The sequence below is a fragment of the Cherax quadricarinatus genome, chromosome 4, assembly GCF_038502225.1.
Source record: "Cherax quadricarinatus isolate ZL_2023a chromosome 4, ASM3850222v1, whole genome shotgun sequence".
Lineage (NCBI taxonomy): Eukaryota > Metazoa > Arthropoda > Malacostraca > Decapoda > Parastacidae > Cherax > Cherax quadricarinatus.
The window spans coordinates 13,986,065-14,130,243 of NC_091295.1; the positions used below are offsets into that span (position 1 = coordinate 13,986,065).

General features: G+C 41.3%; 2 protein-coding genes across 11 annotated transcripts in view; one reads left to right on the top strand and one right to left on the bottom strand.

Moving 5' to 3' along the window:
• Positions 1-17,565: 17,565 nt before the first annotated feature.
• Positions 17,566-115,905, top strand: LOC128684200 (galactokinase). Of its 3 annotated transcripts, none has more exons than XM_070094634.1 (10): positions 17,566-17,700; positions 20,185-20,348; positions 24,598-24,787; positions 38,639-38,768; positions 56,151-56,276; positions 61,004-61,185; positions 83,099-83,249; positions 99,824-99,944; positions 104,889-104,943; positions 115,015-115,905. In XM_070094634.1, the coding sequence occupies exons 1-10, from the start codon at positions 17,670-17,672 to the stop codon at positions 115,062-115,064; spliced, it is 1,200 nt and encodes a 399-aa protein (XP_069950735.1). In that variant the 5' UTR covers positions 17,566-17,669; the 3' UTR covers positions 115,065-115,905. The 3 variants fall into 3 exon arrangements, with proteins under 3 accessions (XP_069950735.1, XP_069950731.1, XP_053626332.2); XM_070094630.1 differs by having other exon boundaries at positions 17,570-17,700; positions 104,889-105,028; XM_053770357.2 differs by lacking the exon at positions 17,566-17,700 and adding an exon at positions 18,399-18,559 and having other exon boundaries at positions 104,889-105,028.
• Positions 115,906-123,864: 7,959 nt separating this feature from the next.
• The window catches only part of LOC128684199 (uncharacterized), a 104,142-nt gene continuing 83,827 nt past the window's right edge, over positions 123,865-144,179 (bottom strand). For all 8 annotated transcript variants that reach the window (XM_070094608.1, XM_053770352.2, XM_070094616.1 and 5 more), the window contains one exon: positions 123,865-126,599. In XM_070094608.1, the coding sequence (XP_069950709.1) occupies positions 124,315-126,591 (2,277 nt within the window). In that variant the 5' untranslated portion in view covers positions 126,592-126,599 and the 3' untranslated portion in view covers positions 123,865-124,314. The remainder of the gene's footprint in view (positions 126,600-144,179) is intronic.

Sequence of the window (144,179 nt, forward strand, 5' to 3'; positions counted from 1 at the left end):
CACTGATACGTCCACACCTGGTCACAATTGTAATGAGTTATAAATACAAATATTAAGTGGGTCATACACCCCACACGAGCGCGCGCGCGCACACATACACACACGAGGGCGCACGCAGACACATGCACATGAGCGTACTAATATATGCATACACACAAGCACGCACACCCACACACACACACAGGGAAATCAACCTGACGACACTGGAGAGATAGGAGGGACATGATAACGACATACAAAATACTGAGAGGAATTGACAAGGTGGACAAAGACAGGATGTTCCAGAGATTGGACACAGTAACAAGGGGACACAGTTGGAAGCTGAAGACACAGATGAATCACAGGGATGTTAGGAAGTATTTATTCAGCCACACAGTAGTCAGTAAGTGGAATAGTTTGGGAAGCCATGTAGTGGAGGCAGGATCCATACATAGCTTTAAGCAGAGGTATGATAAAGCTCACGGCTCAGGGAGAGTGACCTAGTAGCGATCAGTGAAGAGGCGGGGCCAGGAGCTCGGACTCGACCCCCGCAACCTTAACTAGGTGAGTACAACTAGATGAGTACACACACACGAGCTAAGACTCGACCCCTGCAACCACAAATAGGTGAGTACACACACACACACACGTGGTAATGCTTTATTTACAGCTAGCAAAGTCAGGGTATTTCTCCAGAATGGTCTGTAATATACCACTGTGGATAAAATACTTTGCCATTTCTTGAACATTTCTGAGTGAGTTGTCTCTAAATTCATTAATTTTATCGCACTCCAGTACATAATGACGCAGGGTGTGACAATAGTCCATCTGGCAAAGTTTACATTTCGTTTGGTCTACATCTGGTGGTGGGGATTTAACCTGCCATAGATACTTGTAACCCAGCCAGAGCCGGGCGGTAGTGATATCCAAGAGTCTGCTTATTTTGTTGGATGCATCATAAGAACATAAGAACATAAGAATGTAGGAACACTGCAGAAGGCCTACTGGCCCATACGAGGCAGGTCCTTATCAAAACGACATCTACCTAAAGCTACTCAAGAAACAACTCCCGCACCCCCCAACACCAATCAAACCCAGCCCCTCCCACTCATATATTTGTCCAGTCTCTTCTTAAAGCTACCCAAGGTCCTAGCCTCTATCACCCCACTGGGAAGACTGTTCCACGCATCTACAACTCTGTTAGAAAACCAGTACTTACCTATGTCCTTTCTAAATCTAAATTTATCCAACTTAAATCCATTATTCCTGGTTCTTACCTGGTTCGACACCCTCAGTACTTTATTAATGTCTCCCTTGTTTATGCCCGTCATCCACTTATACACTTCAATGATATCTCCCCTCATTCTACGCCTCTCCAGAGAGTGGAGATTTAAGGCTTTAAGTCTATCTTCATACGGGAGGTTCCTTACACAGTAAATCATTTTAGTCATTCTTCTCTGTATGTTCTCTAATGAGTCTATGTCCATCCTGACATGTGGCTCCTCCTGCATGATGGAATGATAATAGATGGACTCACTGGTGTCAATCTCCATAAGTCTTAAGTCAATAAAGTTCAATTGAAGTTCTTTTCGTATTATTGTTCTCAAACTACTAACTGACAACCCAAGATTGTAATCTACCCCCTCTTTGAAAGCATACAGCTTAGCCAATTTATCAGTTCTATCATGCATCTGAAGACCAGTGTGAGATGGAATCCACAGCATGTGCACTCTGACTCCACTGTTCACAATCTTACCATACCTATATCTGGCTTCTGACACAAGCATGCCACAATTTATACTTAATGAGTTGAGAGCATTTATGGATGACAGAGAATCAGTTACAATTAAAGTGTCAACCTTAGATACATGGAGCATTTCAGTGCAAGGAGTATGGCAAACAGTTCTGTTTGAAGGGTAGAGGCCCAATTATTGATGCGTGCTCCAGTTTCTTTATGAGAGCCATCACTCTGTATGACAACAGCAGCACTACCAGCTGCACCAGTGGACTGGTGAACAGAACCATCAACGTAAATAATTTGCGAAATAGTGCTGTGTGTGACTAAGTTATCAATACAGCTTAAGGCATCGTGTTTGGCTTCAAGACGAAGCTTTGGTTATGATTTAAGAAGAGTTTTGGGGGGAAATGGAGGAATGGTAGTTTGGAATGGGGTAATATCCCATGGAGCAGGGAAGTGTCTGTGTTGCCTAACTTAACATAGATCATGTAGCTGGTTCATGCAGAGGTCGGTTCCAGTTTTTTCGATCCATCTGGAAGAATGTTCACCAGTGCTGAGGAAAGTTTGGAGGGCTTCTGTGCAGGGGTTTGAATGGGCTAACCTAAGCATATTGACCCCAAATATCCTTATTGGGGTCAATATGCTTAGGTTAGCCCATTCAAACCCCTGCACAGAAGCCCTCCAAACTTTCCTCAGCACTGGTGAACATCCTTCCAGATGGATCGAAAAAACTGGGCTTCTTTCAGTGAAGTAATCTTGGAGAATTTGGCGTGAAGACAAGTGTTGAGTGAGGTTGCAAGCTCGAGCTTCGTGGTGTCGTCAACGACAGCAAACTTGGGCTTAATTCTTACACGATGAGACATCGTGGAGATGGTAGAGGTTCCCCTCCCCAACGGGGATCGTAGGGAGACTGAACAAGTGAGGAGAGCTGTTATGACCTGCCGAGGCGAGTCAGAAGCAGAATCCTCTTCGTGTGTCTGCTTCCTGTTATAAGGTCTTTGGCAGCAGCAAGGACAGTTTGGAAGAGCCTCAGCATTTCAGGGGTACGATAGTTTCTATAGGCTAGGCCTAGTCTGGCCCGGTGACCTGGTGGCTAAAGCTCCCGCTTCACACACGGAGGGCCCGGGTTAGATTCCCGGCGGGTGGAAAAATTTCGACACGTTTCCTTACACATGTTGTCCTGTTCACCTAGCAGCAAATAGGTACCTGGGTGTTAGTCGACTGGTGTGGGTCGCATCCTGGGGGACAAGATTGAGGACCCCAATGGAAATAAGTTAGACAGTCCTTGATGACGCACTGACTTTCTTGGGTTATCTTGGGTGGCTAACCCTCCGGGGTTAAAAATCCGAACGAAATCTTATCTTATCAGTGCGTTTCAGTGTTCGAAGTTTAGAATCATTGTAATAAGTATGTTTTTTATAAGAGTTATGGTTATTATGGAAGTTATTTGGGTTTAGAGTTCCAGAAGGTTTCAGAGGCGGCTCTAAGTACATAGTTCTGAATACTGCTCACAAGGTCTCAACAGAGGAACACTCACAGGAATTATATCAGTCAGTCACATGTGCAACAAAGTCGTCATGCTGATCAGTGGGAACATTAAAACGTTTCCGTTTTTAATTATCCCACCAGGGAGGAGTTAGTTAGTTTAATATGTTTATTATGCACCCCATACCCATCCTGTGGGCGGTAGTCAAAAGATTACAGAGGTACATAATTGGTCCAGGGACTGGACTCCAAAGTTTTGATAGCTGAGCAAGTTACAGAGGTAATGAACTCACAATTTACAAAGGTAATGAACTCAATTTACAAAGGTAATGAACTCACAATTTACAAAGGTAATGAACTCCAGGTAGGTCTGGTCACAATCATGACAAGTTACAAAGGTATTTACAGATTACAGAGGTACGTAATGGGTCCAGGGACTGGGCCCCCAAAGTTTTGATAGCTGAACTAGGTACAAAGGTAATGAGCTTACAAGTTACAAAGGTAATGAATTCTGTAGAATGGTTACTTACGTTTATACATGGCTACAATCATGAACAAATTATAGAGTAGTGAGCAATTCACACTTCCACACCCGGTCACAACTGTAATGAGTTATTGGTGCAAATGTTGATTGTTGAGTCACACACACCACACACACACACGCACACACACACACACACACACACACACACACACACACACACACACACACACACACACATACACACACACACACACACACACACACACACACACACTTTAGTTTAATATCTTTATTATGCACCCCATACCCATCCTGTGGGCGGTAGTCAAAAGATTACAAAGGTACATAATGGGTCCAGTGACTGGACCCCAAAGTTATGATAGCTGAACTAGTTACAAAGGTAATGAACTCCAGGTAGATCTGGTCACAATCATGGCAAGTTACAGAGGTAATGAATCAGCTTCACTCCTATACATGGTTCCAGTCATGAGCAAATTACAAAGTAATGAACCACTGATACGTCCACACCTGGTCACAATTGTAATGAGTTATAAATACAAATATTAAGTGGATCATAAACCCACACTAGCGCGCGCGCACACAGGCAATGTTCGCGGCTTTCACTGAGACCCACATAAAGGATCACTTGGACAACGAAATATGGATCCCAGGTTACAACCTATACAGATGTGACAGAGTGAACAGGAAAAAAGGAGGGATTGGCCTGTACATTGCAGAGTCACTTGTTTGCACAGAACTGCTTAATGCCTCAAATGATGTAGTGGAAATTTTAGCAGTAAAGATCGAGAACCAAAACCTAGTCATTGTGGTAGTCTACAAGCCTCCGGATGCAACATCCCAGCAATTCCAGGAACAGCTGTTAAAAATTGACCACTGTCTGGAAAATCTTCCAGCTCCTGCACCCAACATCTTGCTCCGGGGGATTTCAACTTAAGGCACCTAAAATGGAATAATATAGCAAATAATATTGATGTAGCAATAACACCAGGAGGCAGCTCTGATGAAAACTCACACTCACACGAGCTTTTAAATCTCTGCACAAAATTCAATTTAAACCAGCAAATAATAGAGCCTACTAGACTGGAGAATACATTAGACCTCATCTTCACTAACAATGATGATCTGATAAGAAATGTCACCATATCAAAAACAATATACTCAGATCACAACATAATTGAGGTTCAGACATGTATGCGCGGAGCCCCAGACCGACATAATGAGATAAGTCATGAGGGAGCATTCACCAAATTCAACTTCAATAACAAAAACATAAAGTGGGACCAAGTAAACCAATTCCTAACCGATATAAGCTGGGAAGATATACTAAGCAACACAGACCCCAACTTATGCCTAGAACAGATTAACTTGGTGGCACTCGATGTATGCACAAGGCTTATTCCTCTAAGAAAAAGGAGGAGTAGATGTAAAATAGAAAGAGACAGGTGCTCCCTTTACAGGCGAGGGAAAAGAATAACAGAGCGGCTAAAAGACGTCAATATATCTGAAATGCGTAGGGAGACACTGGTCAGAGAAATAGCAAGCATCGAACTTAAGTTAAAGGAATCTTATAGGAGTCAGGAATCGCGGGAAGAACTAAAAGCCATAAATGAAATCGAAAGAAACCCAAAGTATTTCTTCTCCTATGTCAAATCAAAGTCGAGAACAACGTCCAGTATTGGGCCCCTACTTAAACAAGATGGGTCCCACACAGATGACAGCAAGGAAATGAGTGAGCTGCTCAAGTCCCAATATGACTCAGTTTTTAGCAAGCCGCTAACCAGACTGAGAGTCGAAGATCAGAATGATTTTTTATGGGAGAGCCACAGAATTTGGTTAACACAAGCCTATCCGATGTTATCCTGACGCCAAATGACTTCGAACAGGCGATAAATGACATGCCCATGCACTCTGCCCCAGGGCCAGACTCATGGAACTCCGTGTTCATCAAGAACTGCAAGAAGCCCCTATCATAAGCCTTTACCATCCTATGGAGAGGGAACATGGACACGGGGGTCGTCCCACAGTTACTATAAACAACAGACATAGCCCAACTCCACAAAGGGGGCAGTAAAGCAACAGCAAAGAACTACAGACCAATAGCACTAACATCCCATATCATAAAAATCTTTGAAAAGGTCCTAAGAAGCAAGATTACCACCCATCTAGAAACCCATCAGTTACACAACCCAGGGCAACATGGGTTTAGAACAGGTCGCTCCTGTCTGTCTCAACTATTGGATGACTACGACAAGGTCCTAGATGCACTAGAAGACAAAAAGAATGCAGATGTAATATATATAGACTTTGCAAAAGCCTTCGACAAGTGTGACCATGGCGTAATAGCGCACAAAATGCGTGCTGAAGGAATAACAGGAAAAGTCGGTCGATGGATCTATAATTTCCTCACTAACAGAACACAGAGAGTTACCTGGAGTTTACCTGGAGAAAGTTCCGGGGGTCAACGCCCCCGCGGCCCGGTCTGTGACCAGGCCTCCTGGTGGATCAGAGCCTGATCAACCAGGCTGTTGCTGCTGGCTGCACGCAAACCAACGTACGAGCCACAGCCCGGCTGATCAGGAACTGACTTTAGGTGCTTGTCCAGTGCCAGCTTGAAGACTGCCAGGGGTCTGTTGGTAATCCCCCTTATGTGTGCTGGGAGGCAGTTGAACAGTCTCGGGCCCCTGACACTTATTGTATGGTCTCTTAACGTGCTAGTGACACCCCTGCTTTTCATTGGGGGGATGGTGCATCGTCTGCCAAGTCTTTTGCTTTCGTAGTGAGTGATTTTCGTGTGCAAGTTCGGTACTAGTCCCTCTAGGATTTTCCAGGTGTATATAATCATGTATCTCTCCCTCCTGCGTTCCAGGGAATACAGGTTTAGGAACCTCAAGCGCTCCCAGTAATTGAGGTGTTTTATCTCCGTTATGCGCGCCGTGAAAGTTCTCTGTACATTTTCTAGGTCAGCAATTTCACCTGCCTTGAAAGGTGCTGTTAGTGTGCAGCAATATTCCAGCCTAGATAGAACAAGTGACCTGAAGAGTGTCATCATGGGCTTGGCCTCCCTAGTTTTGAAGGTTCTCATTATCCATCCTGTCATTTTTCTAGCAGATGCGATTGATACAATGTTATGGTCCTTGAAGGTGAGATCCTCTGACATGATCACTCCCAGGTCTTTGACGTTGGTGTTTCGCTCTATTTTGTGGCCAGAATTTGTTTTGTACTCTGATGAAGATTTAATTTCCTCGTGTTTACCATATCTGAGTAATTGAAATTTCTCATCGTTGAACTTCATATTGTTTTCTGCAGCCCACTGAAAGATTCGGTTGATGTCCACCTGGAGCCTTGCAGTGTCTGCAATGGAAGACACTGTCATGCAGATTCGGGTGTCATCTGCAAAGGAAGGCACGGTGCTGTGGCTGACATCCTTGTCTATGTCGGATATGAGGATGAGGAACAAGATGGGAGCGAGTACTGTGCCTTGTGGAACAGAGCTTTTCACCGTAGCTGCCTCGGACTTTACTCTGTTGACGACTACTCTCTGTGTTCTGTTAGTGAGGAAATTATAGATCCATCGACCGACTTTTCCTGTTATTCCTTTAGCACGCATTTTGTGCGCTATTACGCCATGGTCACACTTGTCGAAGGCTTTTGCAAAGTCTGTATATATTACATCTGCATTCTTTTTGTCTTCTAGTGCATTTAGGACCTTGTCGTAGTGATCCAATAGTTGAGACAGACAGGAACGACCTGTTCTAAACCCATGTTGCCCTGGGTTGTGTAACTGATGGGTTTCTAGATGGGTGGTGATCTTTCTTCTTAGGACCCTTTCAAAGATTTTTATGATATGGGATGTTAGTGCTATTGGTCTGTAGTTCTTTGCTGTTGCTTTACTGCCCCCTTTGTGGAGTGGGGCTATGTCTGTTGTTTTTAGTAACTGTGGGACGACCCCCGTGTCCATGCTCCCTCTCCATAGGATGGAAAAGGCTCGTGATAGGGGCTTCTTGCAGTTCTTGATGAACACAGAGTTCCATGAGTCTGGCCCTGGGGCAGAGTGCATGGGCATGTCATTTATCGCCTGTTCGAAGTCATTTGGCGTCAGGATAACATCGGATAGGCTTGTGTTAATCAAATTTTGTGGCTCTCTCATAAAAAATTCATTTTGATCTTCGACTCTCAGTCTGGTTAGCGGCTTGCTAAAAACTGAGTCATATTGGGACTTGAGTAGCTCACTCATTTCCTTGCTGTCATCTGTGTAGGACCCATCTTGTTTAAGTAGGGGCAAAATACTGGACGTTGTTTTCGATTTTGATTTGGCATAGGAGAAGAAATACTTTGGGTTTCTTTCGATTTCATTTATGGCTTTTAGTTCTTCCCGCGATTCCTGACTCCTAAAGGATTCTTTTAGCTTAAGTTCGATGCTTGCTATTTCTCTGACCAGTGTCTCCCTACGCATTTCAGATATATTGACCTCTTTTAGCCGCTCTGTTATTCTTTTCCGTCGCCTGTAAAGGGAGCGCCTGTCTCTTTCTATTTTACATCTACTCCTCCTTTTTCTTAGAGGAATAAGCCTTGTGCATTCATCGAGTGCCACCGAGTTAATCTGTTCTAGGCATAAGTTGGGGTCTGTGTTGCTTAGTATATCTTCCCAGCTTATATCGGTTAGGACTTGGTTTACTTGGTCCCACTTTATGTTTTTGTTATTGAAGTTGAATTTGGTGAATGCTCCCTCGTGACTAGTCTCATTTTGTCGGTCTGGGGCTCCACGCATACATGTCTGAACCTCAATTATGTTGTGATCTGAGTATATTGTTTTTGATATGGTGACATTTCTTATCAGATCATCATTGTTAGTGAAGATGAGGTCTAGTGTATTCTCCAGTCTAGTAGGCTCTATTATTTGCTGGTTTAAATTGAATTTTGTGCAGAGATTTAAAAGCTCGTGTGAGTGTGAGTTTTCATCAGAGCTGCCTCCTGGTGTTATTACTGCAACAATATTATTTGCTATATTCCTCCATTTTAGGTGCCTTAAGTTGAAATCCCCCAGGAGCAAGATGTTGGGTGCAGGAGCTGGAAGATTTTCCAGACAGTGGTCAATTTTTAACAGCTGTTCCTGGAATTGCTGGGATGTTGCATCCGGAGGCTTGTAGACTACCACAATGACTAGGTTTTGGTTCTCGACCTTTACTGCTAAAACTTCCACTACATCATTTGAGGCATTAAGCAGTTCTGTGCAAACAAGTGACTCTGCAATGTACAGGCCAACCCCCCTCCCCTTTTTTGCCTGTTCACTCTGTCACATCTGTATAGGTTGTAACCTGGGATCCATATTTCGTTGTCCAAGTGATCCTTTATGTGGGTCTCAGTGAAAGCCGTGAACATTGCCTTTGCCTCTGCAAGCAGTCCACGGATGAAAGGTATTTTGTTGTTTGTTGCTGGCTTTAGACCCTGTATATTTGCAAAGAAGAATGTTATCGGACTGGTGGTATTGTTGGTACTGGGGGGGATTTTTTTTCCGGCATTAGTATCTGTATCTGTTGGTTTGGAGTGGAGGCCATCGACTGTGGTTCCACTCCAGGAATGACTGGATTTGGTGTACGATTTCTGCCATTTCCTGCCAGTTTTTTTCCTTCCTGGCACTAAAAAACCTCTCCCTCTTGAGTGGCTGTGGCTACCCAGGTTTTCCCATGGCCTGGATGTTTTGTATCTTTTTGTCCCCTTTAGATGGTATGCCTGGCAATTTAAGTTATAGCACAGTCTTTCCTGTACTGAAGAGGTACACAGTTCAGGGTGAAAAAGCTTACAGGAAGGGAGTTTGCATTTTCCTGTTGTCATATGTGCATTGCATTTTCTAGGGTGGTCATAGTTGCACGTCCCATCTGTTTTTCCAGATTTCCCATGCCAGCAGATACCAAGTGCATAGTATGTGCACAGGCTTGGTTTCCGCTTGCCTTGGGTTTCTGTGACTGTATTCCCTGTTGGTGCATGTTTCCCTGTCTTACTTCTATCCTCCCTAGCACCAACAATGGAGCTCCCACCAGTTGTTTTTGGTAATATATCCTCACTATTGCTATTGGAGTCCTCTTGTTTGCTATTTCCTGCGGTATTTCTAGTTTGCAATATTGGTTTTATCTTATCTTTGACTACACTTGTTTCTCTACTATGGCTCCTGTCCCCTATGAGGTCACTTACATGTATTCCTTCCTGCGTATAATTCCCGACTACCTGGACAAAATCTCCAGCTTCACCATTACTGTCTCCCAGGACAGCATCTCCAGCTTCACCATCTCCAGCTTCACCATTACTGTCTCCCAGGACAGCACCTCCAGCTTCACCATTACTGTCTCCCAGGACAGCACCTCCAGCTTCACCATTACTGTCTCCCAGGACAGCACTATCAGCCCCACATTTACTGACTACCAGGACATCACCTCCAGCCTTACAGTTTGTGACTACATGGCCAGTATCAAGGGCAGTACCATTCAGCCCAGACTTTTTATGTTCCCATCTGTTGTAGAAAGCTTCCAGGTTTTCTATGAAAGCAGCTTTGATGTTGTCCTCTTTTAATACCCTTGTGATTTTAGTCCACAGATTTTCCTCATTTGGGCATACCCAAAAACACTTCTCTGTTTTAATACTGCTTGTAGCTAGTTCTTGGATATCTGCACAAGGGGCGTGACACCAATTTCCACAAAAATTATAATTTATCCATGTGGAAGCCCGTTTGTTTGACTGACCACAGACTACACACAGCTTCATAATGATTTGAATGGTTGATTTACTGCAATTCTACTAGCAACCTCTTGAATATTCTATTAATAACCTTAAATGAAGCTCTAGCTATTTGTATTTCTGTTTCTAACTGTTTTTGTATATTGGACAGCTTACCGTCACGTTCCTGATTTTTTATGTTTGTGTTTATAAGGGCGCCTACAACCCCATCTGTTTACAGTCTGCTTTATTGTCCAACGAAACCGTTTGAAACCAGTCAAGGGTTCGGACCATCAAGGGTTCGGACCAGTCAAGGGTTCGGACCAGTCAAGGGTTCGGACCAGTCAAGGGTTCGGACCAGTCAAGGGTTCGGACCAGTCGATCTGATCTGATCAGTGGGTCACTTATTTAAAACATACTGGTCGGTGATTTGAGCTAACACATGAAGGATCTACTGGAAATTATCTACCCGAGTAATATGTGATTTGATTGATACAAAAGTATAACTTGCGTGTTGAAGAAATCGGTGACTGCTGGCAACTCCTACAGTGATGAACGGTCGACCTCAACCCTTGTTTATCAATCGCTGTATCTAGCTTTTCTATTTTTTTTTTCCGTCTCCACCACAATAAATGCTATATTATCACTATAGTTGACTGGTGGAAATTTTGGAGGAAGGACGCTTTTTCTGTAGTAATAATTGCTTCTCGTAGTGTATATTGCGACCGCTGGTAACTACAGGTTATATGAAATTCACAGTAACGTCTGGTATTTCAAGAAAAAAGAAACTAATGAAAGTCACTCCACTTCACTAAGTACCATTATAATACTGGTTAGTTGCTACTACAACACTGTATTCTGCTATTCACTGGTATCACTAGATTATATGCGAGTACACTAGCAGGCCAGGAAGATTATTAAAAACAGCTGACCTGTGGTAAGTTTCTGGCGACTTCTGGCACCTGCCTCTATAGGCTTATCACTTCATTTACAAATTCACCTGTTTTCAAATGACACTTTAGCCTTTATCATCAATATACTAGGGAGCCACTGTAGTATACACTATACACTATGTATACTCAATGTTATCAGGGAGACTTTCTTTCCTCTGACACGAAAAGTTCAATTATTATTATTTTTTCCACACGGGACACAGGCCTATGATTCTCCTCTGGGAGTAAACTCTGCTAGGTAGTGCACACTAATTCTCCTTTTTTGACTCAGTATATAATGTTTTCCGCCCAAGATTGGTTCCAGGCGCTAGAGGGATGTGTCGTATAGGATTGATGGCACAAATTAAAGTTCTAGCACGTAAGAGCGACCGTGAAAACACCAGAAAACCCGGAGCACAACGAGACATGCTGACCTAATGTAATTATAGGTTAATAATAGAAGGAATTTGGGAAATTCCCATCTAGGTAGTCCCCGGCATGGGCATTGGTATGTGGGATTTTACTGGCGAGATTAGATCCTATGGTTGAGAAGAAGTCGTTTATCTTGTTAGCTGTGTCAGTGGGATGTTGTGGTGTTTCATTAGGTTTAGTTAAGACAATATTCTTGTTTTTTTTTTCAGTTTGTGGGTCCCTAGAATCTGAGAGAGTGTTTTCCAGGTCTTTTTTTATATCTCCTCTAGTGTCTGTGAATCTACTGGAGTAGTATAGTTGTTTGGCTTTCTTTATTACTTTGGTGAGAACTGATGAATAGTGTTTAAGAATATCTTTGTGTATTAAGCCCTGTTTATATTGCTTTTCATATTGGTGTTTCTTGTCAATGGATTTCAGAATGGTGCTGGTTAGCCATGGGCAACCAAGCCGTTTGTTTGTGATCTGTTTTGTTTTTATAGGACAATGTTTGTTGTATAGTCTAAGTAATTTGTTAAGAAAAATGTCTGTCCAGTCATCAATACCATTGGCCTTGGAGAATTCTGTAGGCCAGTCAACAGTCTCTAGGTCAGCTGTGAACTTCCTTATTGAGGCCTCGTCATGGAGTCTAAATGAGACTTTGTTGTATTCAAGTGGTGGTTTACTAATGTTTGTCAAGAGGAAGGTAGGGTAGTGGTCTGTAGTGCTATCTGTGATTATCCCTGATTTAAGGGGGGCTAGTATATTGGTCCACATGTGGTCTGTTATGGTTGCACTTGTCTCAGTGAGCCTGGTTGGGTTAGTTATTGTTGGTATGAGAAGTGTGTTGTTCATATTGTTGATGAAATCAGTTACAGGCTGATCATCTAGTAAGCCAAGGTTGATGTTGAAGTCTCCAGCTAAGAGAAGGTGGTGCTTATTCATTTGTCTGTTTGTTATTAGTGACTTTAATTTCTCACTGAAATTTGGGATGTTTGTGTGAGGTATCCGGTAAATGGCACCGATTGTTATAGGTGTCTTGAGGTTTTTTACAGTAAAATTAGCAAAAATGTATTCCCCATATTCATCACTAAAGCAAGTGGTGCTAATACAAGATAATTGGTTAGAGTAATAGATTGCAATACCACCCCCAACTTGGTTTGGTCTGCAGTTGTGAATTGCTGTGTATCCTGGTAGAGGGTAGATATCTATTGTGTCCTGCTTAATGAATAGACAGTTTATACGAGTTAGGTTCCGTTATAAAAGTTCAGGGATGGCATTCAATTTCTCAACAAAATAAAAAAACACTTACTAAATAGTAAACAGAAGTAATCAATATCATCAGTATTATCCTTATCCTTGAGTCTCTTAAGTGCACTTCCATTATTGCTAAACATTAGTCATGCAGTAGTCACTAATAAGCAAAAGACTCGGCACATAATGCAATATTCCCCCCCCCCCCTCAACGGTGCTCCGTGGCCTGGTGGTTAAAGCTCTAGCTTCACACGGCGAGAGTCCGGGTTCGATTCCCGGCGAGGGTAGAGACATTAGACGTGTTTCCTTACACCTGTTGTCTATGTTCACCCATCAGTAATAATAGGTACCTGGGTGTTAGTGGACTGGTGTGGGTCGCATCCTGGGACAAAACTGACATAATTTGCGGGAAAAGCTCAACATAACAAGCGGCTTTATGTACTACTAGTATGTGAATGATGTCAGCTATGGTCTGTATACCTTGTACATGTACTGGTAGTAAATAAAGATTATAATTATTAAAGAATTTTAATTTAGTTTTGTTTAGTGTTTGTGTGAATGAGGTGGTGCAGAGACCAGCTCCTCTGAGGTGGTGCAGGGGCCAGCTGCTCTGAGTGAGGTGGTGCAAGGACCAGCTACTCTGAGGTGATGCAGGGACCAGCTCCTCTGAGGTGATGCAGGGACCAGCTCCTCTGGGTGAGGTGGTGCAGAGACCAGCTCCTCTGAGGTGGTGCAGGGGCCAACTGCTCTGAGTGAGGTGGTGCAAGGACCACCTACTCTGAGGTGGTGCAGGGACCAGCTACTCTGAGGTGGTGCAGGGACCAGCTACTCTGAGGTGGTGCAGGGACCAGCTACTCTGAGGTGGTGCAGGGACCAGCTCCTCTGAGGTGGTGCAGGGACCAGCTCCTCTGAGGTGGTGCAGGGAACAGCTCCTCTGAGGTGGTGCAGGGACCAGCCCTGAGGTGGTGCAGGGACCAGCTGCTCTGAGGTGGAGCAGGGGCCAGCTGCTCTGAATGAGGTGGTGCAGGGACCAGCTGCTCTGAATGAGGTGGTGCAGGGACCAGCTGCTCTGAATGAGGTGGTGCAGGGACCAGCTGCTCTGAATGAGGTGGTGCAGGGACCAGCTACTCTGAGTGAGGTGGTGCAGGGACCAGCTGCTCTGAATGAGGTGGTGCAGGGACCAGCTACTCTAAGGTGGTGCAGGGGTCAGCTGCTCTGAGTGAGGTGGTGCAGGGGCCAGCTGCTCTGAGTGAGGTGGTGCAGGGACCAGCTGCTATGAGTGAGGTGGTGCAGGGACCAGCTCATCTGAGGTGGTGCAGGGGCCAGCTGCTCTGAATGAGGTGGTGCAGGGACCAACTGCTCTGAATGAGGTGGTGCAGGGACCAGCTCCTCTGAGGTGGTGCAGGGACCAGCTGCTCTGAATGAGGTGGTGCAGGGACCAGCTGCTCTTAATGAGGTGGTGCAGGGACCAGCTGCTCTTAATGAGGTGGTGCAGGGACCAGCTCCTCTGAGGGAGACACTGGTCAGAGAAATAGCAAGCATCGAACTTAAGCTAAAAGAATCCTTTAGGAGTCAGGAATCGCGGGAAGAACTAAAAGCTATAAATGAAATCGAAAGAAACCCAAAGTATTTCTTCTCCTATGCCAAATCAAAATCGAGAACAACGCCCAGTATTGGGCCCCTACTTAAACAAGATGGGTCCTACACAGATGACAGCAAGGAAATGAGTGAGCTACTCAAGTCCCAATATGACTCAGTTTTTAGCAAGCCGCTAACCAGACTGAGAGTCGAAGATCAAAATTAATTTTTTATGAGAGAGCCACAAAATTTGATTAACACAAGCCTATCCGATGTTATCCTGACGCCAAATGACTTCGAACAGGCGATAAATGACATGCCCATGCACTCTGCCCCAGGGCCAGACTCATGGAACTCTGTGTTCATCAAGAACTGCAAGAAGCCCCTATCACGAGCCTTTTCCATCCTATGGAGAGGGAGCATGGACACGGGGGTCGTCCCTCAGTTACTAAAAACAACAGACATAGCCCCACTCCACAAAGGGGGCAGTAAAGCAACAGCAAAGAACTACAGACCAATAGCACTAACATCCCATATCATAAAAATCTTTGAAAGGGTCCTAAGAAGCAAGATCACCACCCATCTAGAAACCCATCAGTTACACAACCCAGGGCAACATGGGTTTAGAACAGGTCGCTCCTGTCTGTCTCAACTACTGGATCACTACGACAAGGTCCTAAATGCACTAGAAGACAAAAAGAATGCAGATGTAATATATACAGACTTTGCAAAAGCCTTCGACAAGTGTGACCATGGCGTAATAGCGCACAAAATGCGCGCTATAGGAATAACAGGAAAAGTCGGTCGATGGATCTATAATTTCCTCACTAACAGAACACAGAGAGTAGTCGTCAACAGAGTAAAGTCCGAGGCAGCTACGGTGAAAAGCTCTGTTCCACAAGGCACAGTACTAGCTCCCATCTTGTTCCTCATCCTCATATCCGACATAGACAAGGATGTCAGCCACAGCACCGTGTCTTCCTTTGCAGATGACACCCGAATCTGCATGACAGTGTCTTCCATTGCAGACACTGCAAGGCTCCAGGCGGACATCAACCAAATCTTTCAGTGGGCTGCAAAAAACAATATGAAGTTCAACGATGAGAAATTTCAATTACTCAGATATGGTAAACATGAGGAAATTAAATCTTCATCAGAGTACAAAACAAATTCTGGCCACAAAATAGAGCGAAACACCAACGTCAAAGACCTGGGAGTGATTATGTCGGAGGATCTCACCTTCAAGGACCATAACATTGTATCAATCGCATCTGCTAGAAAAATGACAGGATGGATAATGAGAACCTTCAAAACTAGGGAGGCCAAGCCCATGATGACACTCTTCAGGTCACTTGTTCTATCTAGGCTGGAATATTGCTGCACTCTAACAGCACCTTTCAAGGCAGGTGAAATTGCCGACCTAGAAAATGTACAGAGAACTTTCACGGCGCGCATAACGGAGATAAAACACCTCAATTACTGGGAGCGCTTGAGGTTTCTAAACCTGTATTCCCTGGAACGCAGGAGGAAGAGATACATGATTATATACACCTGGAAAATCCTAGAGGGACTAGTACCGAACTTGCACACGAAAATCACTCACTACGAAAGCAAAAGACTTGGCAGACGATGCACCATCCCCCCAATGAAAAGCAGGGGTGTCACTAGCACGTTAAGAGACCATACAATGAGTGTCAGGGGCCCGAGACTGTTCAACTGCCTCCCAGCACACATAAGGGGGATTACCAACAGACCCCTGGCAGTCTTCAAGCTGGCACTGGACAAGCACCTAAAGTCAGTTCCTGATCAGCCGGGCTGTGGCTCGTACGTTGGTTTGCGTGCAGCCAGCAGCAACAGCCTGGTTGATCAGGCGCTGATCCACCAGGAGGCCTGGTCACAGACCGGGCCGCGGGGGCGTTGACCCCCGAAACTCTCTCCAGGTAAACTCCAGGTAAACTCCAGGTGGTGCAGGGGCCAGCTCCTCTGAATGAGGTGGTGCAGAGGCCAGCTACTCTGAGTGAGGTGGTGCAGGGACCAGCTACTCTGAGTGAGGTGGTGCAGGGACCAGCTACTCTGAGTGAGGTGGTGCAGGGACCAGCTACTCTTGAGTGAGGTGGTGCAGGGACCAGCTACTCTGAGTGAGGTGGTGCAGGGACCAGCTACTCTGAGTGAGGTGGTGCAGGGACCAGCTACTCTGAGTGAGGTGGTGCAGGGACCAGCTACTCTGAGTGAGGTGGTGCAGGGACCAGCTACTCTGAGTGAGGTGGTGCAGGGACCAGCTACTCTGAGTGAGGTGGTGCAGGGACCAGCTACTCTGAGTGAGGTGGTGCAGGGACCAGCTACTCTGAGTTTACCTGGAGTTTACCTGGAGAGAGTTCCGGGGGTCAATGCCCCCGCGGCCCGGTCTGTGACAAGGCCTCCTGGTGGATCAGAGCCTGATCAACCAGACTGTTGCTGCTCTGAATGAGGTGGTGCAGGGGCCAGCTACTCTGAGTGAGGTGGTGCAGGGACCAGCTACTCTGAGTGAGGTGGTGCAGGGACCAGCTACTCTTGAGTGAGGTGGTGCAGGGACCAGCTACTCTGAGTGAGGTGGTGCAGGGACCAGCTACTCTGAGTGAGGTGGTGCAGGGACCAGCTACTCTGAGGTGGTGCAGGGACCAGCTACTCTGAGTGAGGTGGTGCAGGGACGAGCTACTCTTGAGTGAGGTGGTGCAGGGACCAGCTACTCTGAGTGAGGTGGTGCAGGGACCAGCTACTGAGTGAGGTGGTGCAGGGACCAGCTACTCTGAGTGAGGTGGTGCAGGGACCAGCTACTCTGAGTGAGGTGGTGCAGGGACCAGCTACTCTTGAGTGAGGTGGTGCAGGGACCAGCTACTCTGAGTGAGGTGGTGCAGGGACCAGCTACTCTGAGTGAGGTGGTGCAGGGACCAGCTACTCTGAGTGAGGTGGTGAGATAAGATAAGATTTCGTTCGGATTTTTAACCCCGGAGGGTTAGCCACCCAGGATAACCCAAGAAAGTCAGTGCGTCATCGAGGACTGTCTAACTTATTTCCATTGGGGTCCTTAATCTTGTCACCCAGGATGCGACCCACACCAGTCGACTATCACCCAGGTACTTATTTGCTGCTAGGTGAACAGGACAACAGGTGTAAGGAAACGTGTCGGAATTTCCACCCGCCGGGAATCGAACCCGGGCCCTCCGTGTGTGAAGCGGGAGCTTTAGCCACCAGGCCACCGGGACCGCCGGGACCAGCTACTCTGAGTGAGGTGGTGCAGGGACCAGCTACTCTGAGTGAGGTGGTGCAGGGACCAGCTACTCTGAGTGAGGTGGTGCAGGGACCAGCTACTCTGAGTGAGGTGGTGCAGGGACCAGCTACTCTGAGTGAGGTGGTGCAGGGACCAGCTACTCTGAGTGAGGTGGTGCAGGGACCAGCTACTCTGAGTGAGGTGGTGCAGGGACCAGCTACTCCGAGTGAGGTGGTGCAGGGACCAGCTACTCCGAGTGAGGTGGTGCAGGGACCAGCTTCTCTGAGTGAGGTGGTGCAGGGACCAGCTCCTCTGAGTGAGGTGGTGCAGGGACCAGCTACTCTGAGTGAGGTGGTGCAGGGACCAGCTACTCTGAGTGAGGTGGTGCAGGGACCAGCTACTCTTGAGTGAGGTGGTGCAGGGACCAGCTACTCTTGAGTGAGGTTGTGCAGGGACCAGCTACTCTTGAGTGAGGTGGTGCAGGGACCAGCTACTCTTGAGTGAGGTGGTGCAGGGACCAGCTACTCTTGAGTGAGGTGGTGCAGGGACCAGCTACTCTTGAGTGAGGTGGTGCAGGGACCAGCTACTCTGAGTGAGGTGGTGCAGGGACCAGCTACTCTGAGTGAGGTGGTGCAGGGACCAGCTCCTCTTATCATAATCACTCAGATAACAGGTGGCACTGTGTACCTGGCACCTCCATAACTACTAGTTCTTTAGTTTCTGAAGTAAGTATTATTACTTACGTACATAATTTCCTACTTACGTACATACTTACATACTTATTATGTCTTGAAGGAGGAGAGGTGGGAAGATAATGTCATATATAATATATAATATACGTGGCTAACAAAGGTAGTAATGTCGAGTTTGACGTCTTCTCATTATGGTATATTTTTGGGTATTAAAATGCTACATAAATACCAGGAGCTGCCTATATTACATATATACTTAGATGATTATACTGCTATTTAGGTTTTCAATTATTATATGCTTTATTTGTGCTGTAACAATGGAAATAAGTCACTTGTGTTTTGGTTATCCTAGGTAATTTATATCATAATTGTTCCTATGACTTAATAAACTTGTGTTATTGTCATTGGTTTTAACAATAAAATAATGATGTAAAGCAGGATAACCCACCACCACAACCTGGCTGATCAGGATTACCATGAATTTGTTGAAATTGCCCCATAAAAACAGTAAGGGTCTGCAGGTAATTACCATTATAGTTGAGTGGAACAATGTTGTTAAGCCTTCAACCTCTTATATGTACCTAGAATTATCACTTGATGCAGTTATTACACCCGTGTGGGTGATGGACTCTTGATATGAAGAAATTGGACCTATCCTCCCCTTCCTTGGATCAGTCCTGAATTCCTCTCAATATCCTAGGCACTGTATAATCTCTGAGGGTTTAGCACTCCCCATGGTTGTCTTGCACCATCTACACTGCCTCCCATTCTTGTGCACCATCTACACTGCCTCCCACTCTTGTGCACCATCTACACTGCCTCCCACTCTTGTGCACCATCTACACTGCCTCCCACTCTTGTGCATATTCAGTATTTTCCATATGTATAATTTATTTTTCTCCTGTGTTTCAGAGAATATAATTTTACAGGCTTTAGGCATTGCCAATAATTTAGGTGTTTGACATGATTTATGGCAATCAGATTTCTCTATATTCTTTAACTTTCATTTTATTCTTGACTGTTTTACCAATAGTAGGATAGGATAGGATAGGATTTCGTTCGGATTTTTAACCCCAGAGGGTTAGCCACCCAGGATAACCCAAGAAAGTCAGTGCGTCATCGAGGACTGTCTAACTTATTTCCATTGGGGTCCTTATTCTTGTCCCCCAGGATGCGACCCACACCAGTCGACTAACACCCAGGTACCTATTTGCTGCTAGGTGAACAGGACAACAGGTGTAAGGAAACGTGTCGAATGTTTCCACCCGCCGGGAATCGAACCCGGGCCCTCCGTGTGTGAAGCGGGAGCTTTAGCCACCATGTATTCCAGTCATTATATGAATTCATCGCTAATTTAGGAGTTAGCCATCCAGCATAACCCAAGAAAGTCAGTGTGTCATCGAGGGACTGTCTGTTTTATTTCCGATGGGGTCCTCAGTCTTGGCCCCCAGGATGCCGTCCACACCAGTCAAATAACACCCCAGGTACCTACTTGCTTGGTAGATGAATGGGACAACAGGTGTAAGGAAACATGCCCAATGTTTCCATCCTTGCTAGGGATTGAACCACGGACACTCAGTGTGTGAAGCGAGAGTGTTGCCTACCAGGCAACAGGCCACTATCCAACCTATTATTTTCCTATTTTTTTTTTTTTTTAGAGATGGCGTCCAAAATACCTGATGTGTCGTCACTGGTGTCTAAGGCCCAGGCAGTTTTTACTGCCACATATGGTGGCACTGCAGAGGTAGCTGTGTCAGCACCTGGAAGAGTCAACATTATTGGAGAGCATACTGATTACAACGATGGATTTGTCTTTCCCATGGTGAGTGTCTTATGTGAAAATGAATTAAGAGTAGTCCCTTGAGTTACAATGCATCCAGAAAATGTGAAGTATCTCAAAATTATTATAACACAAATCCCAAAATATATGGTTTTTAGGTAATTCATTTCAAGACTGTACCTTACTGTACCATCTCTTTGGTAATTTCTCTACTTTTTTTTCACTCAGTTAGATTTGTCAGCCACTTTAATATTCTATATTATTTCTTTTTGCTTGATATAGTAGACATGGTTGTGAAAAACCATACTTGCACATAAATGCACTAATTCTAAATCCTTGATTATGTTTTTTAACAATTTCTTTCTCAATTTATAGAGAAATTGCCTCTTTACTGTGCGCTTTAGGGTCCATAATGACTTGGTAACACAAAAGATAGCATAACTAAATCACAGCTATGGTTATGAAGTGTAAATAATCCAGAGTTGGTACGAGCAACACGTGGTAGCATCAAACTGAAGAGAAAACAATAAACTGTAGTACAAATGCTGTTATTGGCTGAGATGCTGCCATATAAAACATTCATTCCCTTCGCTGATTGGCTGCTAGAGCATCCCCAGTGACACTTCTGTTGGCTCGGAAATGCCAAAGAGGCAAGCTACTGCATTGCTGATTGGCTGGGGCCCATGCCAATCATCATACACATATCATGTGGCAAATTTTTCATTGCAGCTCAAAGCTAAATTTCATTATGAAAATAAATTGTAAATGAAAATTATCATAACACATGCCCGTCATTACTCAAGGGACTACTGTACTATACTGTATGGTTTTTATTCTAAGTTTATTAATATGTTAATGCAGTGTTACACTGTGCTTACAAAAATTGATGTTGATCTAAAATCTCATTTCACTGAATACGTACAGTGCTGCATTGTGTGTAAAAATGGTACTAAACAGTTTCTTCCAAAAAATGAGAATATGAAAAGAGGGGGGTATGAGGAGTTCCAGACTTACAAACCCCGAGTTACAATGATTTACACTTACAAATGATGCACGAAAGATATAATAGAGTGGAACCTTCGTTTTTGTATGCCTCAGCTTGCATGTAAAGCCAGTTATTCTCTATGAAATGTATTTTTTGATAATATTTCCCATAAGAAATAATGTAAATCCAATTAATTCTTTCCAGACACCCAAAAATATTAACAAAAATAAATTTTATGGAGAATAACTGTGGCTTTACATGCAAGCTGGGGCATATGAAAACTGAGGTTCCAGTGTATTGATAATATAATTTTTTATGAACCCTATCTGCAGTGACAAATGTATGAATCAATTATCCTGTGTACTCTCATTTTATTTTGGGTAATATGTTCTGGGTTACAAACACATTATTTGAGAGTTGTAACATTGGAGGTGCAACTTGGTGAGTTGGTGATGGAATACCATAGAGAAGACTAGGAATCCATTCAGAAAGCATCTCAGCCCCAAACCTGCCAGAAAATACACCAAACCAGAGACAAACATAATGTACAGTGATACGTCAATATTCAAACTTAATCCATTCCAAGAGGCTGTTCAAATAGTGAGATGTAATAATGTTGGTGGAATTACCGACAATATGTAAAGTAAAAGTACACAAGTGCAACTAGAGAGAACTAATGTGGCAACTCAGGCCTATTGTGCCAATGTTGAATGAACGGCAAATGAAACGTATATATACGTTTGGGGTGCTACGCGAGAGAACGTATATATATGTTTGGACCGTTTAAGGATTAAGAAGGAGAGAAGACAAATTATATATATTTTTTTTTTTTTTCAACAAGTCGGTCGTCTCCCACCGAGGCAGGGTGACCCAAAAAAGAAAGAAAATCCCCAAAAAGAAAATACTTTCATCATCATTCAACACTTTCACCACACTCACACATTATCACTGCTTTTGCAGAGGTGCTCAGAATACAACAGCTTAGAAGCATATACGTATAAAGATACACAACATATCCCTCCAAACTGCCAATATCCCAAACCACTCCTTTAAAGTGCAGGCATTGTACTTCCCATTTCCAGGACTCAAGTCCAACTATATGAAAATAACCGGTTTCCCTGAATCCCTTCACTAAATATTACCCTGCTCACACTCCAACAGATCGTCAGGTCCCAAGTATCATTCGTCTCCATTCACTCCTATCTAACACGCTCATGCACGCTTGCTGGAAGTCCAAGCCCCTCGCCCACAAAACCTCCTTTACCCCCTCTTTCCAACCCTTTCGAGGACGACCCCTACCCCTCTTTCCTTCCCCTATAGATTTATATGCTTTCCATGTCATTCTGCTTTGATCCATTCTCTCTAAATGACCAAACCACCTCAACAACCCCTCTTCTGCCCTCTGACTAATGCTTTTATTAACTCCACACCTTCTCCTAATTTCCACACTCCGAATTTTCTGCATAATATTTACACCACACATTGCCCTTAGACAGGACATCTCCACTGCCTCCAACCGTCTCCTCGCTGCTGCATTTACCATATATATATATATATATATATATATATATATATATATATATATATATATATATATATATATATATATATATATATATATATATATATATATATATATATATATATATATATATATATATATATATATATATATATATATATATATATATATATATATATATATATATATATATATATATATAGTATATATATTTTTTTTTTTTAATGTACCAGCCATCTCCCACTGAGACAGGGTGACCTAGAAATAAAAAGGAAAGTTTTTCCTTCTACATTTAGTAATTTATACAGGAGAAGGGGTTGAATATCAAAATGGTATACAATACCAACAGGTTGGTAGGTAAGACATATAGGCAACTTTATTCTGAAACGTTTCGCCTACACAGTAGGCTTCTTCAGTCGAGTACAGAAAGTAGGCAGGAGCAGTAGAGATGTGAAGATGATGTAATCAGTCCATCACCCTTGAAGTCGTAGATTTGAGGTTGTTAGTCCCTCAGTCAGTTCTGAAACGTTTCACAATAAAGTTGCCTAAATGTTGCCTATGTGTCTTACCTACCAGGAGAAGGGGTTACTAGCCCCCTTGCTCTTGGCATTTTAGTCTCCTCATACAACACACATGAATTATGGAAGAAGGATTCTTTTCTACTTCCCCATGGAGAAGAAATAATCATAATAATGTTAATACAGTACTATACTGTAATTGTACATTAGACCAGAATTGGATTATGCAGCAGTAGTATGGTATCACCATAAACCATATAGAGTTGATAAAATATAAGAAGTCCAGAAATGTACTACAAAATAGCTACCAGAGGGAAAGACTAAGAACATCGAAATTTGCCGAGTTTGCTGATAAGAGACAACATGATTGCCACATATATAATTATAGAGGAATTCTGAAAAAATTATATACTGTAGAAGGTGGCTCTTAGCTCAGTGGTAGCATCTTTGACTCACAGCTGAAGGGCCTGAGTTCAATTCTTGGTGTGTCAATATATGCAGTAGTACCCCCGTATCCATGGATTTGGTTTCCATGGTTTCAATTATCCGCGATTTATGTTAGCTTGAAAATAACCCTTAATTTACATATGTAGGTATGTACGTATGTAAATGAAAGAACTTGTATATGAGGTTCTCTACTATCCACAGTTTCGGGTATCCATGGTAGGTCTTGGATTCATTTCATGCATGTTTTCTAATGTGTGATGTCCTAATTCCTTTGGTAATTCCTTATCTGTGATTTTGGGTCATTGTATGTGACAGCATAGTTAGCAAAGCTCGTTTAAGATTCTCTTTATGTGGAATTGAATGTTTATGGCCTTGACTGAGATATATACAGCTGCCAAGAACTTGGAATGCCACTATGGCATAAAATGAAGGACACCTACATAATTAACACACAAATAACCAGCTCATAGAAACTTATGACAACATTCCAATCCGACTTGGACCGTTTCTTTCTCCTATGTGCAGGTTATTTGTGTATTGTTCCAGTCATGGTATTATGCCTTTTTGTTCTTCATAATTGATACATAACAGCATTTATAGCTGTGATTTGTGGATATGACAGTAACACACAAAAGGTTTTCTATGTTAAGAAACACGTTGATAAGATTACATTCTTTTAAATAACAGTTTTACATTTTTGTTTTAAATTACTGTTTATAAAATTAATTTCTTGTGCTAATATGTGTTCCCAGTATGAATATTTTACAATAAAAATATCCAGCTTTAACATATTGAAGAAAGCCAGATTTTATCTAACAGGCTCTTCCACTAGTAACTGTTATTGTTGGACGCAAGACAAACACTTCAATGTGCAAAGTGCAGACGCTCTCAGAATTTGCAGATAAGCCTCTACAAGTAGAATTTAAGCCACCGTCTCTATCAACACCTCTCAAACCTGGAACACCTAATTGGGCCAATTACATTAAAGGAGTTGTTGCCAATTTTCCTGGTAAGTGCAAAAAAGTGGATTTCATTAGGTGAGATAAACTTTAAGGTAAGTTTCTCTTAGGTACCATTTACACAAGTACAGTTACACAAATTTTGCATGATTACATTGTGTGTTGTACATTGTAACATATGTGTAAATTACCTAGGATTGCCCCCCCCCAAAAAAAAAAAAAAAAAATCGGAAGTTACTTAATTCTTGTGGTCCTTTTTTATATCTGACTATTATCAGCCAAAGTATTGGATACAGTAAAATGTCATGATTATAACAAAAAATAAAATATGCTGAATACATTACATTAACATTAAATAGAGAATTTCAGCTGATATGAATTACATGAATGTTAACTATACAATAAATCATTCTCCTTCCTTTCTGTAGCTTTATTCAATAGGTACTTTTAAGTTATTTTTTTAATTCCTACCAAGGCAGGGTGACCTTAAATGAAAAATGAAAGTTTTTTTTTTTTTAAATTTAGTAATGTATACAGAAGGGGTTACTAGCCCCTTGCTTTTGGCATTTTAGTCGCCTTTTACAACATGCATTGCTTACAGATGAAAAATTCTCGCATCATTTTATTGTGCAATTTGTAGTTTGCCTTTTTTTTTTTTTTTAAAGCACAGAGTACTATGAAGAACTTGAATTATCTATGACATTGTATAAGATATAAGAGCTAGTTATAGGGTCCTGTGAGACTCATCTTGCTATTTTCTTTTTGGGTACGAATTGCAGTGTTCAATTAATGAGAAGGTTAGCATAATTTTTTTTTTTTCTAAAATTTTAATTACAGTTAGTGTCAGTCTGGTACAAAATTGTGGCATTTAAACGATCTCTCAAAATACAGGGTTCTTTTATAAATACACTGAAGTGTGAAAGGAAAGCCTTTTATTGAATTTAATATTATTTCCATCCTGCAAGCCAAATTTTGGGGAACTCCCTGTGCTTTCTAATGGTGGTAGTGGTTCTTCAGTCAGAAAACAGGGAAGTGTCTCCTGATGTGAGTGTTTGACATATAATGACCTGCACAGTGATTAAGCACCCTCTAAGTTAGTAAGTTTACTCAGGTATAGGTACACATAAATACAGTTACATAAAGTACCATTGTAGGTTGGTAGACAGCAACTGCTCAGGGAGGTACTACTGTACCATCCTGCCAAGTGAGTGTAAAATGGAAGCCTGTAATTGTATTACATGATGGTAGGATTGCTGGTGTCTTTTTTTCTGTCTCATAAACATGGAAGATTTCAGGTACATCTTGCTACTTCTACTTCTACTTGGGTCACACAATACCTGTGTGGACAAGCATATATATACAGTAGGGCCCTACTTATACAGCAGGTTAGGTTCCAGACTGCTTCTGGAAAGCAGAACGCCATTTTTTCCACTTATAAATGCATAAAATGCCAGATAACAAGTTTACACTAACATACATTAAATTAGCAATAGAACTAGGCATTAAAAATACACACACAGTACACTCATTATTTAACTCAAAATATTTGTAGTCTTATTTTTTTTTTTTTATTATCACACTGGCCGATTCCCACCAAGGCAGGGTGGCCCGAAAAAGAAAAACTTTTACCATCATTCACTCCATCACTGTCTTGCCAGAAGGGTGCTTTACACTACAGTTTTTAAACTGCAACATTAACACCCCTCCTTCAGAGTGCAGGCACTGTACTTCCCATCTCCAGAACTCAAGTCCGGCCTGCCGGTTTCCCTGAATCCCTTCATAAATGTTACTTTGCTCACACTCCAACAGCACGTCAAGTATTAAAAACCATTTGTCTCCATTCACTCCTATCAAACACGCTCATGCATGCCTGCTGGAAGTCCAAGCCCCTCGCACACAAAACCTCCTTTACCCCCTCCCTCCAACCTTTCCTAGGCTGACCCCTACCCCGCCTTCCTTCCACTACAGACTGATACACTCTTGAAGTCATTCTGTTTCGCTCCATTCTCTCTACATGTCCGAACCACCTCAACAACCCTTCCTCAGCCCTCTGGACAACAGTTTTGGTAATCCCGCACCTCCTCCGAACTTCCAAACTACGAATTCTCTGCATTATATTCACACCACACATTGCCCTCAGACATGACATCTCCACTGCCTCCAGCCTTCTCCTCGCTGCAACATTCATCACCCACGCTTCACACCCATATAAGAGCGTTGGTAAAACTATACTCTCATACATTCCCCTCTTTGCCTCCAAGGACAAAGTTCTTTGTCTCCACAGACTCCTAAGTGCACCACTCACTCTTTTTCCCTCATCAATTCTATGATTCTATGTAGTCTTAATGTAGGGCAAAAGGTGAGTAGTATTTACTGTAAGAAGTCAGGTGTGGTAGCCCTCCTGGCCACCCCACCCACACATAATATACTATGACACTTAAAGTGCACTAGAGTGATAAAATGCATATACAGTACACTCATTACTTACCTTAAAATATTTGTAGTCTTAATGGTCTTAATGTTGGGTGAGAGGTGAAAAGTATTTACAGTATTTGTAGAAAGTCATGTGGGAGGTATGGCATCCTGCCTGGCTACCCCACCTACTATGACATTTAAAGTGCCCTAGAGTGATAAAATGCATATACAGTACACTCATTACTTACCTTAAAATATTTGTAATCTTAATGTAGGGTGAGAGGTGAGTAAGCGAGATAAAAACGAATAAACGAGAGAGAGAGAGAGAGAGAGAGAACGAGTAAGATGACAGAGCCGCAGAGTACTTATGTAAACAAACTGTCTCATTATGGTTGATACACTTCATACAAACACCTTACATTGTGTACAAGTTATCTCCACAGTGGTACAGTAGAATAAATAAAGACCAACACTTACATTCTCATGTAATTTTTGGAAGGAATGATGCTCTGACAAATTATTATTATTACAAGTTACATGTATTATTATTACAAATTATTATTATTACAAGTTATTATTATTACAAATTATTATTATTACAAATTATTATTACAAATTATTATTATTACAAATTATTATTATTACAAATTATTATTATTACAAGTTGTTATTACAAATTATTATTATTACAAATTACAGTAGGACCCCGCTTTATGGCATTTCATTTTACGGCGTTCCGCTAATACGATCATTTCAAATTATGACCAAAACTCAATACGGCTCCCCTTACCTGACTTTCTAATACGGTCACCATGCCCCACCCGGTTTGTTTACATTCTCTGTGAGATCCTTAAGTACTAAGTCTCTCCATTATGTCTAGAAACTCCAAAATTTCAAGTGTTTTTAAGTTATTTCATATTTTATATACTGTATACTCTGATAATCATATTTATGTATACCTGTACCTAAATAAACCTACATACTGTGCTGGCGTGCAGGTACACATTAAAATCAGTAAGAGTGTCTTATGTCTCGAGACACCATATTAGTAATAATAATAATAATAATCACCGAGTCTCATTGAATGTCGTATATTACGTTAATATACATATTTTTATTAATCAATCTATGATATTTTTTTTCAATTATATAATAAACACGATACATAACATATAAAGATGATAAATACACCCCACAGTAGAATAAATAAATGTAAATATGAGATGTGGTAGCCAGACAACTTGTATGAGTGATGGCAAGAATATCATTTTCTCTAGTCCAACATAAGAGAAAAATGTGTTACTGGGAGTAACTGTAGAAAATTATTCCTTTCGTATGTAAGTAGTTTATTCAAGAATACACAAATACAGTTACATAGATTATCATACACAGCATATGTGTAGAGAACCTACGATAACCCAAAAAAGTCAGAGTCACTTATTTCCATTGCCTTCACTCAGAGCGTCATTTCTTCTAAAAATGGTGTTACATGAGAATGGGAGTGTTCTTTATTTATTCTACCGTATTAATGTAGAGACAACTTGTACGCAATGTTACTTGTACACAAACAAGATGTGTTCACCTGGTTTGTTTACAAAACTTGTGTTCACCTGGTTTGTTTACATAACTCATTCTCTCTCTCTCTCTCTCTCATTTATTCGTTTTATCTCGTTTACTCACCCCTGACCCTACATTAATACTACAAATATTTTAAGGTAAGTAATGAGTGAACTGTATATGCATTTTATTGCTAAGGAATGCTTAAATGTCATAGAATATTATGTGTGGGTGAAATGGCCTGGTATGGTAGCCCGGCTGGCTACCATACATACCACACTTGATTTCTTAAAATAAGTACTACGTACTCATCTCACCCTAGATTAACCCTTTGACTGTCACGGCCGTATATATACGTTTACGAGGTACCGTGTTTGACGTATATATATACTCATAAATTCTAGTGGCTTCAAATCAGGCAGGAGAAAGCTGGTAGGCCCACATGCGAGAGAATGGGTCTGTGTGGTCAGTGTGCACCATATAAAAAAAATCCTGGAGCACGCAGTGCATAATGAGAAAAAAAAACTCCGTTTTTTTTTAATTAAAATGCCGACTTTGTGGTCTATTTTTGTATAATATTTGTGGTTGTATTCTCGTTTTCTTGGTCTCATTTGATAGAATGGAAACTATATTATAGAAATAGAGGTGATATTGATTAATTTTACTATAAAAAGAACCTGGAAATGAAGCACAAAGTACGGGAAATGTTTGATTTTTGCCGATGTTCAAAAGTACACAAATGATCTCATTGTCCAATAAATGTCCAAATAGCCATTCTAATATGCAGTCATGAATGGGTTGATATAATTTTTACAATTATTACAGTATTGCAGTAGTCTGCATAACAGTAAATCTATTTTTTGTTTGAATAAAATTTCAAAATAAAAAGCAAGAGTAATATCAGCGGGGCTGGAGACATGACTGATGAACAAAGAAAATGTTATTTTAGAGCCAGGAATGTCTGCATTGTTCATTCTGGATCTTATTTTGAAATTGTCATATTTTTTAATTTTCGTGAAATTGGCCAAATTGCAAATTTCTGACCATGTTATTGGGTAGTTGAAATCGGTAAATGGGCAGTTTCTTGTACTCAATCGATGGAAAAAAATGGAGTTCTGAAGAAATAGCTATGAGTTTGGTTGACTGGAATAATGGAATTAGCCGAAAATAGGGCTTAAAGTGGGCGAAATCGCCGATTTGTAAATATCGCCGAGGCCACTAACTTCGCTAGAGCGTAATTCCGTCAGTTTTCCATCAAATTTCGCTTTTTGGTGTCTTTGCAATCGGGAAAAGATTCTCTATCATTTCCTAAGAAAAAATTTTTTTTTTTTTTTTTTTTTTTTTTTTTTTTTTTTTTTTTTTTTTTTTTTTTTTTTGTTAAATTTTGCGACACCAGGAGACACCTCAGGATTGGGGGTTGCGACAGTCAAAGGGTTAATACTACAAATGTTTTAAGTTAAGTAATGTGCAAGAATGGTATATAATACTGACAAGATGAAATTAAGACACATGTGCAACATCTGGGTATCTTTATTGTAGACGTTTTGCCATCCAGTGGCTTTATCAATACAAATTCTAGGACATAACTTGAAGACAGAAGGAATATATACAGAAGATGAGGTAATCAGTCCCTCAACCTTAGAGTAGGTGCGAAGAGCACCGTAGTTGTGGAGATTTTGAAGCAGAAGCAAGGAGCCTGGCGCTTATATAGTAACGTCAGGTGTAGCAGACGAGGGCATAGTCATTGGTAGGCGGGATTCCCTAGTGGAAGTAGGTCCTTCCCAAAGAGATGAGTTAGTTGTAGAAGTTATCGTAATCGTGAAGGTTATGTACATGTCCTCAGAATCAAGATTCCATGATGTTGCAGTGTCTGACAAGTTGTGCAAGAATGGTATATAATACCGACAAGATGAAATTAAGACACATGTGCAACATCTGGGTATCTTTATTGTAGATGTTTTGCCATCCAGTGGCTTTATCAATACAAATTCCAGGACATAACTTAAAGACAGAAGGAATATATACAGAAGATGAGGTAATCAGTCCCTCAACCTTAGAGTAGGTGCGAAGAGCACTGTAGTCGTGGAGATTTTGAAGCAGACAACTTCTACTACAACTAACCCATCTCTTTGGGAAGGACCTACTTCCACTGAGGAATCCCGCCTACCAGTGACTATGCCCTCGTCTGCTACACCTGACGTTACTATATAAGCGCCAGGCTCCTTGCTTCTGCTTCAAAATCTCCACAACTACGGTGCTCTTCACTCGTACTCCAAGGTTGAGGGACTGATTACCTCATCTTCTGTATATATTCCTTCTGTCTTCAAGTTATGTCCTAGAATTTGTATTGATAAAGCCACTGGATGGCGAAACATCTACAATAAAGATACCCAGATGTTGCATATGTGTCTTAATTTCATCAAGGTAAGTAATGAGTGAACTGTACATGTATTTTATCGCTCTGGGATGCTTAAATGTCATAGAATATTATGTGTAGGTGGGGTGGCCTGGTATGGTAGCCCGGCTGACTACCATACATACCACACTTGACTTCTTACAATAAATACTACTCATCTCACCTTACATTAAGACTACAAATATTTTAAGGTAAGTAATGAGTGTACTGTTTGTGTATTTTACTTTTTTATTGTTTTTTAATGCCTAGTTCTATTGCTAACTTAATATATGTTAGTGTAAACTTGTTATCTAGTATTTATATGCATTTATAAGTGGAGAAAAAGGGTGTTCCACTTTACGGTGATTTCCGCTTTATGGCGGTAGCCTGGAACCTAACCTGCCATATAAGTGGGGCCCCACTGTATTATTACATATTACAAATTATTATTATAATCATAATAAAAAAGAAACACTAAACCCACAAGGGTCATGAATAGCGATAAATAAGAGTGAAGGCATATGAAAAAGAAATTTCTTGCACAGTGTGCAAGTACAGTATATTTAGGTGCAGGTACACATAAGTATAATTATCAGAGTACATATATGAAATACACAATAACTTTAAAACACTTTAAATTTTGGAAAATTTCCTGACATAATAGAGAGATGTGCACACTGAGAATGTAAACAAACCAGGTGGGGAGTGCTGTATTTGAAAGACTGCTCCCCGTATTGCAAATTTTGGTCATAATTTGAAATTGCAGTATTAGCGGAACGCCGTTAGACGAAACGCCATAAACTGGGGTCCTACTGTATACACACCTCTCTGTGTTTTCTTCTATTTTCTTGCTAGTTCTTGTTCTCGTTTATTTCCTCTTATCTCCATGGGAAAGTGGAACGCAATTCTTCCTCCATAAGCCATGCGTGTCAAAAGAGGTGACTAGCATGCCAGGAGCAAGGGGCTAGTAACCCGTTCTCCTGTATACATTACTAAAGTTAAAAAGAGAAACTTTCGTTTTTCTTTTTGGGCCACCCTGCCAATTTGTTGAAAGAAGAAGACAGTACCATGCATAGCAGCACATGTGTAGATTACCTAGGATAACCCAAAAAAGTCTACCAGTGCTGGTCAGTGTTTAAGAAACTGTTGGCTTATCAGTGCTGTATACCTGTGCTGAAGCATCCACTCCTTTAACTCTTTCTGTCATTCTGTGTCACAAAATTTTTGGAAAAAAAAAATTATTTTTTCTTATGAAATGATAGAGAATGACACCAAAAGTACGAAATTTGGCCAAAAACTCACGGAATTACACTCCCGCGTAATTCCGTGAGTAAATGCATACAGTGGACCCCCGCATAACGATGGCATCACATAGCGATTATTTCGCATACCGCTTACTTTAATCGCAAAATTTTTGCCGCGCATACCGATTAAAAACCCGCTCACCGATTTTCGTCCGAGACGCGTCCAATGTGCGCCCTCAGCCAGCCTCACATGTGCCGCCCGTGCCATTGTTTACCAGCCAGCCTCCGCGGTAACATCCAAGCATACACTCGGAATATTTCGTATTATTACAGTGTTTTCGGTGCTGTTTCTGGAAAATAAGTGACCATGGGCCCCAAGAAAGCTTCTAGTGCCAACCCTACACCAATAAGGGTGAGAATTCCCATTGAAATGAAGAAAGAGATCATTGATAAGTATGAAAGTGGAGTGCGTATCGCCGACCTAGTCAAGTTGTACAAGAAACCCCAATCAACCATCGCTACTATTGTGGGCACCAAAAAGACAATCAAGGAAGCTGTTCTTGCCAAAGGTTTAACTGTGTTTTCGAAACAAAGATCGCAAGTGATGGAAGATGTTGAGAGACTCTTATTGGTGTGGATAAATGAAAAACAGCTAGCAGGAGATAGCGTCTCTCAAGCGATCATATGTGAAAAGGCTAGGAAGTTGCATGAGGATTTAATTAAAAAAATGCCTGCAACTAGTGATGATGTGAGTGAATTTAAGGCCAGCAAAGGTTGGTTTGAGAGATTTAAGAAGCGTAGTGGCATCCATAGTGTGATAAGGCATGGTGAGGCTGCCAGTTCGGACCACAAAGCGGCTGAAAAATATGTGCAGGAATTCAAGGAGTACATAGAAACTGAAGGACTGAAACCTGAACAAGTGTTTAATTGTGATGAAACAGGCCTGTTCTGGAAGAAAATGCCAAGCAGGACCTACATTACTCAGGAGGAAAAGGCACTCCCAGGACATAAGCCTATGAAAGACAGGCTTACTCTTCTCATGTGTGCCAATGCTACTGGTGATTGCAAAGTGAAGCCTTTATTAGTGTATCACTCTGAAACTCCCAGAGCGTTCAGGCAAAAGAATGTCCTCAAGGATAATTTGTGTGTGCTGTGGAGGGCAAACAGTAAGGCATGGGTCACTAGGGAATTTTTCTATAACTGGTTACACCATGCATTTGCCCCCAATGTGAAAGATTACCTCCTGGAAAAGAAATTAGAACTTAAGTGCCTCCTGGTGTTAGACAATGCCCCTGGTCATCCTACAGACGTGGCAGAGCGACTTTATGGGGACATGAGCTTCATTAAGGTGAAGTTTTTGCCTCCTAATACCACTCCTCTCCTGCAGCCCATGGACCAGCAGGTTATTTCCAACTTCAAGAAACTGTACACAAAAGCTCTGTTTGAAAGGTGCTTTGTAATGACCTCAGAAACTCAACTGACTCTAAGAGAGTTTTGGAGAGATCACTTTAATATCCTCAATTGTGTAAACCTTATAGGTAAGGCTTGGGAGGAAGTGACTAAGAGGACCTTGAACTCTGCTTGGAAGAAACTGTGGCCAGAATGTGTAGACAAAAGGGATTTTGAAGGGTTTGAGGCTAACCCTGAGATGATTATGCCAGTTGAGGAATCCATTGTGGCATTGGGAAAGTCCTTGGGGTTGGAGGTTAGTGGGGAGGATGTGGAAGAGTTGGTGGAGGAGGACAATGAAGAACTAACCACTGATGAGCTGATAGATCAACTTCAAGAGCAAGAGGCCAGACCTGGGGAAACTGGTTCAGAGGAGGGGAGAGAGAAATTGAAGAAGTTGCCTACTACAAAGATAAAGGAAATCTGTGCAAAGTGGCTTGAAGTGCAAACCTTCATGGATGAAAATCACCCTCACACAGCTATTGCAAGCCGTGTTGGCAACCTGTACACTGACAATGTTGTGAAACACTTTAGGGAAGTCATAAAGGAACGAGAGGTACAGGCCACTATGGACAGATATCTTGTGCGAAAGAAGTCCAGTGACTCTGAAGCTGGCCCTAGTGGCATTAAAAGAAGAAGGGAAGTAACCCCAGAAAAGGACTTGCTACCTCAGGTCCTAATGGAAGGGGATTCCCCTTCTAAACAGTAAGAAGATAATGCTCTCCCCTCCTCCCATCCCATCAATCATCACCAGATCTTCAATAAAAGTAAGTGTCATGTAAGTGTGCATGCCTTTTTCAGTTTGTGTGTATTAAAATTAACATTTCATGTGGTAAAAAAATTTTTTTTTCATACTTTTGGGTGTCTTGCACGGATTAATTTTATTTCCATTATTTCTTATGGGGAAAATTCATTCACATAACGATTATTTCGCATAACAATTACCCCTCTTGCACGGATTAAAATCGTTAACCGGGGGTCCACTGTATATGTCTCGGCGATATATACGCATCAGCAATTTCGCTGACTTCGAGCCCTGTTTTTGGCCAATTCCATTGTTCCATTTGACCAAACTCATAGCTATTTCTTTAGAACTCCATTTTTTCTATCAGTTGAGTACAAGAAACTGCCCATTTACCGATTTGAACTACCCAATAAAGTGGTCAGAAATTGGCAATTTGGCCAATTTTACGCAAATTAAAAAGATGCCAATTTCAAAACAGGGTCCAGAATAAATAATGTAGACATTCTTGGCACTAAAATAACATATCCTCTGTTCATTAGTCATATCTCTAGGCCCCTCTTATATTACTATTGCTTTCTAATTTTATTTTTTATTCATATAAAAAATACAAAATTTAGTGTTATGCAGACTACTGCATTATTGTAAAAATGGTATAAATAATATCAGTACACTAGTGAAAGAATATTAGACTCCCCAGCTGACGTGTATTAGACGTGTGGTGTGATTTGCTTACTCCTGAACATTGGTAAAAATCGAACATTTCCACTACTTTGAGCTCAATTTCAAGGTCGTTTTCATCGTGAAACTAATCAATATCATCTCTATTTCTGTAATATGTTTTCTATTTTATCACCTGAGACCATGAAAACGAGAATACAATGATAAATACTATATGAAAATACACCTCAAAGTCGGCGTTTTAATCCAAAAAAAAGGTCAGTTTTTTTTTCTCATTATGCACTGCGTACTGCAGGATTTTTTTTATGTGGTGCACACTGACCACACAGACCCATTCTCTCACATGTGGGCCTACCAGCTTTCTCCAGCTTGATTTGAAGGCGCTAGAATTTACGCGTATAAATACATCCGAAACAGTGGCACGTAAGACCAAAACATTCAAAGAGTTAATACAACATGGCATTAGTGAATCCCTGGTGTTTGCCATGCTGTTTGCTGTAGCTGGTGCTCAATTGAACTGCTGCTCCCACAAGGTACTAAGTGATCTCAGATTTACTTTTTAAACTGCACACTAAGCGTTAAGATCCATTCTATACTGCCTAGGCCTATCAGGCCTCTGGCACCAAATTTGAAGGCAGGAAAAATAAAACATTAACCTATGTTTGGAGTCTAGCAGTAAGAACGTACATGAACGTTTGTACAGTTAACCCTTTGACTGTTTTGGTCGTATATATACGTCTTACGAGCCAGTGTTTCGGACGTACGTATATATACTCAATAATTCTAGCGGCTTCAAATCAAGCAGGAGAAAGCTGGTAGGCAAACGTATGAGAGAATGGGTCTGTGTGGTCAGTGTGCACCATATAAAAAGAAATCCTGCAGCATGCAGTGCTGCAGTAGATTAAACTGCCAACTTTAAGGTGTATTTTCATATAGTATTTATCGTTGTATTCTCGTTTTCATGGTCTCGTGTGATAAAATGGAACACATATTACAGAAATAGAGATGATTTTGATTAGTTTCATGATGAAAACGACCTTGAAATTGAGCTCAAAGTAGTGGAAATGTTCGATTTTTACCAATGTTCAGGAGTAAACAAATCACACCACACGTCCAATACACATCAACTGGGGAGTCTAATATTCTTTCACTAGTGCACTGATATTATTTATACCATTTTTACAATAATGCAGTAGTCTGCATAACACTAAATCTATTTTTTGTATGAATAAAAAATCAAAATAGAAAGCAATAGTAATATAAGAGGGGCCTAGAGATGTGACTATTGAACAGAGGATATGTTATTTTAGTGCCAAGAATGTCTACATTGTTTATTCTGGACCTCATTTTGAAATTGGCATCTTTTTTAATTTGTGCGAAATTGGCCAAACTGCCAATTTCTGACCATTTTATTGGGTAGTTCAAATTGGTAAATGGGTGGTTTCTTGTACTCATTTGATAGAAAAAATGGAGTTCTAAAGAAATAGCTATGAGTTTGGTCAACGGGAACAACAGAATTGGCTAGAAATACGGCTCAAAGTCGGCGAAATCGCCGATGCGTATATGTCGCCGAGACCCTACAAGTAAGTAAAGTAAGTACCCTATAAGTAAGTTAAGTAATTACCCTACAAGTAAGTTAAGTAAGTACCCTACAAGTAAGTAAAGTAAATACCCTACAAGTAAGTTAAATAAGTACCCTACAAGTAAGATACGTAAGTACTTTACAACCAAATACCAAATTAATCGGGGCCAGAGGTGTTCTGAATTTATAATCCATCTGACCTAAGTGACCAGAAGAAACAGAAAAATATCAGGGAAATTTCTAAGACAAAACATTACAGAACAAATATACTTAATGTGGTTAAGGTTACTGTTGTCTGTATAACTTTACCTAACACACCTTATGACTTTACCTCATAATCTTATCTCATTATGTAACAAATGTGCGATGCTGCATTTAATACATGTGTTAAATAGAAGTTGGTTAAGTACAGTACACTGGAGCCTCGGTACTCGAACTTAATTCATTCCAGAAGGTTGTTCCAGTGCTGATCCGTTCAAGCATCGAACGAATTCTTCCCATCTAATTTTCTTTTTGGTTGGCTGTTATCACTAATCTTCATAGGCCCCATGGTGACTTATTTATAGAAATAATATAAAAAAATTGTGAAGAAACGCAAAATAGTCTTGTTTGTTTGATCAAGTGCTGAGCTTTGTTCAAGTAGGGAGCTGTTTGAGTACTGAGGGTCCACTGTATACCCATGTCAAGCTCATATTGATACTCAGCAGGAATTACGTACCTTACCGAGAACACATACATACAGTAAATCATAGTTTAAGTAAGGTTACGAAATTAAATATAGTAGGGTGCTGCTTTGAGAGTGCATGAGTTACACTGACCTGCTCTTACAGATTAGGTTCAAAAGATATGTATAGTTTCCCAGGACTGAAATATTTTTTCTCATATGTCTTAATGTTTGCTTACATGTCTTTTTAAACTGATTCCTGGTATGTATTTTTCACAAGCCAAAATTATGATTTCCTAATTTAATAGAAAATATTCAAGGTGTTGATTAAAGTCATGACTTAATAACCAATATATTTTTTTAATATTCTGGCTTGTTATCTTTATAGTATTGTACAGCAGCATGCCTTTTTCTTAAAACAGCTGAATTTTGTATGCATACCTGATTTTATTTCACATAAGATTTTCACTGGGATGAAATCTGCTTCTTAGTGTTTTTCTTAAATCAGAAAGTTTCTCGTACTGTTGACTGTTTTAAGAATGTTATGTATGCTTTCACCGTTCCCTAATATTAACTCCCCCGCACTTGTTAGTGGCTCATAATAATAAGTGCATCAGTTCTGCTCACCTTTTCACAATAATAACTTTTGATGCAGGTGTTTGTGATTTTGGTGTAGTAGTAACTATGCTAGTTCCACTTTCCCTTTCCTGATATTACCTTGCCCTGCAGGAGGTGCCATTGACTTTGGCACAATAGTAACTTCATCAGTTTCACTCAATATTTCCTAATACAATGGAACCCCGAGTTTCGAACTTTATTCATTTCAGAATCCTGTTCAAGTGCCGTTACAGAACTAATTTTTTCCCATAAGGAATAATGTAAATTAGATTAGTCCATTTCAGACCCCCCAAAAATACACGTACAAAAGCACTTACAATAATACACTTACATAATTGGTTGAGTTGATAGCAGTTCGAAACCTGGGGTTCCACTGTACTAACTTACCCTGCAGGAGGTATTAGTGACTTTGGCACAGTAGCACGTATGGTAATTCCACTTAACCTGCAGGGGGTGTTAGTGACTGATGTAATAGTACTTACATCAGTTCCTCTCCTGCAGTTGTTAGTGGGTTTGATGCAGTAGTAGTTACATCAGTTCCACTCACCCTGCAGGAGTTGTTAGTGGCTTTGATGCAGTAGTAGTTACATCAGTTCCACTTGGAGGTGGACTCTCCAGTAGTGCTTCACTTGAGGTAGCCACTTACACATTCCTTGAGGCAATCACTGCAACTAAGGTCTCAAGGTATGTATCACTATAGTATATCGAAGTGTCCAGCTATGTTAAGCACTTATAACAGCAATGGTGTTAAAAACTGTGTATCAAGGGAAAGATCCTGTGTTTGTAGGTTTGCATTTTTATTTGTCTGTTAATCACAGAAATTGCTTATACAGTAGGGCAGGTTAGGTTCCAGGCTACCGCCGTAAAGCGGAAATCGCCGTGAAGTGGAACACCCTTTTTTTCCACTTATAAATGCATATAAATACTAGATAACAAGTCTACACTAAACAGAAACCTGTAATTGTTTTACATGATGGTAGGATTGCTGGTGTCTTTTTTCTGTCTCATAAACATGCAAGATTTCAGGTACGTCTTGATAATTCTTCTTACACTTAGGTCACTCTACATATACATGTACAAGCATATATATATATATATATATATATATATATATATATATATATATATATATATATATATATATATATATATATATATATATATATATATATATATACATACATACATACATACATACATACATACATACATACAGTGGACCCCCGGTTAACGATATTTTTTCACTCCAGAAGTATGTTCAGGTGCCAGTACTGACCGAATTTGTTCCCATAAGAAATATTGTGAAGTAGATTAGTCTATTTCAGACCCTGAAACATACACGTACAAATGCACTTACATAAATACACTTACATAATTGGTCACATTTGGAGGTAATCGTTATGCGGGGGTCCACTGTATATATATATATATATATATATATATATACATGTATATACACATCCCTCTGGGTTTTCTTCCATTTTCTTACTAGTTCTTGTTCTTGTTTATTTCCTGTTATCTCCATGGAGAAGTGGAACAGAATTCTTCCTCCGTAAGTCATGCATGTTGTAAGAGGCGACTAAAATGCCGGGAGCAAGGGGCTAGGAACCTCTTCTCCTGTATAAATTACTAAATTTAAAGAGAAACTTTTTTTTTTCTTTATGGGCCACCCAGCCTTGGTGGGATATGGCTGGTTTGTTGAAAGAAAGAAGTTTACACTAACACATTAAGTTAGCAATAGAACTAGGCATTAAAAAATAATAAAAAAGTAAAATACACATACCATATGGCCATGCTTTACGGCGTTCCACTAATACGGTCATTTCGAATTATGGCCAAAACTCTCTATATGGCTCCCCCCCACCTGACTTTCTAATACGGTCACCATGCCCCACCCGGTTTGTTTACATTCTCCGTGAGATCGGTATTTATTTATTTATTTATTTATTTATTTGAACATGATACAGAGAAGTACATGGAATACAATTTTTAAAGTGCAGCATGCCAAAGCCCCTTGTATGCAGAGCATTATAGGCAGGCTTAAAATTAACTTAAGATTAACTAAGCAATGATATATTCAGTGGTACAAAAATTATTGTAAAACAGATAACAATTTAGTACAAATGAGTATTACAAAGACAGGTCATATGGTCATTTACTGTGTTGCTGTGTAATCAGTAGTATGGAGTATTCTGTTAGGTAATGAAGTTAAATAGTAACAAAGTTTGATTGGGTCACAGGTTGACATTTATGAGATACAATAATGAGATACATATATGAGATACAATTTATGAGATACAATTATTCAATATTTATTTAGTTGCGGGTAAGTAAGTGATTTCTGAGAAGAGACTTGAATTTATAAACAGACAGTGTTTCTTTTATATTCACAGGTAATGAATTCCAGATTTTAGGGCCTTTTATGTGCATTGAGTTTTTGCATAGCGTGAGATGGACACGAGGAACATCAAAGAGTGATCTGTCTTGTGTTATGGTCATGTGTTCTGTTGAGGTTGGTAAGGAGATGTTTGAGGGGAGGGTTTATGTCAGAGTTAAGTGTTCTATGTATGTAGTAGGTGCAGTAATAAGTATGGATGTTTTGTATTGTGCGTAGGTTTAGAGTTTTGAATATTGGTGGAGTGTGTATGCACTAAGTCTCTCCATTATGTCTGGAAACTCCAAAATTTCAAGTGTTTAAAATTATTTCATATTTTATATATACAGGTACCATCCAACTTACGACCAACCGGTCGTAAGTCAAAATGGACGTAAGTCGAACCTTTGAAAATTGCCGACATACTGGGTAGGGCATAATGTCAAACCTTTCCTATATAAACTACCTACATAATACTGTAATGTAATGTACAATCATTATTTCATTCTTTTTACCATAATTTACTTCTATTGTTGTATTTTAATTATTTATGTACTGTATATAATGTATACATGGTAGTGATATGTATTGTAAATTTTACATCGCATATGTTACTATTATCTTTATGTATTGTCGACACAGTGGAATGGGAGAATACCACTGGTAGTGTCATCCTGCCAGAATGTTGTGTAACCTATACCCTAAGTAAAGAGAAACAACTCTGGAACATGTGTAATACGTATCCAGCTGGCTGGCTGGGTGGCCGGGTCTGTGGTTGGCCGGGTGGGTGGCTGGCTGGGTGGATGGGTGGGTGGGTGGCTGGATGGGTGGGTGGCTGGATGAGTGGGTGGGTGGCTGGGTAGTTGGCTTACTGGCTGACCGAATGTGGCTGTCTCTTTGTATCTCTCTCTCTCTCTCACTGGTACACGTAAGTCAAGTTATCATACATAGTATAAATTACCTAGGATAACCCAAAAAATCCAGACAAAGTGCTATACAGTGGATCTGTGCTCCAGTGCCCTAAATTAATAATAATATTAATAATCATTATTATTACAATAATACATATATACTAATATTATTATTATTAAGGTATAATATAATAATCGTGTCCACTCATTACTTACCTTAAAATATCTGTAGTTTTAATGTAGAGTGAGAGGTGAGTGGACAAGATTAGATTAGATTTTGCCACCGAAGTGGCTAGTTTATTGTGCACCCCATATCCATCCTGTGGACGGTAGCGCGAGAGCATATGGATACACAAAAGGCCTAGGAACTAGGCCCCAAAGGGTTAACAGGAATACATATGGATTTATATCTAGATATCTATAGTTCACTTATCTGTTACAAGCAAATTTAGGAAATTTGCTTAGTATATCTGGTATCTTATTTTCATTAATAAGATATCTTGACATGTCACATAGGTTATTATACTGTCTGTCTCTGTATTCCTCAATAAGTGGACAATTAAGCACATAGTGTTCAAGAGAGTGACCATATGCCTGATCACATAATTTACATTTAGTTTGATCATCATCTGTGTGTCTCCCAAACTGCCAGAAGTACTTGTAACCAAGCCTAAGCCTGGCTACTACAACATCAGTCAGTCTGTTCACATTGCAAGTTGCTCCATAAACATACTTATCTACGTTCATGTTATCATAGTGGGTTATAGATCTACTCAGGCTTCTAACTGCATTCCTATAACAATCATTTTCATTATTTACTTCTCTCCTAATATTATTCCTAATGCTAGACACAGTTATACCAAAGTTATATTCTACATTCTCCTTCTCGATACTCTTCTTGGCTAACATATCAACTTTATCATGAAGGAGTAATCCAATGTGTGATGGGATCCATAACAATTGTACATTAATTCCTTTGTCCCTAATTTTTGAGTATCTATACCTGGCTTCCCCAATGAGCATGTTGTTGGAGTCATTATATGAGCCAAGAGCCTTCAATGATGACATAGAATCAGTAATGATGATAGAGTCAAGCTCAGTGTCATAGGTTAGCTTTAGCGCCATTAGGATTGCAAACAATTCAGTTTGCAGTGTAGACGCCCAGTTGTTAATTCTTATGCCTAACTCAACAAATTTATTATCGTTCTTAACTAGGGAGGTGGCAACAAGAGCAGATGCAGCCCTGCCAGAAGACTCCTGTTTAGATCCATCAGTGTATATAACTTGTGATAACTTGTTACTACCAGCTAGGTGAGAAATTTCTTCTTGAGCAGTTGCTCTAACAAGAGATTTAAGGAAGGGATTACTAGCAATGAGCTTCTTGGGAGGGACTTGTAGGTATGTGATATTAAATGAACACATTTCCATGGAGGGGTGAAATGCTCTTGTTGCCTACAGTGATACAGTTCATGCAGGTTATAAAACTTAATGCAATTGCACGTTTTCACAATCCATTTAGATCTGTGTGTATTTACCTCTAGACACTTGGTAAGATTCACTGTGACAGTGTCTGGTTCGTTTCTCAACATTCTAATACCGAGTACAGTGTTAATTTCAACAATCCTATCACGGATACTAGAAATACCAAGCTCCTAAACAAAGATTAAATGAATAAATGAGAGAGAGAATGAGAATGTAGAATGTTCACGAGTTATGTAAACAAACATTGTTGTTGTTGTTGTTGTTACCAGCCCGGACATGAATGATTCCTGTTCACTGTTAAGCCAACCAGAAAAAATCTCATATTTGTTAATTTATGTGTTATGTAGCATGTTTATTATATAATTTTGAAAAAAAAATCATGGATTAAGCAAAATGTATATATTAACGTTTTATACTCATTTAATGCGCCTCAGTGATTATTATTATTATCATTATTAATATGGCATCTTCAAGACCAAGTACACTCTTAATGAGTGGCTCTGAGACAGACAAGTAGACAAAGACAGACACACAGGTAGACAGAAAGACAGACACACAGGTAGACAGACAGACACACAGGTAGACACAGACAGACAGGTAGACAAAGACAGACACAGGTAGACAAAGACACAGGTAGACAAAGACACAGGTAGACAACGACAGACAGGTAGACAGAAAGACACAGGTAGACAGAAAGACAGACACACAGGTAGACAGACACACAGGTAGACAGAAAGACAGACACACAGGTAGACAGAAAGACAGACACACTAGTAGACAGACAGATAAACAGACACACAGATACAGACAGATATACAGGCAGACAGATACAGACAGGTTTATGTGCAAAAGTGAAAACAAATAGAGAGTTCGAGAGTAAGAGCCTTTCTTGCCACAATCTCCAGTGCAAGATTCAGACTTCATCTTAGGGGCCATGTTGAAATTTACTGTCCAGTTAGTACAGTTAATACAGTATGATGCTGCTGATAGATGTCGAGCAGGTCGTAAGTCGGATGGTAGGTGTGTATATATATATATATATATATATATATATATATATATACAGTGGACCCCCGCATAGCGAACGCCTTGCATAGCGAACAATCCGCATAGCGGACGCTTTGTTCGCTAAAATTTTGCCCCGCATAGTGGACAAAAACCCGCTCTGCGGCCTTCGTCCGAGACGCGTCCAATGTGCGCCCTCAGCCAGCCTCACATGTGCCGCCTGTGCCATTGTTTACCAGCCAGCCTCCGCGGTAACATTCAAGCATACACTCGGAATATTTCGTATTATTACAGTGTTTTCGGTGGTGTTTCTGGAAAATAAGTGACCATGGGCCCCAAGAAAGCTTCTAGTTCCAACCCTACAGCAATAAGGGTTAGGATTCCTATTGAAATAAAGAAAGAGATCATTGATAAGTATGAAAGTGGAGTACGTATCACCGACCTGGTCAGGTTGTACAAGAAACCAAAATCAACCATCTCTTCTATTGTGGGCAAGAAAACGGCAATCAAGGAAGCTGTTGTTGCCAAAGGTTTAACTGTGTTTTCGAAACAAAGATCGCAAGTGATGGAAGATGTTGAGAGACTCTTATTGGTGTGGATAAATGAAAAACAGCTAGCAGGAGATAGCGTCTCTCAAGCGATCATATGTGAAAAGGCTAGGAAGTTGCATGACGATTTAATTAAAAAAATGCCTGCAACTAGTGATGATGTGAGTGAATTTAAGGCCAGCAAAGGTTGGTTTGAGAGATTTAAGAAGCGTAGTGGCATCCATAGTGTGATACGGCATGGTGAGGCTGCCAGTTCGGACCACAAAGCGGCTGAAAAATATGTGCATGAATTCAAGGAGTACATAGAAACTGAAGGACTGAAACCTGAACAAGTGTTTAATTGTGATGAAACAGGCCTGTTCTGGAAGAAAATGCCAAGCAGGACCTACATTACTCAGGAGGAAAAGGCACTCCCAGGACATAAGCCTATGAAAGACAGGCTTACTTTGTTGATGTGTGCCAATGCTAGTGGTGATTGCAAAGTTAAGCCTTTATTAGTGTATCACTCTGAAACTCCCAGAGCGTTCAGGCAAAAGAATGTCCTCAAGGATAATTTGTGTGTGCTGTGGAGGGCAAACAGTAAGGCATGGGTCACTAGGGAATTTTTCTATAACTGGTTACACCATGCATTTGCCCCCAATGTGAAAGATTACCTAACTGAAAAGAAATTAGACCTTAAGTGCCTCCTGGTGTTAGACAATGCCCCTGGTCATCCTACAGACGTGGCAGAGCGACTTTATGGGGACATGAGCTTCATTAAGGTGAAGTTTTTGCCTCCTAATACCACTCCTCTCCTGCAGCCCATGGACCAGCAGGTCATTTCCAACTTCAAGAAACTGTACACAAAAGCTCTGTTTCAAAAGTGCTTTGAAGTGACCACAGACACTCGATTGACTCTAAAAGAGTTTTGGAAGGATCACTTTAATATCCTCAATTGTGTAAACCTTATAGGTAAGGCTTGGGAGGGAGTGACTAAGAGAACCTTGAACTCTGCTTGGAAGAAACTGTGGCCAGAATGTGTAGACAAAAGGGATTTTGAAGGGTTTGAGGCTAACCCTGAGATGATTATGCCAGTTGAGGAATCAATTGTGGAATTGGGGAAGTCCTTGGGGTTGGAGGTTAGTGGGGAGGATGTGGAAGAGTTGGTGGAGGAGGACAATGAAGAACTAACCACTGATGAGCTGATAGATCAACTTCAAGAGCAAGAGGCCAGACCTGGGGAATCTGGTTCAAAGGAGGGGAGAGAGAAATTGAAGGAATTGCCTACTTCAAAGATTAAGGAAATGTGTGCAAAATGGCTTGAAGTGCAAACCTTTTTTGATGAAAGTCACCCTCACACAGCTATTGCAAGCCGTGCTGGTGACTGTTACAATGACACTGTTGTGAACCACTTTAGACAAATCATAAAGGAACGAGAGGTACAGGCCACTATGGACAGATATGTTGTGCGAAAGAAGTCCAGTGACTCTGAAGCTGGTCCTAGTGGCATTAAAAGAAGAAGGGAAGTAACCCCAGAAAAGGACTTGCTACCTCAAGTCCTAATGGAAGGGGATTCCCCTTCTAAACACTAACACTCTCTCTCCCCTCCTCCCATCCCATCAATCATCACCAGATCTTCAATAAAAGTAAGTGTCATGTAATTGTGCATGCCTTTTTCAGTTTGTGTGTACTAAAATTAACATTTTTTTGTGGTAAAAAAAATTTTTTTTCATACTTTTGGGTGTCTTGCACGGATTAATTTTATTTCCATTATTTCTTATGGGGAAAATTCATTCGCATAGCGAACATTTCGCATAACAGCCAGCCCTCTTGCACGGATTAAGTTCGCTATGCGGGGGTCCACTGTATATATAAATATATGAGTGTAAAACTGAAGCCTGTAATTGTTTTACATGATGGTAGGATTGCTGGTGTCCTTTTTTCTGTCTCATGAACATGCAAAATTTCAGGTACGTCTTGCTACTTCTACTTACACTCAGGTCACACTACACATACATGTACAAGCGTATATATACATACCCCTCTGGGTTTTCTTCGATTTTCTTTCTAGTTCTTGTTCTTGTTTATTTCCTCTTATCTCCATGGGGAAGTGGAACAGAATTCTTCCTCCGTAAGCCATGCGTGTTGTAAGAGGCGACTAAAATGCCGGGAGCAAGGGGCTAGTAACCCCTTCTCCTGTATATATTACTAAATTTGAAAGGAGAAACTTTGGTTTATTCTTTTGGGCCACCCTGCCTCGGTGGGATACGGCCGGTGTGTTGAAAGAAATATATATATATATATATATATATATATATATATATATATATATATATATATATATATGAGTGTAAAACTGAAGCCTGTAATTGTTTTACACGATGGTAGGATTGCTGGTGTCTTTTTTTTTTCTGTCTCATACACATGCAAGATTTCGGGTATGTCTTGCTACTTCTACTTACACTTAGGTCACACTACACATACAAGCATATATATACACACCCCTTTGGGTTTTCTTCTATTTTCTTTCTAGTTCTTGTTCTTGTTTATTTCCTTTTTACCTCCATGGGGAAGTGGAACAGAATTCTTCCTCCGTAAGCCATGCGTGTTGTAAGAGGCGACTAAAATGCCAGGAGCAAGGGGCTAGTAACCCCTTCTCCTTTATATATTACTAAATGTAAAACGAGAAACTTTCGTTTTTCCTTTTGGGCCACCCTGCCTCGGTGGGATACAGCCAGTGTGTTGAAAGAAAGAAATATATATATATTCCTTTGTATAAAGGCAAAGGGGATAAAAGAGAGTGCAAAAATTATAGGGGGATAAATCTGCTGAGTATACCTGGTAAAGTGTATGGCAGAGTTATTGAAAGAATTAAGAGTAAGACTGAGAATAGGATAGCAGATGAACAAGGAGGCTTTAGGAAAGGTAGGGGGTGTGTGGACCAGGTGTTTACAGTGAAACATATAAGTGAACAGTATTTGGATAAGGCTAAAGAGGTCTTTGTGGCATTTATGGATTCGGAAAAGGCGTATGACAGGGTGGATAGGGGGGCAATGTGGCAGATGTTGCAAGTGTATGGTGTAGGAGGTAGGTTACTGAAAGCAGTGAAGAGTTTTTACGAGGATAGTGAGGCTCAAGTTAGAGTATGTATGAAAGAGGGAAATTATTTCCCAGTAAAAGTAGGCCTTAGACAAGGATGTGTGATGTCACCGTGGTTGTTTAATATATTTATAGATGGGGTTGTAAGAGAAGTAAATGCGAGGGTCTTGGCAAGAGGCGTGGAGTTAAAAGATAAAGAATCACACACAAAGTGGGAGTTGTCACAGCTGCTCTTTGCTGATGACACTGTGCTCTTGGGAGATTCTGAAGAGAAGTTGCAGAGATTGGTGGATGAATTTGGTAGGGTGTGCAAAAGAAGAAAATTAAAGGTGAATACAGGAAAGAGTAAGGTTATGAGGATAACAAAAAGATTAGGTGATGAAAGATTGAATATCAGATTGGAGGGAGAGAGTATGGAGGAGGTGAAAGTATTCAGATATTTGGGAGTGGACGTGTCAGCGGATGGGTCTATGAAAGATGAGGTGAATCATAGAATTGATGAGGGGAAAAGAGTGAGTGGTGCACTTAGGAGTCTGTGGAGACAAAGAACTTTGTCCTTGGAGGCAAAGAGGGGAATGTATGAGAGTATAGTTTTACCAACGCTCTTATATGGGTGTGAAGCATTGGTGATGAATGTTGCAGCGAGGAGAAGGCTGGAGGCAGTGGAGATGTCATGTCTGAGGGCAATGTGTGGTGTGAATATAATGCAGAGAATTCGTAGTTTGGAAGTTAGGAGGAGGTGTGGGATTACCAAAACTGTTGTCCAGAGGGCTGAGGAAGGGTTGTTGAGGTGGTTCGGACATGTAGAGAGAATGGAGCGAAACAGAATGACTTCAAGAGTGTATCAGTCTGTAGTGGAAGGAAGGCGGGGTAGGGGTCGGCCTAGGAAAGGTTGGAGAGAGGGGGTAAAGGAGGTTTTGTGTGCGAGGGGCTTGGACTTCCAGCAGGCATGCGTGAGCGTGTTTGATAGGAGTGAATGGAAACAAATGGTTTTTAATACTTGACGTGCTGTTGGAGTGTGAGCAAAGTAACATTTATGAAGGGGTTCAGGGAAACCGGCAGGCCGGACTTGAGTTCTGGAGATGGGAAGTACAGTGCCTGCATTCTGAAGGAGGGGTGTTAATGTTGCAGTTTAAAAACTGTAGTGTAAAGCACCCTTCTGGCAAGACAGTGATGGAGTGATTGATGGTGAAAGTTTTTCTTTTTCGGGCCACCCTGCCTTGGTGGGAATCGGCCAGTGTGATAATAAAAATAATAAAATATATATATATATATATATATATATATATATATATATATATATATATATATATATATATATATATATATATATATATATATATATATATATATATATATATTGGCAGTTTGGAGGGATATGTTGTGTATCTTTATACGTATATGCTTCTAAGCTGTTGTATTCTGGGCACCTCTGCAAAAGCAGTGATAATGTGTGAGTGTGGTGAAAGTGTTGAATGATGATGAAAGTATTTTCTTTTTGGGGATTTTCTTTCTTTTTTTGGGTCACCCTGCCTCGGTGGGAGACGGCCGACTTGTTGAAAAAAAAAAAAAAAAAATATATATATATATAGTATATATATATATATATATATATAGTATATATATATATATATATATATATATATATATATATATATATATATATATATATATATATATATATATATATATATATATATATATATATATATATATATATATATATATATATATATATATATATATATATATATATATATATATATATATATATATATATATATATATATATATATATTAGGTTGGTAGACAGCAACCACCCAGGGAGGTGCTACTGTCCTGCCAAGTGAGTGTAAAACGAAAGCCTGTAATTGTTTTACATGATGGTAGGATTGCTGGTGTATTTTGTCTGTCTCATAAATATGCAAGATTACAGGCATGTCTTGCTACTTCTACTTACACTTAGGTCACACTACACATACATGTACACATTTATTTATACACACTCATCTGAGTTTTCTTTGATTTTATCTTAATAGTTCTTGGTCTTATTACTTTTCCTTTTATATCCATGGGGACGTGGAATAAGAATCTTTCCTCCGTAAACCATGCATGTTGTAAAAGTCAACTAAAATGCCAGGAACAATGGGCTAGTAACCCCTTTTCCTGTAAAGATTACTAAAAAGAATAAGAAGAAGAAAATTGTCAAAGTGGGAAGTCTGAATGTGCGTGGATGTTGTGCAAATGATAAGAAAGAGTTGATTGTGGATGTTATGAATGAGAAGAAACTGGATGTCCTGGTTTTAAGTGAAACAAAACTGAAGGGGGTGGGAGAGTTTCAGTGGAGAGGAATAAATGGGATTAGGTCAGGGGTTTCAAATAGAGTTAGAGCTAAAGAAGGAGTAGCAATAATGTTGAAGGATAAGCTATGGCAGGAAAAGAGGGACTACAAATGTATAAATTCAAGGATTATGTGGAGTAAAATAAAGATTGGATGTGAAAAGTGGGTTATAGTAAGCGTGTATGCACGTGGAGAAGAGAGAAGTGTAGAGGAGAGAGAGAGATTCTGGGAAATGTTGAGTGAATGCATGGGGAGTTTTGAATCAAGTGTGAGAGTAATGGTGGTTGGGGATTTCAATGCTAAAGTAGGTAAAAATGTTATGGAGGGAGTAGTAGGTAAATTTGGGATGCCAGGGGTAAATGTAAATGGGGAGCCTTTAATTGAGCTATGTGTAGAAAGAAATTTGGTAATAAGTAATACATATTTTATGAAAAAGAGGATAAATAAATATATAAGGTATGATGTAGCACGTAATGAAAGTAGTTTGTTAGATTATGTATTGGTGGATAAAAGGTTGATGGGTAGGCTTCAGGATGTACATGTTTATAGAGGGGCAACTGATATATCGGGTCATTATTTAGTTGTAGCTACAGTTAGAGTAAGAGGTAGATGGGAAAAGAGGAAGGTGGCAACAACAAGTAAGAGGGAGGTGAAAGTGTATAAACTAAGGGAGGAGGAAGTTCGGGCGAGACATAAGCGACTATTGGCAGAAAGGTGGGCTAGTGCAAAGATGAGTAGTGGGGGGGTTGAAGAGGGTTGGAATAGTTTTAAAAATGCAGTATTAGAATGTGGGGCAGAAGTTTGTGGTTATAGGAGGGTGGGGGCAGGAGGAAAGAGGAGTGATTGGTGGAATGATGAAGTAAAGGGTGTGATAAAAGAGAAAAAGGTAGCTTACGAGAGGTTTTTACAAAGCAGAAGTGTTACAAGAAGAGCAGAGTATATGGAGAGTAAAAGAAAGGTGAAGAGAGTGGTGAGAGAGTGCAAAAGGAGAGCAGATGATAGAGTGGGAGAGACACTGTCAAGAAATTTTAATGAAAATAAAAAAAATTTTTGGAGTGAGTTAAACAAGTTAAGAAAGCCTGGGGAAAGTATGGTTTTGTCAGTTAAAAACAGAGTAGGGGAGTTAGTAGATGGGGAGAGGGAGGTATTAGGTAGATGGCGAGAATATTTTGAGGAACTTTTAAATGTTGAGGAAAAAAGGGAGGCGGTAATTTCATGCACTGGCCAGGGAGGTATACCATCTTTTAGGAGTGAAGAAGAGCAGAATGTAAGTGTGGTGGAGGTACGTGAGGCATTACGTAGAATGAAAGGGGGTATGTCAGTGGAACGCCTTCCATCTGAACAAAAGAAACTAATGGAAAAATAAATAAATAAAGAAACGACTAGGAAAAATAAGAATAATGATTTTTGAGGATTTTACTTAAAATTTAAATATAATAAAAAGAAATGGCCTTCAGTTCTTGTAGTTGGGCAGGAGTAGGTAAGGCCCTGGATAGATCTTCTGATATTATTGATGTAGGTTATCTTGGGCGGATGGTGATAGTCCGATGTTTTGGAATCTCCTACCACTTGGATGGAGCACCACAAGTAGAACAGGTAAGGGCCAGTAGTAGTTCAATAATTTTAATAAGTCTCATTAACACATGTCTTGCTCCTTTATCTAGCGTCTATCCTGGATGACCACGCCAGGAACAGAGCTGGTAATAAGAAAAATAAACTGGTTACCAATTGGTCATGATAATATAACATTTAAGAATAGAAAAGAATGATAAATGCCAAAATCATTACTGGTAACCAGCAAACAAAAGAAAGGAACAAACAGTAATACTCCTGGTAGATCACCCTACCTGATTAGGAGAAGAGTGGAGGTGAAGTGACTCTCCAAACTTCAACCCACACCAGGTAAGGTCAATATTACCAGGAGTAGAAATTTGAACAAATCAGACACCAAGAACTAGTTTCGCCCCAGCCCGGCAGAGGGGGGGGGGGTGCGCGACGTAACTCGCTAATGGTTCCTGGTTGCCTGAACAACCTTAACCCCCTCTTACGCCTACTTTTCCCTCACAGGGTAAAGCAGCTGGAACTGATGGGATCATGACAGAAATGTTAAAAGCAGGGGGGGATATAGTGTTGGAGTGGTTGGTACTTTTGTTTAATAAATGTATGAAAGAGGGGAAGGTACCTAGGGATTGGCAGAGAGCATGTATAGTCCCTTTATATGAAGGGAAAGGGGACAAAAGAGATTGTAAAAATTATAAAGGAATAAGTTTACTGAGTATACCAGGAAAAGTATACGGTAGGGTTATAACTGAAAGAATTAGAGGTAAGACAGAATGTAGGATTGCGGATGAGCAGGGAGGCTTCAGAGTGGGTAGGGGATGTGTAGATCAAGTGTTTACATTGAAGCATATATGTGAACAGTATTTAGATAAAGGTAGGGAAGTTTTTATTGCATTTATGGATTTAGAAAAGGCAAATGATAGAGTGGATAGAGGAGCAATGTGGCAGATGTTGCAAGTATATGGAATAGGTGGTAAGTTACTAAATGCTGTAAAGAGCTTTTATGAGGATAGTGAGGCTCAGGTTAGGGTGTGTAGAAGAGAGGGAGAATATTTCCCGGTAAAAGTAGGTCTTAGACAGGGATGTGTAATGTCACCATGGTTGTTTAATATATTTATAGATGGGGTTGTAAAGGAAGTAAATGCTAGGGTGTTCGGGAGAGGGGTGGGATTAAATTATGGGGAATCAAATTCAAAATGGGAATTGACACAGTTACTTTTTGCTGATGATACTGTGCTTATGGGAGATTCTAAAGAAAAACTGGCAAAGGTTAGTGGATGAGTTTGAGAATGTGTGTAAAGGTTGAAAGTTGAAAGTAAACATAGAAAAGAGTAAGGTGATGAGGGTATCAAATGATTTAGATAAAGAAAAATTGGATATCAAATTGGGGAGGAGGAGTATGGAAGAAGTGAATGCTTTCAGATACTTGGGAGTTGACGTGTCGGCGGATGGATTTATGAAGGATGAGGTTAATCATAGAATTGATGAGGGAAAAAAGGTGAGTGGTGCGTTGAGGTATATGTGGAGTCAAAAAACGTTATCTATGGAGGCAAAGAAGGGAATGTATGAAAGTATAGTAGTACCAACACTCTTATATGGATGTGAAGCTTGGGTGGTAAATGCAGCAGCGAGGAGACGGTTGGAGGCAGTGGAGATGTCCTGTCTAAGGGCAATGTGTGGTGTAAATATTATGCAGAAAATTCGGAGTGTGGAAATTAGGAGAAGGTGTGGAGTTAATAAAAGCATTAGTCAGAGGGCAGAAGAGGGGTTGTTGAGGTGGTTTGGTCATTTAGAGAGAATGGATCAAAGTAGAATGACATGGAAAGCATATAAATCTATAGGGGAAGGAAAGAGGGGTAGGGGTCGTCCTCGAAAGGGTTGGAAAGAGGGGGTAAAGGAGGTTTTGTGGGTGAGGGGCTTGGACTTCCAGCAAGCGTGCATGAGCGTGTTAGATAGGAGTGAATGGAGACGAATGATACTTGGGACCTGACGATCTGTTGGAGTGTGAGCAGGGTAATATTTAGTGAAGGGATTCAGGGAAACCGGTTATTTTCATATAGTCGGACTTGAGTCCTGGAAATGGGAAGTACAATGCCTGCACTTTAAAGGAGGGGTTTGGGATATTGGCAGTTTGGAGGGATATGTTGTGTATCTCTATACGTATATGCTTCTAAACTGTTGTATTCTGAGCACCTCTGCAAAAGCAGTGATAATGTGTGAGTGTGGTAAAAGTGTTGAATGATGATGAAAGTATTTTCTTTTTGGGGATTTTCTTTCCTTTTTTTTTGGGTCACCCTGCCTCGGTGGGAGACGACCGACTTGTTGAAAAAAAAAAAAAAAAAAAAAATCAGGGAAACCGGTTATTTTCATATAGTCGGACTTGAGTCCTGGAAATGGGAAGTACAATGCCTGCACTTTAAAGGAGGGGTTTGGGATATTGGCAGTTTGGAGGGATATGTTGTGTATCTTTATATGTGTATGCTTCTAGACTGTTGTATTCTGAGCACCTCTGCAAAAACAGTGATAATGTGCGAGTGTGGTGAAAGTGTTGAATGATGATGAAAGTTTTTTCTTTTTGGGGATTTTCTTTCTTTTTTGGGTCACCCTGCCTCGGTGGGAGACGGCCGACTTGTTGAAAAAAAAAAAAAATGTGTGTGTGTGTGTGTGTGTGTGTGTGTGTGTGTGTGTGGACCCCCGAGTTTCAGCAGCCTCGACTTTAGTGAAATTCGACCTTCGGCGAGTTTTTTTGGAAAAATTTGGCCTCGAGTTTCGTGAAAAGACTTGTGTTTCGGCGACCGTTCGGTACCTGTCTGCCCGTCACTGCACACACCAAGCCAGTCTCCCACGCCATTCACGCTCAGTGTGCCATTGTTTACCAACACGTGACCATCACCCCGTGGGTTCATACAATACATATCATAATCATTGTTTTTTGTGCTTGCAACTGCTAAATAAGTCATCATGGACCCAAGGAAAGCTAGTGCAAGCCCTTTGGTAAATAAAGTGAGGAACACGATCCAGAGGGATTTTGACAGGGATGTGGAAGAGTTGGTGGAGGACCACAGGGAAGAGCTAACCACTGACGAACTGCAATAGCTTCAATTGGAACAGCATCAGACTGCAGCCGAGGAACTTGCTTCAGAGGAGGAGGAAGAGGGAGTGGATGAGGTGCCTTCTTCAAAGATTAAGATTTGTGCAATGTGGAATGAGTTGCAAAGTTTTGTTGAAAAGTATCACCCTGACCAAGCTGAAACAAGCCATATCTGCAACATGTACAATGACTGTTGTGTCCCACTTCAGGGAAATCTTAAAGAAATGCCAGAAAAAGACCTCTCTGGACAGATATTTTGTGCGACAGGGGTCCAGTGACTCTCAAGTTGTTCCCAGTGGCATTAAAAGAAGAAGGGAAGTAACCCCAGATAAGGACTTGCTACCTAAAGTCCTAATGGAAGGAGATTCTCCTTCTAAACAATAGTGTACACCTTCCTCCTATCATCTCCCATCTTCCATCCCCCCCAGAAGTCTTCAGTAAAGGTAAGTGTAATGTTATTATTATTTTTTTAAATGCATGTACTTGATTTCTGATTGTTTTCATTATGTAAATCTTTATTTAATTTGAAAAAAAATATTTTATTTTAATATTTTTGGGTGTCTGGAACGGATTAATTTTATTTCCATTATTTCTTATGGGGAAAATGGTTTCGAGTTTCGTGAATTTCGACCTTCAGCGGGCTCTCTGGAATGGATTAATCATGAAACTCGGGGGTCCACTGTGTATATATATATATATATATATATATATATATATATATATATATATATATATATGTATATATATATATATATATATATATATATATATATTAGCAGTTTGGAGGGATATGTTGTTTATCTTTATACGTACAGTATATGCTTCTAAACTGTTGTGTTCTGAGCACCTCTGCAAAAGCAGTGATTATGTGTGAGTGAGGTGAAAGTGTTGAATGATGATGAAAGTATTTTCTTTTTGGGGATTTTCTTTCTTTTTGGGTCACCCTGCCTTGGTGGGAAACGGCCGACTTGTTAAAAAAAAAATATATATATATATACACACCCCTCTGAGTTTTCTTCTATTTTCTTACTGGTTCTTGTTCTTGCTTATTTCCTGTTATCTCCACGGGGAAATGGAACAGAATCCTTCCTCCGTAAGCCATGTTTGTTGTAAAAGGCGACTAAAATGCTGGGAGCAAGGGGCTAGTAACCCCTTCTCCTGTATAAATTACTAAATTTAAAAAGAGAAACTTTCGCTTTTCTTTTTGGGCCACCCTGCCTCGGTGGGATACGGCCAGTTTGTTGAAAGAAAGAAAGGTATACATAAGTATAATTATCAGAGTATATATAAAATATGAAATAACTTTTAAAAACACTTGAAATTTTGGAGTTTCCAGACATAATGGAGAGACTTAGTGCTTACAGATCTCACAGAGAATGTAAACAAACCGGGTGGGGCACAGTGACCGTATTAGAAAATCAGGTGGGGGAAACCGTATAGAGTTTTGGTCATAATTTGAAATGACTGTATTAGTGGAATGCCGTAAAGCGAAACACCGTAAAGCAAAATGCCATAAAGCAAAACGCCGTAAAGCAAACGCTGTAAAGTGGGGCTCTACTGTATATTGAAGAGTATATTGACTGGTTAGCTTGAGATATTTTTATTTTTTGCTTTATTCTCTAATTTGAAATGTTTTGAAAATTAAGTTTCTGAATGTGATTTATTATTTATTTCAGTTTGAAAGAAAAAGCTCTAGCCTGCCAGAAAGCTGAGCATGACTTTGCTGACATGCCTTGTGGGATCATGGACCAATTTATTTCAACCATGGGCAAAGAAGGAAATGCACTTCTTATTGACTGCAGGTAAGGTTATTAATTTTAAGTAGTGCTAATAATAAAATTTTGAAATAGTTAATGTAAATACAGTAGACCGTCATTTAGCACAAGTTTATTTGGCACGGTTTGGGTATAGTACGATTGAAGAATTGCGGCACAATTTTATGTAACGTCCTATGATGAATTTAACGTGGTTCAGTTTGCGGGAAGGAAAAAACTTCCCTTTTCCTCAAGCGTCCATTTTGTTGTGGTTCAACGGGGGAGACCTCCCGCCTTCCCCAGCCACCCCCCAGACACCACCCCATGATCCCAGCATTCGTACTTCATACGTGTCCAGTCCAACTTCTTTGCTACAAGCTTGTGATTGTGAATTGTGTTTTGATCTTTTAATTGCTATATCTTGTATCTGCCAAGCAATCATGACACCCAGTAGGCATACCAGTGTTGCTCAAAGTGGCAAGAAAAGGTGTAAGCATTCAAGTCTTAGAATTAACGAAGGAAACAAGATATTAGACAAGACATAACCTGTGGCCATAATGAAGTGTTACTTTGTACACATAAAAAGAGGTAAACATAAGTTCATATGACTGACTGACTTACTGTATGACTGACTTACTGAATGACTTGACTGACTTACTAAATGAATTGAGACTTACTGAATGACTTGACTGACTTACTAACGACTTGACTTACTGAATGACTTACTGACTTACTGAATGACTTGACTGACTTACTGAATGACTAGACTGACTTACTGAATGACTTGGCTGACTTACTAAATGAATTGGCTGACTTACTTAATGACTAGACTGACTTACTGAATGACTTGACTGACTTACTGAATGACTAGACTGACTTACTGAATGACTAGACAGACTTACTGAATGACTTGACTGACTTACTGAATGACTTGACTGACTTACCAAATGACTTGACTGACTGAATGACTTAAAGTTAGACACTCCAGTACAACCATCAACTTCAGTACCAGAACCTCTACCATCTACCTCAGCCCAGTAGGGCCACAGCATAACTCTCTGCTCTCTTCACAGTCATCCACAAACACCATCACCCACAATTTATGGTGAGAAATATTGTTATTTCTGTTACATTTGTAGTCTTGAGCAGTAAAAACAACATAATGCATCACAACAATGAACTACAATTACATATTCACTTATTTTTGTAAGATGTGGTGGCCTAAAAAAAGTTGTTCTTCTTTTTTGGGGCTATCAGGAATGTAACCCTATTTTTCCCATAAGTTCTTCAGTTCATCTGACACGGTTTTACCTAACACAGTGTATTTAGGAATGTAACTACCATGTTAAATGACCGTCTACTGTAATTAGTCTTTTTTATTTCGTCTATCGCCTTGTGCGAGATATATTATAGAAGAAATGCAGCCTCCATTTGAGTTAAATACAGTGGTACCTTGACTTACGAATTTAATTCGTTCTGTGACTGAGCTCGTAACTCAATTTGCTTGTATATCAAATCAATTTTTCTCATCGAAATTAATTGAAATGCCGTTTATCTGTTCCAGCCCCCAAAAAACCACCCAAATTTTTTTGTTATGGTTTTTAAATAAGAACCACCCTCACTACTCCACCCACCACCATATCTACTCCACCCACCATTATCACTACTCCATCCACCACTCTCACTACTCCATCCACCACCATCTCTACTCCACCCACCACTTTCACTACTCCACCCACCACTTTCACTACTCCACCCATCACCATCTCTACTACACCCACCACCCTCACTACTCCACCCACCACCATATCTACTCCACCCACCATTATCACTACTCCATCCACCACCCTCACTACTCCATCCACCACCATCTCTACTCCACCCACCACTTTCACTACTCCACCCATTACCATCTCTACTACACCCACCACCCTCACTACTCCACCCACCATTATCACTACTCCATCCACCACCCTCACTACTCCATCCACCACCCTCACTACACCCACCACCATCTCTACTCCACCTACCTTCACTACACCCACCACCTTCTCAATTACACCCACCATGCTCACTACTCCACCCACCACCATATCTACTCCACCCACCATTATCACTACTCCATCCACCACCCGCACTACTCCATCCACCGCCATCTCTACTGCATCCACCACCTTCACTACTCCACCCATCACCATCTTTACTACACCCACCACCCTCACTAGTCCACCCACCACTATCAGTATTCCATCCACTGAAGGAACCTCCACGAGGCAGGTTCCATAATGGCCTCACAGAGGCCTTAACCCCTTGACTGTCGCAACCCCAAATCCTGAGGTGTCTCCTGGTGTTGAAAAATTTTTGAAAAAAAAAAATACTTATGAAATAATAGAGAATCTTTTCCCGATTGTAATGGCACCAAAAGAATGAAATTTGATAGAAAACTTATGGAATTACGCTCTCGCGAAGTTAGCAACCTTGGGGATATTTACGAATCGGCGATTTTGCCCACTTGAGCCATATTTTTGGCTAATTCCATTGTTCTGGTTGACCAAACTCATAGCTATTTCTTTAGAACTCCATTTGTTCTATCAATTGAGTACAAGAAACTGCCCATTTTACCAATTTCAACTACCCAATAACATGGTCAGGAATTTGCAATTTGGCCAGTTTCACACAAATTAAAAAATATGCCAATTTCAAAATGGGGTCCAGAATGAACAATGCAGACATTCTCGGCTCTAAAATAACATTTTCTTTGTTCATCAGTCACATTTCCAGGCCCCTCTGATATTACTCTTGCTTTCTATTTTGAATTTTTATTCAAACAAAAAATAGAAGATTTACTGTTATGCAGACTACTGCAATATTGCAATAATTGTATAACTAATGTCAACCCATTCATGACTGCATATTAGAATGGCTACTTGGACATTTATTTGGCAATGACATCATTCGTTTACTTTTGAACATTGGCAAAAATCAAACATTTCCCCTACTTTCAGCTCCATTTCAAGGTTCTTTTTATAGTAAAACCAATTAAAATCACCTCTATTTCTATAATATGTTTTCCATTCTATCAAATAAGACCAAGAAAATGAGAATACATCTGTAAATACTATACGGAAATACACCGCAAAGTCGGTGTTTTAATCCAAAAACACGGTCAGCGTTTTTTTTTTTCTCATTATGCACTGCGTGCTGCAGGATTTTTTTATATGGTGCACACTGACCACACAGACCCATTCTCTCACATGTGGGCCTACCAGCTTTCTCCTGCTTGATTTGAAGCCGCTAGAATTTTTGAGTATATGTATATAAGTCAAACACAGTGGCTCGTAAGACATATATATACGACCAAAACAGTCAAAGGGTTACTGTTTCTTGAGAAACTCTGAGTGTTGAAATGGGGGGTTACTTCTTACCCAGATTTATATGAGGACCAAACAAGGGACAAGGTGCCTCACTACAACCTGGGATTAGTGTGGGACTATTATCCTTCCAGTTATGTCTTGGAAGAACATGTGGGATGGGACAAAGTACCTGACATTCCTCTGGATACAGAGTTGGATTTGACTTCAGATATGCCAGCACTAATTGGCTGCACATCTGAAGCTCACTCGTAACTTGGATTTTTGGCTTGCAACTCAAAGCAAAAAATTGGCCGAGCGATGGCTCATAACTTGGAAAACTCATAAGTTGGGGCACTCGTATGTCAAGGTACCACTGTATTTGTGATGTTTGTGTATGGACTTTCAGTTCTTATTTGCCTTCTAATTTATTCTATCAAATGATGGATAGTAACTGTGTATCCATTGTTTCTGGGATCACTTCCTCCTTGGAAGAATAGTAGGACTAAGAGGGTGTATAAATCTGAAGTGTAAGGAAGGAGGGGTAGAGGTTGTCCCGGGAAAGGTTGGAGGGAAGAGGGTAAAGAAAGTTTTGTGTGCTAGGGACTTAAACATCCTTCAGGCTTGCATGTGTGTGTGTTAAGAGAATACTGAGTGGAGGCATGAGATTGCTGTGACTTGACAAGCTGTTGGAGTGTGAGCAAATTCAAATCTGGTTAACCAGTTAGCCAGATTTGAGTTTTGGAAGCAGGAAGTATAATGCCTGCACTCTGAAGGAGGGGTGGGGATCTTTTGGTGTGGAGGGTCATCCAAACTGTGATTCCTACATGCTTCTGGCAAGACAGTGATTGACTGAACAATGGTACCTGTACTTCATTGGGAGCTAATCAGTGTATTAAAAAAAATAAAAATAAAATGAAGGAGATTGTGTATATATGTATATATTATCTGCTACAATAACAGCTGTATTCTTCAAGTACAGTATCACTGGTTTTCTGTTTATTCTCATTACTTAAACTTATGAAATTTTAACAGTTTAAGGAACATTTTGCTATTTCATGTTATAATAAAACAAAGTAATTTTCTTTCCAGAATTTATATAAGGGGCAAATTCCATGCAGTAAGATTAGCATTTGACTGATTTGTATTGTGTATATTATGTATTACAATATGTGTTCATCTGAACTCACAAAGACAAAGATAAGATAAAGATAAAAATTTTATTTCTTTGTAAAGGTTAAATGTGTAATTATAATTTTGGTTTGCTAAGTACAACTGTATTGACTTTGGAAAAAGGAAAACCAGCAAAATGTGTTCCTAGACTACAAGTGACTTTGGTAAATGTTCTGTTGTTTACCTACATACATGACTTCCGGATAGTTTGGAATGCTATATAACTTAATTCATTCTTCCCGTCCATGACAGATCACTGGAATCCACTTTAGTGCCACTGAATGATCCCTCCATTATATTTGTCATCACCAACTCAAATGTGCGTCATACACTCTCTGGAACAGAATACCCTACTCGCCGTAAACAGTGCCAAGAAGCTGCAGAAGTGATGAGAAAAAAGAGTCTACGTGATGCAACACTAAATGATCTAGAAAGTAAGAAGACATTGCTTATTTAATAATGAGTGTTATTAAACTATTGTTGTTGAAATTTGTTTTTCCACCTCATCATTTACAGTTTTGTATTTAGTACAAAATATAATGTGTAGCAAAACTCGATGAATAACCAAGACATACTTGAAGAAATCATACATTTTTGTACTTTACTAGTCAACCCTCCTTCCTAAAAAAAAAAATTGTGTGGTATACCTGTGCTGTATTCTTTGCCATAAAAAACTTCCCTTTATGATTGACCTGCCCTTATTTTGAGGGTGGATTCTTGTGGTAAATTTTTTTTGTGTTTAACCCTTTCAGGGTCCAAGGCCCAAATCTGGAGTCACGCACCAGTGTCCAAGAATTTTCAAAAAAAATATTTGTTATATTTTCTTATGAAATCGTAGAGAATCTTTTTGTGAAGGTAATAAAACAAAAAGTACGAAATTTGGTGGAAAATTGATGAAATTATGCTCTCGCGAATTTTGATGTGTCAGCGATATTTACGAATCGGCGATTTTGACGACTTTGACTCCCATTTTAGGCCAATTACATTATTCCAATCAACCAAATTCTTAGCTATTTCACTAGTATTACTTCTATTCTATCGATTGAGCACAAGAATTCGCCAAGTCAACTGTTTCAACTACAAAATAAAGTGATCGGAAATTGTTAATTTGGTCAATTTAACACAAAGTTCAAAATATTCCAATTTCAAAATAGGGTCCAGAATGAACAATGTAGGCATTCCTGGCACTAAACTAACATTTCCTCTGTTCATTAGTTATGTTTTGAGGCTTTACAAATAAATTCCATTTTGATTTTTTATTCACATAATGAATTTTTATTCACACCAAAAAATAGAAGATTTACTGTTATGCAATACTGTAATAATTGTATAAATATCATCACCATATTTGTGAATGTATATTAGACCCACCAGCTGACGTGTATTAGACGTGTGAGGTCGTGTGTTTACTCTTGAATATCGGCAAAAATTTAACATTTCCGCTACTTTGAGCTCAGTTTCAAGCCATTTCCAATGTTAAAACCAATCAAAATCATCTCTATTTCTGTAATATGTCTTCCATTCTATCAAATGAGACCAAGAAATCGCAAATACAACTATAAAAAACATATGAAAAAACACTGCAAAGTTGCTGTTTTAATCGAAAAATCATGATTTCATTTTTTTTCTCTCATTATACACAGTGTGCTGCAGGATCTGTTTTATGTGGTGCACACATACCACATAGATGTATTCTCTCATATCTAGGCCCAAATGTACCACTCACAGTTTATCAGAGTGAGCTGAGCTCATGGCGTAGATCTACGGTTTGGACCCTGAACGTAAAGCCGTAGATCTACGGGACGGACCCTGAAAGGGTTAAACAATATCATATATGTATTCTACTGCTGCCACATATCTATGGTGGAAAATCTTTTTTTTTTTAACACATCGGTTGTTTTCCACCAAGGCAGGATTGCTTGAAAAAGAAAAACTTTTATCATCATTCACTCCATCACTGTCTTGCCAGAGGTGCACTCACACTTCAGTTATAAAACTGCAACAATAACATCCCTCCTTCAGAATGTAGGCACTGCACTTCCCATCTCCAGGACTCAAGTCCAGCCCACCATTTTCCCTGAATCCCTTCATAAATGTTACCTTGCTCACACTCCAACAGCACACCAAGTCCTAAAAATCATTTGTCTCCATTTGCTTCTATCTAACATGCTCAATCATGCTTGCTGGAAGTCCAGGCCCCTTGCACACAAAACCTCCTTGACCCCCCTCCCTCCAACCTTTCCTAAGCCGACCCCTACCACACCTTTCCTCCACTACAGATTTATACACTCAAAGTCATTCTGTTTCTTTCCATCCTCTCTACATGTCTGAATCACCTCAACAAACCCTCCTCCTCCCTCTGGATAATAGTCTTTGTAATCCCGCACCTCCTCCTAATTTCCAAACTAATTACAGTGGAACCTTGACTTACAAGTGTCCCAACGTACGAGTTTTTTGAGATACGAGCCATACCTGGGTCGGTTTCTTGCTCTGAGTTACGAGCCAACATTTGAGTTACAAGCCAGCTCCCCCCCCCCCCATCCCCGTGCTTCCCCCTCAGCGCAAAACCTGGCCACCTCGCTTGTTTATCTATGATTTCATGCTTTAATTCCAAGGAAATCATTCTCTTTTTCTTCTCAGCACTGTCCTTTACACTTACTTTCTTAGGACCAATGCTTAGAAAAACAAAATTTGGCCAAATGACTGTCAAAAATGTAAACAAAACTTGAGAAAACTGCTCCCACAACGGGGTAAACAGTGAACTGAGTTGGCGGCTTTTGTTGTTATAATAATAATACTACTAATAGTAATAATAATAATTATTATTATTAGTGTTATTATTATTAATTTAGGTAACTAGAGCACAGATCAAAATCCCTAGATCAAGAGCCCCACACCAGTGTCAAGGTTCCTTGATGCTGATGAGGGACTCTTGTTCTAGGGAATTGTATCTGTGCTCCAGTTCCCTAACTTAATAATAATAATAGTCATAATAATAATAATTATTATTAACATTATTATTATTATTATTATTATTATTATTATTATTATTATAAAAATAGAGCTTCAGTTCCCTATATTAATAATAATATAAAAATTATATAATAATAATAACAGTTATTATTATTATTATTTTTATTATTATTATTTATTATAATAACAATAGAGCTTCAGTTCCCTAAATTAATAATAATAATAATATAATAATATTATTATTAATTATTATTATTATTATTATGATAGAGCTTTTTTTTTATTTTTTATTATCACACCGGCCGATTCCCACCAAGGCAGGGTGGCCCGAAAAAGAAAAACTTTCACCATCATTCACTCCATCACTGTCTTGCCAGAAGGGTGCTTTACACTACAGTTTTTAAACTGCAACATTAACACCCCTCCTTCAGAGTGCAGGCACTGTACTTCCCATCTCCAGGACTCAAGTCCGGCCTGCCGGTTTCCCTGAATCCCTTCATAAATGTTACTTTGCTCACACTCCAACAGCACGTCAAGTATTAAAAACCATTTGTCTCCATTCACTCCTATCAAACACGCTCACGCATGCCTGCTGGAAGTCCAAGCCCCTCGCACACAAAACCTCCTTTACCCCCTCCCTCCAACCCTTCCTAGGCTGACCCCTACCCCGCCTTCCTTCCACTACAGACTGATACACTCTTGAAGTCATTCTGTTTCGTTCCATTCTCTCTACATGTCCGAACCACCTCAACAACCCTTCCTCAGCCCTCTGGACAACAGTTTTGGTAATCCCGCACCTCCTCCTAACTTCCAAACTACGAATTCTCTGCATTATATTCACACCACACATTGCCCTCAGACATGACATCTCCACTGCCTCCAGCCTTCTCCTCGCTGCAACATTCATCACCCACGCTTCACACCCATATAAGAGCGTTGGTAAAACTATACTCTCATACATTCCCCTCTTTGCCTCCAAGGACAAAGTTCTTTGTTTCCACAGACTCCTAAGTGCACCACTCACTCTTTTTCCCTCATCAATTCTATGATTCACCTCATCTTTCATAGACCCATCCGCTGACACGTCCACTCCCAAATATCTGAATACGTTCACCTCCTCCATACTCTCTCCCTCCAATCTGATATTCAATCTTTCATCACCTAATCTTTTTGTTATCCTCATAACCTTACTCTTTCCTGTATTCACCTTTAATTTTCTTCTTTTGCACACCCTACCAAATTCATCCACCAATCTCTGCAACTTCTCTTCAGAATCTCCCAAGAGCACAGTGTCATCAGCAAAGAGCAGCTGTGACAACTCCCACTTTGTGTGTGATTCTTTATCTTTTAACTCCACGCCTCTTGCCAAAACCCTCGCATTTACTTCTCTTACAACCCCATCTATAAATATATTAAACAACCACGGTGACATCACACATCCTTGTCTAAGGCCTACTTTTACTGGGAAAAAATTTCCCTCTTTCCTACATACTCTAACTTGAGCCTCACTATCCTCGTAAAAACTCTTCACTGCTTTCAGTAACCTACCTCCTACACCATACACTTGCAACATCTGCCACATTGCCCCCCTATCCACCCTGTCATACGCCTTTTCCAAATCCATAAATGCCACAAAGACCTCTTTAGCCTTATCTAAATACTGTTCACTTATATGTTTCACTGTAAACACCTGGTCCACACACCCCCTACCTTTCCTAAAGCCTCCTTGTTCATCTGCTATCCTATTCTCCGTCTTACTCTTAATTCTTTCAATTATAACTCTACCATACACTTTACCAGGTACACTCAACAGACTTATCCCCCTATAATTTTTGCACTCTCTTTTATCCCCTTTGCCTTTATACAAAGGAACTATGCATGCTCTCTGCCAATCCCTAGGTACCTTACCCTCTTCCATACATTTATTAAATAATTGCACCAACCACTCCAAAACTATATCCCCACCTGCTTTTAACATTTCTATCTTTATCCCATCAATCCCGGCTGCCTTACCCCCTTTCATTTTACCTACTGCCTCACGAACTTCCCCCACACTCACAACTGGCTCTTCCTCACTCCTACAAGATGTTATTCCTCCTTGCCCTATACACGAAATCACAGCTTCCCTATCTTCATCAACATTTAACAATTCCTCAAAATATTCCTTCCATCTTCCCAATACCTCTAACTCTCCATTTAATAACTCTCCTCTCCTATTTTTAACTGACAAATCCATTTGTTCTCTAGGCTTTCTTAACTTGTTAATCTCACTCCAAAACTTTTTCTTATTTTCAACAAAATTTGTTGATAACATCTCACCCACTCTCTCATTTGCTCTCTTTTTACATTGCTTCACCACTCTCTTAACTTCTCTCTTTTTCTCCATATACTCTTCCCTCCTTGCATCACTTCTACTTTGTAAAAACTTCTCATATGCTAACTTTTTCTCCCTTACTACTCTCTTTACATCATCATTCCACCAATCGCTCCTCTTCCCTCCTGCACCCACTTTCCTGTAACCACAAACTTCTGCTGAACACTCTAACACTACATTTTTAAACCTACCCCATACCTCTTCGACCCCATTGCCTATGCTCTCATTAGCCCATCTATCCTCCAATAGCTGTTTATATCTTACCCTAACTGCCTCCTCTTTTAGTTTATAAACCTTCACCTCTCTCTTCCCTGATGCTTCTATTCTCCTTGTATCCCATCTACCTTTTACTCTCAGTGTAGCTACAACTAGAAAGTGATCTGATATATCTGTGGCCCCTCTATAAACATGTACATCCTGAAGTCTACTCAACAGTCTTTTATCTACCAATACATAATCCAACAAACTACTGTCATTTCGCCCTACATCATATCGTGTATACTTATTTATCCTCTTTTTCTTAAAATATGTATTACCTATAACTAAACCCCTTTCTATACAAAGTTCAATCAAAGGGCTCCCATTATCATTTACACCTGGCACCCCAAACTTACCTACCACACCCTCTCTAAAAGTTTCTCCTACTTTAGCATTCAAGTCCCCTACCACAATTACTCTCTCACTTGGTTCAAAGGCTCCTATACATTCACTTAACATCTCCCAAAATCTCTCTCTCTCCTCTGCATTCCTCTCTTCTCCAGGTGCATACACGCTTATTATGACCCACTTCTCGCATCCAACCTTTACTTTAATCCACATAATTCTTGAATTTACACATTCATATTCTCTTTTCTCCTTCCATAACTGATCATTTAACATTACTGCTACCCCTTCCTTTGCTCTAACTCTCTCAGATACTCCAGATTTAATCCCATTTATTTCCCCCCACTGAAACTCTCCTACCCCCTTCAGCTTTGTTTCGCTTAGGGCCAGGACATCCAACTTCTTTTCATTCATAACATCAGCAATCATCTGTTTCTTGTCATCCGCACTACATCCACGCACATTTAAGCAACCCAGTTTTATAAAGTTTTTCTTCTTCTCTTTTTTAGTAATTGTATACAGGAGAAGGGGTTACTAGCCCATTGCTCCTGGCATTTTAGTCGCCTCATACGACACGCATGGCTTACGGAGGAAAGATTCTTTTCCACTTCCCCATGGACAATAGAAGAAATAAAAAAGAACAAGAGCTATTTAGAAAAAAGAGAAAAACCTAGATGTATGTATATATATATATGCATGTGCGTGTCTGTGAAGTGTGACCAAAGTGTAAGTAGGAGTAGCAAGATATCCCTGTTATCTTAGCGTGTTTATGATAGAGCTTCAGTTCCCTAAATAAAAATTAATTCTAATAATAATTATTATAATAATGATAGATCTTCAGTTCCCTGAATTAATAATAATAATAATAATACATAATACGTATGTAATAATATGTAATTCAAAATCCTGCCGCTAGATGGCACTGCTGATGCCAAAACATCATACACGTTTACATCACTATGGGAGTAGTTCTCTCGTACAGTCATTTGGCCAAATTTCTTTTTTCTAACCATGGGTCCTAAGAAAATAAGTGCAAAGAACAGTGCTGAGAAGAAAAAGATGATGATTTTCATGGACTTAACCAGGCAATACACATCACATGCTGCACCCTCGACATCCCTCACCCTCAACTTCCCTCACCCTCGACATCCCCCACCTTTGACATTCCCCACCTTTGACATTCCCCACCCTCAATATCCCCCACCCTCGACATCCCCAACCTCAACATCCCCACCCTCGACATCCTCCACCCTCGACATCCTCCACCCTCGACATCCCCCACCATCGACACCCCTCAACCTCGACATCCCCCACGCTCGACATCCTCCACCCACGACAACCCCCACCCTTGACATCCCCCACCCTTGACATCCCCCACCCTCTACATCCCTCAACCTCGACATCCCCCACCCTCGACACCCTCCACCCTCGACATCTCCCAACCTCGACATCTCCCAACCTCGACATCCCCCAACCTCGACATCGTCCACCCTCGACATCCCCCACCCTCGACATCCCCCAACCTCGACATCCCCACCCTCGACATCCTCCACTCTCGACATCCCCCACTCTCGACATCCCCCACCCTCGACATCCCCCACCCTCAACATCCCCCACCCTCGACATCCCACACCCTCAATATCCTCTAACCTCAGCATCCCCCACCCTCAGCATCCCCCACCCTCGACATCCCCACCCTCAACATCCCCTACCCTCAACATCCCCCACCCTTAACATCCCCTACCCTCAACATCCCCATCCTCAACCGCCCCCACCATCTCTGCTCCAAGTGTGTAAGTACATATACACTTTACATAAACAGTTTCAGTATTTTCCTTAGAAAACTAGTGATCTACTGCAGTTAGCCTCAAAAATACTCTGTTTTCTCTTATAGTAAGAACATGGGAAGATACTACATGTATAGTCAAATTGGGACAGAAATGGCAGTCGCTTTTGCCGCTGCCACCATATTATGGCCTATTTTATTTATTCTAGAGTATATATCATGTTTCTGTGTTAATTATATTGTTTATTATGACATATTAAATGAATTGTGATAGATGAATAAGCCGTATAGTTGATAATAGCGTCATATTCATGTATTTTTTCTTCTCTCCAGAGTCCAGGAACGAATTAATGGCTTTTCGGTTAATTTAAATGAGGAAAATTAATTTGATATACAAGTAAATTGAGTTATGAGCTAGCTCCTGGAACGGATGAAACTCGTAAGTCAAGGTTCCACTGTATTCTTTGCATTACAGTGGAACCCCGGATTACGACATTAATCCGTTCCAGAAAGCGTGTCTTATAATGAATCTGTTGTAATCCGAATGAATTTTCCTCATGAGAAATAATGGAAATCCAATTAATCCATTCCTGACACCCAAAAGTATTAAACAAAATCATTTTTTTACATGAAATATACATTTCCCTACACGGAAAACAATGAGACATGCAGAATAAGTAAGTAATAAAATGACACTTACCTTTTTTGAAGACGTGTTGATGAGTGATGAGAGGGGAGGAGGGAAGAGGATGGAGGAGTTTACAGTTGTTTGGAAGGGGAATCCCCTTCCATAAAGACTTCAGGTACCAAGTCCTTTTCTGGGGTTACCTCACTTCTTTGTTTTTTAATGCCACTAGGACCAGCTTGAGAGTCTCTGGACCCCTGTCTCACCAAAAATCTGTCCAGAGAGCTCTGTTTCTGGCATCTCTTTAAGATTTCCCTAAAATGGGACACAACATTGTCATTGTAAATGTTGCCAGCACAGCCTGCAACAGCTGTGTCAGGGTGATGTTCATCCATAAATGTTTGCACTTCAATCCACTTTGCACAAATGTCCTTAATCTTTGGAGAAGGCAACTTCCTCCATCTCTCTTCCTCCTCCTCTGATGGAAATTCCTGAGCTGTGGTCTGTTGGTGTTGCACCTCAAGCTATTGCAGCTCTGTAGTTGTTAGCTCTTCATCGTCATCCTCCACCAACTCTTCCATATCCTCGCCACTAACCTCCAACCCCATGAACTTCCCCAATGCCACACTAGACTCCACAACTGGCGTAGACTCCTCAGGGTCAGCCCCAAACCTTTCAAAATCCCTCTCTTGTACACATTCTAGCCACAATTTTCTCCAAGCAGAGTTGAAAGTCCTGGAAGTCACTCCCTCCCAAGCCTTACCTATAAAGTTTATACAACTGAGGATACTGAAGTGATCTTTCCAGAACTCTCTTAGGGTCAGTTCAGTGTCTGAGGTCACTTCAAAGCACTTTTGAAACACTGGTGTACAGTTTTTTGAAATTTGAAATGACCTGCTGGTCCATGGGCTGGAGGAGATTAGTGGTGTTAGGAGGCAAAAACTTCACTTTGATGAAACTAAACTCCAGCACCATTCGCTTTTCCAAGTCTGGAGGAGGTATATTTTCACACTGGGGCCAAACACGTCATGGAACCAATCTAGGAAAATGTCCCTAGTGACCCATGCCTTACTGTTTGCTCTCCACATCACACACAGTTTAGTCTTGATGACACTGTTGTCCTTGAACACTCTGGGATTTTTAGAGTGATACACAAATAGAGGCTTCACGTTGAAATCCCCACTAGGATTACTACAGAACATGAGAGTTAGCCTGTCTTTCATAGGTTTGTGTCCTGGGAGTGCCTTTTCGTCCTGAGTAATGTAGGTCCTGTTTGGCATTTTCTTCCAAAACAGGCCTGTTTTGTCATAATTGAACACTTATTGGGGTTTTAATTGTTTGGTCTCTGTGTACCCCTTAAATACCTGCACATATGTTTCAGCTGCTTTTTTGTCATAACTGGTGGCCTCACCATGCCTTATCACACTGTGTATGCCACTACGATTCTTAAATCTCTCAAACCAGCTTTAGCTAGCCTTAAATTCATCAGTACATGTGTCAGCAGTAGTTCCAGGCATTTTCTTAATGAGATCCGCATGCGACTGCCTTGCCTTTTCATATATAATTGACTGTGAAACACTATCTCATGACAATTGTTTATCGTTGATCCACACCAACAACAGTCTCTCCACATCTTCAAGTATTTGTGATCTCTGTTTTGTAAGCATATTTGCACCTATATAGGGGGATAAGTCTGTTGAGTATACCTGGTAAAGTGTATGGTAGAGTTATAATTGAAAGAATTAAGAGTAAGACGGAGAATAGGATAGCAGATGAACAAGGAGGCTTTAGGAAAGGTAGGGGGTGTGTGGACCAGGTGTTTACAGTGAAACATATAAGTGAACAGTATTTAGATAAGGCTAAAGAGGTCTTTGTGGCATTTATGGATTTGGAAAAGGCGTATGACAGGGTGGATAGGGGGGCAATGTGGCAGATGTTGCAAGTGTATGGTGTAGGAGGTAGGTTACTGAAAGCAGTGAAGAGTTTTTACGAGGATAGTGAGGCTCAAGTTAGAGTATGTAGGAAAGAGGGAAATTTTTTCCCAGTAAAAGTAGGCCTTAGACAAGGATGTGTGATGTCACCGTGGTTGTTTAATATATTTATAGATGGGGTTGTAAGAGAAGTAAATGCGAGGGTCTTGGCAAGAGGCGTGGAGTTAAAAGATAAAGAATCACACACAAAGTGGGAGTTGTCACAGCTGCTCTTTGCTGATGACACTGTGCTCTTGGGAGATTCTGAAGAGAAGTTGCAGAGATTGGTGGATGAATTTGGTAGGGTGTGCAAAAGAAGAAAATTAAAGGTGAATACAGGAAAGAGTAAGGTTATGAGGATAACAAAAAGATTAGGTGATGAAAGATTGGATATCAGATTGGAGGGAGAGAGTATGGAGGAGGTGAACGTATTCAGATATTTGGGAGTGGACGTTTCAGCGGATGGGTCTATGAAAGATGAGGTGAATCATAGAATTGATGAGGGAAAAAGAGTGAGTGGTGCACTTAGGAGTCTGTGGAGACAAAGAACTTTGTCCTTGGAGGCAAAGAGGGGAATGTATGAGAGTATAGTTTTACCAACGCTCTTATATGGGTGTGAAGCGTGGGTGATGAATGTTGCAGCGAGGAGAAGGCTGGAGGCAGTGGAGATGTCATGTCTGAGGGCAATGTGTGGTGTGAATATGCAGAGAATTCGTAGTTTGGAAGTTAGGAGGAGGTGCAGGATTACCAAAACTGTTGTCCAGAGGGCTGAGGAAGGGTTGTTGAGGTGGTTCGGACATGTAGAGAGAATGGAGCGAAACAGAATGAATTCAAGAGTGTATCAGTCTGTAGTGGAAGGAAGGCGGGGTAGGGGTTGGCCTAGGAAAGGTTGGAGGGAGGGGGTAAAGGAGGTTTTGTGTGCGAGGGGCTTGGACTTCCAGCAGGCATGCATGAGCGTGTTTGATAGGAGTGAATGGAGACAAATGGTTTTTAATACTTGACGTGCTGTTGGAGTGTGAGCAAAGTAACATTTATGAAGGGATTCAGGGAAACCGGCAGGCCGGACTTGAGTCCTGGAGATGGGAAGTACAGTGCCTGCACTCTGAAGGAGGGGTGTTAATGTTGCAGTTTAAAAACTGTAGTGTAAAGCACCCTTCTGGCAAGACAGTGATGGAGTGAATGATGGTGAAAGTTTTTCTTTTTCGGGCCACCCTGCCTTGGTGGGAATCGGCCAGTGTGATAATAAAAAATAATAAAATAATTTGCACCTTTTGCAACAACAGCTTCCTTGATTGCCTTTTTTCTTGGCCAAGATAGTAACGATAGTTGTATGGGGTTTGTTATACAACCTGGCCAGCTCGGAGACAAGCACTCCACTTTCGTATTTTGCGATGATCTCTTTCTTGAATTATATAGTGTTCCTCACTCTCTTTACCACAGGGTTTGCACTAGAAGCTTTCTTTGGGCCCATGTTGGCTTATTTAGCAGTTACAAGCACTAAAAACAATGGAATAATACAAAATGTATCTCATGTACACGTGGAATCGTCCTCACTGGCTTGTAAACAATGGCACTGGCTGTACATGGAGTGGCCGGGCCGCTCATGCCACGTGGACACGTTCAGGACAAATGACTTTAACCGAGTTCTTTGTCGTTAACCGAGCCAATATTTTGACGAAAAAACATTACTTAATCCGAATTTTATGTAATCCGATGACATAATCCGGGGGTCCACTGTATATTCACACCACACATTGCCCTCAGACATGACATCTCCACTGCCTCCAGCCTTCTTCTTGTTGCAACATTCACCGCCCATACTTCACACTCATATAAGAGCGTTGGTATAATTATACTCTAATGCATTCCCCTCTTTGCTTCCAAGTCTAATGTTCTTTGTCACCACAGACTCCTTAGTGCACCACTCACCTTTTTACCCTCATCAATTCTATGATTCACCTCATCTTTCATAGACCCATCTGCTGACACATCCACTCCCAAATATCCTCCAAATATCCTCCTCCATACTCTCCTCCCTCCAATCTGATATCCATTCTTTTGTTACCTAAATTTTTTGTTATCCTCATCACCTTACTCTTTCCTATATTCACTTTTAATTTCCTTCTTTTATGTATCCTACCAAACACATCCACCAACCTCTGCAACTTCTCTTCAGAATCTCCCAAAAACACAGTGTCATCAGCAAAGAGCAGCTGTGACAACTCCTACTCTGTGTTAGATTCTTTATCTTTTAATCCCACACCTCTTGCAAACACATGAGCATTCACTTCTCTTACAACCCCATCTATAAATCTTTCTTCTTTCTTTCAACACATCGGCCGTATCCCACCGAGGCGGGGTGGCCCAAAAAGAAAAACGAAAGTTTCTCTTTTTAAATTTAGTAATTTATACGGGAGAAGGGGTTACTAGTCCCTTGCTCCCGGCATTTTAGTCGCCTCTTACAACACGCATGGCTTATGGAGGAAGAATTCTGTTCCACTTCCCCATGGAGATAAGAGGAAATAAACAAGAACAAGAACTAGAAAGAAAATAGAAGAAAACCCAGAGGGGTGTGTATATATATGCTTGTACATGTATGTGTAGTGTGACCTAAGTGTAAGTAGAAGTAGCAAGGTGTACCTGAAATGTTGCATGTTTATGAGACAGAAAAAAGGACACCAGCAATCCTACCATCATGTAAAACAATTACAGGCTTTCGTTTTGCTCTCGCTTGGCAGGACGGTAGTACCTCCCTGGGCGGTTGCTGTCTACCAACCTACTACCTAGAATCTATAAATCTTTCTTCTTTCTTTCAACACACCGGCCGTATCCCACCGAGGCGGGGTGGCCCAAAAGGAAAAACGAAAGTTTCTCCTTTTACATTTAGTAGTATATACAGGAGAAGAGGTTACTAGCCCCTTGCTCCCAGCATTTTAGTTGCCTCCTACAACACGCATGGCTTACGGAGGAAGAATTCTGTTCCACTTCCCCATGGAGGTAAGAGAAAATAAACAACAAGAACAAGAACTAGTAAGAAAATATTAGAAAACCCAGAGGGGTGTGTATATATATGCTTGTACATGTATGTGTAGTGTGACCTAAGTGTAAGTAGAAGTAGCAAGACATACCTGAAATGTTGCATGTTTATGAGACAGAAAAAAGGACACCAGCAATCCTACCATCATGTAAAACAATTACAGGCTTCTGTTTTACACTCGCTTGGCAGGACGGTAGTACCTCCCTGGGCGGTTGCTGTCTACCAACCTACTACCTAGAATCTATAAATCTTTTCTTCTTTCAACACACCGGCTGTATCCCACCAAGGCGGGGTGGCCCAAAAGGAAAAACGAAAGTTTCTCCTTTTACATTTAGTAATATATACAGGAGAAGAGGTTACTAGCCCCTTGCTCCCAGCATTTTAGTTGCCTCCTACAACACGCATGGCTTACGGAGGAAGAATTCTGTTCCACTTCCCCATGGAGGTAAGAGAAAATAAACAACAAGAACAAGAACTAGTAAGAAAATATTAGAAAACCCAGAGGGGTGTGTATATATATGCTTGTACATGTATGTGTAGTGTGACCTAAGTGTAAGTAGAAGTAGCAAGACATACCTGAAATGTTGCATGTTTATGAGACAGAAAAATGGACACCAGCAATCCTACCATCATGTAAAACAATTACAGGCTTCTGTTTTACACTCGCTTGGCAGGACGGTAGTACCTCCCTGGGCGGTTGCTGTCTACCAACCTACTACCTAGAATCTATAAATATATTGAACAAATATTGTGACATTACATATCCCTGTCTAAGGCCTACTTTTACTAGGAAATAATCTCCGTTTCTCCTACATACTCTAACCCGAGCCTCACTATCCTTGTAAAAACTTTTCACTGTTTCAATAACCAACCTCCTATTCCATACATTTGCAACATCTGCCACATTGCCTCCCTATCCACCTTGTCATATGCCTTTTCTGAATCCATAAATGCCACAAAAACTTATTTACCCTTATCTAAATACTGTTCATCTATATGTTTCACTGTAAATACTTGGTCTGAACACCCATTTTATCAGGTATACTCAACAGAGTTCTTCCCTTATAATTTTTACTTTCTCTTCTGTCCCCTTTACCTTTATACGAAAGAACTGTGCATGCTCTCTGCTAATCCCTAGGTACCTTACCCTCTTCTGTACACTTATTAAATAAAAACACTAACCGCTCCAAAACTATATCCCCACCTGCTTTTAACATTTCTGTCTCTAACCCATCAGTCCCAGCTGCTTTACTCCCTTTCATTCTACCCACTGCCTCATGCACTTCCTCCACACTCATGACGGGCTCCAATAAAGTTTTTCTTCTTCTCTTTTTTAGTGGTTTATACAGGAGAAGGGGTTACTAACTCATTAATCCCAGCATTTTAGTCGCCTCCTGCAACACGCATGGCTTACGGAGAAAAGATTCTTTTCCACTTCCCCATGGAGAATAGAACTATTAAGAAAAAGAAGAAGAAAAACCTCGATGTGTGTGTATATATATTTGCATCTGCATGCCTGTGTAGTGTGACCTAAGTGTAAGTAGAAGTAGCAAGATATATCTGTTATCCCACATGTTTATGAGACAGAAAAAAAAAGACACTAGCAATCCTACTATCATGTAAAACAATTACAGGTTTCTGTTTTCACTTGGTAGGCTGTTCGTACCTCCCTCTTATATGACAGGAAATATGGTAATGCTCTGTGCCATGTCTTTAAAATTGATAAATAAACAGGTATATACTATATGAACAGTAAATAAAGCAGTAAAAAAAAGGATCTGTATTTGAATAGTGATTTTAATATACATATAAATAAGTTGCTTGGAGCTAAGTTTATTTAATTTATTGATAATTTTAAGTAATAAAACTGTACTATATATTACCAAGCATGAGTTTTAAATATAAAGAGGAGGATGAGGCTGGAGTTAGTAGACATGTCAGGGTTGAGAACCATGTGTACTGTGAGCATTATACAGAGAATTCAGAAATTACAAATTAGGAGATGGATTGGTATTACAAAAGGAATAATTCTGTGGGCTAAAGAAGGTTTGTTAAGGTAGTTTGGCCATTTAACCCCTAAACGATCCAAACATATATATACGTTCACTCGCATAGCGCCCCAAATTTTTTGAGAAAATTTTTTTATTTTTTAATACGAAAAAAGAGCATATGGTACCCAGGCGTCCCCAATTATTTTACTATGGCGCACAGTGAGTGCGCACACCCATTCTCTCATATCTAGGTGACTCAGGCTTATTGTGGCAATGTTGAATGAATGACAAAGAAAACGTATATATACATTTGGGGCGCTATGCACGTGAACGTATATATACTGGTGGCCTGGTGGCTAAAGCTCCCGCTTCACACACAGATGGCCCGGGTTCGATTCCCGGCGGGTGGAAACATTTCGACACGTTTCCTTACACCTGTTGTCCTGTTCACCTAGCAGCAAATAGGTACCTGGGTGTTAGTCGACTGGTGCGGGTAGCATCCTGGGGGACGAGATTAAGGACCCCAATGGAAATAAGTTAGACAGTCCTCGATAATGCACTGACTTTCTTGGGTTATCCTGGGTGGCTAACCCTCCGGGGTTAAAAATCTGAACGAAATCTTATCTTACGTTTGGACCATTTAAGGGTTAAAGAGTATTTCTTGGTTGTCCCAAATCTACAAAGGTTCTTAATATGAGGAAGGAGCTTGGTATTTCTAGTATCAGTGATAGGATTGTTGAGATTAACCCCTTGACTGTTGCAACCCTAAATCCTGGGGTGTCTCCTGTTGTCACAAAATTCCCCCCCCCCCAAAAAAAATGATAAAGAATCTTTTCCCGATTGTAATGACACCAAAAGAACGAAATTTGATGGAGAACTGACGGAATTAGGCTCTCGCGAAGTTAGCAACCTCAGCGATATTTACGAATTGGCGATTTCACCCACTTTGAGCCCTATTATCGACTAATTCCATTGTTCTGGTCAACCTAACTCATAGCTGTTTCTTTAGAACTCTATTTTTTCTATCGATTTAGTACAAGAAACTGCCCATTTACCGATTTCAACTACCCAATAACATGATCAGAAATTTGCAATTTGGCCAATTTCACGAAAATTAAAAAATATAACAATTTCAAAATAGGGTCCGGAATGAACAATACAGACATTCCTGGCTCTAAAATAACATTTTCTTTGTTCATCAGTCATGTCTCCAGGCCCCTCTGATATTACTCTTGCTTTCTATTTTGAATTTTTATTCAAACAAAAAATAGAAGATTTACTGTTATGCAGACTACTGCAATATTGTAATAATTGTATAAATAATGTCAACCAATTCATGACTGCATATTAGAATGGCTACTTGGACATTTATTGGAAAATGACGTCATTTGTTTACTTTTGAACATAGGCAGAAATCAAACATTTCCCCTACTTTGAGCTCCATTTCCAGTTTCTTTTCATAGTAAAACCAATCAAAATCACCTCTATTTCTATAATACGTTTTCAATTCTATCAACTGAGACCAAGAAAACGAGAATACAACCATAAATACTATACAAAAATAGACCACAAAGTCAGCATTTTAATTAAAAAAACGGTTGGAGTTTTTTTGTTCTCATTATGCACTGCGTGCTGCAGGATTTTTTTTATATGGTGCACATGGACCATACAGATCCATTCTCTCACATGTGGGCCTACCAGCTTTCGCCTGCTTGATTTGAAGCCGCTAGAATATATGTCAAAAACGGTGGCTCGTAAGACGTATATATACTACCAAAACAGTCAAAAGGTTAACACTGTACTCGGTATTAGAATGTTAAGAAATGAACCAGATACTGTCACAATGAACCTTACTAAATGTCTAGAAGTAAATACACACAGATCTAAATGGATTGTGAAAATGTGCAATTGAATTAAGTTTTATAACATGCATGAACTATATCACTGTAGACAACAAGAGCATTTCACCCCTCCATGGAAGATGTGTTCATTTAATATCACATACCTGCAAGTGCCTCCCAAGAAGCTCATTGCTAGTAATCCCTTCCTTAAATCACTTGTTAAAGCAACTGCTCAAGAAGAAATTTCTCGCCTGGCTGGTAGCAATATGTTATCACAAGTAATATACACTGATGGATCTAAACAGGAGTCTTCTGGCAGGGCTGCATCTGCACTTGTTGCCACCTTCCTAGTTAAGAACGATAATAAATTTGTTGAACTAGGCATAAGAATTAACAACTGGGTGTCTACATTGCAAACTGAACTGTTTGCAATCCTAATGATGCTAAAGCTAACTTATGACACAGAGCTTGACTCTATCATCATTACTGATTTTTTGTCATCACTGAATGCTCTTAACTCATATAATGACTCCAACAACATGCTCATTGTAGAAGCCAGGTATAGATACTCAAAAAATCCAGGACAAAGGAATTAATGTACATTGGATTACTCCTTCATGATAAAGTTGATATGTTAGCAAAGAAGAGTACCCAGAAGGAGAATGTAGAATATAACTTTGGTATATCTGTGTCTAGCATTAGGAATAATATTAGGAGAGAAGTAAATAATGAAAATGATTGTTATATGAATGCAGTTAGAAGCCTGAGTAGATCTATAACCCACTATGATAACATGAACATAGATAAGTATATTTAAGGAGCAACTTGCAGTGTGAACAGACTGACTGATGTTGTAGTGGCCAGGCTTAGGCTTGGTTAAAAGTACGTACTTCTGGCAGTTTGGGAGACACACAGATGATGATCAAACTAAATGCAAATTATGTGATCAAACATATGGTCACTGTCTTGAACACTATGTGCTTAATTGTCCACTTATTGAAGAATACAGAGACAGACAGTATAATAACCTATGTGACATGTCATGATATCTTATTAATGAAAATAAGATACCAGATATACTAAGCAAATTTCCTAAATTTGCTTGTAGCAGATAAGTCAACTATAGATATGTATGTGATGAATGGTTTGAAAAACCGACAAGTTGAAGATTGAGACACTTATGCAACATATGGGAATCTTTATTCAGGAAACGTTTCGTCACACGCCTTTCTACAAAGTAGAAAGGCGTAAGGAGAGGAGGAGTTTGAGGTAATCAGTCCCTCAGCCTGGAGTCGATGTGTTCAGTCCATCAATCTTGTAGATGGACTGAACACATCGACTCCAGGCTGAGGGACTGATTACCTCAAACTCCTCCTCTCCTTACGCCTTTCTACTTTGTATCGGACTGATGAAGCCACTGTGTGACGAAACGTTTCCTGAATAAAGATTCCCATATGTTGCATAAGTGTCTCAGTCTATAGATATGTAGATATAAATCCATATGTATTCCTGTTAACCCTTTGGGGCCTAGTTCCTAGGCCTTTTGTGTATCCATATGCTCTTGTGCTACCGTCCACAGGATGGATATGGGGTGCACAATAAACTAGCCACTTCGATGGCAAAATCTAAGAGAATAGAACAGAATTGGATGACTAATAAGGGTGTATAAATTTGGGGTGGAGAGAGAGAATAGTTGGGGTTGTCCCAGGAAAGCTTGGAGGAGGGGGTAAAGATGGTTTTGAGTGCTAGGGGATAGAGCATTCAACAGGCTTGTGTGAGCATGTTAGATCACTGGGAATGTAGACAAGTAGTTTTATGGCTTGATGTGCTGTTGAAGTGTGAACAAGTTAACATTTATGAAGGAATTTGGAAATTGGTTAGCCAAACTTTCACCCTGGAGATGGAGCACAGTGTTGCATTCTGAAGGAGGGGTGGGGATGTTGCATTTTTTTAACACACTGGCCATCTCCCTACCTTTCATTGTTACTCATTCTTGCCAGGAGGACACTGACATCAAAGTTCAAATGACCTTCCAAGCTGCAACATCCCCACCCCTCCTTCAGAGTACAGGCTCTGTGCTTCCCACCTCCAGTATGTGATGTCTGCTGACTTCTTGCAAGACATTTATTGAATGAGTAATGGTAAATGTGCTTCTTTATTTTTTTCTTTTTGAGATAGCTGGTGTGGTAAAAAATTATTGTTATTTTTTATAACACACCTGCCATCTCCAACCAAGGTAGGGTGACCCAATTAACCCTTTCAGGGTCCAGAGGCCAAATTTCAAAGTGCACACCAGCATCCAAGAATTTAAAAAAAAAAAATTTTTATTTTTTATTATGAAATGGTAGAGAATGTTTTTCTGAAGGTAATAAAACAAAAAGTACAAAATTTGATGGAAAATTAACGAAATTATGCTCTCGCGAATTTTGATGTGTCAGCGATATTTACGAATCGGCAATTTTGCTGACTTTGCCTCCCATTTTAGGCCAATTACATTATTCCAGTAGACCAAATTCTTGACTGTTTCACTAGTATTACTTCTATTCTATCGACTGAGCACAAGAAATCGCCCAGTCAACTGTTTCAACTACAAAATAAAGTGATCGGAAATTGGTAATTTGGCCAATTTAACACAAAGTTCAAAATATTCCAATTTCAAAATAGGGTCCAGAATAAACAATGTAGGTATTCCTGGCACTAAACTAACATTTTCTCTGTTTATTAGTTACGTTTTGAGGCTTTACAAATGAATTCCATTTTGATTTTTTATTCACATAATGAATTTTTATTCAAACCAAAAAATACAAGATTTACTGTTATACAATATTGTAATAATTGTATAAATATCATCACCACATTTGTTAATGTATATTAGACCCACCCGCTGGCGTGTATTAGGGGTGTGAGGTCGTTTGTTTACTCTTGAACATCGGCAAAAATTTAACATTTCTGCTACTTTGAGCTCAGTTTCAAGCCATTTCCATTGCTAAAAAAATCAAAATCATCTCTATTTCTGTAATATGTCTTCCATTCTATCAAATGAGACCAAGAAATTGCAAATACAACTATAAACAACTTACGAGAAATCACTGCAAAGTCACTGTTTTAATCGAAAATCACGGTCTCAGTTTTTTTTCTCTCATACACTGTGTGCTGCAGGATTTGTTTTATGTGGTGCACACGTACCACATAGATGTATTCTCTCATATCTAGGCTCAAATTTACCACTCACAGCTTATCAGAGTGAGCTGAGTTCATGGCGTAGATCTACGGTTTGGACCCTGAACGTAAAGCCGTAGATCTACGGTTTGGACCCTGAACATAAAGCTGTAGATCTACGGCACGGACCCTGAAAGGGTTAAGGAAATGCATTCAGTATCATTCATTCAATACGTCTTGCCAGATGAAGTAGGTTGGTAGACAGCAACCGCCCAGGGAGGAACTACCGTCCTGCCAAGTGAGTGTAAAACAGAAGCCTGTAATTGTTTTAAATAATGGTAGGATTGCTAGTGTCTCTTTTCTGTCTCATAAACATGCAAAACTTCAGGTACAGCTTGCTACTTCTATTTACACTTAGGTCACACTACAATGCATGTGCAAGCATATATGTATATACACACACCTCTCTGGGTTTTCTTTTATTTTCTTACCAGTTCTTGTTCTTGTTTATTTCCTCGTATCTCCATAGGGAAGTGGAACAGAACTCTTCCTCCATAAGCTGTGCATGTTGTAAGAGGCGACTAATATACTGGGAGCAAGGGGCTAGTAACCCCTTCTTCTGTATACATTATTAAAGTTAAAAAGAGGAACCTTAGTTTTTCTTTTTGGGCCACCCTGCTTCAGTTTTCTGATGGTTCTGAGTGGTGATTGGCTTGAGGTGGATTGCCAAAGCATATATTCCAAATGTAATGTATGGGTAAACGAGGAAAAGTAAGGTGTTAGTTGTGTAGACTAGGAAACATAATAGGATATTTTAGAGATTATCCCTACAATCTTGGACACTTTTTGATGTATGTTGGATATGAACATTAATTTTCGAAACTTTGTGGGATTAGTCCCTGGACCCATTATGTGCCTCTGTAATCTTTTGACTGCCACCCACACCATAGGTATGGGGTGTATAATAAAGATATGAAACTAGAATTAACTGTCCTTGATTAGATTTAGAAATTCCCCATTGTCATTTTTTTTCTTACTTTTCATTAATTCTAATATTTCATTAGGTGTAGATCTTTTATATTTAATTGTTAATTGGTTCTTAAAATCAGTGGTCCTGGGCCTGATAAAATAATGCTTGTGTTATCAGCAGAGAGTACAGAATTTAGATATTGGGTAGCATTTGGTTGGTCATTTATATAGACGTATAGATAAGAAAACGAAGAAGCTCCAAAATGCTACCTTGTGGGACATCTTGATCCATTGGTAGGGTACTTGAAGAAGTGCCATTTATTGCTACATGCTGTTGTTTGTTACTAAGGTATGACTGAAAATGCTTGTATGTGTAACCTCTGAGTAGGAGAGTACTGTATTATCATCGCTAATATGAAAAGTTTTTCATAAATTAACAAAATGGTATAGGATACTGTGTTCATTTCTTTCAAGTGCTCAATACAGTGTCAAGTATTTATATAATTGCATTATTTGTGTTTTTCTTAAGGTCTAAATGCAAGTTGACAAAAAGTATACATATGCTTGTGGACAACTTTCTCAGATGTTTTTAATAGTATGTATTGGTCTATAATTATTAACATCAATTTGATCACCACTTCTGTGGATGGATACAAATGGTAAAAAATCAACCTGGAGAAAAAAGACACAGTTGCACAAAGGAAATTTAGTGAGTATTTTTGTCTGTGGAACAAAATTTCAGTCAGTACTGAAGAACCTCTTCACAGGTAAAACATGTCAATAAAGTTCCTTTCTGCAATTGTCTTTTTTCTCTACCTTTGTGGATGGATGTTACCCTGGCTCTTTTGAAGGCATCCAGAAAGCTTTGTCTCCAAGTGATATATTAAATCACCTGCTATCTTACTAGGACATTTGTATTTTGATCTACTGGAGGCTGCTTATCTTGTTATGATTAATTAATTTGGCCATTTGCATTTCTTAATTAAGGGAAAAATAAATACATAATCTTTCTTTTTCAGCTCACAAATCTAGTCTGAGTGAAGAAGTATACAAGAGAGGTCGGCATGTTATCTCTGAGATTCTTCGCACGGAGAAAGCAGTGTCTGTACTCCAGAAGGCAGATTATTTTCAGTTTGGAAAGTTGATGACTGACTCCCATAATTCCCTCAGGTGAATAAATATTTTAAGGATTGAACACCAGCTGTTTCGTAAACATCCTTGGCTCTTGTCTGACTTCTGAGTAGCTAGAGGAGATCCACAATTTCCATGTATATTGATGTATTTGTATGCCCAAGTGAGTGTGAATGGAAGCCTATAATTGTTTTACATGACAGCATGATTGCTGGTGTCTTTTTTGTCTCATAAACATGTAAGATTTCAGGTACGTCATGCTACTTCTACTTACACTTAGGTCACACTACACATACATGTACAAGCATATATATACACACCCCTCTGGGTTTTCTTCTATTTTCTTTCTAGTTCTTGTTTTTGTTTATTTCCTCTTATCTCCATGGGGAAGTGGAACAGAATTCTTCCTCCGTAAGCCGTGCGTATTGTAAGAGGTGGCTAAAATGCTGGGAGCAAGGGCCTAGTAACCCCTTCTCCTGTATAAATTACTAAATTTAAAAAGAGAAACTTTCGTTTTTCTTTTTGGGCCACCCTGCCTTGGTGGGATATGGCCGGTGTGTTGAAAGAAAGAAAAGAATATATATACAGGAAGGATACACAAATAACCCGCACATAAAAGACAGAAGCTTACGACGACGTTTCGGTCCGACTTGGACCATTGACAAAGTCACACTAACAGAGGTGGAGCAGGACGGCTATATATAGGCAGGAAGAGGTGGAGGTAGTAGTAGTGGTAGTAGTAGTAGTAGAAGTAGTGCAAGAATTGTATATAATACCGACAGGATGAAATGACACATGCACAACACCCGGGCATCCCCACCGTAGACGTTTCGCCATCCAGCCAGCCACTGGATGGCGAAACGTCCACAACAAAGACAACCAGACGCCGCACATGTGTCTAATTTCATCAGTAGATGTAGTAGAAGAAGAAGAGGTAGTAGTAGTGGTAGTGGTAGAAGTGGGAAATAAGGAAGACGAGCCAGTCAAATACAAAGGAAGGGGAGCACTGCAAGAGAGCTAGAGACCCACAGAGGGAGAGCAAGCGCACCGAGGTGCGTGAAAGGGGAAGTGGTGAAATAAAATAAAGAAGGAACAGAAACACGAGACAGGAGAGAGAAAGACAACCCAGAGGAGAAAAGGAGAGAGGAAAGGGGAAGAGGAAGAAGAAAAAGAAGAAGAAGAAGAAAAAAAAATGAGGATTCAGGTTAAGTCACGGGTGTTCTGAAGTTTGGAGCATTTTACAATGTAGTGGGAGAGGAAGGCATCTACAGAGACGAAGCCAGGGCTAAGGTTCATACAAGGAAAGTTGTGTATAAGAGAGGATTCAACTAAACGGCGACTGTTCGAGTTGGAAGTAGGGAAGACAGTTTTAGCAGAAGACCAGTCAATAGGATGGCTATGATCTCTGACGTGACAGAAAAGAGCATTGTTAGTGTCGGCAAGCCTAACACTATTTTTGTGCTCCCTAAGTCTGTCAGAAAGAGATCGACCAGTTTCTCCAAAGTATTGAAGAGGACAGGAGGAGCAAGAAATAGAGTAGACACCAGGAACATCTGTAGAGAGAGGAGAGGTATGAACGAGATTAGTGCGAAGAGTGTTAGTCTGGCGGAAGGTAAGCTTGATGTCTAAGGGACGGAGAGAATTGTTGAGATTAGAAAGACCGGAAATGTAGGGAAGGCAGAGGATAGAAGAGTTCCCATGAGTAGAGAGTTTGGGAGAGAAGAAATTGCGTTTAGCACGTGAGAGGGCAGAGTCTATGAAATGGGAAGGGTAGCCAAGACGGGAGAACGAATTATAAAGAGTGGAAATTTCTGCTGGAAGGAACTGAGGATCACAGTCTCTTCCAACCTTTTCTTGAAGCTCTTAACAATCTTGCCCCTTCCATTAAGTTTAAAGCTGAATGGGAATCTAATTCCTTACTTCCTTTCCTTGATGTCCATGTCCACCGCTCAGATACAGGTTTTTCCTTTTCCGTTTACCGTAAACCTATGCACAGTGGCATGTACATTCACTATTTTTCCTATCATGCTTCCCCTGTCAAGAAAAGTGTTCTTATCTCCCTCTTTCTCCGTGCCCTCCGCATCTGTGATCCTCAGTTCCTTCCAGCAGAAATTTCCACTCTTTATAATTCGTTCTCCCGTCTTGGCTACCCTTCCCATTTCATAGACTCTGCCCTCTCACGTGCTAAACGCAATTTCTTCTCTCCCAAACTCTCTACTCATGGGAACTCTTCTATCCTCTGCCTTCCCTACATTTCCGGTCTTTCTAATCTCAACAATTCTCTCCGTCCCTTAGACATCAAGCTTACCTTCCGCCAGACTAACACTCTTCGCACTAATCTCGTTCATACCTCTCCTCCCTCTACAGATGTTCCTGGTGTCTACTCTATTTCTTGCTCCTCCTGTCCTCTTCAATACTTTGGAGAAACTGGTCGATCTCTTTCTGACAGACTTAGGGAGCACAAAAATAGTGTTAGGCTTGCCGACACTAACAATGCTCTTTTCTGTCACGTCAGAGATCATAGCCATCCTATTGACTGGTCTTCTGCTAAAACTGTCTTCCCTACTTCCAACTCGAACAGTCGCCATTTAGTTGAATCCTCTCTTATACACAACTTTCCTTGTATGAACCTTAGCCCTGGCTTCGTCTCTGTAGATGCCTTCCTCTCCCACTACATTGTAAAATGCTCCAAACTTCAGAACACCCGTGACTTAACCTGAATCCTCATTTTTTTTTTTCTTCTTCTTCTTTTTCTTCTTCCTCTTCCCCTTTCCTCTCTCCTTTTCTCCTCTGGGTTGTCTTTCTCTCTCCTGTCTCGTGTTTCTGTTCCTTCTTTATTTTATTTCACCACTTCCCCTTTCACGCACCTCGGTGCGCTTGCTCTCCCTCTGTGGGTCTCTAGCTCTCTTGCAGTGCTCCCCTTCCTTTGTATTTGACTGGCTCGTCTTCCTTATTTCCCACTTCTACCACTACCACTACTACTACCTCTTCTTCTTCTACTACATCTACTGATGAAATTAGACACATGTGCGGCGTCTGGTTGTCTTTGTTGTGGACGTTTCGCCATCCAGTGGCTGGCTGGATGGCGAAACGTCTACGGTGGGGATGCCCGGGTGTTGTGCATGTGTCATTTCATCCTGTCGGTATTATATACAATTCTTGCACTACTTCTACTACTACTACTACCACTACTACTACCTCCACCTCTTCCTGCCTATATATAGCCGTCCTGCTCCACCTCTGTTAGTGTGACTTTGTCAATGGTCCAAGTCGGACCGAAACGTCGTCGTAAGCTTCTGTCTTTTACGTGCGGGTTATTTGTGTATCGTTCCAGTCACGGTATTGTGCCTTTTTGTTATTTATACAGGAAGGCCCTGCTTTACGGCGTTTCACTTTACGGCGTTCCGCTAATACGGTCATTTCAAATTATGACCAAAACTCGCTATACGGCTCCCCCCACCTGACTTTCTAATACGGTCACTGCGCCCCACCTTGTTTGCTTACATTCTTCGTGAGCTCAGTAAGCACTAAGTCTCTCCATTTTGTCTGGAAACGCCAAAATTTCAAATGTTTTTAAAAGTTATTTCATATTTTATATATACTCTGATAATTATATTTATGTATACCTGTACTTAAATAAACTTACATACTGTGCTGGCATGCAGGTACACATTAAAATCAGTAAGAGTGTCTTATGTCTCCAGACGTCATATTAGTAATGATAATAATAATCATCGAGTCTCATTTAAATGTCGTATATTACGTTAAATACACATTTTCATTAATCCATCTATGATATTTTTTCAAAATTATATAATAAACACGATACATAACATAAAAAGATGTTAAATACACCCCACAATAGAATAAATAAACATAAATATGAGATGTGGTAGCAGACGACTTGCACAAGTGACGCCATATTAGAAATGCTAATAATAATAATAATAATAATCACCGAGTCTTATTAAATGTTGTATATTACGTTAATATACACATTTTCATTAATCCATCCATGATATTTTTTTTCAAAATTATATAATAAACACGATACATAACATAAAAAGATGATAAATACACCCTACAATAGAATAAATAAACATAAATATGAGATGTCATAGCCAGATAACTTGTACAAGTGATGCCAAGAATAACATTTTCTCTAATCTAACATAAGAGAAAATGTGTTACTGGGGGTAACTGTAGAAAATTATTCCTTTCATATGTATGTAAATAAGTTTATTCAGGTATACACAAATACAGTTACATAGATTATCATACATAACAACATATGTGTAGAGAACCTAGGATAACCCAAAAAAGTCAGAGTGACTTATTTCCATTGCCTTCACTCAGAGCATCATTTCTTCTCAAAATGATGTTACATGAGAATGGGAGTGTTCTTCTTTATTTATTCTACCGTATCAATGTAGAGACAACCTGTACACAATGTAACTTGTACACAAACCAGACGTGTACACTTCGTTTACAAAACTTACCTTCGCCTGGTTTGTTTACATAACTCTGCGCCGGTCCTCTCTCATGCATTCATTCTTTCTCTCTCTCATTTATTCGTTTTATCTCATTTACTTACTCCTGACCCTACATTAAGACTACAAATATTTTAAGGTAAGTAATGAGTGAACTGTATATACATTTTATTGCTCTGGGATGCTTAAATATCATGGAATATATGTGTGGGTGGGTTGGCCTGGTATGGTAGCCCGGCTGACTACCATACATACCACACTTGATCTTTTACAATAAATACTACTCATCTCACCCTATATTTTAAGGTAAGTAATGAGTGAACTGTATATACATTTTATCGCTCTGGGATGCTTAAATATCATGGAATATATGTGTGGGTGGGTTGGCCTGGTATGGTAGCCTGGCTGACTACCATACATACCACACTTGATTTTTTACAATAAATACTACTCATCTCACCCTATATTTTAAGGTAAGTAATGAGTGAACTGTATATACATTTTATCGCTCTGGGATGCTTAAATATCATAGAATTGTATGTGTGGGTGGGGTGGCCTGGTATGGTAGCCTGGCTGACTACCATACATACCACACTTGATTTCTTACAATAAATACTACTTGTCTCACCCTAGATTAAGACTATAAATATTTTAAGGTAAGTAATGAGTGCACTATGTGTGTATTGTACTTTTTATTGTTTTTTGATGCCTGGTTCTATTGCTAACTTAATATATGTTAGTGTAAACTTGTTATCTAGTGTTTGTATGCATTTGTAAGTGGAAAAAAAGGGTGTTCCACTTTACGGCGGTTTCCGCTTTACGGCGGTAGCCTGGAACCTAACCAGCCGTATAAGTGGGGCCTTCCTGTATATATATATATATATATATATATATATATATATATATATATATATATATATATATATATATTCTTTCAACACACCGGCCGTATCCCACCGAGGCAGGGTGGCCCAAAAGGAAAAACGAAAGTTTCTCCTTTTACATTTAGTAATATATACAGGAGAAGAGGTTACTAGCCCCTTGCTCCCGGCATTTTAGTCGCCTCTTACAACACGCATGGCTTACGGAGGAAGAATTCTGTTCCACTTCCCCATGGAGATAAGAGGAAATAAACAAGAATAAGAACTAGAAAGAAAATAGAAGAAAACCCAGAGGGGTGTGTATATATGTGCTTGTACATGTATGTGTAGTGTGACCTAAGTGTAAGTAGAAGTAGCAAGACGTACCTGAAATCTTGCATGTTCATGAGACAGAAAAAAGGACACCAGCAATCCTACCATCATGTAAAACAATTACAGGCTTTCGTTTTACACTCACTTGGCAGGACGGTAGTACCTCCCTGGGCGGTTGCTGTCTACCAACCTACTACCTATATATATATATATATATATATATATATATATATCTTTCTTTCTTTCAACACACCGGCTGTATCCCACCAAGGCGGGGTGGCCCAAAAGGAAAAACGAAAGTTTCTCCTTTTACATTTAGTAATATATACAGGAGAAGAGGTTACTAGCCCCTTGCTCCCGGCATTTTAGTCGCCTCTTACAACACGCATGGCTTACGGAGGAAGAATTCTGTTCCACTTCCCCATGGAGATAAGAGGAAATAAACAAGAATAAGAACTAGAAAGAAAATAGAAGAAAACCCAGAGGGGTGTGTATATATGTGCTTGTACATGTATGTGTAGTGTGACCTAAGTGTAAGTAGAAGTAGCAAGACGTACCTGAAATCTTGCATGTTCATGAGACAGAAAAAAGGACACCAGCAATCCTACCATCATGTAAAACAATTACAGGCTTTCGTTTTACACTCACTTGGCAGGACGGTAGTACCTCCCTGGGCGGTTGCTGTCTACCAACCTACTACCTATATATATATATATATATATATATATATATATATATATATATATATATATATATATATATATACACAGTGGTCCCTCATTGTTCGTAATTAATCCGTTCCTGGAGCCGTTACTATAAACGAAATTTACGATTTACGAATCAATTTTCCCCATAAGAAATAATGTAAATACAATTAATCCGTTCCTGACACCCAGAAGTATTAAAACAAAAAATTTTTTTACATGAAATATACATGTAGTACATAAACAATACAATGGGAAATGATGAATGAAACATTAACAGCATAACACTTACCTTTATTGGAGATTCTTCTTAGTGTATGGGAGACTGGAGGAGGAGAGAGAGTGGATTGTTTATAGTTTGGAAGGGGAATCCCCTTCCATCAACACCTCAGGTACCATTTGCTTTTCTGGGGTTGCTTCTCTTTTCTGTTTCTTAATGCCACTAGGACCACCTTGAGAGTCACTGGAGTCCTGTCTCACAAAATAACTGTGGAGAGAGCTCTGTTTCTGGCATCTCTTTAACACTTCCCTAAAATGGCCCAAGACTTTGTCACTGTACATGTTGCCAACCTGGCTTGCAACAACCTTGTTAGGGTGATGTTTCTCCATAAAGCTTTCCATCTTACCCCACATAGTAAAAATCTCTTTAATTTCTGAAGAAGACACCTTCTTCTATCTCTCTTCCTCCTCCTCTGCAGCAAGATTCTGAGCTGCGATGTGTTGCTCTTCCTGCTGAAGCTCTTGCAGCTCCTCAGTGGTGAGCTCTTCATTGTGGTCTTCCACCAATTCTTCCACATCCTCCAAACTCACATCCAACCCCATGGAACTCCCCAGTGCCACAATTGATTTTACAACAGACATAGGCTCATTAGGGTCAGTCCCAAATCCTTCAAAATCCCTCTTGTCGACACAATCTGGCCACAATTTTCTCCAGGCAGAGTTCAAAGTACTGGTAGTCACTCCCTCCCAATCCATACCTATAAGGGTTATGCAATGGAGGATGCTGAAGTATTCTCTCCAAAATTCCCTTAGGGTCAAGTGAGTGTCTGTGGTCACAGTCAAACACCTGTGAAACATTGCTTTTGTGTAGAGTTTTTTAAAGTTTGCAATAACCTGCTCGTCCATGGGTTGGAGGAGAGGAGTGGTATTCGGGGGCAAGAACTTTACTGTGATGAACCCAAACTCCTCGAAAATTAGGTCATCCAAGTTCGGAGGATGAGCAGGTGCATTGTCCATTACTAGCATGCACTTGAGATCCAATTTCTTTTCCATGAGATACTCCTTCACACTAGGGCCAAACACTTCATTGAACCACTCGACGAAAATTTCCCTCGTGACCCATGCCTTACTATTAGATTTCCAAAACACACACAATTTACTCTTCATAACATTGTTTTTCCTGAACACTCTGGGATTTTCAGAATGGTACACTAGTAATGGCTTCACTTTGAAATCCCCACTAGCATTAGCGCAGAACATTAGCGCCAGCCTGTCTTTCATAGGCTTATGTCCTGGCATTGCCTTTTCCTCTTGTGTAATGAAGGTCCTGTTTGGCATTTTCTTCCAAAAGAGGCCTGTTTCGTCACAATTGAACACTTGTTCAGGTTTCAGTCCTTCACTGTTTATGTACTCCTGGAATTCATGCACATATTTTTCAGCCGCCTTGTGGTCCGAACTGGCAGCCTCACCATGCCTTACCACAGTGTGTATGCCAGTACGGTTCTTAAATCTCTCAAACCAGTCTTTGCTGGCCTTAAATCCACTGACTTCACCACTATTTGCAGACAATTTCTTTACCAAATCTTCATGCAACTGCCTAGCCTTTTCACAAATAAACGAAGTCATAAGAGTATCTCCTGCTAATTGTTTCTCATTTATCCACACCAATAATAACTTCTCAACCTCTTCCAGTACTGGTGATCTCATTTTTGTCAGCATAGTTACTCCCTTTGCAACAACAGCATCCTTTATTTCATTTTTCTTGGCCACTATGGAACATAAGGTTGTGTAGGGTTTCTTATACATCCTGGACAGTTCAGCCACACTTGTACCACTTTCATATTGTTCAGTGATGGTTTACTTAAATTCAATCGTATTTCTCACCTTCTTTACCACAGGCTTGGCACTAAGAGCTTTCTTTGGAGTCATGGTAGCTTATTTAGTACTTGCAAGCACTAAAATAAATGGAATATTATGAAATATTTCGCTGGAGCACGCGAGGGGACCTTCGCTCACTGGTAAACAATGCCAGACTGGCTGCTGCTCTGGCCCACGCCGTACGTACGCGTCCCGGACGAACTACGACTCGCGAGTCAACCTATGAAAAGCGAGTCCATGTTTATACGAAAATACCCCTATGATTGGCGAATTTTACGATTGCCGGGAACTACGAAAAGCGGGTGACCACTGTTTATATATATATATATATATATATATATATATATATATATATATATATATATATATATATATATATATATATATATATATATATACTATATACATATAGTATATATATATATATATATATATATATATATATATATATATATATATATATATATATATATATATATATATATATATATATATATATATATATACTATATGTATATAGTATATATATATATATATATATATATATATATATATATATATATATATATATATATATATATATATATATATATATATATATATATATATATATATATATATATATATGCAATAAGATCACAGTAAACAGGTGATTTCAGAATATGCAAAACAACCACTCTGAAAGAATAGAGAAATTCCAAGTGCTTTCGTGACTGCTCACATTATCAAGGAACTATGTTCCTTGATAATGTGAGTAGTCACGAAAGAGCTTGGAATTTCTCTATTCTTTCAGAGTGGTTGTTTGGTGTGTATATATATATATATATATATATATATATATATATATATATATATATATATATTATATATATTATATATATAAATATATATATATTATATATATTATATATATATATATATATTATATAGGGAAGTACCACCTCTATAGCTGGAATGGGGACCCTCATCCTCAGAGAAGACAATAAACGTACCTCAGAGAAAACTCAAGGTTCTCCCCGGAGCTGTTTGAATATTTTCTTCTCCTACCACCCCCTATATGTTTCTAATTCTATGTGAACATTTATTAATAAACAAAATACATTTACAGAAAAAAACATAAACATGAATACAATGGCACAATGTATCAAAGATGATGAATTTCCTCCAGCTCCTCCGAGGCTGGACGTGAGCCAAGTATGCAGCAAGCATTTCCCCTCTGGATGGCGACGCTGAGGCGCTGGAACATGAAAGTGGCTGCCCTTGGGTCCCTGGTGGTGTCGATGAGTCTGGAACCCAATTCTTTAAGGAAACGTGTGGCATTTTTTCCCCATGATCCCAAGGTCTCCGATCCCACTGGGACAAATTGATACTGTTGGCTAATGTCCCTGTACTTGCTGATCTTGTACTCCTCCCTGTGGTCAGCAGCTCCTCCCTGTCGCCCCACACTGTGATGGATATAGGTGTCAGCCAGTGTGGACACACAGGTATAGTCCCATGCTAAGAGCTTGCCATTCTTCCAAGGATAGATGGTGATCCCGTCGGGGCGGTTTGCTGGGTTGTGGGTATTGTTTGCTGCAAGTGATCGTGGCTCCCTCTCGGCAGGGCATCCAGCTGTAGCAAGGGTTCTCTTAATGATGTCGTTGACCTCATTGTGTCTTGCATGCCAGCCCTTGGTTTTGGAACAGTTAAGACCATGTAGTCCGTATTGGTCTGCTTGCACTTCGCCGCAAATACACATATATTCTGTGTGAATTGGGGCAGCAAGGCGCAGAGCCACTGCAATACGGAGGGTCTTAGGGTCGAGTCGCGTTCCCATTGCCGATATGGGAACTGTTTGGAGGAAGTCCCCGGAGTGAGGTGCACTCACAGCCTGGAGACGGGCAATCTCCCTATCTGATGTTGCAGCCCTGAGCATGTTGGCAAGCACCTTTTCAGCAATTGGGCTATCCCAGCTTGACTGTTTGTGAGCCAGTGCTGCACTAGGGTTTGGTGCTGGAGCAGCAAGAGTCTCCCATTCGGTGATGGCACTGACATAGCTAGGGTCTTCTATTCCTGCTGAGTCACTGAGGGTGTCAGGAAGAATTTGTCTTATCAACTCGTTTGATGCAATGGAAGAGGATAGGAAAGCTGGTAGAGCAATCTGGGAGGATCTGCGTACTCCTAGCCCTCCAAGCCTGACCGGAAGTGAGGCTTGCAACCACTGTCCATCGTCAAGGGAAAGATTCAATACACTCTCTAGCATGGCCTTCAGGAGAGAGTCATATTCCTTGAGTTTTGGACTGCTGAAGGCTGGGGAGCATCTCAGAAAATAGGTAAGTTTTGGCGTTGACAGGCACCTGGTGAGTAGGTAGAAGGCATCGTGTGTGTCAATGTCTTTCATCCTGCTTTCCATCGTCCGGAGGTCTGAGACTTTTTTTCCTAGGACCAGATCGATGGCATTGGACCCAAGAGGAGCACCGAGGAGAGTGCTATTGGCTGGATCAATGGCTCGTGCTCCTGGTAAAACGGTACTAATATTCTGTATCAACTGTTGATTGGTAGAAACTATTTCACATTTGGAGGGGTTTAAAGAAAGGCCCAGGCTTTCTCCCATGTCTTTAATTTTACTGATGTCCTCCAGGAGAGACTCTGTTGTGCCAGCCAGGGTACCGTCGTCCAGGAACCAGAACCAACGATGGCATCGTATAACGTTAAATCTGACTAGTGATACATTTTAACGCAAAAATTTTGCCTCGACTAGCGCTAAAAAACTTGACCAACGCGATTCGTTCCGTTCGAGATGCTTCCACATGTGGCCTGAGCGCGCCTCATTTGTCCCATTGGTGCCAGTGTTTACAAGCCAGCCAGCCACTGCGGTAGCATCCAAACATACAATCAGAACATTTCATATTATCACAGCCTTTTCAGTGATTGCACCTGCAAAATAAGTCACCATGGGCCCCAAGAAAGCTTCTAGTGCCAACCCTACAGCAAAAAGGGTGAGAATTACTATGGATATGAAGAAAGAGATCATTGCTAAGTATGAAAGTGGAGTGCGTGTCTCCGAGCTGATAGAAGATGTTGAGAGACTGTTCTTGGTGTGGATAAACGAATGAGGTAAATATACGAGTTTGTGTAATGAATGACCCAGGATGTCATCTCATTGACTGACTGACTGACTGACTGACTGACTGACCTGACTGACCTGACTGACCTGACTGACCTGACTGACCTGACTGATTGACTGACTGACTGACCTGACTGACCTGACTGATCTGACTGACCTGACTGACCTGACTGACCTGACTTACTTACTGGCTGACTGACTGACTGACTGACTGACTGACTGACTGACTGACTGACTGACTGACTTACTTACTTACTTACTTACTTACTTACTTACTGGCTGACTTACTTACTGGCTGACTTACTTACTGGCTGACTTGATTGACTGACTGACTGACTTACCGACTTGACTTTACTGACTTACTGACTTGTAGTCAAGAAAGTCACTAGACTCAAGATTTCCTATCAAATTGCTCCACTCAGTTTATCAAAAGTTTGTCTAAAGATGCCTTATGAATTTTGTCCTATAGAAGTTTACTGCATTCCCTGTCAATGTTTAGGGGCCTGTAAATCACACCCAAGATTAGTTTATCATGACTCTCAATAAACTGTAGCCAAACACTCAGTATCCGATGCTTCTAATTTAACGTCTTGTGTAATGCAACAGTTTAGGTTATGTCTGATGTACATTCCCTCTGCACCACCCTTCCTGTTGACCCTATCTGTGTGGAATAATTTATAGCCTTGTATGTGGCATTCAGAAGGCATTTCTCTATCTTTCAGGTTGAACCAGGTCTCTGTTATAGCAATACTATCTATGCTTCCTGCACATGTAATTAATCTTAGCTCATCTATCTTTTTTCTAACAGTCCTGCTATTAGTATAGTAAACCTTAAGGGAGCTAGCCACTCACTGCCCTCTACTGTCTCTCTTTGTTTGTTGACCAGTTCCATTGTCTTTATTATTAACTTTGTGATAAGTTAGATGAAGTGGCAGTAGACAAAGGGATTCTCACTGGCAGGTGTGATTTCCCAGTGGAAGTAGGTCATTCCCGAGAGTTGGGCCAGGAGTTAGCAAGTAGGTTTTGATGACCCGTTTCTAGGGAATTCTATTTACTGGTGACAATGCTTTCGTCTGCTGCAGCTCATCTGACTTTAGTATTAAAGATCCAGTCTTCCTGCCTGTACTTCAAATTCTTCAAGACTATAGTGCTCATCACCTGCTCCTAGGCTGAGGGATTGATCATCTCATCTTCTGTCTGCTGTACATATTTCTATAGTCTTTGGATAATGTCCATGTATTGTATTGATGAAGTCACTATATGGCAAAATTTTACAAGTAAAGATTCCCAGATGTTGCACATGTGTCTGTTAGTACAAGCTTGTCTATACAAAATGTTTGAAATTGCTATCTGAAATAGTGCTTCATCCTTACCTACTTAATCTCTTTCAAATTTCTTATTCTTTTTTTTTGTTTGTTTTATTAACACATTGGCTGTTTCCCACCGAGGTAGGGTGACCCGAAAAAGAAAAAAAAACACTGTCATTATCATCATCATCATTCACTTCATCACTGTCTTGCCAGAGGCATGCCTACACTACAGTTAAAAAACTGCAACATATCAACACCCCTCCTTCAGGGCACAGGCACTGTACTTCCCACCTCCAGGACTCAAGTCCAGCTTACCAGTTTCTTGAATCCCTTCATAACTGTTACTTTGCTCATGCTTACCCCATCCCTCTAACCTTTCCTATGACCCCCTACCTTCCACTACAGATTTATATGCCCTCCAAGTCATTCTGTTTTGTTCCATCCTTTCTGAATGTCCGAACCATCTCAACAATCCCTCCTCTGCCCTTTGGATAAAACTTTTAGAAACCCTGCACCTCCTGATCTCTAAGTTAAAGATTCTTTGCATTATATTCACACCAAACATTGCCCTCAGACATGACATCTCCACTGCCTCCAGTCTTCTCCTTGTTGCAACATTCACCACCCTTGCTTCACACCCATATAAGAGAGGTGGTACCACTATACATGTACTCTCATACATCTCCATCTTTTCTTCCATGGATAATGTTCTTTGTCTCCACAGACTCCTCAGTGCTCTACTCACCTTTTTTTTTTTCTTATCAATTCTACGATTCACCTCATCTCTCACAGACCCATCTGCTGACAAGTCCGTTCCCAAATGCCTGAATACATTCACTTCCTCCATACTCCCTCCAATTTAATATCCAATCTTTCACTACCTAAATTATTTGTTATCCTCATCATCTTGTTCTTTCCTGTGTTCACTTTTAATTTCCTTCTTTTACATACCCTTCCAAGCTTGCTCACCAACCTCTGCAACTTCTCTTCAGAATCTCCCAAAGCACAGTGTCATCAGCTAAAAGCAACTGTGACAATTCCCACTCTGTGTTAGATTCTTTCTCTTTTAATCCCACACCTCTTGCTAACACCCAATCATTCACTTCTCTTACAACCCCATCTATAAATATATTGAACAACCATGGTGACATCACACATCCCTGTCTTAGGCCTACTTTTACTAGGAAATAATCTCCCACTCTCCTACATACTCTTAACCTGATCCTCACTATCCTTGTAAAATCTCTTAACTGCTTTCAGTAATCTGCCACTTGTTCCATACATTTGCAGCATCTGCCACATTGTTCCCATATCCACTCTATCATATGCCTTTTCCAAATCTGTAAATGCAACAAACCTTTTTCTTTCATCTTTCAACACACCGGCTGTATCCCACCGAGGCGGGGTGGGTGGCCCAAAAGGAAAAACGAAAGTTTCTCCTTTTACATTTAGTAATATATACAGGAGAAGAGGTTACTAGCCCCTTGCTCCTGGCATTTTAGTCGCCTCTTACAACACGCATGACTTACGGAGGAAGAATTCTTTTCCACTTTCCCTTGGAGGTAAGAGGAAATAAACAAGAACAAAAACTAGAAAGAAAATAGAAGAAAACCCAGAGGGGTGTGTACATATATGCTTGTATATGTATGTGTAGTGTGACCTAAGTGTAAGTAGAAGTAGCAAGAGGTGCCTGAAATCTTGGATGTTTATGAGACAGACAAAAGACGCCAGCAATCCTACCGTCATGTAAAACAATTACAGGCTTTCGTTTTACACTCACTTGGCAGGACGGTAGTACCTCCCTGGGTGGTGCTGTCTACCAACCTACTACCTATAAAAAACCTTTTTACCTTTATCTAAATACTTTTCAACTATATGCTTCACTGTAAACACTTGGTTTACACCCCCTACCCTTCCTAAAGCCTCCCTGTTCATCTGCAATCCTGCTCTCCATTTTTTTTTTTTATTAACACACTGGCCAATTCCCACCAAGGCAGGGTGGCCAAAAAAAGAAAAACTTTCACCATCATTCACTCCATCACTGTCTTGCCAGAAGGGTGCTTTACACTACAGTTTTTAAACTGCAACATTAACACCCCTCCTTCAGAGTGCAGGCACTGTACTTCTCATCTCCAGGACTCAAGTCCGGCCTGCCGGTTTCCCTGAATCCCTTCATAAATGTTACTTTGCTCACACTCCAACAGCACATCAAGTATTAAAATCCATTTGTCTCCATTCACTCCTATCAAACACGCTCACACATGCCTGCTCGAAGTCCAAGCCCCTACCCCGCCTTCCTTCCACTACAGACTGATACACTCTTGAAGTCATTCTGTTTCGCTCCATTCTCTCTACATGTCCGAACCACCTCAACAACCCTTCCTCAGCCCTCTGGACAACAGTTTTGGTAATCCCGCACGTCCTCCTAACTTCCAAACTACGCATTCTCTGAATTACATTCTCACCACACATTGCCCTCAGACATGACATCTCCACTGCCTCCAGCCTTCTCCTCACTGCAACATTCATCACCCATGCTTCACACCCATATAAGAGTGTTGGTAAAACTATACTCTCATACATTCCCCTCTTTGCCTCCAAGGACAAAGTTCTTTGTCTCCACAGACTCCTAAGTGCACTGCTCACCCTTTTCCCCTCATCAATTCTATGATTCACCTCATCTTTCATAGACCCATCCACTGACACGTCCACTCCCAAATATCTGAATACATTCACCTCCTCCATACTCTCTCCCTCCAATCTGATATCCAATCTTTCATCACCTAATCTTTTTGTTATCCTCATAACCTTACTCTTTCATGTATTCACTTTTAATTTTCTTCTTTTGCATACCCTACCAAATTCATCCACCAACCTCTGCAACTTCTCTTCAGAATCTCCCAAGAGCACAGTGTCATCAGCAAAGAGCAACTGTGACAACTCCCATCTTACTATTAATTCTTTCAATAATAGCTCTACATACACTTTACCAGGTATAGTCAATAGGCTTATTCCCCTATAATTTTTACACTGTCTTTTGACCCCTTTGCCTTTGTACAAAGGAACTATGCATGCTCTCTGCCAATCCATAAGTACCTTCCCCTCTTCCATACACTTATAAAATAAAAGCATCAACCATTCCAAAACAATATCCCTGTCTGCTTTTAACATTTCTGTCTTTATCCTATCAACCCTAGCTACTTTACCCCCTTTCATTGTGTCCAGTGCCTCATGCGCCTCCCCACAATCACAACTGGCTCTTCCTCACTCCTACAAGATGTTATACCTCCTTGCCCAATGCATGAAATCACAGCTTCCCCATTTTCAACCTTTAACAGTTTCTTAAAATATTCCCTCCATCTCTCCGATACTTCTAACTCTCCATCTAATAACTCTTCTCTCCTGTTTTTATCTGTCAAATCCATTCGTTCCCTAGGCTTTCTCAACTTATTAATCTCACTCTAAAAATTTTTCTTATTTTCAGAAAAATTTGTTGATTGCATCTCGCCCGCTCTCATTTGCACACCTTTTACATTCCTTCTTCACCACTCTCTTAACCTCTGTTTTTCTCTCCATATACTCCTCTCTCCTTCTATCACTTCTTACTCTTTATAGAAACAAAATCATACTAATTTCTGGTAGTGTATGGATACTTTTCTTAAAGCTGCTGGTCTTCCTTCTTCAGAAATTTCGTTCTGTATTGCACCTTTCAGGGATGACTATGATGTATCCTGCTCTGAGTTAGATCAACTAGTGGAAGCTGCCCTTGAAGTTCCTGGTGTGTTTGGCTCAAGAATGACAGGTGGTGGCTTTGGTGGCTGCACCGTCACACTGGTAAGTGGGGTTTTGTGCAGTTTTTGTGGCTTCACTGTAAAACTGTCTTCACCAATAACCGATAACAAAAGTCTGTTTATCCAAGATTGATTCTTGTGTGTTTAATTATCTATTTGTAATTATAGAATTGTGGCATACATTCTCTTCTGCATTATCAAATGGAATTGTTCCTTGTCATTCTTACAAGGTATTTCTAGTGCCTTTAGTCTTTGTAATATACTTTTCTCAATATTCATATTTTTTTCATTTGCATTTTGTCTATTGTCTGTGTCTTTGGGTGCATATGATATGCTATATTTTCATATTTCAGTTTAGGCTAGCATGTGCTTCAGACAATCTTTTTAGAATGTTAGTTTAGGTTAACATGTGTCTTGGACAAGCTTGTATAGAATTTGTCCATCCATTTAATTTCATTATTCAGTCTAATTTCTTCATGGAACCTATTTTACACTTTCACCCCATTTTCATTGCATATCATTACTGTGCATTTTATCTGTGTTGAACTTGAGCACTCATTTTTTATTGCTTCATTAATTCTTTGTCTAAATCTTGTAGAGTTTTACAGTAATTTTTAATTGAAATTTTTCATATAAAAAATTTCATGATAAAATATAATCATATACAGCCTCTCCTCACTTAACGATAGAGTTCTGTTCCTGAGATCAGGTCGTTAAACGAATTCGTCACTAAGTGAGGTGCATACTATAATGGTAGTGAGTTTGTGTCAACCATCTTTCATATTATTTTAATGTTACTTTTGCACCATTTATAACATTTCTGGTATATTTTTAAATGTTTATACAGTAGTATACTGTATATTGAAATAAACAGAATAGAGGAAATCAGCTCTAATATATATTATTTAGGTATGAGTAGTGGTCAGAGAGCGCATCGTAAGTCCAAGGCGTCGGTAAACAAGTACGTCGCTAAGTGAGGAGAGGCTGTACACTATACAGGTGTTATACTTATTAGCTTGTGATAAATTATTTATTGGGTGTATAAACTAAAACTCCATGGGGAAGAAGAGAAGAATCCTTCCTCTGTAAACTATATGTGTCATAAAAGGCATCTAGAATGCTGGAAGCAAGGGGCTAGCAACCCTTTCTTCTCTATAAATTACTAATTGTAAAAAGAAGAAAAACTTTATGAAAGCATTTCTTTTCTGGGTCACCCTGTGTCAGTGGTAGATGGCTGGCATGTTAAAAAAAATACATAGATGGTATTCTGAATTGAGGTCAGCACTTTTCTTGAAGATAGCCATTGAATGAATGATGGTAAATGTGTTTTTTTTAATTTGGGTCACCCCACATCAATAAAAGAGGGCCGTTGAGGCAAAAACAAATTTTTTAATTGTTTTGTCTACTTGGGAGTATGTATTCTCATGGCACTTACTTAGTGTGGGCCTGTAAGGACAGCTTTTCTTTTATCACTGCCTACCTATTTTGCTTTAATGAAAAAGTATCCCTTATCCCTTATAATAATTTGCCTTCTATTCCTTGTGTATTTTGTAGTTTCCTAATTGGTGTTTCAAGAGGAACTCATATCGAAAGCATTTTCTCAGAGTTCAAATAACTGTGGTCTTCTCACTTATTCCACTCTTTTTCTATTTCTGTGACTAATATTGCTGCTCAGAATATTTTTGCTCATTGAAAGTTATATTATTAAATAACTGCAATACTAAGTTCTTCAAAATTTTTTAGCCAATTTTCTCTACTTGCTTTTTATTTTTTAAAACTGGCATCTCCCACTGAGGTAGGGTGACCTGATAAAGAAGAAAACACATTCAACATTGCTCATTCAATCATTGTCTTACCAGAAGAGTGCCAGTATCACAGTTCAGATGATCCTCTAAACTACATCATTGCTGCCCCTCCTTCAGAGTGCAAGCACTGTACTTCCCACCTCCAGGTTCCAAGTCTGGCTAACCAGTTTCCCTGAATCTCTTCATAAATGTTACCTTGCTCACATTCCAAAAGCATGTCAAATCACGAACACCATTTGCCTCCACTCACTTCTATTTAAAATGCTCACACAAACCTGTTGGATGTCCAAGCCTCTAAACACTCAAAAACTCCTTTACCCCCTCCCTCCAACCTTTCCTAGGTTGATCCCTATTCCTCCTCTCCACCCCAGATTTATATGCCCTCCTGGTCATCCTATTTTCTCCATCCTCTCTAAATTTCCAAACCACATTAAGAACCTTGTAGGTAGTAGGTTGGTAGACAGCAACCGCCCAGGGAGGTACTACCGTCCTGCCAAGTGAGTGTAAAACGAAAGCCTGTAATTGTTTTACATTATGGTAGTATTGCTGGTGTCCATTTTTCTGTCTCATAAACATGCAAGGTTTCAGGTACGTCTTGCTACTTCTACTTTCACTTGGGTCACACTACACATACATGTACAAGCATATATATACACACCCCTTTGGGTTTTCTTCTATTTTCTTACTGGTTCTTGTTCTTGTTTATTTCCTCTTACCTCCATGGGGAAGTGGAACAGAATTCTTCCTCTGTAAGCCATGCGTGTTGTAAGAGGCGACTAAAATGCCAGGAGCAAGGGGCTAGTAACCCCTTCTCCTGTATATATTACTAAATTTAAAAGGAGAAACTTTTGTTTTTCCTTTTGGGCCGCCCCGCCTCGTTGGGATACGGCCAGTGTGTTGAAACAAGAATTAAGAACCTCTCCTCAGTCCTCTGAATAATACTTTTGGTTACTTCACACCTCTTAATCTCCAGACTGAGTTCACTGCATAATATTCACACCACACACATTGCCTCTAACCTCTTCCTTGCTGTTATGCAGGTTTCTGCATTGCAATGTATTATGTATAGTGGAGAAGTTTGCCATAATTTTATAAACAATGTTATAATTGTGAAACATAATTTTATGAATAATGTTATACATTTGTGGGAACTGTAAATTAGCTTAAACTGTAAAATGTAAGGAAGTTCTGTCGTGACTTATTTTGCAAGTGTGGTTGTATAGTGTCAGTGTGTGAGCATGGGTAGTCACGCTGGAGAGCAGCATGGGCGACAAATATGCTGGCTAGACACAGTGTATGTAAGCTAAGTTTTGTACTCCTTTTGTTTATCCAACTCAAGCCATAGGCTTCTTTAGTGATTACCAGTAGGCTCACCTGGGCTCTGATGTTGTCAGGGCTCTGTGTGATGAGTAAGGGCTGAAGAAATTGGATGAAATGGTGTCAGTAGGAGAGTAAAGTAGGGCATGGCTCCCACTGGGCACTAACCCCATACTTACGTGTGTGTTTTTTTTTGCCTTGATATTGCAGTCTGCCTGCTCCATAAGTATCTGTATTTGGGTATACATGCTGAGGGAAATGTGGGTTACCTCGTTGCCTGGAGGTTATTCCGGGGATCAATGCCCCCCGCAGCCTGGTCCATTGTGTGTTTATCTAATGTTTGTATATATTGGTAGAGGTAATAAATGTATATTTTCTTAATGAGGAATTTTGCCTGAACCCTCTAATAACCAAACCATTGAAGTAGTGAACACTAGTTTATCGCTTTTCATGATATTTGTGTAACTTTTACCTTTGCCCCTAGACAAGGCCTTAAGCCCCAGGTTCTCCATTTTCTGTGTAACACTTGCTACATCTTTCAAAACCTGTTTCACACCCATACAAAAGTGATGATGCCACTGTACTCAGGCACATTTTCCTCTTTTTTTTCTCCATGGATAAAGTTCGTTGTCTCCACAGATGCCTCAATACACTACCCACCTTTTCCCCTTTATAGTTCACCTCATCTCATACAACCATCTTCTAACAAGTCCACTCCCAAATATCTGAACACATTTACTTCCTCCGTACTATATATATGTAATCTCGCATTGCCTGTAGTTTTGATAATCTTATCACCTTGCTCTTTCTTATGTTTTCCTTTAATTTCCCACTCAAATTCATTTGCTAACTTTGCAACTTCTCTTCCAAATCTCCCAAAAGAACTGTATCATTGAAAAGCAACTGTGATAACCCCTACTCCATACCAGATTCACTATTTTTTCACTCCCACACCTCTCTCTAACACCCTAGTGTTCACTCTTGGTTTTATGATAAAAAATATTAATGAGAAATATCTATAATTTAAATGGTCTTTATCACCTTTTTTTTATATATATATCAGCTCAGTGTTTAACTTGTTAAAATTGTCTTCCGGTTTACTTTTGTGAATGTAAATCATGAAAACTGTCCAGGGTTTGTAACAAAGTTCTTTTATAAATGTCCAGTACAGTAGTAGTCATATCTGTGTCCATTACATTATTAGTTTTATCCATGTCCATTACAGTATAGGTTTTTTATTCATGTCCTGTACATTACAAATGGTAGTTTTATTCATGTCTAGTACATTACATATGGTAGTTTTATTCATGTCTAGTACATTACATATGGTAGTTTTATTCATGTCTAGTACATTACATATGGTAGTTTTATTCATGTCTAGTACATTACATATGGTAGTTTTATTCATGTCCACTACATTACATATGGTAGTTTTATTCATGTCCACTACATTACATATGGTAGTTTTATTCATGTTCAGTACATATAGTACAATAGTAGTTTCATATTTGGCCATTTCAGTAGTAACTCACTGTACACAGTAATAACTTGCTATACACAGTAGTAACTCACTGTACACAGTGGTAACCCACTGTACACAGTGGTAGCTCACTGTACACAGTAGTAACTCCCTGTACACAGTAGTAATGCACTAAACAGAAGGGAGCCTGAACTAATGGCAAGCCAGTCTTTAAAACTAGCAGGCCAGTGTGTTATCCGCTATACCATGCTGACCTAATAAGATTCATAAAACTGAGTGTATGTATTTCCATATGCACTAGGAAGGTTAGCAAGGCCCCACCTTGACCACAAATGTTGTCTATAAGTTTTGACTGTGGAAAAACTTAATGATTGATATATTGCAGGTGCAACAAGAGTGTGTGGACAAGCTCATCTCCCACATACAGCAGAGGTATAATGGTAAACCTACGTTCTACGTTTGTGTTCCCTCAGAAGGAGCTCAGCAGTTATCTCTTTAGAGCTCAAACATGTTAAGCACAGTACAGTAAGCAAGAAATACTTTACTGCATTACTGTCTCACTGCCATACCTGCCTTTGTATTTTGTATAAATATTGCAAAGCCATAAATTTGTATTCTCTTATGTACAGTTTTGAAGAAAATATATTTTGTGTGCATGATTATTTATGATTAACTGTTTGTAGTTACAGAAGCAAAACTTTCTTTTCTTTCAATACACCGGCTGTATCCCACTGAGGTGGGGTGTCCCAAAAAGAAAAATGAAAGTTTCTTTTTTTAAATTTAGTAATGTATACAAGAGAAGGGGTTACTAGCCCCTTGCTCCTGGCATTTTAGTCGCCTTTTATGACATGCATGGCTTACGAAGGAAGAATTCTGTTCCACTTCCCCATGGAGATAAGAGGAAATAAACAAGAACAAGAACCAGTAAAAAAAATAAAACCCAGAGGGGTGTGTATATATATGCTTGTCTATGCATGTGCAGTGTGACCTAAGTGTAAGTAGAAGTAGCAAGGCGTACCTGAAATCTTGAATGTTTACGAGACAGAAAAAAGACAACAGCTGTCTACTAACCTACTGCCTAGGAGAAGCAGAGCTATGAGCTTTATATTCTGTCTTCAGCAATCAGTTTGTCATATAACACAGCACTTCACAATTTGCCAATGGTTGTAGCACTTTCTGGCAACACTTGAATCCTATTACAGTGTTTATTTCTTATTCATAAAGATAGCCTTTCTAGTGTTCTTTTGCCACAATTTTATATTTACTTTGCAAATGTGCCCTCTTATTTTCCCCTCTTAATGTCAAGAAATCATCTTTATTTTTTAATATCTTTTATGATTATGTCTCTTCTCAGATTAGTCAATGAGGGCATTTTTAGTATTTTTATTTTTCAAACATTTTCTTTCAACTCTTGTAGTAAGTCTTTGGAATTTGCTTTTCTTTTCAACATGTTTTATTTAAGAATGAAAACCTCACTACTACAGCAGGGTAATATGCACTCTCCATAAAGTATATGAAGGCTAATTTCAAGTTTGCTAGTGTTGCATTTAAGTTTTTAATGATTTCATTCATGCTGTCTTCCAGTGACAATCTTCAGTTTGCAGTTATTCTTAGTTTACTCCTTCTGGTTTCTTGCTTTCACTATCTTATCACAATCTAAAAAATTTCTTGTAGCCTCTCTCTTTCCCATGCTTTATTAAGGTATTTCCTTCAGGGTAACCCAAAAGAAAAAATCGTTGTCATCATCTAGAGGTTTACAGTGATTTTATTACTTTGCATAGGTTTTTTGCATCTGCAAACATGTGCTTTACCTCTGTTGGCAAACCATTTATGTAAATTAGAAACATCAGGGCTAGTTTCATCTTTGTAGAGCCTTTCTAAAAATATTTTTTCTCTGATGATTGTTCATATATTACTTTTAAACAGAATCTCTCATCCATTTAAAAGTTTATAATTTATTCTTACAATGTTCTGTAGTTTTCATTCTTTCTTTGGTGGGAAATTCTGTCAAAAGTCTCTGAAATCTAAATACTTTACAGGTCTCCCTTGGTTTATGTGGATTCTCTTAAGTAATATGCCCATCAGTTTTTTTACTGAGTAATAGATTTGCTGATTGATAACTGAACTGCTTATTAGCAGGTTTATATTTCTCTAATGACTTTATCTGATGCATTTATAACAACATTTGTCAGTGAGACAGATCTGTAGTTCAGAGGATCTTCCATCCTACATTTTTTTTTTTTTTTAGTATCTGCACAGTTTTTTTTTTTTCATTTATCCTCCAGGTGACCTCCTTATAAAGAAGTCCCAAACTTTTTACAAAGTGGATACCTTAGTTCTTCATATTCTTTTAAGATCTAAGGTGGTATCTCCTTGGGTATCTCCTTGCCTTTATTCTGTTTTTTCTCTCATAATTAGTTAGCTATTTACAAACATGAATAAAAGATTTGGTTCCACCTTTCTTTTTCAAAGTTTCTTTCCTAATTACAGATGTATGTAAATAACTTTTTGACTTTTTCTAACCCTTTCAGGGTCCGTGCCATAGATCTACGGCTTTGAGTTGAGGGTCCAAACCGTAGATCTAAGCCATGAGCTCAGCTCACTCTGATAAGCTGTGAGCGGTAAATTTGGGCCTAGATAGGAGAGAATACATCCATGTGGTATGTGTGCACCACATATAACAAATCCTGCAGCACACAGTGCATAATCAAAGAAAAACCGAGACCATAATTTTTTATTAAAACAGCGACTTTGCAGTGTTTTTTCATGTTTTTTATAGTTGTATTTGCGATTTCTTGGTCTCATTTGATTGAACGAAAGATATATCACAGAAATAGAGATGATTTTGATTGGTTTTAGTACTGGAAATGGCTTGAAACTGAGCTCAAAGTAGAGGAAATGTTAAATTTTTGCCGATGTTCGAGAGTAAACAAGTGACCTCACACGTCTAATACACACCAGCTGGTGGTCTAGTATATGTTCACAAATGTGGTGATATTATTTATACAATTATTACAATATTGCATAACAGTAAATCTTTTATTTTTGGGTTTGAATAAAAATTCATTATGTGAATAAAAAATAAAAATGGAATTCATATGTAAAACCTGAAAACATAACTGATGAACAAAGGAAATGTTAGTTTAGTTCCAGGAATACCTACATTGTTTATTCTGGACCCTATTTTGAAATTGGAATATTTTGAACTTTGCCTTAAATTGGCCAAATTACCATTTTCCAATCACTTTATTTTGTAGTTGAAACAGTTGAGTTGACAATTCTTGTGCTCAATCAATAGAATAGAAGTAATACTAGTGAAATAGCTAAGAATTTGGTCGACTGGAATAATGTAATTGGCCTATAATGGGAGTCAAAGTCGGCAAAATCACCGGTGCATAAATATCGAGAGCATAATTTCATCAGTTTTCCATTAAATTTCGTACTTTTTGTTTTATTACCTCCAGAAAAAGATTCTCTACCATTTCATAAGAAAAAAATAATTTTTTTTTTGAAAATTCTTGGACCCTGGTGCGCACTTTGAAATTTGGCCTTTGGACCCTGAAAGGGTTAATCTGATAAGCCTCTGGGTTGGCACATTTCATGTCATTGTTTCAAGTTGCTTTTTTTCGTATGTTTGTTTTATGGATCTTCAGCACCTGTTAACCATTCTTTGTTGTTTTATCTTGTTTCTTTTTTGGGGGGGGAATTAACTACAGTGGACCCTCCCTTTTTGTCGATTTCCGGTATCGCCAATTTCGGTTTTGGCTGAGTTTTATCGTTGATTTTATGGTTCCGTTTTCGTCGATTTCCTCCGTTTTTGTCAGTCGTACAGAACCTGTCCAGTGTCCAGCATGCAGACAAAGCCGCCTCCCACACGCATTCTCACGCAGTGTAGCATTGTTTCTCGCTGAGTGAACATATCCTGCCAGGTCATATGAAACATTTCATAATAATCCACTGTTTTTGCCACTTGTTTATTGTGTGTGACTGCTAAATAGGTGACCATGGCCCCAAAGAAAGCTCCTAGTGCCAGTGCTTCAGTAAAGAAAGTGAGAAACACCTTAGAACCGAAAAAGGAAATCCTAAGAAAATATGATAGTGGCATATGCATTGCTGAACTCGGCAGGATGTATGGGAAGTCCCCATCAAAAATCAGCTCCATTGTGGCAAAGAGAAAAGAAATCATGGCAGCTGATGTTGCAAAAGAGGTGAATGTGATAACCAAACAGAGATCCCAAACAATTGAAGAAGTGGAGAAATTGTTGTTGGTGTGGATCAGAGAGAAAGAGTTAGCAGGAGACAGTGTTGTACAGTCCATAATTTGTGAAAAGGTAAGGCAGTTGCATGATGATCTCATAAGGAAACTGCCTGAAACAAGTGCTGATGTAGGTGAATTTAAGGCCAGCAAAGGCTGGTTCAAAAAATTCAAGAAGTGAAGTGACATACACAGTGTTGTAAGGTACGGTGAGGGTGCCAGTTCAGACAAACAAGCGGCTGAAAAATTTGAGTGGGAATTCAAAGGTTATGTAGAGACTGAAGAATTCCAACCCCAACAAGTGTTTAATTGTGACGAAAAAGGCCTATTTTGGAAGAAAATACCAAAGAAGACCTATATTACGCAGGAGGAAAAGGCATTCACAGGACACAAGCCTTTGAAAGACAGGCTAACTCTCTTGTTGTGCGGTAATGCTAGTGGGGATTTCAAAGTGAAGCCTTTACTGGTGTATCACTCTGAAAATCCCAGAGTGCTCAAGAAAAACAGTGTTGTCAAGAGTAAACTGTGTGTGATGTGGAAGGCTAACAATAGGGCATGGGTCACTAGGGAAATTTTCCTGGAATGGTTCAATGAAGTGTTTAGTCCCAGTGTGAAAAAATACCTCCTGGATAATAAATTGCCACTCCAGTGCCTCCTGATAATGAACAATGATCCTGCTCATCCTCTGGATTTGGAAGACCAATTGTCTATGGAATTCAGTTTTGTAACAGTGAAGTTCTTGCCTCCTAACACCACTCCTCTCATCCAGCCCATGGACCAGCAGATCATTGCAACCTTCAAAAAATTGTACACCAAAGCAATGTTTCAGTGGTGCTTTGACTTAACCTTGGGCTCTGAATTGACCCTAAAAGAGTTCTGGAAGAATCACTTTAATATCTTCCATTGCATAAGCTTTATAGATAAGGCTTGGCAGGGAGTGACTTCCAGGACAATGAACTCTGCTTGGAGAAAATTGTGGCCAGAATGTGTCCAAGAGAGGGATTTTGAAGGGTTTGGAGCTGACCCTGTCGCCCCTACACCTGTTGTGCAATCAATTGTGGCATTGGGAAATTACATTGGGTTGGATGTGGGTGGTCAAGATGTGGAAGAGTTTGTGGAGGACCACAATCAAGAGCTAACCACTGATGAGCTGCAAGAGCTTCATCTGCAACAGCAACAGACCACGGCACAGGAAATTGCTACAGAGGAGGAGGAAGAGAAATGGAAGCAGGTGCCTTCAGAGATTAAGGAGATTTGTGCAGTGTGGACTAGGGTGCAGTCATTTATGGAGCTATTGCATTTATGAAAGTTATTGCAGTCTGTGCTGGAGACTTTTACAATGACAATGCTATGTCCCATTTTAGGGAAATTTTAAAGAGACTCCCAAAACAGACCTATCTAGACAGATATTTTGTGTGACAGGGGTCCAGTGACTCTCAAGCTGGTCCTAGTGACATTAAAAAACAAAGAAAGGAAGTAACCCCAGAGAGCAACTTGTTACCTGAAGTCATTATAGAGGGGGATTCCCCTTGCAAACAATAACCTCTCTTCCCTTTCCTCCTCCCTGTCTTCCATCCATCAACAACAGCCTTCAATAAAGGTAAGTGTTATGTGGAATGTTCATTCTTTTGTGCATGTAAATCTATCTTTAGAGTAAAAAAATTTGTTTTTGTTGATACTTCTGGGTGTCTAGAATGGATTAATTCGATTTACATTATTTCTTATGGGGAAAATGGCTTCAGTTTTGGCTGATTTCAGTTTTCGCCGATTGCTCTGGAACAGATTAAACACGAAAACCGAGGGTCCACTGTATTTTGTTTTTCTAAAATACTGTCAAAGATTATCATAGTTAACTTTATTATAATCTAGTTAATTTTTTGTATTTTGCTTTTTCCTTGCCTAAGGTAGTATATTGCAACACATGTTGATTCCATTAAAATGTGTTTGCTTTTTCCCCAGCAGGTTTAAATAATCTACAATGTACAATGGAACCTTGTCTTACAAGTGTCCTAATGTACAAGTTTTTTGAGATATGAGCTGTCCCTGGGTTAATTTTTTCCTCTGAGTTATGAGCCAGCTCCCCCTGCTTCCCCAGAGCCAGCTCCCCCTGCTTCCCCAGAGCCAGCTCCCCCTGCTTCCCCAGAGCCAGCTCCCCCTGTTTCCCCATCAATGCAAAACCTGGAGACCTCGCTTGTTTATCTATGATTTCGTGCTTTAATTCCATGGAAATCATCCTCTTTTTCTTCTCAGCATTGTCCTTTACACTTACTTTCTTAGGACCCATGCTTAGAAAAACGAAATTTGGCCAAATGACTGTCAAAAATGTAAGCAAAGCATGAGAGAACTGCTCTCACAGCGAGGTAAACAGTGCACCGAGCTGGTGGCGTTTGTTATTATAATAATAATAATTATTATTATGATAGTCACTTTATATAAACAGTTTGAGATTTCTTTACATTCTGTAGTGTATTATGATTTATTATGCTTTTATATACAGTGGACCCCCTCTTAACGATCACCTCCCAATGCGACCAATTATGTAAGTGTATTTATGCCTAGCCATGCTAGGCGTTCTAGTGGTACACTCTGTAATCATTATTTAACTACATGTAAACCACACAACAACCAAATTCTGTAAATTCAACATTGTAATCTTTATAGAGAATAAACTTTGAATTTGAATTTGAATGTAAGTGCGTTTTTTACGTGTATGTTTGGGGGTCTGAAATGGACTAATCTACTTCACAGTATTCCTTATGGGAACAAATTCGGTCAGTACTGGCACTTGAACATACTTCTGGAATGAAAAAATATCGTTAACCGGGGGTCCACTGTACTATATTTCTGCAATTAGCCTCACAAATACTTCATTTTCTCTTACAATAAGAGCATAGGAAGATACATAAATCAAAGTTAGACAGGAAATGGTGGACGCTTCCACCGCTGCCTCAGCCACCATATTATGGCCTATTTTATTCATTCTAGAGTATATATCATGTTTCTGTGTTAATTATATTGTTTATTTTTCATATTAGATGAATTGTGATAGATAAGTAATCCATACAGTTGATATTAGTGTCATATTCAAGTATTTTGTCTTGTCTCCAGAGTGCAAGAACAGATTAATGGCTTTTGAATTATTGTAATTTAAATGAGGAAAATTGATTTGATATACGAGTAAATTGAGTTACGAGCTAGCTCCTGGAACAGATTAAACTCGTAAGTCAAGATTCCACTGTATTTAGAGTTTCTTCCTGTATACAGTGGACCCCTGGTTAACGATATTTTTTCACTCCAGAAGTATGTTCAGGTGCCAGTACTGACCGAATTTGTTCCCATAAGGAATGTTGTGAAGTAGATTAGTCCATTTCAGACCCCCAAACATACACGTACAAACGCACTTACATAAATGCACTTACATAATTGGTCGCATTCGGAGGTGATCGTTATGCGGGGGTCCATTGTACTAGTAAATACTGAGTAATGTGAATGTGTCGCCCTATCATGCTCACATTGTTGTTTTAAGGTGCTGATATATTAAATATTTTTTACATCATTTCCCTTTCCAACCTCATAGTATGTCTTTGATGATGGTAATTCTTTGCAGTCTAATTCTTCTGTGTAATGTTAAACTGAGTGTTATATGCATTGTCAGGTACAATGATAATCACAGTAGCCAATAAATACTATATCTTATATTAAAGTTTATTCATTTACTGAAGATCACAGTCATCAGTAAGTATCAAATATTTAATATCATATGCTGTGATGTTTTCACACTTTTGGTATGACAGCTATTGAATGAATGGTGGTGAATGTGTTTCCCATTTTTTTTCTGGTAACCTTACCAGAAGAGCGATTGGTGGAATGATGTTGTAAAGAGAGTAGTAAGGGAGAAAAAGTTAGCATATGAGAGATTTTTAAAAAGTAGAAGCGATGCAAGGAGCGAAGAGTATATTGAGAGAAAAAGAGAGGTTAAGAGAGTGGTGAACCAAAGTAAAAAGAGAGCAAATGAGAGAGTGGGTGAGATGTTATCAACAAATTTTGTTGAAAATAAGAAAAAGTTTTGGAGTGAGATTAATAAGCTGAGAAAGCCTAGGGAACAAATGGATTTGACAGTTAAATATAGGAAAGGAGAGTTATTAAATGGAGAGTTAGAGGTATCGGGAAGATAGAGGGAGTATTTTGAGGAATTGTTAAATGTTGACGAAGATAGGGAAGCTGTGATTTCATGTATAGGGCAAGGAGGAATAACATCTTGTAGGAGTGAGGAAGAGCCAGTTGTGAGTGTGGGGGAAGTTCGTGAGGCAGTGGGTAGAATGAAAGGGGGGTAAGGCAGCTGCGATTGATGAGATAAAGATAGAAATGTTAAAAGCAGGAGAGGATATAGTTTTGAAGTGGTTGGTGCTATTATTTAATAAATGTATATAAGAGGGTAAGGTACCTAGGGATTGGCAGAGAGCATGCATAGTTCCTTTGTAATAAGGCAAAAGGGATAAAAGAGAGTGCAAAAATTATAGGGGAATAAGTCTGTTAAGTATACCTGGTAAAGTGTATGGTAGAGTTATTATTCAAAGAATAAAGAGTAAGACAGAGAGTAGGATAGCAGATGAACAAGGAGGCTTTAGGAAAGGTAGGGGGTGTGTAGACCAAGTGTTTACAGTGAAACATATAGGTGAACGGTATCTAGATAAGGGTAAAGAGGTTTTTGTGGCATTTATGGATTTGGAAAAGGCATATGACAGGGTGGATAGGGGGGCAATGTGGCAGATGTTGCAGGTGTATGGTATAGGAGGTAGGTTACTGAAAGCGGTGAAGAGTTTTTGCAAGGATAGCAAGGCTCAGGTTAGAGAGGGAGATTATTTCCCAATAAAAGTAGGCCTAGACAAGGATGTGTGAAGTCACCATGGTTGTTCAATATATTTCTAGATGGGGTTGTGAGAGAAGTGAATGCTAGGGTCTTGGCAAGAGGTGTGGAGTCAAAAGATAAAGAATCAAACACAAAGTGGGAGCTGTCACAGTTGCTCTTTGCTGATGACGCGGTGCTTTTGGGAGATTCTGAAGAGAAGTTGCAGAGGTTGGTGGATGAATTTGGTAGGGTATGTAAAAGAAGAAAATTAAAAGTGAATATAGGAAAGAGTAAGGTCATGAGGATAAAAAGATTAGGTGACGAAAGATTGGATATCAGATTGGAGGGAGAGAGTGGAGGAGGTGAATGTATTCAGATATTTGGGAGTGGACGTGTCAGCAGATGGGTCTATGAAGGATGAGGTGAATCACAGAATTGATGAGGGGAAAAGGGTGAGTGGTGCACTTAGGAGTCTATGGAGACAAAGAACTTTGTCCGTGGAAGTAAAGAGGGGAATATATGAGAGTATAGTTGTACCAACACTCTTGTATGGGTGTGAAGCATGGGTGATGAATATTGGAATGAGGAGAAGGCTGGAGGCAGTGGAAATGCCATGTCTGAGGGCAATGTGTGGTGTGAATATAATGCAAAGAATTCGTAGTTTGGAGATTAGGAGAAGGTGTAGGATTACCAAAACTATTATCCAGAGGGCTGAGGAGGGGTTGTTGAGGTGGTTTGGACATGTAGAGAGAATGGAACAAAACAGAATGACTTGGAGAGTGTATAAATCTGTTGTGGAGGGAAGGTGGGGTAGTGGTCGGCCTAGGAAGGGTTGGAGGGAAGGGGTACAGGAGGTTTTGTGTGCGAGGGGCTTGGACTTCTGGCAAGCGTGCATGAGCGTATTTGATAGGAGTGAATGAAGACAAATGGTTTTTAATACTTGACGTGCTGTTGGAGTGTGAGCAAAGTAACATTTATGAAGGGATTCAGGGAAACCGGCAGGCCGGACTTGAGTCCTGGAGATGGGAAGTACAGTGTCTGCACTCTGAAGCAGGGGTGTTAATGTTGCAGTTTTATAACTGTAGTGTAAAGCACCCCTCTTTTTCGGGCCACCCTGCCCTGGTGGGAATCGGCCAATGTGTTAATAAAATAAATTAAAAATAACCTTACTTTAATTCTTCCTCTGTAAGCCATACATGTAAGAAACGATTAAAATTTAAAAGGAGAAACTTTTGTTTTTCTTCTTGGGCCACCCTGCCTCGGTGAGATACAGTCAGTTTGTTGAAAGAAGTAGAAGAACCTTACCTTAGTGGGAGATGGTTGGTGTGTTATAAAAATTAATTTATTAATTTAATCATTATCTGTATAAATATTCTGGTTGTTTCTCACTTTTATTTTTTGTTTCAGTATTGGTCACTATCTCCATGGGGAAGTGGAGCATAATCCTTCCTCCGTAAGCCATGCATGTCGTAAGAGGCGACTAAAATGCTGGGAGCAAGGGGCTAGTAACCCCTTCTCCTGTATACGTTACTAAATTTAAAAAGAGAACATTTTGTTTTTCTTTTTAGGCCACCCTGCCTTGGTAGGATATAGCCGGTTTGTTGAAAGAAGTTGATCATTATATATGTGTACCTACATTTGCATTTTGGTGCTGTAAAAGAGGCAACTAAAATGCCAGGTATGAGGGGTTAGTAACGCTCCCTCCTGCATCAATTACTGAATGTAAAAAGAAAAACATTCGTTTTCTTTTTAGGTCACCCTGGCTCAATGGGATACGGCCAGTGTGTTAAAAAAAAAAATGCATTTCACTTTGTGTTTGGTGTGCTGCCCTATTATCAACCTGACTGCAAATCAGTTTAAGACCCAAATAAGAAATCACCTCATTACCCAAAATTAACCAGTCAAACCATACCTAACCACTACCAGTTTCTCAAAAGCTACTCATATTGTATTGATAAATGCTCAGCCACTTACTGTTTTAAATACAACTGTAATACATCATATTGTAAATTGTTTTAAATTGTTGCGCTGTAATACTGTAATCTTTATTAACTAATTCAATAGTTTAAAAAGTCTCATTTTCATATAGCATCACCTGATATAATATTAAATTTTCCTGTACTCACTCAAACTCATCTAATGACCATATAAATTATGTATTATTCCTTACTAGTCTTAAGTTAATCTTTAAGTTTGCCCAAAATGCTCAGCATACAGAGGGGCTTTTGGCATATACACCAAACTATTATATTCCACTGTACAACCATGTAATTTGTCAAAATAAAAAATTTAAATCTAGATCTCCACATGAATGGAGAGGTTGTCAATGTTTTCATATTTTTTTTTATTTCTGTGGATGAATGTTTTATTTTGAATTAGAAAATATGAATATTTATCAGGAAAGCAATTCATTGTAAGAGATGAATCAGTAAAACTAAATACAGTGGACCCCCGACTTACGATATTAATTCGTTCCAGAAGGCTGTTCAGGTGCCATTACTGAACGAATTTGCTCCCATAAGGAATATTGTAAATTAGATTAATCCATTTCAGACCCTCAAAAACACACTTACAAAAGCACTTACAAAAATACACTTACATAATTGTTCGAGTTGGGAGCTGTTCGTAAGTTGGGGATCCACTGTAATGGTAACTTTTGCTCAGAGGTCATGTGCAAAATTTATTTAAATGACATAGAAAAAAATACAGTCACATGGAATTTAATCTGAATTTTATGGCCTCATTTAGTTCTTAGTCCAATATATTTAACACTTGTAAATAAAAAATAAGTCAGTCAGCTTAAGTATCTAATACCATTTATTTAAGTGGATAACTTGGCAAGGAGATGAGGTGAATCATAGAATTGATGAGGGAAAAAGAGTGAGTGGTGCACTTAGGAGTCTGTGGAGACAAAGAACTTTGTCCTTGGAGGCAAAGAGGGGAATGTATGAGAGTATAGTTTTACCAACGCTCTTATATGGGTGTGAAGCGTGGGTGATGAATGTTGCAGCGAGGAGAAGGCTGGAGGCAGTGGAGATGTCATGTCTGAGGGCAATGTGTGGTGTGAATATAATGCAGAGAATTCGTAGTTTGGAAGTTAGGAGGAGGTGCGGGATTACCAAAACTGTTGTCCAGAGGGCTGAGGAAGGGTTGTTGAGGTGGTTCGGACATGTAGAGAGAATGGAGCGAAACAGAATGACTTCAAGAGTGTATCAGTCTGTAGTGGAAGGAAGGCGGGGTAGGGGTCGGCCTAGGAAGGGTTGGAGGGAGGGGGTAAAGGAGGTTTTGTGTGCGAGGGGCTTGGACTTCCAGGAGGCATGCGTGAGCGTGTTTGATAGGAGTGAATGGAGACAAATGGTTTTTAATACTTGACGTGCTGTTGGAGTGTGAGCAAAGTAACATTTATGAAGGGATTCAGGGAAACCGGCAGGCCGGACTTGAGTCCTGGAGATGGGAAGTACAGTGCCTGCACTCTGAAGGAGGGGTGTTAATGTTGCAGTTTAAAAACTGTAGTGTAAAGCACCCTTCTGGCAAGACAGTGATGGAGTGAATGATGGTGAAAGTTTTTCTTTTTCGGGCCACCCTGCCTTGGTGGGAATCGGCCGGTGTGATAATAAAATAAAATAACTTGGCAAGGTCAGGATTTAAGATTCTCAGCATGCTGGAACATTGTTATAGTACTTAAATATGGATATAGTACAGGTTGGCCATCACTAATCTGGCAATCAGTAATCTGGTTCCATCAGTAACCTGGCACTAATTTCGGCTAGCACAATTTCAAATTTCCAGAGTCGGAACACCAACCTGCTGATTTTGTTTGGTAGCATTACTTGCTGCATAAGTCATTCCAATTTTTTTTCTTCACTTATTGTTATAATTTGCTCACTTTTAGCCCTATCTGTGGTTCCAACAAATTAAAGAAATGCTTCTCGTTGTGTAAAGCACATACACCGTACATTGTCCATTAAAGATAGGTGGCTTTGAAGCCATTGTTGGTTGCCATGAGCTCAGGTCACTCAGATAAGCTGTGACTGGTAAATTTGGGCCTACATACGAGAGAATAGGTCTGTGTGGTAAGTGTGCTCTATATAAAAAAATCCTGCAGCGTGCAGTGCATAATGGGATAATGGGAAAAATAGGCGACTGTTCTTGTGGCATAAAACAGCAACTTTGCAGTGTATTTTCATATGGTTTGTATGGTTGTATTCTTGTTTTATTAAAGGTCTCATTTGATAGAATGGAAAATATATTACAGAAATAGATATAATTTTGATTGGTTTTACGCCGGAAAGTATACTTCAAAATTGAGCTCAAAGTAGCGGAAATGTTTGAGTTTTGCCGATGTCCAAAAGTAAACAAATAACGTCACTGTTCAATATGTGTCCAGTTGGTCGGTCTCACACACAGTCACGAATGGGTTGACATTATTTAAACAATTATTACAATAATGCAGTAGTCTGCATAACAGTAAATCTTCTATTTTTTGTGTGAATAAAAAATGCAAGCGTAATACAAGAGGGGCCTGGAGATGGGACTAATGAACAGAGAAAATGTTATTTTAGTGCTAGGAATATCTGCATTGTTTCTTCTGGACCCCATTTTGAAATTGGCATCTCTTGAACTTGGTGTGAAATTGGCCAAATTACCAATTTCTGACCACTTTATTGGATAGTTGAAATAGGTAAATGGGCAGTTTCTTGTACTTTATTGACAGATAAAAGGAATACTAGCAAAATAGCTATGAGTTTGGTAGACTGGAACAATGGAATGGGCCAAAAATAGGGCATAAATTGGTGGAAATCGCTGATGCATAAATATCGCCATTGGGTTAAGTGTATTCTAACCTAACCACTCTGTAATCCGACAAAATCACCAATCCAGCATCCTACAGATCCCAGTGATGTCCGATTAGTGATGGCCATCCTGTAATTATACTATATGGATAGTGTCCATATTCCATTATGGTTCCCAGGAAGAAATCCATATGGTGTTTTTTTTTTTATTTTTTAAATTTTTTTTATTTTCCCATCTGGCAGCGACATTGAGTTTGCTCTTGTGACATCAGTGAGCAGTTGTCAATTTTTTTTTTTTTTTTACCCTTGCAGCATAGCCTAATGTTAGATTCCTTTGTTGACTGCCTGATCCACCAGGCTGTTACTGCTATTGATATACGAATCTAAAAGCCATCACAACATAACCACTCAGCCACTTTGAGCAGGTAGTGGTCCAACTTCCTCATGTACATTTCTACATTTATTCCAACAATATTTCTATTGACTGAAATGTTTTTGCAGAACATTTTCTGAAATGGTGTTTTGATAACAAATTTTCCAGAGGTTGTAATTTGGGGACTGTTTATTATACACTGGTACATAATATACAGAATTTAACAAGCAAAAATAAGTGTTTGAATTACTTGTTTGCCTGTAATGATCTTAAGAATTACAGTAAACATGTGTACTAGATTTAAGTAAAATGTGCCTCTCACATTAAATACGAGTATCGTATTCCTTGCTACTCACTTCAAGTCTGGCCAGTACATTTTAATATAAATGTTAGTATGTGGTATAAATGTATAATTATCAATTTACATTCATTATTATTAGCCAATGATTGGGGCAGAATTCTTTTGTAGTATTGCTTGGAATATTCATCTTAACCAAGTGATGCTGTGATGAAATATACATTGAAAAAATTGTGACTTTTTATTTTATGACGTGTTTTTCTAGGAAAAAGTAACATTTGTGAGTGAGAGTGATTGCTGGTGTCGCCATAGTCACCAGTTCCAGTTAGTTCACTTATCTTTTTTTGGGAAGTACAATGCCTGCACTTTAAAGGAGGGGTTGTTGTATATGGGTGCCTCTGCAAAAACAGTGATTATGTATGAGTGATGTGAAAGTGTTGAATGATGATGAAAGTATTTTCTTTTTGGGGATTTTATTTCTTTTTGGGTCACCCTGCCTCAGTGGGAGACGGCCAACTTGTTGGAAAAAAAAAACTACCTTTCCAACATTTTTTCCCCTTTTAATATTATGATTATTATTTTTATTTCATTATTATTATTATTTCATTATTATTATTATTTCACCATCATTATTATTATTTTATGTATCTTACAAATATTGTAGGTAGTAGGTTGGTAGACAGCAACCGCCCAGGGAGGTACTACCGTCCTGCCAAGTGAGTGTAAAACGGAATCCTGTAATTGTTTTACATGATAGGATTGCTGGTGTCTTTTTTCTGTCTCTTAAACATGCAAGATTTCAGGTTCGTTTTGCTACTTCTACTTACACTTAGGTCACAGTACACATACATGTACAAGCATATATATACACATCCTTTTGGATTTTCTTCTATTTTCTTTCTAGGTCTTGTTCTTGTTTATTTCCTCTTATCTCCATAGGGAAGTGGAATAGAATTCTTCCTTCATAAGCCATGCGTGTTGTAAGAGGCGACTAAAATGCCAGGAGCAAGGGCCTAGTAACCCCTTCTCCTGTATAAATTACTAAATTTAAAAAGAGAAACGTTCGTTTTTCTTTTTGGGCCACCCTGCCTTGGTGGGATACGGCCGGTTTGTTGAAAAACAAAAATATCTTACAAATAGTGTCACAAGTTTGTGTTTCTTCAAACTTTTTCCTGCAAAATCTTTCTTCTCATGTGTCTTAATTTCATGTACATCTTGGTTTTACTTAGCTTCTCCCTGGTGTGATGTCTGGACACAGATCAGTCCACACTGTGAGTGCTCCCACAGTTACAGCAAACTGGGATATTTTTTCCCCCAAATTTGAATCTCCTACATTCTCTCGAGTTGTACTCTCTGCCAAAATGAAATCTGCATCTCAAACTAAATTAATATTTCCAGTTACCTCCCATTAATAGCACTTCCTTCATAACACAGACTCTTCAACATTGTAACTTTTCTGTAACTGAATCCCTTACTGAAGATATTTTCAGTAGTTTCAGCCATAGAGTAATAGACATATGAAGAGAAAGCTTTTATTGTTGCAGCATTTCGCTTTGGTAAAACTTCACTGTCACATTTGTCTTAAATCTGGGGGAAGCACTAAACCTGTAAGGGTTATATAGCATGGGGGAAATAGGAGGTATTCAGGTTTGGTCCAAGGAAGAGAAGAATCCAGTTCCTGAGATCAAGATCCCCTTTAATTAAAGGGAAAAGCATTGTCATGATAAAAGCTTCCTCTGCATGTCTTATATTCTATCTTGTCAGCATCTTTTTTCTTGGTATCCATTTTCTCCCTTAATGAGAACTGTTGGCTATCACATTTTCCTTTACTTAGACCATTTTACCAATGACTAGAAGTGGATCCCATTCTAAATAAGAGTTATCTGAATACAGTCTTGTGTACCTTTTCTTCCAGGGAGGTTAATGATATCCACTAATTGCAATCAGATTACAAGATTTTTGAAACCATCTTGGCCTGATCCAACCAGCAGCCAATGACTAATCTAGTTAGCTCTTAGCCCTTTTAAATCATTTGTAAATGTGCTGAAAATTCACAATGAATGTAATATTACAATTGCTATATTTGAAAATGGCTCCATGGGGAAGTGGAGCAGAATTCTTCCTCTGTAAGCCGTGCGTGTTGTAAGAGGCAACTAAAATGCCGGGAGCAAAGGGCTAGGTAACCCTTCTCCTGTATAACTTACTAAATTTAAAAAGAAAAGCTTTCGATTTTCTTTTTAGGTTACCTTACCTTTGTTGGGTACTGCCAGTTTGTTAAAAAAAAAAAAATGAAAAATGAATGTTGTATGAGTCACACAAAATGACACTCAGTGAAGTGATTATGATTGATCCAAGGTTGGCTTTAGCACCTGCTTTGAGCATATTAATAATCTTGACCAAGGAATTGAATCTGACCTCTCCTTCCTTGAATCAGATCATCGAGTGTCTTCTATTCTCCCAGATGCTGTATAACCCCTATTTCCTTAAGGAAGGGTCCTCAGTGCTGGTAATGTGCTCCTTATCCAAAAAAATTTGGATTCAATTCTTTGACTCAATAGCCCTTGGCCAGCATCTTGTCTTCCATCTTGAGGGGCATATGCTGAAGAGTTGAATTAATGGAATGTCAGTTATATAGTCACAGTCTACACTAAGGTGGGAAAGTGGTGGGCAGTTTAAGAGTATGACTCTAGGTAGGAATCATATGATCCATACAGGTTTAGAGCTTCCCCTGGAATAGCACGATTTGACTACATCACTCGTTATTTTTGGCAGTAAGTACAAACTTACATAAGAACACCCAAGGTGAAATAGCTAACAACACGAGTCTTTCAAGGATGGCATGGAGAGAGGGTTGCTATAACGTTGATGACCTTCCTTGGGTCAAATTTAATTGCCTCCCTTTTCCAATGCATTATATGACCACCTATGGGTTTAGATATTATTAGCATTATAATCAAAACTAAGCGCTAAACCACCAGGGTCATACAGTGCTTTTATGGGTTAAGAGCTTTCCCCAAAAGGATGGGCCCTTGATCTAAGGAATTGGATCTCCCTTTCCTTGGATCAAACCTACATGCCTCCAATTCCCCCAAGAATTGTATGAAATGCTGCTTCTATATATATTAATATAATTCCCTCCTAAAATATATTGCTGATGAAAGACTTTTGATTCAAGGAATTTGAGCTACCCTACACTTCTTTAGATCAAAGTCTACCTCCCATTCCTAGTGTACTATAGGACACCTACAGGTTTAGTGTCTCCACCTGAAGATGATATAAGGAAGTGCTAAACCCGAAGATAATACTGTCACATTCATAGAGGGAGGCTCAGGTTAGAGTATTTAGGAGAGAGGGAGATTATTTTTCAGTGAAGGTGGACCTTCGACAGGGATGTGTGATGTCACCATGACTGTTTAATGTATTTATAGATGGGGTTGTAGAGAAGTGAATGTTGCAGAGAGGTACATTTTGCCAGTGATATTGTGCTTTTGGGAGATTCTGAAGAGAAGTAATAAAAGTTAGTGGACAAATTTGAGTGGGTGTGTAAAACAAGGAAATTCAAAGTGAACATTGGTAACAGCAAAGAGATGAGGGTGACAAAATTTAGGTAATGAAAGATTGGATATTAGATTGGAAGTGAATGTATTCTGATACATATTTGAAAGTGGACTTGTCAGCAGATGGGTCTATGAAAGTTAGACGAACTATAAAACTGAAAAAGGAAAAAAGGCAAGTGGTGCTCTGAGGCACCTGTAGAGACAAAAGGGGAATGAGAGTATAGTGGTACTAACTCTTATATGGGTGTGAAATATCAGTTGTGAATGTTACAGCAAAGAGGCTGGAGGCAGTGGAGATGTCATGTCTGAGGGCAATGTGTGTAATGTGAATATTATGCAGAATTTGTAGCTTGGAGATAGGTGATGTAGGGTTACTAAAAGTATCCAGAGCTGATGAGGGGTTGTTGAGGTGGTTCAGAAAGGACAAAAGAAAATAGGATTACTTGGAGGGTGTATAAATCTGTAGTGGAGGGAAGGCAGGGTAGGAGTTGTCCTAGGGAAGGTTGGAGGGGAGGTAAAGGTGGTTTTGTATGTAAGGGGCTTGCTTCTCCAGCCAGCTAGCATTTGTGAACACATTAGGAATGGAAGAAAGTGATTTTTATGACGTGCTGGTGTGAGCAAGGTAACATTTACGAAGGTGTTCAAGGAAAATGTTAAACCAGACTCGAGTCTTAGAGGTAAGAAATAGTGTCTGCACTGTGAAGGTGGGGGTGGGGATATTTGCATTTTTAAACTAGTATATGCATGCCTCTGGCAAGACAGTGATGGAGTGAGTGATGATGAAAGTGTTTCTTCTTTTCTGGGTCACCCTGCCTTGGCAGAAGACGGCTGGTATTGAAATATAGTACTGTACATATTTCACCTTGCATTCATAGGTTAGCAACCCGGGAGGGATCATGCAGCACCTGGAGGAACATGTGGCATTCAGATTAGCTCTAAGGGGAGCACAGGTTCAATTCTATGGATCAAAAGCCATTAACAGCTTCAATAAGTCCCTTGGGACTTATTTCTTAAAATTTTCCCTCAAAAGTTCCTTGATGCCAGTGAGGACTTGTTCCTAGAAATCAGAAGTATCCTTCCCTCCTTTGGATTGAACCTGAATGCCTCCCATTCCTCCTGGTGCTTTTAGACCCCTAATGGTTTAGTTTTCTCTCTCCTTAAATTTAATACATAAAATTTCAAATTTTACATATCAGATGCTAAATAAAAGGATACAAAAAAATAGGTAAAAGAAAGTTTATACAATGGCTATTGTATATTCAAAATATATAAAAAAGATACACATAATACATTCATTCACATAAATATACATTGTTGGGGAATCACTAGCTGCTGCTATACACGTGACACTCATCAGTTAGGAACTTTATAGTCCTTGCTATGCTTTAACTACTTTAAAATAATATAGATAAGGAACCATTATTAGTGAGCTTAAGAAATGTTCCATAACAAGGTACTTGAGTAGCAACTTAACAAAATGCTGTAATTAATACAAGAGTTCACATAAACAGACGAGATATTTACAGGATGGCTTTCTTAACCTTTAGCACCTTATGGAGTGGGAATGGAAACTTAAAAGTTTATATTTGGCCCGTAATTGTTTGGCTGCCAACGTAAGCAGTGTGGGGGAATGTGAGGGTGCCTCCCCCATCTTGTATTTCCGAAGAGTGGCGAGGGGTGCAACAGCTACAAATGCATAGGCGGTGCCTGAGGAAACATGCCGGGGCCACCATTCATCAAAGGCATCATCATGGGCATTCGATTCTGCTGCCAGGGTCCACCCAGCCCATCTGGCCTCATATTGAACATATTGTTCCCTCCCCCTACAAAACCTTGATCATGGGGGTTGCCATTGCCTAGCCTTCCCATGTTGAGATCCATGGGCCCATTGCAGAGCCCAATTCCATGCGAACTATTCATCATTAATGAGTCTTGCTGGTTTATGACATGACCATTCCCAAACGTGGCATCAAAATTCTGGAAATTGTTCTGCATCATGTTCCTCATTCCAGGGAGTCCACTACCCATACTCATGAAGTTCTGCTGGCTGTTGCCCATCATCTGCTCTCGAGGGTCAGGACAGCTACCTAATCTGGGATTTATGCCATCAGCGAAGGACTGCGTGATCCTGGGGTCCATGTTAGTCGCACGTATATCTAGATGATCAGATACACTCCTAGGATCATTGGTGATCCGTGGATCCAATCGTGTGCTTGTAGAGATCATGATTGCCCTGGGATGTGTTATGTCATCTCTAAAGTCCACACTGCTTGTTTTTATCAGTCTTGGGTCAGTCCTGGATGACCTTGGGTCTTCTGCAGAGTTGTCTTCTGTTTCTCTCTTGAGATCCCTGGGTGGCCGCATGTCGATATCTCCAGTACTCTGGAATCCCCGATCCAACAACTGGCGCAGATCGACATCAGAACTGCACAAGAGGGAAGGATCTGTGGGCGTGGAGCGATTGGAAGATGGAGGGGAAGGCGGGGAAGGTTCTCCCAGAATGCTCAAAGGTGGAGTTACATCACATGAGGCTACAGTGGCAGCGCAAGTGGAAGGTGGTCTTGATGGTGGGTTAGAATGCGTGTTCTCTTCGACTGGAGTTAAACTGTTGATAAAGTCAGTATGTAAGTGGGGAGCCAAAAGGCGAGTTAAATGCTCTCTGATTCCATCGACGTCACCGCTACCATGCCCAAGCTTTGTAAGCAGATCTTCAGGGGGAGAGTCAGGTACGCTATCCAGGCAAGACAGAACCAGTTCTACTACGTGAGGATGATCCAACCGTTCATACAATGCCCTCTCCTTTTCGGAAAATCTTTCAGGAGAGGGTGCCTCTTTACTTTTTGTGCTTGTTATCAAGCTCTTTAAAAATTCAAAGTTAGAGTTAACTTCTTTTACTTTCTTGGTGTGGTTCACAATTACTTTATCCTCAGGTGTGGATCTTCCTGAGGCTGGTGGTGTGTTTGGTTTACTGGGGGGGTCTTGGGTGGGTGTGTCTCGTGGATCATGTGGAGGGCTAAGTCGTGGATCTGACCGCTGGACAGTCCTTGGGTCTCTAGGATCTGCACCAACTCTTGGGTCTCTAGAGTCCCCACGAATATCACACATATCACGAGGAATACGACCATCTCTGGTGCTACGTGACTCACGAGGATCTCTTGGAGGAGTTCCCCTTCGTTCATTCACACTCTCAGTTTCACCTTTAATTCTCTTAGCTGTCGGAGGAGTATTACGGCCTGTGATGGCATCCTCACTTTGTGCAACTTGTGCTGATCTTTTACGACTTTCCTGTGGTGGTGCCCACTGAGAAAGCATGCGACGTGGGACACCAACCGTTACCATCATGTCAATTAATTGGGCTCGTAGGGCTGTAGTGTCTGCCCGTCTTAACAACCGGAACAGATTCCTCTGCAGTATCTTGTGAAGGGACCGTACATTATGGTCAAACAGTGTTGGTGGTGGAGAAGCAACTTGCTTCTGTATAAGATTGGTGACAGACACCCAAAGGTCACGTTTGTAACAGGCGACGGTAATGAGAGCCCTCACAGCCACAATAAAGGCGGAGCCACCGACGTAAGGCGTCGTCACTAAGGCCTTTAGTGCATCTACACCTCTAGATACGATCTTGGGAGTCTGAGAAGCAAGCTCTGGAAACCGTGAAACATCAGACAACAGGTGGGCTACGAGTGCGGCCTCCAAGAAGCGAACAATGTGAACTATTAAGCCTTCATTTTCTGATGTGGCCAACATGCTTATGAGTTGTTCTGCCACGCTCTTGACAGCAGGCCAGGCGCCATTGAAGGTGGCCTCATCCAGATCACCGGTGGCCAGGAGCTGGAGGGCATGGCGGTATACATTGGCGAACACCCGTATGGTGCGCTTTACCACCACATGGTCAGGGTCAGCCAGTAGGTCTTGCAAACCACACACTAAATCTGGAGCACTCAGCATGGCTGCGTACTCCATCACGCTGCCTGGAAATGAATATGAAACTAGTTAATTACAACCTTTAATACCATCAGACGAATATAGTCAATTATATAATCAGATTAGCTAAGAACTGCAATGCAAAACAGGCAGGAACGCGCGTCCTTTCCCCTTTCCGGACCTAGTCTAAGGTTGGTTTACGGGCTATAAAACCTATCAGCTACCCAGGAGTTAATAAAGCTGCATGTAATCTGTTCACCAAAGATACTTCAATCTCAAAAAAAAAATAGGAATTAAAGTAAACTTTCATATATATACACAAACACTCCCATGTACAAAGCCTCCAGGCCTAGTCATGCACTTCAGTATTACTACGGCATTTTTTATGAAGAACAAGGGCTAAACCCGCATGGATCATACAGTGTTATACCATGGAACTGGCGCACATTAAAGATATACACACAAAAATCCAGTAAATGACCTTTCAGGAAAATGAAAAAGTAAATGCTGACTGGCATTCATAATATGAACTCAACTCCTCCTATTATACTATATATAAAAAAAAAAAAAGTTAAATCCATGAGAGTTATATAACAGAATAACAAATTTCTCATCACTAACAATTTGGCAACAGGCGATAAGACGTAAAAAAAAAAAAATATTTGGCACAAACTACAGTTTATCATCAGAAATATTTAAAGGCCAAGTACTACAAACACTCGTTAATATGTCAATAATGTTTACGTATTGATGATTCACGCATAACAATGTTCACTGATTCACGCATAACAATCATGTTCACATTGATTCATACATAACAATTGTGTTCATATGTATTGATGATTCACGCGTTACAATCAGCTTCACGTATACCTGGAGATTTACTAACTAGGTTCTCTTGATAATTCACCACAAATTTCCAGTTACAATTTTATCACGGCAAACGATAAACCCGTCACAAACGTGAATGAATTTCACTGAAATACATCTCGATGATCTATTCAAATTATATTTAAAGGAAATGCCATAAAATTCAACCCAAGGAGAGGAGAGGTTGTCCATTTACAAGTAACTCTCACTTAGGGAAGGGGGGAGGGGAAAGAAGCGGCTTCGGTCCGTCCTGGACCATTATTAAGTTGACAATGGTCCAGAGTTGACCGAAAAATCCTTTAAAGTTTCCTCTCAGTGCAGGTCATTTGTGAATTGTAGCCTAGATGCTGTGTCATTCGTCAACGATCTAATACATCAGTAAATGACATCATCCATCGCTCAGCAAATGTTGACGAGGTAATAACAATCTTCCTTATTTTACCTTCCTATTAAAATAATTAGTATTACATTCATGGAAAGCGGCAAACCCAGAGGCTCAAGAGCCTGAGACACAGGAGTGAATCAGTATTGATCCTAGGCGAGTGAGAGTCTCCATTAGTATTCAAGATGGAGTGCTAAATTCGCTGGGGCTATACAGAACCTGGGAAATTTGTGCTGAGCAAACATTCCAGCAGCGAAAGTAAGCCAAGGCGGCTATCTTCACCCAGAATAAGTTATCTTCACTCAAGATAAAGTACTGCGGTCCCAGTTATGTAAACTACAGCTGGGAAGAAAAAGAGAGAGAGAGAGAGAGAGAGAGAGAGAAAGAAAGAGAGAGAGAAATTTAGAAAATGTGTATAGTGTGTAAGGACACACGAGCCACGGGGGTTGGAAATCTTTAGCTCAAGCACTGAGAAGTGTGAAAGTACTTGAGCTAAAGATTGTCTTGCATTAAGATCGCCTGTCTGCGTTTGTAATATATAAATAAATATATATAATTACATACACGTAAGTACGTACGTACACACATACATATTTAAGCACTGGCACAAATTTACTCGACTGAGTATTTATTCATTTCAGTAAATTCAGTACCCGACCAGCTGGGCTGTGGTTCGTGCGTTCAATTACAAGCGACCGAGAGTAACAGCCTGGTTTATCAGGCTCCGATCTATCACGAGGCCTGATCATGGACCGGGCCGCAGGGGCGTTGACCCCCAACACCAGGTATACTCGCGCTTTCTAGCAACTATAGATGTGGTAAGGTTACAAGCGTGACAAACTCAAATTTAATGGCGAAATGAAACGTGCTTAAGCAACAATAACTGTGAAAGTCACTATAAACTACCAAACACGATACACAACATTACTGTAATGGTAGTACATCACTGAGTCGAAGATCCCGCATCCCAGACCGACACAGTTTATGACTAGTCTCAGTTTGTGAGCTAATTTATTAAAAGAAATAGCCAGATCATGATAAATTCCGATATATGATCCTTAGACGACGAAATAACTTTGGAAAGTCGACCGTAAATCCATTTCAATATTCAGGGGAAATATGATCACCAGGACAATTAAGTCCCAGGTTTTGAATCATGGGGAAGCGCTAAACCCGTTGAGGTTTATACACTACACACCGCCTGAGTTCTGGAAAATCAGGTTCATTCCAGATAAAGTCAAGAATCGATTCCTTGAATCAAGAGCCTGTCACCAGCTTCAAGGTATTCGTCCCCCCCCCCACTTCTCCCTTTCCTTGGTCTTAGTTAAACTTCAAAGATTTGAGAGAACACCCAACTAGTGCAGACTGCAACACCTGACATATATCAGTGACATTACCAGCAAATAACGAAAACTAGTCGAGAGCAACTTAGCCTGCATAGATCACCGAAGATTTACTATACAGACAAGCACGTACAACATATGTACAACGTTAGAAAACTTTAATGGGTGATACGTTTCGCTCACCAGGCCCTAGTGTGCAAAACTATCGTCGTTTAAGTTTACTAACGTTGCATCATTTACAGGCTTGACACCAGGATAAAAAGCACAGAAACCCCAGGACAGTATATTATGTCTAGTCACGCACACCACATTCCCTGGAGTAGAGATTTTATTATGCTTTACATCAATAAATGTATTCTAGCGAGGCTAGGGTGTGACCATGACTACCACCCACTCATCACCCTCTCCATGTTATGTTATCTTACCAATACCATAACAAGCATTAAACAAACATAGGGTCATGTAGTACCTGGGAAATGGGAAACTATCAAGTTCGACCCAGGGGAAGAGAGGATGCCTGGTTCCTTGGATCACTGAAACAGCATCTGGACAAGGGTTGCTCATCAGGTTTGATTCGAGGATTGAAAAATAAGACAAGCTAAACCCGTGTGGTTCCAGGAAAGGGAGGGATGGCTCCAATTCTTTGGAGTAAGAACATTTCACAGGCATCAAGGTGCCTCCTACAAGGGAAAGGAATGACAAACCTAGTCTAGTTTACCAGGAATCTTAAATACGAAAATTTAAGCCAGGAATAAAGAGGAAAAAGACTGAAGGCAATGATAATAAGTTTAGATATATAATCAAGTCAGACGTTATAAACAACCGGTTCAGGTTGGAAAAATTGTGATGCAGGAAAGTTAGGCTAGCCAGGATATACTTGTAGAAGAGTGCAACAATCTACACTGTTTTAGATGCAAATATTTTTGAATAATAAAGGCTGTGTTGAGAGGATAGCTTCCCATCCTAGAGGAACTGGTCCACAATCTGCACACACAAATCACTCCCTACGAAAGCAAAAGACTTGGCAGGCGGTGCAACATACCCCCAATGAAAAGTAGGGGCTCCATTAGTACATTAAAAACTAACAAGTGGCTGGAGCCCAAGACTGTTCAACAGCCTCCCACCAACTATAAGGGGAATTCCCTGGTTGCAGTCAAGAGGGAGCTGGACAGATACCTAAAGTCAGTGCTGTATCAGCCGGACTGTGGTTCGTACGCTGGACTACGTGCGGCCAGCAGTAACAGCCTAGTTGATCAGATCCTGGTCCACGGGAGGCCTGATCACGGACCGGGCCGTGAAGGCGTTGATTCCCGGAATACCCTTCAGGTAGGTAGGACCAGGAACTAGACATGGAGGGGAAGGGGAGACAGACGGGCACACACAGGGTAGATGATAGTAATACCTTCATAGTGAGCGCCAGCAAGGTGCCACCATCATAGTGAGCGCCAGCAAGGTGCCACCATCATAGTGAGCGCTAGCAAGGTGCCACCATCATAGTGAGTGCCAGCAAGGTGCCACCATCATAGTGAGCGCCAGCAAGGTGCCACCATCATAGTGAGCGCCAGCAAGGTGCCACCATCATAGTGAGCGCCAGCAAGGTGCCACCATCATAGTGAGTGCCAGCAAGGTGCCACCATCATAGTGAGCGCCAGCAAGGTGCCACCATCATAGTGAGCGCCAGCAAGGTGCCACCATCATAGTGAGCGCCAGCAAGGTGCCACCATCATAGTGAGCGCCAGCAAGGTGCCACCATCATAGTGAGCGCCAGCAAGGTGCCACCATCATAGTAAGCGCCAGCAAGGTGCCACCATCATAGTGAGCGCCAGCAAGGTGCCACCATCATAGTGAGCGCCAGCAAGGTGCCACCATCATAGTGAGCGCCAGCAAGGTGCCACCATCATAGTGAGCGCCAGCAAGGTGCCACCATCATAGTAAGCGCCAGCAAGGTGCCACCATCATAGTGAGCGCCAGCAAGGTGCCACCATCATAGTGAGCGCCAGCAAGGTGCCACCATCATAGTAAGCGCCAGCAAGGTGCCACCATCATAGTGAGCGCCAGCAAGGTGCCACCATCATAGTGAGCGCCAGCAAGGTGCCACCATCATAGTGAGCGCCAGCAAGGTGCCACCATCATAGTGAGCGCCAGCAAGGTGCCACCATCATAGTGAGCGCCAGCAAGGTGCCACCATCATAGTAAGCGCCAGCAAGGTGCCACCATCATAGTGAGCGCCAGCAAGGTGCCACCATCATAGTGAGCGCCAGCAAGGTGCCACCATCATAGTGAGTGCCAGCAAGGTGCCACCATCATAGTGAGCGCCAGCAAGGTGCCACCATCATAGTGAGCGCCAGCAAGGTGCCACCATCATAGTGAGCGCCAGCAAGGTGCCACCATCATAGTGAGCGCCAGCAAGGTGCCACCATCATAGTGAGCGCCAGCAAGGTGCCACCATCATAGTAAGCGCCAGCAAGGTGCCACCATCATAGTGAGCGCCAGCAAGGTGCCACCATCATAGTGAGCGCCAGCAAGGTGCCACCATCATAGTGAGCGCCAGCAAGGTGCCACCATCATAGTGAGCGCCAGCAAGGTGCCACCATCATAGTAAGCGCCAGCAAGGTGCCACCATCATAGTGAGCGCCAGCAAGGTGCCACCATCATAGTGAGCGCCAGCAAGGTGCCACCATCATAGTAAGCGCCAGCAAGGTGCCACCATCATAGTGAGCGCCAGCAAGGTGCCACCATCATAGTGAGCGCCAGCAAGGTGCCACCATCATAGTAAGCGCCAGCAAGGTGCCACCATCATAGTGAGCGCCAGCAAGGTGCCACCATCATAGTGAGCGCCAGCAAGGTGCCACCATCATAGTGAGCGCCAGCAAGGTGCCACCATCATAGTAAGCGCCAGCAAGGTGCCACCATCATAGTAAGCGCCAGCAAGGTGCCACCATCATAGTAAGCGCCAGCAAGGTGCCACCATCATAGTGAGCGCCAGCAAGGTGCCACCATCATAGTGAGCGCCAGCAAGGTGCCACCATCATAGTGAGCGCCAGCAAGATGCCACCATCATAGTAAGCGCCAGCAAGGTGCCACCGTCATAGTAAGCGCCAGCAAGGTGCCACCATCATAGTAAGCGCCAGCAAGGTGCCACCATCATAGCGCCAGCAAGGTGCCACCATCATAGTGAGCGCCAGCAAGGTGCCACCATCATAGTAAGCGCCAGCAAGGTGCCACCATCATAGTGAGCGCCAGCAAGGTGTCACCATCATAGTAAGCGCTAGCAAGGTGCCACCATCATAGCGCCAGCAAGGTGCCACCATCATAGCGCCAGCAAGGTGCCACCATCATAGTGAGCGCCAGCAAGGTGCCACCATCATAGTGAGCGCCAGCAAGGTGCCACCATCATAGCGCCAGCAAGGTGCCACCATCATAGTAAGCGCCAGCAAGGTGCCACCATCATAGTAAGCGCCAGCAAGGTGCCACCATCATAGCGCCAGCAAGGTGCCACCATCATAGTAAGCGCCAGCAAGGTGCCACCATCATAGTAAGCGCCAGCAAGGTGCCACCATCATAGTGAGCGCCAGCAAGGTGCCACCATCATAGTGAGAGCCAGCAAGGTGCCACCATCATAGTTAGCGCCAGCAAGGTGCCACCATCATAAGCACCAGCAAGGTGCCACCATCATAGTAAGCGCCAGCAAGGTGCCACCATCATAGTGAGCGCCAGCAAGGTGCCACCATCATAGTAAGCGCCAGCAAGGTGCCACCATCATAGCGCCAGCAAGGTGCCACCTTCATAGTGAGCGCCAGCAAGGTGCCACCATCGTAAGCGCCAGCAAGGTGCCACCATCATAGTAAGCGCCAGCAAGGTGCCACCATCATAGTGAGCGCCAGCAAGGTGCCACCATCATAGTAAGCGCCAGCAAGGTGCCACCATCATAGTGAGCGCCAGCAAGGTGCCACCATCATAGTGAGCGCCAGCAAGGTGCCACCATCATAGTAAGCGCCAGCAAGGTGCCACCATCATAGTGAGCGCCAGCAAGGTGCCACCATCATAGTGAGCGCCAGCAAGGTGCCACCATCATAGTAAGCGCCAGCAAGGTGCCACCATCATAGTGAGCGCCAGCAAGGTGCCACCATCATAGTGAGCGCCAGCAAGGTGCCACCATCATAGTGAGCGCCAGCAAGGTGCCACCATCATAGTGAGCGCCAGCAAGGTGCCACCATCATAGTGAGCGCCAGCAAGGTGCCACCATCATAGTGAGCGCCAGCAAGGTGCCACCATCATAGTAAGCGCCAGCAAGGTGCCACCATCATAGTGAGCGCCAGCAAGGTGCCACCATCATAGTAAGCGCCAGCAAGGTGCCACCATCATAGTGAGCGCCAGCAAGGTGCCACCATCATAGTGAGCGCCAGCAAGGTGCCACCATCATAGTAAGCGCCAGCAAGGTGCCACCATCATAGTGAGCGCCAGCAAGGTGCCACCATCATAGTAAGCGCCAGCAAGGTGCCACCATCATAATGAGCGCCAGCAAGGTGCCACCATCATAGTGAGCGCCAGCAAGGTGCCACCATCATAGTAAGCGCCAGCAAGGTGCCACCATCATAGTAAGCGCCAGCAAGGTGCCACCATCATAGTGAGCGCCAGCAAGGTGCCACCATCATAGTGAGCGCCAGCAAGGTGCCACCATCATAGTAAGCGCCAGCAAGGTGCCACCATCATAGTAAGCGCCAGCAAGGTGTCACCATCATAGTGAGCGCCAGCAAGGTGCCACCATCATAGTGAGCGCCAGCAAGGTGCCACCATCATAGTAAGCGCCAGCAAGGTGCCACCATCATAGTAAGCGCCAGCAAGGTGCCACCATCATAGTGAGCGCCAGCAAGGTGCCACCATCATAGTAAGCGCCAGCAAGGTGCCACCATCATAGCGCCAGCAAGGTGCCACCATCATAGCGCCAGCAAGGTGCCACCATCATAGTGAGCGCCAGCAAGGTGCCACCATCATAGTAAGCGCCAGCAAGGTGCCACCATCATAGCGCCAGCAAGGTGCCACCATCATAGTGAGCGCCAGCAAGGTGCCACCATCATAGTGAGCGCCAGCAAGGTGCCACCATCATAGTAAGCGCCAGCAAGGTGCCACCATCATAGTGAGCGCCAGCAAGGTGCCACCATCATAGCGCCAGCAAGGTGCCACCATCATAGTGAGCGCCAGCAAGGTGCCACCATCATAGTGAGCGCCAGCAAGGTGCCACCATCATAGTGAGCGCCAGCAAGGTGCCACCATCATTGTAAGCGCCAGCAAGGTGCCACCATCATAGTGAGCGCCAGCAAGGTGCCACCATCATAGTAAGCGCCAGCAAGGTGCCACCATCATAGTGAACGCCAGCAAGGTGCCACCATCATAGTAAGCGCCAGCAAGGTGCCACCATCATAGTGAGCGCCAGCAAGGTGCCACCATCATAGTAAGCGCCAGCAAGGTGCCACCATCATAGTAACCGCCAGCAAGGTGCCACAATCGTAGTAAGCGCCAGCAAGGTGCCACCATCATAGTAAGCGCCAGCAAGGTGCCACCATCATAGTAAGCGCCAGCAAGGTGCCACCATCATAGTAAGCGCCAGCAAGGTGCCACCATCATAGTAAGCGCCAGCAAGGTGCCACCATCATAGTGAACGCCAGCAAGGTGCCACCATCATAGTAAGCGCCAGCAAGGTGCCACCATCATAGTGAGCGCCAGCAAGGTGCCACCATAGTAAGCGCCAGCAAGGTGCCACCATCATAGTAAGCGCCAGCAAGGTGCCACAATCATAGTAAGCGCCAGCAAGGTGCCACCATCATAGTAAGCGCCAGCAAGGTGCCACCATCATAGTAAGCGCCAGCAAGGTGCCACCATCATAGTAAGCGCCAGCAAGGTGCCACCATCATAGTAAGCGCCAGCAAGGTGCCACCATCACAGTGAACGCCAGCAAGGTGCCACCATCATAGTAAGCGCCAGCAAGGTGCCACCATCATAGTGAGCGCCAGCAAGGTGCCACCATCATAGTAAGCGCCAGCAAGGTGCCACCATCATAGTAAGCGCCAGCAAGGTGCCACCATCATAGTAAGCGCCAGCAAGGTGCCACCATCATAGTAAGCGCCAGCAAGGTGCCACCATCATAGCGCCAGCAAGGTGCCACCATCATAGTGAGCGCCAGTAAGGTGCCACCATCATAGCGCCAGCAAGGTGCCACCATCATAGTGAGCGCCAGCAAGGTGCCACCATCATAGTAAGCGCCAGCAAGGTGCCACCATCATAGCGCCAGCAAGGTGCCACCATCATAGCGCCAGCAAGGTGCCACCATCATAGCGCCAGCAAGGTGCCACCATCATAGAGCCAGCAAGGTGCCACCATCATAGCGCCAGCAAGGTCCCACCATCATAGCACCAGAAAGGTGCCACCATCATAGCGCCAGCAAGGTGCCACCATCATAGCGCCAGCAAGGTGCCACCATCATAGCGCCAGCAAGGTGCCACCATCATAGCGCCAGCAAGGTGCCACCATCATAGCGCCAACAAGGTGCCACCATCATAGCGCCAGCAAGGTGCCACCATCATAGAGCCAGCAAGGTGCCACCATCATAGCGCCAGCAAGGTGCCACCATCATAGTGCCAGCAAGGTGCCACCATCATAGCGCCAGCAAGGTGCCACCATCATAGCGCCAGCAAGGTGCCATCATAGCGCCAGCAAGGTGCCACCATCATAGCGCCAGCAAGGTGCCACCATCATAGCGCCAGCAATGTGCCACCATCATAGCGCCAGCAAGGTGCCACCATCATAGCGCCAGCAAGGTGCCACCATCATAGTGCCAGCAAGGTGCCACCATCATAGCGCCAGCAAGGTGCCACCATAGCGCCAGCAAGGTGCCACCATCATAGTGCCAGCAAGGTGCCACCATCATAGCGCCAGCAAGGTGCCACCATCATAGCGCCAACAAGGTGCCACCATCATAGTGCCAGCAAGGTGCCACCATCATAGCGCCAGCAAGGTGCCACCATCATAGCGCCAACAAGGTGCCACCATCATAGCGCCAGCAAGGTGCCACCATCATAGAGCCAGCAAGGTGCCACCATCATAGAGCCAGCAAGGTGCCACCATCATAGCGCCAGCAAGGTGCGACCATCATAGCGCCAGCAAGGTGCCACCATCATAGTGCCAGCAAGGTGCCACCATCATAGAGCCAGCAAGGTGCCACCATCATAGCGCCAGCAAGGTGCCACCATCATAGCGCCAGCAAGGTGCCACCATCATAGCGCCAGCAAGGTGCCACCATCATAGCGCCAGCAAGGTGCCACCATCATAGCGCCAGCAAGGTGCCACCATCATAGCGCCAGCAAGGTGCCATCATCATAGCGCCAGCAAGGTGCCACCATCATAGCGCCAGCAAGGTGCCACCATCATAGCGCCAACAAAGTGCCACCATCATAGTGCCAGCAAGGTGCCACCATCATAGCGCCAGCAAGGTGCCACCATCATAGCGCCAACAAGGTGCCACCATCATAGTGCCAGCAAGGTGCCACCATCATAGCGCCAGCAAGGTGCCACCATCATAGCGCCAACAAGGTGCCACCATCATAGTGCCAGCAAGGTGCCACCATCATAGCGCCAACAAGGTGCCACCATCATAGTGCCAGCAAGGTGCCACCATCATAGCGCCAGCAAGGTGCCACCATCATAGCACCAGCAAGGTGCCACCATCATAGCGCCAGCAAGGTGCCACCATCATAGTGCCAGCAAGGTGCCACCATCATAGTGCCAGTAAGGTGCCACCATCATGGACAGGGCGAAAAAAATAGACAATGCTAACAATTTTTGTTATAGAAGCTTCAGGTTACATTACTGAAGCTTCAGGTTACATTACTGAAGCTTCAGGTTACATTACTGAAGCTTCAGGTTACATTACCATCATATTAGAAAATATTCACTGGAGTAAAGCTAATATCAAAACATTATGTGGATGTTATATTTGATGTTTGAGTAGCGAGTGAGTGTCATGACACTTTAATGGTGACTCCCTTCCATACAAGTTTCTACATTATCGTGCCTACGTAAGGTGAGATATAATAATTAATTATTGAAATAAAGTAATAGTAGCAGCGGCAGCAGTGGTGGTGGTGGCAGCGGCAGTGGTGGTAGTGGTGGTGGCAGCGGCAGTGGTGGTAGTGGCAGCGACAGTGGTGGTGGCAGCGGCAGTGGTGGTAGTGGCAGCGGCAGCCGTAGTACTGGTGGTGGTGGTGGTAGTGGCAGCGGCAGCAGTGGTGGTGGCAGCGGCAGTGGTGGTAGTGGCAGCGGCAGCAGTGGTGGTGGCAGCGGCAGTGGTGGTAGTGGCAGCGGCAGCAGTGGTGGTGGCAGCGGCAGTGGTGGTAGTGGCAGCGGCAGCAGTGGTGGTGGCAGCGGCAGTGGTGGTAGTGGCAGCGGCAGCAGTGGTGGTGGCAGCGGCAGTGGTGGTAGTGGCAGCGGCAGCAGTGGTGGTGGCAGCGGCAGTGGTGGTAGTGGCAGCGGCAGCAGTGGTGGTGGCAGCGGCAGTGGTGGTAGTGGCAGCGGCAGCAGTGGTGGTGGCAGCGGCAGCAGTGGTGGTGGCAGCGGCAGTGGTGGTAGTGGCAGCGGCAGCAGTGGTGGTGGCAGCGGCAGTGGTGGTAGTGGCAGCGGCAGTAGTGGTGGTGGCAGCGGCAGTGGTGGTAGTGGCAGCGGCAGCAGTGGTGGTGGCAGCGGCAGTGGTGGTAGTGGCAGCGGCAGTGGTGGTAGTGGCAGCGGCAGCAGTGGTGGTGGCAGCGACAGTGGTGGTAGTGGCAGCGGCAGTGGTGGTGGTGATGGTGGGTGATGGGTGGTGGTGGTGATGGTGGGTGATGGGTGGTGGTGGTGGTGGCAGCAGCAGCAGCAGCAGTAGTAGTGGTACTGGTGGTGGTGGTGGTGGTGGTGGCAGCAGCAGTAGTAGTAGTGGTACTGGTGGTGGGTGGTGGTGGCGGCAGCAGCAGCAGTAGTAGTACTGGTGGTGGTGGTGGCAGCAGCAGTAGTAGTGGTGGTGGTGGTGGTGGCAGCAGTAGTAGTAGTGGTACTGGTGGTGGGTGGTGGTGGCGGCAGCAGCAGCAGTAGTAGTACTGGTGGTGGGTGGTGGTGGCGGCAGCAGCAGCAGTAGTAGTACTGGTGGTGGGTGGTGGTGGCAGCAGCAGTAGTAGTGGTGGTGGTGGTTTTGGTGGTGGCGGCGGCGGCGGCGGCAGCAGCAGCGGCGGCAGCAGCAGCAGCAGCAGCAGCAGCAGTAGTAGTAGTGGTGGTGGTACTGGTGGTGGTGGCGGCGACAGTAGTAGTAGTGGTACTGGTGGTGGTGGTGGTGGTGGTGGTGGCTGCGGCAGCAGTAGTAGTAGTGGTACTGGTGGTGGTGGTGGTGGTGGCGGCGGCGGCGGCAGCAGCAGTAGTAGTAGTGGTACTGGTGGTGGGTGGTGGTGGGAGCAGCAGCAGTAGTAGTAGTGGTGGTACTGGTGGTGGTGGTGGTGGTGGCGGTGGTGGGTGGTGGTGGTGGCGGCAGTAATAGTGGTGGTGGTGGGTGGTGGTGGCGGCAGCAGCAGTAGTAGTGGTACTGGTGGTGGTGGCGGCAGCAGCAGTAGTAGTGGTACTGGTGGTGGTGGCGGCAGCAGCAGCAGTAGTAGTAGTGGTACTGGTGGTGGTAGGTGGTGGTGGTGGTGGCAGTAGTAGTAGTAGTAGTGGTACTGGTGGTGGTAGGTGGTGGTGGTGGCAGCAGTAGTAGTAGTAGTGGTACTGGTGGTGGTAGGTGGTGGTGGTGGCAGCAGTAGTAGTAGTGGTACTGGTGGTGGTGGGTGGTGGTGGAAGCTGCTGCAGTAGTTGGGGCAGTGGTGGTGGTGGTGGGGGGTGGGGGGGGGGGTGGCGGCGGCGGCGGCGGCGGCGGCGGCAGCAGCAGCAGCAGCAGCAGCAGCAGCAGTAGTAGTAGTAGTAGTAGTATTGGTACTGGTGGGTGGTTGTGGGTGGTGGGTGGTGGTGGGTGGTGGTAGTGGTGGGTGGCTGTGGTGGTGGGTGGTGGTGGGTGGTGGTGGGTGGTGGTGGGTGGTGGTGGTGGGTGGTGGTGGTGGGTGGTGGTGGGTGGTGGTGGTGGGTGGTGGTGGTGGGTGGTGGTGGTGGCAAGAGCAACAACAGTAGTAGCAACAGCCCCAGTAGTGCCAGAAGCAGCAATGGCAACAGACCTGACAGCAACAGCAGATGAGAAAATGTTCGCAAAAAAAAAAAAAACAGCAGTGATAACAGTAGCGGCAGCAGCAGCAGGTGGAGAAACAGCGGTAGTGATGGTACCAAGATGCCAAGCAGTACTCTGAGGTGGCTCCAAGCCAGTGGGTGACAGCATGGATCAGCAGTGGCAGCACAGCTCCACTAACTGCACTCCAAGCCACACCCATAACCCATTATAAGTCATTCACCACATGCTACAACAAAATTATGACGAAAGGGAAAAGTTCCCAGCTAGTTGGGCAAAAAGAACAAATGAAGGGAAAAAATGCTTGGTCCTTATTGAGGCAGAGCCGCTCAAACCTCACTACCACCACCACACAAGTGACCCAAGCTCAGTCGACTGAATCACTTCGTTTCAGTACATACCGAGTCACGTAAGATCGAACCTTTACCACACCTGATAGTGAATAATCCACACTGGTTTACCACAATGTATTATTTTTAATACATAAAAATATTTAAACTGTCAAGGAGATACATAGTAAAAATTCCCTCTCGCTGCTCAATGGTCATTAAGTGCACTTACCAGAATGATACTGACGTCGGTACACAGCACGGTGTTTAAGGTGGACATGACAATGTGATGAAGAGACTGACGTGTCACCTTTTGTTGTACAAAGTGTCAGAGAGAGGAAGGAGGGAGGGAGGGAGAGGAAGGAGGGAGAGGAAGGAGAGAGGTTGGAGGGAGAGGAAGGAGAGAGGTTGGAGGGAGAGGAAGGAGAGAGGTTGGAGGGAGAGGAAGGAGAGAGGTTGGAGGGAGAGGAAGGAGAGAGGAAGGAGAGAGGAAGGAGGGAGGGAGAGAAAGGAGAGAGAGGAAAGAGAAATATGACAGGACGCAAGTGAATCAAGGCCCGTCTAAGATCCTCGCAAAAACCAGACCAACTTTGAACTTTGCAACACCTCACTTACAGTGTTACCTGGTAAAAAAGAATCCTACCTTATATACGTGACAAATTAAATCCCAATAATTAATCCCGGTAATAAATCATAGACGAGGCCTTGATTATTATTTTAATATTCCAAGTAATGATGACACAAGAACCATTCAGATAATATTTAATGTTTGGGGAACAGGGAAGCATCAGATGCGTCACCAAGACGGCAGATGGAATTCCTCGGATCAAGCTACCTTCACGAGCGACAAGGGATCTTCCTGGAATATATTAGGAAAGCTCACTAGTTACTAGCAACATGGGTCAGTCACTAGCAATGTGGGGCGGTCACTAGCAACGTGGGTCAGTCACTAGCAACATGGGTCAGTCACTAGCAACATGGGCCAGTCACTAGCAACATGGGTCAGTCACTAGCAACATGGGTCAGTCACTAGCAATGTGGGGCGGTCACTAGCAATGTGGGGCGGTCACTAGCAACGTGGGTCAGTCACTAGCAACGAGGGGCGGTCACTAGCAATGTGGGTCGGTCACTAAACGTGGGTCAGTCACTAGCAACGTGGGTCGGTCACTAGCAACACGGGTCGGTCATTAGTAACGTGGGTCGGTCATTAGTAACGTGGGTAGGTCACTAGCAACGTGGGTCGGTCACTAGCAACGTGGGTCGGTCATTAGTAACGTGGGTCGGTCACTAGCAACGTGGGTCGATCATTAGTAACGTGGGTCGGTCACTAGCAACGTGGGTCGGTCATTAGTAACGTGGGTCGGTCATTAGTAACGTGGGTCGGTCACTAGCAACACGGGTCACTAGCAACGTGGGTCGGTCATTAGTAACGTGGGTCGGTCACTAGCAATGTGGATCGGTCACTAGCAACACGGGTCGGTCACTAGTAACATGCAGATTGCCAATATGGTTCCTACTGTACTAATGCAATGGTCCCAAATCTGCACTCACAAATCACTCCCTACGAAAACAACAGGCTAGGCAGACGGAGCAATATACCCCAAATGACAAGCAGGGGTGGTGCGAGTATACAGTGAACACAATTAAGTGCAATCTCCCCTTTATACAAAAGGTGGTTTAACAATAGGCCCCCTAGCTGTCTTAGAGAGGCAACTGGATAGGTTTCAAAGTCGGTTCCAGATCACCCGGGCTGTCGTTCGTACGTGGAACTGCGAACGACCAACACTAACAGCTTGCTTGATAAGGCCTTGAGCCACCGGCAGGCCTGGTTATGGACCGGGCCGCGGCAGCGTTGACCCCGGAACACCTCCGGATGAGGTGGTGGTCGTTGTCATGAGTTAACTGGTATTGTGGGGTGGTTGTCACGCAAGTTCATCATGGCGCGAGTGGTCATCATGCGCACCAGTGACTCAACACTCATATAATACTTACTATACATCATTATCTGTCAATTTAGATCAGTGGTCACCTACACACTGCACATCACAACTTGCTGGGGGACAGTCTCCGCTCACACCCCAGCTACTACTAATAACGCTCACTAAATTCCTAGCCTAATGAGCCTTTTCATACTTACTCTTAAAACTGTGTAAATGCTTGCACCACTATCTTTTCATTGTACTTTTGACGTCCGTGCCCTTATTTGCGCACTTAGGTTTGGTATAGAGCTTAAATTTTATACGTAGTGATCATGTCCTCCCACGTTCGCCTAATTATTATAATGGTCATACAGCTCACGTCTCTAATGTTTAATTACGGTTCAATTATTTTAGCACTACATCTTAGCGTAGACCTAGTTATTATAATAAAAAAGAAGCGCTAAACCACAAGGGCTATATACAGCTGGCAGGCCTAGTCGTTTTGGGAACCTCATTGTTTCTGAATGTAAACAGGTCAGGGTTTAATGTTAGTGCTCCATACATATGAAAGGTTTGATACTAGTCATAAACAATGCCGTGAAGCACAGTGCTGCTACATGAATGTAGTACTCTCCTAGTCTCGCCTCTTAAGTATTCGTACCGGGGTCGCTCATTCCTAGTCTTGTGGACCATCTCAAGCCCATCTTTAAAGCTGCCTCCCTCACCCAGGTCATGGTACTTTTTAGCCAGAAGCAATATTCCAGACATCGTGGCACCCACCTCTCATCGTCCGCACGTCTACATCTTTCCTATCTACTGTCACTAGTGGGTTTATAGTAAGTCATGATCTCCCCTCTGGTGCTATCCTGAAATATAATCAACTCGAGTTCTGCTTAGCCTCCCATAATAAATAGCCTTTACCTCGTAGGCTAATTTGCTGCGAATCCGTGAACTTTCTTCTTTACTGCCAGCTTCATCGAGCTGTTGTTGCTCGCGGACAGCAGTCCTACACAAATCAAATTGGCTAACCCAGCCCTTTCTAAACATCTATGTGGCTCATCTGAATGCCAACTTGTAAGTCACCCTAGTTGTGACTGCTCGTGTGCTAGTGCTTGGCAGAGTGCTGACCTCATGGCATTAATGACACATCCTACCCCTTAGTTGGTCACCGTCTATTACCAGTACTGAATTTTAAATTAGTGAACACTTCAATCTCCGGTGTTGTTTTCAACTCGTTCACCAGAACATTTAACGAACATTTCGTAACTTATCTATCACAAAAAGCACTAAACCCGTGTGGGTAACCAGCTCTGCTGGTGTTAAGGGAAACAGAATGGCGTCTGGTAATTATAAAACCAAAACAGTAGGACGTCATAATTGATAAAAATCACCTTGTCTGTTAAAACAAAGTAATCATGCATCAAGCTTAGCAAAGAAATGCAGCCAGTGTGAGGGCATCAGGGCATAAACCAGTGTGAGGGCACCAAGGCATAAACCAGTGTGAGGGCATCAGGGCATAAACCAGTGAGGGCACCAAGGCATAAGCCAGAGTGAGGGCATCAGGGCATAAACCAGTGTGAGGGCATCAGGGCATAAACCAGTGTGAGGGCATCAGGACATAAACCAGTGAGGGCATCAGGGCATAAACCAGTGCGAGGGTATCAGGGCATAAACCAGTGTGAGGGCATCAGGGCATAAACCAGATATCAGGGCATAAATTAGCGAGAGCATGAGCAAGTAAGACATGGTGAGGTTATCAGGGAGTAAGACATGGTAAGGTTATCAGGGAGTAAGACATGGTGAGGTTATCAGGGAGTAAGACATGGTGAGGTTATCAGGGAGTAAGACATGGTGAGGTTATCAGGGAGTAAGACATGGTAAGGTTATCAGGGAGTAAGACATGGTGAGGTTATCAGGGAGTAAGACAGGGTGAGGTTAACAGGGAGTAAGACATGGTGAGGTTATCAGGGAGTAAGACATGGTGAGGTTATCAGGTAGTAAGACATGGTGAGGTTATCAGGGAGTAAGACAGGGTGAGGTTAACAAGGAGTAAGACATGGTGAGGTTATCAGGGAGTAAGACAGGGTGAGGTTATCAGGGAGTAAGACAGGGTGAGGTTATCAGGGAGTAAGACAGGGTGAGGTTAACAGGGAGTAAGACATGGTGAGGTTATCAGGAAGTAAGACAGGGTGAGGTTATCAGGGAGTAAGACATGGTGAGGTTATCAGGGAGTAAGACATGGTGAGGTTATCAGGGAGTAAGACATGGTGAGGTTATCAGGGAGTAAGACATGGTGAGGTTATCAGGGAGTAAGACATGGTGAGGTTATCAGGGAGTAAGACATGGTGAGGTTATCAGGGAGTAAGACATGGTGAGGTTATCAGAAAGTAAGACAGGGTGAGGTTATCAGGGAGTAAGACAGGGTGAGGTTGACAGGGTGAGATTATCAGGGAGTAAGACAGGGTGAAGTTAACAGGGAGTAAGACATGGTGAGGTTATCAGGGAGTAAGACATGGTGAGGTTATCAGGGAGTAAGACAGGGTGAGGTTATCAGGGAGT

Coding starts and splice junctions, on each gene's coding strand:
- LOC128684200 (XM_070094630.1), top strand. CDS start 17,670: ATGCGACCCACACCAGTCGACTATCACCCAG. Junction 56,277..61,003: donor GCACTTCTTATTGACTGCAG/GTAAGGTTATTA, acceptor CGTCCATGACAG/ATCACTGGAATCCACTTTAG. Junction 99,945..104,888: donor GTGGCTGCACCGTCACACTG/GTAAGTGGGGTT, acceptor GATATATTGCAG/GTGCAACAAGAGTGTGTGGA.